The sequence below is a fragment of the Mesoplodon mirus genome (genome assembly GCF_964341445.2).
Source record: "Mesoplodon mirus genome assembly, chromosome: 13".
NCBI lineage: Eukaryota > Metazoa > Chordata > Mammalia > Artiodactyla > Ziphiidae > Mesoplodon > Mesoplodon mirus.
This window is the reverse complement of record NC_138989.1, coordinates 18,839,071-18,953,427: the sequence shown is the minus strand read 5'-3', so window position 1 is coordinate 18,953,427 and position 114,357 is coordinate 18,839,071. Positions and strand designations below refer to the sequence as shown.

At 54.1% G+C, this 114,357-nt stretch overlaps 2 protein-coding genes across 2 annotated transcripts; one reads left to right on the top strand and one right to left on the bottom strand.

The window, feature by feature from the left end:
• The first annotated feature begins 23,115 nt into the window (after positions 1-23,115).
• Positions 23,116-46,323, top strand: TRPV4 (transient receptor potential cation channel subfamily V member 4). Its single transcript, XM_082641022.1, has 15 exons — positions 23,116-23,529; positions 26,621-26,793; positions 31,412-31,564; positions 32,280-32,420; positions 33,038-33,336; positions 35,157-35,336; positions 36,858-37,016; positions 37,388-37,480; positions 37,623-37,696; positions 38,396-38,561; positions 38,801-38,867; positions 41,638-41,954; positions 43,345-43,472; positions 45,072-45,193; positions 45,666-46,323. Exons 1-15 carry the CDS (start codon positions 23,144-23,146, stop codon positions 45,821-45,823), a joined length of 2,616 nt encoding a protein of 871 aa, XP_082497148.1. The 5' UTR covers positions 23,116-23,143; the 3' UTR covers positions 45,824-46,323.
• A 10,359-nt stretch (positions 46,324-56,682) lies between these two features.
• On the bottom strand, positions 56,683-112,209 carry FAM222A (family with sequence similarity 222 member A). Its single transcript, XM_082641411.1, has 3 exons — positions 112,125-112,209; positions 83,365-83,496; positions 56,683-58,345 (listed from the first exon to the last, which is right to left on the bottom strand). The coding sequence occupies exons 2-3, from the start codon at positions 83,444-83,446 to the stop codon at positions 57,060-57,062; spliced, it is 1,368 nt and encodes a 455-aa protein (XP_082497537.1). The 5' UTR covers positions 83,447-83,496; positions 112,125-112,209; the 3' UTR covers positions 56,683-57,059.
• Positions 112,210-114,357: the final 2,148 nt, after the last annotated feature.

Here is a 114,357-nt window from a genome sequence, read left to right as displayed (position 1 = left end):
CTGCCAGGACTGGGGGCACTGGGAGTTCACATCTGACTCCATATCTCCCCCCAGCCATGCCCACTCCGGTGCCAGCGGACAGAGTGGGCCCACCTTCCAGCACACGTCCTGCCAGGACACGCCCACTGTGGGAAGCCCCGGATGTGACCCAGGTTAACATGATGTGCACAGAAACCTGAGCGAGCCCAAAAGTTTGACAACGGCTGACTCTTTACTCAGTTGTTGCTGCATTCAGTTAAACCTCATAAGCAATAGTTCAAATCCGTCTTAATACATCTCTATTACAGACAAGGAACTGAAGCTCACTTCTCCATAAAAAGGCCTCCGTTTCCTTTTCTGTACCATGGGGGTCTTGCTAACACCCATCTCACAGGTTGTGAGGCTTATATTAAATGTTACTATTTGTAGGGAATTTCCTGGTGGTCCAGTGTTTAGGACTCTAAGCTCTCACTGCTGAGGAACCAGGTTCAATCCTGGTCCGGGAACTAAGATGCTACAAGCTGTGTGGCATGGCCAAAAAAAAAAAAAAAGAAAGAAAGAAAAAAAAAAAGGAAAAAAGTTACTATTTGTAAAGCAATTAGAAGTGTCTGCAACGTAGTAAGCTGTCTTCGTAAGTGTTAAATAAAACTGCATGGATATTTTTGGTATGTGATGAAGGGCGTATGGCAATGTGTCGAGTGTTGGAGTCCTGGCTCTGTTATTTATCAGCTGAGTGACCTCGGACAAATTGCTTCACCTCTCTGAGTCTCAGTTTCCTCATCCGTACAATGGGGATACTAACAGTTCCTAGCTCACTGAGAGTCAATGAAACTGCCCAGGCAGGCGCTTGGCTGCTAATCGTTCATTGCTGACCCAATGATCATCATTTACAGAAGCTTACTAGGAGAACGGAGGAGGATTTCATTCCCTGGGTTTAGTTGTCTGGTTGATGGGTTCCTTTGGTTCCTGCTGTTGCATCTTCTGGCTGCGCGCCCCACCGCCCTTGCGCTTGCGCGCTGACCTCCTGCAGGTCCCACGGGTTCCGGTAGGTGGCGCTGTTAGCACCGAGCCGCTGCGACAGAGCTGGGAGTCCCCGCCTGTCCGCACCTCCCGGAGCTGCAGCCCTAGTCCGGGGTGTGTGCCTTGCCTCGCTAACGTGTTAGGGATGGTTTCCAAGGGCTACGTGAGGAGCCCTATGTGAACACTGTTGGAAAGGTTTGAAGCCTCTTAAGTGGGTGCTTTGGGATTCTGACTTCATGTCAGCCGCTGGGTCGAAGCGATGTCCTATTACTTCTGCTACTACTAAGTACTATTGCTGCTGCTGCTCCTACCACTAGCGCCCTCACCATCATCACCTCACAAGTTTGGGTTCAAGTCCAGGTTCTATAACTTTGTAGCTGTGTGATCCAGGGAAGTCCATTCACCCCTCTGAGCCTCAGTTTCTGCATCTCTAAAATGGGAGAGGAACACCTCTACCTTGCAGGATTACATAAGATAATGTGTGTAAAATGCCTGCCACAGAAAATGTTCAATGATGGGCATTTATTAATATTTTTATTATGATGTTATGGCCTGCCAGGGTCTCCTGAGGGGCAACCCGACCCCTAACGCAGTTAAACCGTAGCATGTTCACTTCTTGTTTTGAACGATACGGCAGGGTGCACGGCAACACATCCACAGGAACACCCCAGAAAGCATCGTGCAGTATGGCTGGGATCCCTCGCTCTGCCCTAATCTGCTGTGTGACTCTGAGCAAGTGCCTTCTCCCCTCTGGGCCTCAGTTTCCCCATCTATAAAGTCAGGAGATTGGACAGTTCAAAGCTCCTTTCTAGCTCTGTCAATCTACAGGGGACGGTCACTGCATCCAGTCCCTGGTTTGTATTCCTAATTCCAGGGAAATCAACACTCCCTCCACAAGTGGGCACTTCAGTTTCTCCTTGTGACATCTAATGGGACCACATGTGCAAAGCGCTTAGCACAGGGCCTGGCACCTAGGGGGTGCTTGATAAAGGGCAGCTATGACGATGATGATGACAATCAGCTCTCCCCCTAGCCCAGAGAGGAGTGTCTGGAAGGCAAGTCATTCAGCTCTTGTTTGCTGAACACCTACTATATGGGAGCCCCGAGTCAGATAAGGCTGCACCCACCAAGGGGCTCACGGTCCACGGGAAGAGATTTAGATGGGGGAGGGCAGGGAGAGCCCCTCTGAGGAGGTGACATTTGAGCTGAGATCTGAAGAGGGAGAAAGAGCAGACCAAGAAAAGAAGCCGGCTGCAGCTGATGCAAAGGCCTTGAGGCAGGAGAGAAAGCGCCATGTTCTAAGGACAGAGAGGGGCCAAAGTGTCTGGAGCCTGGTGATCAAGCGGGGAAGACAGTGAGGGAGGAAACCTAGCGATGCTGAGGCTAGTGGGAGTTTGGTTTTTATTTTAGAGCAAGGGAAGTCATAAGCCTCTGTGAGTAGAGGGTGACAAAGACAATTCTCAGTTTAAGCCAAAAAAAAAACCCCAAAACAAACAAACAAAAAGCTGTTAGCTAGTATCTGAACCGTCCCGGCTGCTCCCTCCCCTGCCCCAACCTCTGCCGCTTCCTGGCTGGGAGAATTGAGCCTTCATCACCTATGTGCTGGGGGGCAGGGGTGGAGGAGTGGCGGGGGAGGGGCTCCCAGGCCTCTGTGAGAGTCATGGACCTCTCAGGAACGTGTTCATTCACCCCCCTCACAATTCCGGTCACCATCCCAAGGGCCTCCATGCATCCCCAGTAGCCCACCCAGGGGCCCCAGCTGGGAAGCCTGGAATTACTCAAACCCCACTGGCGCCAACGCTCCCCGCCCTCTCTAGGCCATAGCTCCAGATGAAGGCTAATTCCAAAATGCCCGTGGCCAGCTGTGGCTCGGCCGCACCCACAGGCCACCAGGCCTGCTGCCCAGCAGCGGACTGGAATCACAGCCAGTGGCTGAGGGCTGAGGGTGGCTGTTCCCATGGCAATGGATGTCTGAGGGGAAGGGCTTCCTCCCCACCTGGCCTCAGGTTTCTGCCCCAGGGAGAATTCCAGAAGAGCCTCATGGTCTCTGGGACAAAGGCAGCTCTTTGTAGGACCGAGGTGGACAAACCAGCTGAGTGTCCCCAGCCTCTTGGTCTCCTGTCTCTGCGGCTTCTAGGTAAATGTGGGGAGATGTGATCTCATGGGGGGCCTGCTGTCCACTGGGGCAGCCCCCCAGAGGAAGACCATCAGACCCCACACCCTCCTGGTTCTGTGACCTTGGGCAGGTTCGTTCACCTCTCCTGTAGCTGGGAGGGATTGGTGAGGATCAAGCCCTATGCAGTGCCTGGCACACAGCAGGTGCTGCATAAATGCACATAGGCCAGCCCTGGTACTCCCCCACCCTTGTCCCCAGTTGTTTCTTCTCCACATCACGACTTGAGCCCTTCCCTGGCGCTCAGAGGAAAAGCCAAAAGGCTAACCAGAATTCTCACCCCTACAGCCCCATGTTCCCCGATCTCACCCAGGTGGATGTGAGCAGGGCTTCCTTTGTCAGAGGTGAGGGGACTAAGGCACAGGGGGCAGTGCCAAGTGGCCGCTAGAGGGGCTGGAGCGTGTTGTTTGAATTCAGATGGTCCTAGGTTCAGATCCTGACTGCATCACCAGCAGGTACCTCAGGCAAAGGGCTTCTACTGTATGGAGGCTCAGTTTGTCCATCTGTGAAAAGGGCTGAAGAAACCCACCCCTCTGAGGTGTATTCGGAGGAGGGGATGAGATGGCCAGGGTCTGCAGGAATCCAGTCCCACGTGGTGGTTTTGGCTGCATCCCTAACTCTGAGGAGAACTTCAGGCCCCCAGGAACCTAGACACCAACTCTTGGCCTAAACCAAGCTCTGGAGCTGTGAGGACACCAGCAGGGCTAAGGGGGTGCCCAGGGGAGAGAAGGAGGGGAGAGGGCAGAGGCAGAACAGCGTGGGGTGTGGGAACAGAGAGGAAGGAAGTTCCTGGCTGGGAGTGTAGGGGAGAGCCATGCCAGGGATGCCTGCTGCCTGCTGGACTCAGTAGTTCTCATCTGTAAAATGGAGACACTAATGCCACCCTCACAAGATGCGGGAAGGAAGATGTGTAAGGGAGAGTGTAGGGCAAACATAAGAGCGCTCAGAAGGGGATGTTGGTCTTGGTGGGGGAAGCACGGTGCCCTCACAGGACTAGTTACTGAGCGTTACTATGTCTGGCATTGCCGGCCCTCACGAACATGATCGTGTTTAATCTTCCCAGGTAGGGGAAGGGGTAGGGGCAGTTGCTATTCCCATGTTATAGACAAAGAAGTAAAGCTCAGAGAAGCAAGGTCACCTGCCTGAGGTCACACAGCTTAGAAATATGGTACAGCCACTCCCAGATACTTTGGACTCCAGAGACCACATTCTTCTTCTTTTTTTTTTAATCTTTTGTAACAGCTCTATTGAAATACAATTCACATACCATGCAATGCACTCACTTGAACTATTCAATGGTTTTTAGTATATTCACAGATAGATGCAATTCTTACCACAGTCAATTTTAGAACATTTTCATCACCCTATAAAGAAGCCCCATACCCTTTAGCCATCACCGCTCCAAGCCCCTCCAGCCCCTTTCAAATACTAGTCTACGTTCTTTCTTTTTTCTGTTTGTTTGGGATGCGTTGGGTCTTCATTGAGGTGTGTGGGCTCTAGGTGTGTGGGCTTCAGTAGTTGCAGTACTTGGGCTCTAGAGCGCAGGCTCAGTAGTTGCGGCACGTTGGCTTAGTTGCTCCGCGGAATGTGGGATCTTCCCAGACCAGGGCTCGAACCCGTGTCCCCTACATTGGCAGGCGGATTCTCAACCACTGTGCCACCAGGGAAGTCCCTAGTCTACTTACACTCTGTCTCTATGGATTTGCCTCTCCTGGACATTTCATATAAATGGAATCATACAGTATATGGTCTTTGATGTCTGGCTTTTTTCACTCAGTATCATGTCTTCAAGGTCCATCCACTTTGTATCAGGCATGAACACTTCATTCTTTTTTTTTTTTTTTTTTTTTTGCGGCACCATGTGGCTTGTGGGATCTTAGTTCCCCGACCAGGGATCGAACCTGGGCCCTCGGCAGTGGAAGTGCAGAGTCCTAACCACTGCACCGCCAGGGAATTACTTCATTCTTTTTATTGTCAAATAATATTCTACAGTATAGATATACCACATTTCATTTATCCGTTCATCATTTGAGTTGTTTCTGTTTTGGCTAGTATGAATAGCGCTGCTGTGAACACTTGTATACAAGTTTTTTTGGTATTCATATGTTTTCATTTCTCTTGGCTGTTTCCCTAGGAGTGGAATTGCTGGGTCATATGGTAACTCTGTATTTAACTTTTTGAGGAACTGCCAAACTTTTCCACAGTGGCTGCACCATTTTACATTCCTACCAGCAGTGTATGAGGGTCCCAGCTTCTCCACATCTTTGCTAACACGTATGATGATCTGTCTTTTTTTTTTTTTTAAATCAAGTCCTTGAGGTTGCTACCAAGGACTCAACTTTTTTTTTTTTTTTTTTTTGCGGTACGCGGGCCTCTCACTGTTGTGGCCTCTCCCGTTGCGGAGCACAAGGCTCCGGGTGCGCAGGCTCAGCGGCCATGGTTCACGGGCCCAGCCGCTCCGCGGCATGTGGGATCCTCCCGGACCGGGGCACGAACCTGCGTCCCCTGCATCGGCAGGTGGACTCTCAACCACTGCCACCAGGAAAGCCCTATGATATGTCTTTTTGAGACCATATTCTCATTGACTTTGCTATACCAGAGTCTGCCCAGCTTGGGTTCAAATGCTACCAGCTGTAGGATCTCAGGCACGTGGGCTCTCTGTGTCCTTTTATAGAAAATGGCATAGGAATCTCTCCCTTCCTGGCTGTCAGGAGGTGAACTGGCAGCATCAGGGCTATGCTAACTGTAAAGTGAGGTGCATATATCTTGTTTTTATAACCAGGGGTTGGGGCAGATGTACCAGGTATAAAGTCCCTGAGATGTGGACCCATCTGGCTCCCGATCTCTCCCCAGTGCCTGGCACTGATTCTGGCATACAGTAGGCGCTTGCTAAGTGTAGACCCTCGATGCTGCCCAGGAACCTCCCTTAGTGGAAGTGGCCGTGCCCCTGCTAGGGACTCTGGGACCCATGTGGGACAAGGTGCTGGGCCTGCCTATAGCCTCTACAGGACTCTCTGCCCGTTTTAAGGGCTTTGAAATTTTTTCCTTCCCTAAGAGGAAAAGTTCCTTCTGTTGAGAGTCTCTCGTTCTTCCAAGGCAGAGGCTGGAGAGTTTCACCAGAGACAAAAAACAGTGAAACAATGGCAGTCACATCCTAGCAGTGGCCCTTGTTCATATTTAGTCAAACCACCGAGTGTTTGCTGGGTGCCCCAAGCACCTCACTTTCTCTTCCCACTCCCCGCTTTCCTGCAAGGCAGGCCTGCATGCTTTCAATCAGCCAGTATTTTTTCCCTAATTTTTCTTTTATTCTGGTAAAATACACATAACAAAATTTGCCATCTTAAGCCATTTGTAAGTGTACAGTTCAGTGGCTCAAAGAACACTCACGTTGTGCAACCATCACCATGATCCATCTCCAGAACTCTTGTCATCTTGCAAAACTGAAAGTTTGTACCCATTAAACTGTAACTCTATTCCCCCCTTCCTCCAGCTCAATCAACCAGTATTTTTTTAATAATTTTTTTTTTATAATTTATTTGGCTGTGCCAGGTCTTAGTTGTGGCACGCAGGATCTTCGTTGCGGCGTGACAGATATTTAATTGCAGCATGCAGGATCTTTTAGTTGCAGCATGTGGTATCTTTAGTTGTGGCATGCATGTGGGATCTAGTTCCCTGACCAGAGATCGAACCCGGGCCCCCTGCATTGGGAGCACGGAGTCTTAACCACTGGACCACCAGGGAAGTCTCAATCAAACAGTATTTTAAAAGCACCTACTAAGTGCCAAGGGGCTGGTCCTGCAGCTGCAAATGAGACAGACGTGATCCTTGCCTTATAGGAACTGATACCCATTTTTCAGATGAGAAGACTGAGGCACTGAGAGGGAGACGCTCTTGCTCACGGCTCCCACCTCATCAGTGGCAAAACAGAGTTTGAACCCACGGCTGGCATAGGGGCCAAGATCCAGCTTCTTGGCCCAAGATGAGTCACTTTTTTGCATGGGGCCTCAGTTGCCCCGTCCATGAAATTGGGTTCAGGAGGGAGCTGGGTTAACCATAAGGATGCTGAGGGCTCATACCTCTTCCCCCTAACTTTGGAGAAGAGCAGACACCCTCCCCGACCCTATCTTCTCTCGTCCCCTCCATCACCTTCCTACTAACCTGAATTATCCCTGTCATTTTCTTTTCATTTGAGAAGGGTCTTTCTGCAGAAATGGGCTCCAGACTAGTTATGCCCGTGACTCCTCTGCTTCCCCACCTGGCCCAGCCCCAGCCCCAGCCCAGAAGGCCCCCAACAGATGGGCTTTCCATCAGGGAAGTATGAGGGGCCCCCTGTTTACATTCCTCACTGCCAGATAGCTGCCTGTCTGCTCTGTTTAAGATCCTGGAAACCCAGAGTAAAAAGTTTCTCTTCCCCATCCCCTCATGGAGGGAGCTTTGGAGAGGCCACACTACCTTCCAAGCCTCAGTTTCCCATCTGTAAAATGGGCACAGCAATCCCTACCTCATAGCCTGGTGGGAGGAAGGTTTACATGACACCCCCCCCACCCCACCCCTTGCTCAGCGAGTTCATTATTAAGGTTTCTTTTTGGTAAATGTTTCACACTGGTGGTTTGAATTTTATTTTAATTTTTTGTCTGTTCGTTTTGGCCATAAGGCATGCAGGATTTTAGTTCCTCGACCAGGGACCGAACCCATGCCCCCTGCAGTGGAAGCATTGGGTCTTAACCGCTGGACCACCAGGGAAGTCCTCAAACTGGTGGTTTGAACACATCACTTCCATTAAGGTTCTCTGTCTCCAGCGATTCACAAATTCCACTTTCTAGCTGCCGAACCGACACCCCATGGGAACTATGTCTACTTGCAAGCTCAGGAGGAAGGACGTACCCCACTGTCTTCCCAGTGGGAGAGTTAGCTCAGTTTAGTAAAAACAATAACGATAAAAAGGGCTAAGAATGCTCCTTGGGCTCTGCACAGACCTGGTGCTCCCAGCATCTTCACTGTGATGTGAGGTGGGGACATATCTACACCGCGTTCTACAGAGGGGACACTGGAGCACAGAGAAGGGACCAGCTCTTCAGTTAGTGAGTCACAGAGCTAGGGCTTGGGCTCAGGGAATCTGGCTCGAGGCTTCCAACCAGTCCCGGCAGAAGTGAGCTGCCCGTCCCATGGAGGTGTTCAAGTGTCTGGGGTAGAAGGTGTGTCTGGGTGGTGGGGCTTACCTTCGCCATCTGATAAAAAAAAAAAGCACTCGTTGATCTCCTACTCAGTGCCAGGCTCCGTGCTAGGCGCTGGGTAGAGGTGAAGTTAAGAGGAGCTCACATTGATTCAGTCCTGGACCTGCACTGTCTGTAACACAGGTGTCTCCCCTCCTGGACGTGGAGCTCCCTGAGGCCCGGGACCTACCGCAGACCTGGCTCTGAATTGTCTGCTGAATGAATGAACGAGCGAAAGCGGGAAGGAATCCGCGAGATGCCCATTAACAGATGAGGAAGGAGTCCCAGGCTGGCGAGGTCAGGAGCCCATGATCTCAGGATTCCAGCCAGAGCCCCCTCCACGGAGCGCCTGCCCCTCTACCAGGGATCATGACGCCCACTTTCCAGGTGAGAAAACTGAGGGCCCGCCTCTGCCCCCCGCAGGGGAGCCGATCCCGGGTGCGGGGTAGGCTCGGTGCCACAGCTGCAGGGCGGGCAGGGTGGGCGGGGTGCAGTCCGCGGGCGGCGCGCGAGGTGGAACCTGAGCCCGGGGAGGAGGGACGCGGCGGCGGCGGCGGCGGCGGGCGGGCGGGAGCGGGGCCGGCTGCCGAGATTCAGGAAGCGCCGCGCTCCCGGCCGCCGGCGCCGAGCCCTCCCGGAGGTGAGTGGGGCCTGGAACTTCGGGGCGGGGACCCCGGGAGGGACGGCCCAGCCGAGGACCTCGCGCGCCCGCGGGCACATCTTGGAAGCTGCGGAGTGGTGGCCTGGAGCGCGGGAGGCGCGGGACCCGCGGGGGGCCCTTGGGCCGGGCACCACCTCTCTGGGCTTCGGGTTTGTTACCTGCGAAGAAGGCGCCAACGTGGGCTCCGTGGATGCAGGCCCAGGTCCCCCAATATCCAAGCCCAGGAAGCAAACACAGAAGGCCCTACAGCCCATCCCGGAGTCACCTCCTTTTTGGAGGGCTTGGAAGAGGGAGTTGGGGTCCTGAGGTTTGTCCCCCACCTCTGGTAGGGAAGTGGGAGCCTGGAACTTCCAAAGGCCACTTCTTAGTTACTGAGTCCCAGAGAGATGGCTCTTTCCCTGTAAGAGCCAGGAAAATCTTTAACCTCCCCTCCAGCTCTGCCCTGGAGACTCCTGGGAGGTCTCTGAAGACAGGGAGAGACCTCCCACCCTCCCCGCATGGCTGGCCTTTCCAGCCACAGGCACCCCTGTCTGGCTCAGCCCCAGCGGGTTTCTCCATCTGTCTTCCCCATTTTGCAGATGAGGAAACTGAGGCTCTCAGGTCGGGGATGTAGCCAAGTGGAATTTAAACCCAGGGCTGTCTGGCTCCAATGTCCTCCCTGCCTGGTGCCCAGGGGGTGTCTTGGAAGTTGCCCAGGAAGGGGTGGGCTTATGGCTGCTGAGTGTCTGCAACAAGGGCTTCTGCTGGGAGCGGGGGTGGGGGCCTGATGTCGTGTGTGAGCTTTGGTCTGGGACGCTAAGACCCACTGGAGGGTTTAAGCTTTGCCACTTTATCTCTGGGCGGGGACAGCGGGGTGAAGAGGTGGCCTTCAGCGGGGTGAAGAGAGGTCAGGTACGAGGGTCGGCCCAGGTCATCTGTGAGGTTAAAAGTGGGGCTTGCGTGGGCCCGAACCCTCTCTCTGCCACCCCACTACTGTGTGACCCTGGGCTGCTCCCTCAGCTGCCTGAGGAACAGAGAGCTCATCTGGAAAATGGGGGTCGGCTGAGGGTGACCCCCGGGGCTGGGGTGGGGACAGCGGACCTGTGGGGGGTCCCACGCCGTGCCTGGAGCCCCAGCTGCTCGCGCTGTTGTTGCCCCAACGTCTTCTGAATGGAAGGGGGTGAGAAAGGTGATTGGCCATTTCCGCATTTCTCAGCATCATTCTGTTTGAGTAACAGAGGGAACCAGAAAGGCTGGGGGCCCCTTTCCCCACCTTCATTGATCAATCGGAGCAGGGAGGGGCTCCCAAGACAAATGGCAAATGGCGGTCATGGGCCAGTCAGGCTCACGTTTGTGAAGGCAGAGTGGGGTCCTTCTGAAGTGGAGTTCTCCGAGGTCTAGGGAATGGGCACCTGAGGAAAAAGCGTGCAAGAGAGCGCCAGTGGAGATGCCTGGGATTCCCCAAGCTAAATCCAGACCAGATGCCTTACATCCGGGCCGCGGCTGTGGACACCCCTCCCACCTCCTCAGGTGTGAGCTGGGCCTCAGCCATTTCCTTTGTCCACCGAACCCTCCGGGAAAGCCATCCTGTGCCAGCCCTGGCCTGGGCACTGAGGCACCTCAGACCCAGCCTAGCCCCAGCCCGAGGGGCGTGAACTGAGCCGTCCAGGAGAGCCGGTGAGATGGGAGGAAGGGCTGCCCCTGTCCCACGGCTGCCTCCCTGACCCTGGGGTTGCCTCTCATGCCAGCTGTGGCTTCCAGCAGGAGCACCCACACCAGACCTGAGGGCGCCCAGCAAGGGAGCACTGTGCTGGATGCCGGGAAGGGTGTGCTGCCCATGAATGGGGGCCAGGAGAGCGCTCTGGGGGTGGCACTGTGACAATCCAGTACCCGGGACGGCTTGATCAAGGTGGCACTTGAGGCTCACCTGGAGGAATACATGCAGATGTTGGACAAAGGGTTTTTAGGTAAAGACCTGACTTCTACCTGTCACCAGGTGGTAAAACTAGGTTTTGGAGAGCTGAGACATCGTCCTGTTTGTCTGGAGTGTGTGACATGAACAGGAAGGACAGGGGATCAGGCAGGCAGGGACTGGGTCAGACCCAGCAACCCTACAAGTCCAGGCTGGGAAGGACATGCCAGATGTGTGGTCTTGAAAGGTCCGCAGAGTGGGGGCCAGGCAGGGAGGCCGGTCCCCAGGCAGGGGAAGTCATCCAGGCCAGAGGTGTGAGGCCCCAGGTAGGGAGGGACTGTCAGGGGCGGCTGGAAGGTGTAGGAGGAAGAGAGCCACGCAAGCCTTGGCCTCACTGCACCCGGCACGTGGTGCTCAGTAAATCACTGTTGCACGGTTGAGTGACTGAAAACATCGTTCTGAGAGGGCCAGAGTCCTCTGAGGTCCTTCGTGTGTTCCCAGGAGGGAGGGGGCCACATGGAGCAGGCGGCTCTACCCCTCCCAGGCCCGCGGCCTGCTGTCTGCCTCAGTTTCTCCCATTTGACTCCGGGAAAGACACTCCAGGCCCCTCCCCAATTCATGGGGACCCAGGCACTAGCTCCTCTTCTTGTCACACACACGATCTGGGGAGCCAAGGGAACATTTCATGCTAGCAAGCCCTCTGGAATGCTCTGTGTCACCAAGTTGGGGCAGAATTCACCTGTTAAAGATTAATTCAGATCTCTTGAGATGCTTATGGTCCTGGGCCCCGCAGCTGCCGCTCTGAACTCTGGGTGCAAGGTTCTTTCTGGCTTTAGCCAAGCGTGGGCTGCATTAGTGGTCATTACGATGGTTGCGAACATTTATTGAGCACTTACTGCGTGCCAGGCACTGAGCCCAACACTCAGTACATTTGGATGCAAAGCTAGGATTATACCCATTTTTGAGAGGGAGGAACTGAGGTCAAGGTGGTGAAGTCGCTTGCCCAGCTGGGAAGGGCCGGAGCTGGGATCTGAACTCCATTTATCTGATTCTAAAAATCCATGCCCTTAACTTCCTAAAGTGGCCTGTCCCCATTTGTCTGGATCTGGGGCCATGGGAAGATAGTCTGCAGTTTAGAGATAAGAACCTGAATTGTTCAGACACGCCTGGGTTTAAATCCAAGGCCTGCTGCCTTCTCACCAGGGCAGCTCGGGCAAGTCACCTCATCTTTCTGAGCCTTAGTTTCCTCATCTGTCAAATGAGGCTGTCAACCCCCTCTTTGCAAGGACAGTCCAAGGCACACAGATGGGGCTCTGAGCATTATCTTCTTCCTCATCCTGTCCCCCGGCCTGTGCCAGGGTGCATTTTCCTCCAGCTCATCTCTCTGAGAACCCCTCTGTGCCAGGAAAGCAGGTGGAAGGTAGCAGGGGCAGAGCTAGACTTGCATTTGGGCAAGGGGTGCTGCCTTTTCAGCTACAAACTATTTACGGGCATTGACTGAGCGCCAGGACCGTCAGAGTTTCCTGCTTTCCCAATGTAACGCTTAAAAACAGGGCCAGAGCCTGGCTACCTGGTTCAGATCCCAGCTCTCAGTAAGTTCCCTTACTTCTTGGGCCTCAGTTTCCTCATCTGTAAAATGGGATAATGTTAGTGCCTGCTTCGTGGGGTGGTTGTGGACAGTCTCCAGAGCAACACGGACTGTTCAATGTGTAACCAGTGTCTATTGCCTGACAGTCACCTTGATGGTGTCACGGCATCACCCCCACTGGCGGTGGGCAAGGCAGGAATACTGAGTCCCATTTTACAGCAGAGGAAAGAAGTAATTTGCTCAGAGAGGCTCAGAGAGAGAAGTAATTTGCCTAGGGATGCCCCGCTGGCTTATGGAAGAGCTGGACCTGAAAGCCAGATCCCAGTGACTCTGGACGCCTTGGGTCCCTGAAAACCCAGTGAGTGGCTCAGCTTCCTTCCTGGAAGGCCACTGGACTCTCCCCTCTTGGAGTCTGACCCACCTCTGTTCACATCCCAGCTTGGCCACTTGCTGCGGTGTTCCTGGGGCTGCCACCTGGGATTTGCTGGAGGTCAGAGCTCTGCCAGTTGGGGAGATTTGGGTTATTCTGGCTGCCACTGCTGCCCCGGCCTGGACTCCCCCTGCCTTGGGTGCCCTTGGGTCTCCCTGAGCTGTCACACTGGCCGAGCAGGAATGAGGAAGGGAGGCCAGGCCCTCACTTTCACTGTGACTCTGACTTCCTTCCCACCTCTGAGCCCCTTCCTGGTCATCGGCTTCCCCTTTCTGCTCCGAGCCCTGCCCACTGCAGGCTGTGTGACCTCAAGCAAGTCACCCCACGTCTCTGAGCATGTTTCCTCAATTGTGAGGGATGGTCACAGGCAGCACGCCAGGGGCATAGGAGGCCCTCACAGGTCTGCTCCAGGTGAGGTCAGAGGGTGGGAAAGGCTACGGAAGGAGGTGGTGGTGTGGCGGGGCAGACAGGAGGGCCATTGACCAAACGGGAACACGCTTATTTTTCTTCGGGTGGTGAGTAACGGCCGCCCCTCCTGCCCCCGCCCTTGCCTGCCGCCGCACAAAGGGTCCTCAGTCTCACTGGACGTCTGTTTTTCCCTGAGGGTGGAGTGGCCTGGCTTCCACCCGGATGACCTGGAGGGCTGACCACCTTCCGGGACAGCTCGTCAAGGGTATATATGGGGGGGGCTACTTCCAACGTGTGTCCCCAATGGGCTCCACAGGCTCAGGGGGGACCCCGGTGGGCAAGGGGCCAACTGACCTCAGACAGGGACTGGTTTGCCTGATTCACTCCTGTCCCTGTGTCCCTTGGCAGACAGGAGGGGCTGAGGAATACCTGTGGACAGAGTAAATGGTAAAGGAAGGAAGGAATGAGTGATTGAACAGATGAATCAGCAAGGCGGGGGCATCAGGAGAACCTGCCTGCTCAGATTCAGACTTGGGTTTGGGCAAGTGTCCTGGCCTCTCTGAGCCTCAGTTTCCTCATCTGCAAAATGGACTCATAGCTGCCGCCCTCATGGGGGGACATTGAACATCATAGGTCAGAGAGCCCAGCATGCAGTAGGTGCTCAATAAATTATGTTAAAGGATGGGAGGGAGGAAGTTAGCTAGCTGGGTAGAGGTTCAGCTGTGGAGATCTGTCTTCCCTGAGGAGAATGACTTAACTGTTTGTGATTCCTTTCACTTATATACATGCGTTCATTCATTCGTTTGTTCATTCATTCAGCAAGTATATCGTGGATAGATACTATGTGCCAGGCCCTGTCCTAGGCACTGGGGACTCAGTGGTGACTGGAACAGAAGAGGTGCCTGCCCTCCTGGAGCTTGTGTCCGCGTTCCCATCATTGGGGGCTGCACTTTATGAGGCTCTGACACCCACAATGACCATGCAACCCAGCAGTGGGTGCTGTGATTAGTTCGCTTTTAGAAATGAGGAAACTGAGGCTCAGAGAGCTGACATAATCTGCCTGGGGTCACACATCTACTAAGTGGCAAAGCCACGATCGAAACTCCAAGTCTTTTTGTGCCCAGCCGGCTTTCCCGGTGACTTCCAAGGGGCGTGGCATTTAGAAGGATGACCCCAGGGAGAGGGCTTCACAGACCCTGAAGGGATGAACTCAAATGGGCTTAAAAGCAGGTGGTTGGAATCCTAGCCACATTCCCTTCCTGTTGAGTTGTGACCTCGGCTGGGTCTCTTGGTCTCGCCGAGCCTCAGTTTGCTCATCTGTGAAATGGGGATGAGAAGTAAACGCGAGAGTGCTCAGCACATGATGGGTGTTGGATAAATGTCAGCCCCTCCCCTCCATTCTCCCCAGACGTGGTTTATTCATCTGACAATGGAGACGATGATATCTAACTTCTAGAGTTATTTTTTGGATTAAAAGAGATAGAAGATGCTGTGTGACATGTACCAATGGGAGGGTAGGCACTGCTAATGTGAGATTTCAGGCCTTACTCTCAGCCGTAATTCCAAGCAGTTAGCCAGAGACTCAGCCTACTGTTGGCATAGGCTGGTGGTGAGGCCAGCTGGGGCAGAGAGAGGATCTCAGACTGGTTTTCTTCTCCCTGGGGCTCCCTTCCCAGCTCCTGCCCGACCCATTCATTCCACGGGTGTCTGCTCTCTTCTCTGACTTGGTCACCTCGGGACTTTTGCACGTGGCTATGAGGTGGAGGGGTGTGTGTAGGTATGGGTGGGTGGGTATCCTGTCTCCTCTGGGCCTCAGTCTCCCAGCTAGGAAATGGGGCCGTGATGGAAGAGAGATGGAAACGAGGAGGGGAGAAAACTCTTTCAGAAGACCAGGTCTTCGCGTAGAGTCACAAGTCCTCGGTCACGTCTTCCCAGCTGTAAATTGAGGGAATATTAACAATGAAAAGGCAGCTGCCTTTTGTTAACATTTACTGTGCACCAGGCGCTGTCTTAAACTCTTGAATTATCAACTCAATCAATTATCTTCCATTATCATTCAATCCTCACAACAGCCTTTTGGTGTAAGAGCTATCATTTTATTTTTTAATTCAAAGCGTGAATGTGGAGTCCAACTGATAACTGTAAAGCAAATATGGGTTCACCCCTCCCAGGTGGCAGTAATTGTTTCCCCCATTGTACAGATGAGGAAACTGAGGCCCAGAGAGAGATGACTTGCTCCCGGTCGCCCTACCAGGAAGTGGCAGGTGGGGAAGAGGACATAAGTTGGGTAGTTTCTGAGGCCACAGAATCCTCTCTGGGGGGGGGCTCTCTGTGGCTGTGACTGTCCTCCAGGAGAGGGGCTGGGCTAGGGAGAAGGGGCCTCTGTCTTCCTAGCTGGATCTGGGTAGCATCACGCTCTGAGCAGGGCTGAGTTAGAGGGTGGAATCCAGAGCTGTGCTCTGATGGGAGGGGGCGAGGCAAGGGAAGAAGGAGCCGGAGCCTCCTGGGACAGGGACTTCATGTCCTTGAGCCCCTGCTGTGTGCCAGCCCCTGTGCTGGACCCTTTATGAGCGTCCAACCTCACGACGTTCCCTTGTTGCACCGAGGAAACTGAAGCTCCGGGAGGGGAAGTGACTTGTCTGAGGTCACCAAGCTGAGAAGTGTTATTGAGATGTAATTCACATGCATCTCACCCTTTCAACGTGTACAATTTAGTGGCTTTGTAGAGTGTTCAGAGTTATACAGACATCACCACTGTCTAGTTTCAGTGCCTTTTCATCACCCCCAAAATGAACCCTGTACCCATTAGCAGTCACTGTCCCCCCCACTCCCCCCAGCCCCTGGCAACCACTAATCTGCTTTCTGTTTCTATGGATGTGCCTATTCTGGACATTTCATGTAAATGGGATCCTATCACATGTGGCCTTCTGTGTTGTTCAGCGTGTGCTCTTAAACCATTCAGCCACACTGCCTCCTGGTGGCTCCCACCCTGGGGCCGGGGACCTTGGAAGCAAATGTGTGCCCGTGAGAGCTCAGAGGGGTATTTGTGCGCACTGTTGGAATCCCTCTGGCCAAGGACTTGCCGAATGACCAAGTAACTGCTGTGGTCACATTGGCCTTGCCCTCTCTGGGGCCCAGTGAGTCACCCCAGCCCTGCCCCGCCTGGGCACCCTCCTGGGTGGGGGGACCCAACAGGACACTGGGGCTCTGTCAGCCCTGGTCAGGCAGCCACTGTGCGGCAAACAGGAAGCGGGCTGGGCCGAGACCTGCTAGGTAAATACAGGCTGTCTGGGGAAGGTGCCCGGCATGGCGTGATGCCCCCTGTTGCTGCCGCCCGCCAGGGCCCAGGGAGCCTCGGGCAGCTTGGCAGGCAGTGGGTTTTGCCTGGCCCAGGGGCTGAGCTCCCAGTGGCAGCTGCTCTGAGGTGGCTGCCAGAGTCCCAGGCTCTGGGCCCAGCCACTCCACCGTCCCTAGCTATCATACCTTCCTTGGTCCTCGGTCTGTCTGTTCATCCATCTTCTAATAATGATGATGTAATGATACTGATGATGCTGACAACAGCCATCGTTTACTGGGTGTGTGCTCTCTGCTGGGTGCTATCTTATTTAACCCTCTCAACAATCTGGAGATAGGTGCTATGATCATCACCATTTACAGGTGAGAAAACAGGCACAGAAAGGCCAGTGACTTGCCCAGGGTCACACAACTGGTGAGTGGGCAGTTTGCCTCTGGGGCCCCTGGTCCCCACCACTCACCCTGAACGAGTCTTCTTCCACCCCCATCTTCTTCCACCCCCACCTTGCACCCTTTTCTTCTCGAGTCTCCTGGTCCTTGTAAAGTATCCACTGAAGGCATAGGTCCTGGGGCCACGTGGATCCTAGACCTGCTTCTGCCTCTAAGGAGCTGGGCAACCCTGTAAGAGTGACTCCACCTCTCTGAGCCTCAGTTTCCTCACCTGGAAGGTGGGGGGTTGGACGGAGCGGGTGTTTTCTCTCTCAGCACCAGCAAACCTTGGGATCCATCCTCCTCCTCCTCCCCACCTCCCCATCCGCCCACCCACTCACCCATCTTTTCTTCCTTCCTACCTACCTTCTCTGATGCCTCAGGCTGCACCGTTCCTCAGTGCCCCCTGCTCTTTCCCAGCTCCGTACCCTTGACCTTGCTGTCTCCTCTGCTCTTGTATCCCATTCCATTTGTCAAGCCCTCCTCCTTGCAGCCTCTCCCTGTGCCCGTCAGGTTTAGTGCTGCTTCCTCCCGCCTTCCTCCTTCCAGAACTTCAGAGGACCTTGCCTTGCAGCGTAAGAATTTACTGATGCCTCGGCACAATGCTGAATGCTGGGGAGAGAGCAGACACAAAATAGTCCCTCCTTCATGGAACTCAAAACTCTAGAGGAGAAGAGAGAAGATGAATAAAAGAATGATATAAGTAAATGTCGGTCTAATCATGAGAACCGCTATAAAGAGAGGCACAATTTGCTCTAAGGGTGAACACAAGGGAGCCGGTTTAGACTGGGGGGGCCAGGAGGGCTTTTCAGAGGAAGTGCTGGTTGAGATGACCCTCAAAGAAAGGGTTAGTGGAGGAAGCGCATCCCAGGCAGAGGGGACAGCCCAGGCAAAGGCCTGGAGGGGGAAAGCCATCTGCCTTCCCTCCTAGACTGTGAATTCCCTGAGCTTCCACTCCTGTTTGCCCTGCAAGCAGGTGGCACTCAGCAGATGGAGTGCACTGATCCCAGCTCCCTGGAATTCCTCCCCCTGGGGTGGAGCAGCCCCTGCATGCCTAAACTTGCCCCCAGATTTAAGCAGCTCTCCTTGGTCACGTAATCAGGAGGATGGGATTTGACATTACGTGCCAGGGTTTCCATGAGATCAGGCAAAGCCACGGGGTAACAGTGAGGATGGGTCCCTTCTTCTACCCTCTGCGTGGGGACAGGGGGATGGAGCAAGAGCCTTCCACCCGACCCCTGCTGAGTCCGGGATTCTCAGAAGGCACCTGCCATTCACGTAGTCTTGCGGTTTGCTGTTTACTGAGGGCTTAGCCTGTGCCAGGTGCTTGACTCAATTCATATAATTCTCACGATGACCCAGTTAAGTTCCTCAAGGAAAGGTGAGGCAAGCGAGCCTCGGAGAGGCTAAGTAACTCTCTCAAGCTCATCCAGCTGATGAGCGGTGGGTCTGGGAGCCAACCCCCTGATCTGTCTGACATCTTTCCATGCCCCTTTAGCTCCTACCAGGTGCCCCCTCCTTAGAGGGGAGGGATTGTGGGTTTGGCTGCTCTGACTGAGTCCACAGGGCCATCAGAGCAGAAGGCATGACCTTCAGCCATGTTTCTGGAGAGCCTGGAGTCTGACCCAGGCAGAGAGGAAGGCTTGGGGACCCTGGCTCAGCACTGTATCTCCTCACCCCGCCCAGGACCCCTGCACCCCTGAACTGGGCCACTCCTGAGCCCTTCTGGTCTAACCGGCGCTTGCCACCAGACAGGCCTCAGCTTCTTGCTTTGTCTAGCTGTTTCTTCTGTTTTCCCACCAGGTCAGCCCCAGCAGGGCAGGAGTTCTTTGTCTTGCTCACGTCTGTGTCCCCAAGACCTGGCACACAATAGGTGCTCAGTAAACATTTGTTGAGTAAATACATAGGTGAATGGTTTCCAGTCCTGCTCTTTTTTTTTTTTTTTTTTTTTTTGCGGTACGCGGGCCTCTCACTGCTGTGGCCTCTCCCATTGCGGAGCACAGGCTCCGGACGCGTAGGCTCAGCGGCCATGGCTCACGGGTCCAGCCGCTCCGCGGCATGTGGGATCTTCCCGGACCGGGGCATGAACCCGTGTCCCCTGCATCGGCAGGCGGACTCTCAACCACTGAGCCACCAGGGAAGCCCTCCAGTCCTGCTCTTTGATGCTTAAAACAAAAACATTTGAAATCTGCTGCGTTAAATGAACGCAGCGGTCACACAGTGTGTGGGGATGTCCACGCTCTGCATAAATGTCCTTCGCTGAGCCCCAGACATGCTCCTGCTGCCATCTGGGTGCTACCTGCTGCAAAGGCACTCCCAGGGGCTCACAGCAGGCACGTGGCATGTGCCTGATCACATGGGGAGAGACAGGAAGAAACACACACGATATTTACACACGGAGGAGATGAAGGAGGACTCTCAGCCTCTCTCCTGCCCTGTACCCCTCCTTCCCTCTAAATCTGGCCTGGGTTTGGAATGTGTAATAACAGCCTACAGGGCAAATTAGAACAGGGAGTGCACTCTATCCCCAACCACAGAGAACAGGGCAGTGTTTGGGGAGGGGATGGCCACAGAGCAGGCTGTGTGTGTATGTGTGTGTGTGCACGCACGCACATGTGTACACGCATATATGTGTGTGGATGTGCATAGTGGTGTCTGTACACACTTGAGTTGTGTGATGTGGAAGGAGTCCAAGTTTCGGAGTCCAGAGGCCTTCTTCAAGGCCATTCACTCTCTGTGTGGCATCTGAGAGTCAGTTTCCTCAGCTGTAAAATGGGAGCAGTAGCCCAGCTCTGCTCACCAGGCTCTGGCCGATTAACCAAGGGAGCGGCTGGGAGGGCTTGGTGAATGTTAACCTGGGCCGTGACTGCCAGGCTGTAGTACTACCACATGTGTGTGCCCGGCAGGTGGGGTGGCGAGGAGGAAACTGGGACCGTATCATAATGGCGACGATGATTAAAGTATTTGTTAAGTGCTTATTAGGTGCCCAAGAGACACCTGACTTGCCCATTACAGCAGCCCTATGGGATAGAAGCTGTTTTGCAACGCTCATTTTATGGTAGGGAAACCAAGGCTCAGAGAGATTAGCATGAGCTGACAGTAATAACCCTTAACTCCCGGGGCTGTTGTGCACCTTGAACAAGATATTCTAAGGGTCTGGTGTGGCGCCTGGCTCCCAGGCCATGCCTTCAACTGAGGGGTTAGGGTGGCCCAGGCTCCACAGCCAACTGCCAGGGTTTGAATCCTGGTTCTGTCGCTAACCTGCTGGGTGGCCTCAGGCAAGTCGCTTAACCTCTCTGAGCCTCAGTTTCCTTATCTGTGAAAGGGGAATTATAGCAGTACCTACCTCCAGGGCAGGATTTCTCAACCTCAGCACTATTGACTTTTTGGGCTGGGTCGTTCCTGTGGTGGGGACTGTCCTGTGCATTGTAGGACGTCTGACACTATTCCTGGCCTTGACCCACTAGATGCCAGTAGCCCTCTCTCCTCTGCACAGTGTGACAACCAAACATGTCTTCAGATATCGCCGAGGGTTCCTGGGGAGCAGAAGGACCCCCGGCTGAGAACTGCTGGTCTAAGGTTGCAGTGAGGACCCGATGAGAGTGTGTGTATGAAGCACTTGGGCCCATCAGAGCCACATAATCACGATGATGATGGGGGTTTAGTTCAAAATTACTACTTCACCATAATTCATATTGATCTCTGTGTGTCTTGTCAAGGCTACGAGCAGTGTGTGAGTGACTGAGGGGGGATTTGAACCTGGGGCTGGCTGACTCCAGACCCCCTGTTGTGGAGTCCCCAGAAACCCTGGATGCATCTGAGTTGAGATTTCTTAGGGCAGAGGGTGCAGGCATGGAGGGGGTTTGAGCGGCTGCCTCCTCTGGCCCCCCCCCCCAAGGCAGGGGCAGTCCTGCCCCCGTGGGGCCCTGGGACCGGTACAGTAATAAAGAGGGTGTTGACAGCAGAAGCACATGCCCAATGCCTCCTCTTCCCCTGACCCTGGGTCCCCATTGAGGTGAACAGGACTGGGCCGGGGGAAGTCTAATCTTCCCCCTCAATGCCTGCACCCCAGTGGACACCCTCTCTGCCTCCACATACCTCTATTCCTGCATCACTAAGCCCAGACTCATGTGGCAGCCACTAGGGGTCTCCCTTTCCCACCTGGCAGGTGGATAGGAACTAATGTCTCCTGAAGTCCTACTAAGTGCTGGCATCAAGTGGGTGCTTCAAATTCCTGAGGGCACTGACATTTCCCAAGAGCTTTAGGAGGAGGTGTGGTTACCCTGGTTTTACAGGTGGGGAAGCTGAGGCCCAGAGAGAGGAAGTGATTTGCCCAGGATCACACAGCTGCTGATTAACCAGGGCCAAGATGGGAACCGGGTATATCTGATTTCAGCAACTGTGCTCCTAACCCTTACTTACTCCTTTGATTATAATCATTGACAGCCCCCAGTTTAATCCCAGGGTTGACACTGGACATGCCTGATCTCATTTACTTCTTCCTGCAAACGTATGAAAAAGCTACTACTATTGTACCCATTTTACAAATGAGGAAACTGAGGCTCAGGTAGCTAAAGTCACTTTCTCAAGGTCATTCTGCACATAAATAGCAGAGCTGGGGTTAGAACCCAGGCCTGGAAGACTCTAAAATCTAGGCTCTCCCTACCCTCTGGTGCCTAGAAGGGGGTCTGTCCCCGGCAGGAGCTCTGACCCTCTGTGTGCCCTGCTGTGCCTGCCAAGAGAGGCCTCTTGCAGTGCCCTAGCCTTCCCTCCTGGCAGCCACAAAACAAACAAGGTGAGAATCAATCTTTATTTGTTTTTCTGATAATGTGTGGGGAGGGAGAGATATAGAAAAGAGGGCTTTCCAGACATTTTCCTGCAGCCCAGGTGGGATGGTAGGAGTTCCAGGAAACTCACCCTTGGTGTCCAGCCCTCCCAGTGGCGTGCTGCAGAGGACAGGGGGCTGACAGCCAGCAGGCCCTTGCCCCTCCCTTGCCCTTCTCCTGGCTAAAAGTGGGGCCTGGGAGCCAGAGAGAACTGGGTTCAAGTCCAACTCTTCTCCTTACAAGCTGTGTGACTTCCCCTCTTAAAGCTCCATTTTCCTCATCTGACAAATGGGAACAAATAATACCTTTGTCATCAGGTTGTGTGTCCATGTGGCACCCTTCTAGGTGTCAGGGTCACAGGAGTGAACGAGACAGATGCATTCCCTATCTTCTCATGCTCACAGCTCAGGAATTAACTAATCTCACAAACAAATGGTCAGGGAGGGCTTCCCAGAAGAATGGACATGAGCTGGGATTGCAGGTGGGCAGGAGTTAACCAGGCAAAGAGGAGAGGGAAGGGGTCAGTGCTTGGCACTGGGGAACAGAGTTTGTGCACTGTGGGAAGTTAACTAAATTCTCGGAACCTTGGTTTCCTGTTCTGTGAAATGGGGTCATAATGATGGTGCTGGGAAATTGAGGGCTACTGACTCCCACAGTGGGTTCATGAGTATTTCTGAGCACCTAGTGTCCCTTAAGCATAGATTTGATGGTTATGTTGTAGTAGGTGCTTACGGTGTGGCAGGCACAGCACTGGCCACTGGAACACGTGCTCTCTGCTTCAGCATCCCCATTTCACAGGTGAGGAAACTGAGGCTGTGAACCATCCACTTTCGCATCACATGGTTGCTAAATGTGGAGCTTGGAACTTGAACCCTGCTCTGGCGGCCCCAAAGCTGGCTTGGTTGGCCAGGAGTAAGCCCCAGGCTCCAGATCTGGGGACCCAGTGTGACTCTGACGCCCTTTCTCCTCCAGCTAACGTCCAGGGTAGCTGGACCCGAGGCAGACTCATGTTTCCAGGTCCCTGAAAGAGGCTCTGTTGCAGCTCCTGCTGGGGGCTGGCGGCCAACCACATCTGGGAGTGGCCACCCTGAACCCCTGTCATTACAACGGTGGCTTTGAAGAAGCTGGCAGCAGTGCTGTTTGCCCATGTGGGAGGGGGCTTCCTGAAGCCGGCCTGACTCCCCTCCTGTTCCCTTGCAGGCCGAGCAGTGCAGACAAGTCCAGGGGCAGCATGGCAGATCCCAGCGAAGGCCCCCGCGCGGGGCCTGGGGAGGTAGCCGAGCCCCCCGGGGATGAGAGTGGCATCCCCGGCGGGGAGGCCTTCCCCCTCTCTTCGCTGGCCAACCTGTTCGAGGGGGAGGACGGCTCACCGTCGCCCTGTCCGGCTGATAGTGGTCGCCCCGCTGGCCCAGGCGATGGGCGACCAAACCTGCGCATGAAGTTCCAGGGCGCCTTCCGCAAGGGCGTGCCCAACCCCATCGACCTGCTGGAGTCCACCTTGTATGAGTCCTCAGTGGTGCCTGGGCCCAAGAAGGCGCCCATGGACTCGCTCTTTGACTATGGCACCTATCGTCAGCACCCCAGTGACAACAAGAGGTGGAGGAGGAAGGTCATAGAGTGAGTATTGCTGGCTGCCTGGCCGAGGGTCTCCTCCTCTGTATTGAATCCATCCATCCATCCATCCATCCATCCATCCATCCATCCATCCATCCATCCATTCACCCATCCATCCATCCTTCTATCCATTCATTCATTTGTCTACCTATTCACTCATCCGTCCATCCACCTATCTGTCCACCTTTCTGTATACTTGTCTATCCATTCATCTGTCCACTTATCCATCCATCTGTATATCCATCCATCTGTGTATCCATCCATTATTTACTCATTCACTCATCCAGCTACCTATCTTTCCACCTAGCCATCCACTTGTCCAGTCCGTCCATCCATCCATCATCTACTCATTCAAATATCTATCTACCCATCTATCCATCTGCCATCTATCTGGCCAGTCATCCACTCATACAACAAACCTTCCATTTATCCACCATATACTTACCCCAAATCCATCCATTCTCCCATCGACTCACTGTTTCTGTTCATCCAGCCAGTCAGCTATCACACTATTCATCATTCATTCATTCATTTCATTTCCATGTCTTTCTTTTGTTCTCTCTTTCTCTTTCCCTCTCTTTCTCTGTAGTCAGCTACCCACCTTTCCATCTGCCCATCCACTTGTCCGGTCCATCTGTCCATCATCACTCATTCAAATATCTGTTGACCCATCTATTCATCTGCTATCTCTCTGCCCAGCCATCCGCCCATGAAAACCTCTCTCAGGCCTCTGTGTGTGTCTGGAGGAGAGTCTTGAAGTCTGCAGGTGTCCTGTTGTCCCCTGGTCCTCCTCTGTTCCCCCTTGCTGATCACAGACTCATTTATGCGCTTGGATGAAGCACACTCACCTCCTCAGCCCTTGCTTTGTTTCCTTTATTTATTCACTGAGCCACCGATTTGTTCGGTGACTGTTTCTGGAGCACCCACCACATGCCAGGTAGGGCGGTTGGCCCTGGGGCTCCAGGGGTGAGTCAGACCAGATGTTACCCCTACTCAGCTCAGACACTGAGTAGCTGTCACTGGTACCTTCATTTTGGAGGGCAAGACAGGTAATAAGCAAGTGATTAGACAGTTCACTTTGGGGGAGGTGCTGAGGTGGGAGAGGGGAGCTGATACAGAAAAGGTAGTCCAGGAGGGCTTCCTGGAGCAGCCGACATTTAAGCCCAACGCTAAGGAGTGAAAAAGGGCAGCCACACAGTGCGGGTGGTGGGAGGAAGGTATTCCAGGTGGAGGGAAGTGCATGTACAGGGGCCCAAGGCTAGAGAGGCTCAATGTATCCAAGAAATGGGGCCTCGCAGTCCACATGCTGTACTGGACAAATTGCATAACCTCCACGCGGAGGTGGAAACAGGCCCAGGGCAGCAAAGTGCCCTGGTGTCCCATCCCTCGAAGGTCCCATTGGAAGCTGGTGGGCTCCCTGTCTCCTTTTCCCCTCCCTCAGATCCCCTCCTTCAAGCCCTCATCCCCACCATTACCCTAGACAACCAGGGCTAACGGCTTTGGGGGGGCCGCAGAGGAATTGGGAGGTGGCTAAGCGGCTGAGGTCTTCAGAGACCCCGAAGGCTGCCTCGGTGAGGACTGGGGGCGAGGGTGTTACTTCATCTCATTTTTTGGCTCAAAGGTCACAGTTCAGGAGCAGATAAAATGGGGGCTGCCCTAGCCTGTGTGCCCCCATCGTCAGGAAGCACCTCTTCCCCCTTCCCTGGCCCCCCATCACTGGAGGCCCTGCCCTGGGGTGTAAAATCTGGGTCCCGGGCAGAGGAAGGAGGGAGAGCGGCTGTCCACTCCCCCTGGTGAGCCGCTGGCTTTCTCTGCCCTGAAGCCCCTGCCTCAGTGTCCCTTCCCCCTCTGGCCCCGCCACCTCTGTCGTGGTTCACTCTCTGCTCCCCTACACCGCCTCTTCTCCCTCCCCATCTCCACCTCTTTCTCTTCTCCATCCTGTCTTCCTTTCAGAGATTGTTCTTCGCCCTTGTATGTTCCGGGCACTGGGTGCGTGAGGACATGACACAGGGCATCCCTGCCCTCATGGTGCCCCTGGGCTAGTGCTGCTCCAGCTCTTTGGCTCTCAAAACCTAGCACACAGTAGGTGCCCAATGAATGTTTATTGAATGACTGAATGAATGTGTGTTTTTTCCCGTTTTTCTTTCTCCACTGCTTCCTCTCCCACAGCCCTCTCCACCTTGTTCTGTCTCCACCTGCCTCTGTAGCTCGGCATTTCTCCCACACATACAGACTCTGGACACACAGTAGGTGCTAAATAATAACAGGAATATCAGCTAACATTTATTGGGTATTTACTTTGGTGGGGCCTGGACTAAGCACCTATGTGCATGGCCCCATTTGTCTCAAATGTTTGTTGAATGAATAAATCAAGGAGTGAATGATTAAATAAAAGATAGAGTTGCTTTATCTTTTAGTCTGGTGTTCCTCCTTTATTTTCTTACTATCTTTGTCTCTTCCAGTCTATATATTCTTAAGTACTTAATAAATGACAAATGGATGGATGGAGGGTGGGTGGATGGGTGGGTATGTGGATGGGTGGATGGATGGATGGAAGAATGGATGGGTGGGTGGGTGCATGGATGGATGGATAGGTAGATGGATGGATGGGTGGATGGATGGGTGAATGGATGGGTGGGTGGACGGATGGATGGATGGATGGATGGAAGAATGGATGGGTGGATGGGTGGGTGTGTGCGTGGATGGATGGATAGGTAGATGGATGGATGGATGGATGGATGGATGGATGGATGGATGGATAGGTAGGTAGATGGATGGATGGGTGGATTGATGGGTGGGTGGATGGGTGGATGGATGGATGGATGAATGGATGTGTGGGTGGATGGGTGGGTGGGTGGATGGATGGGCTGTGTGTTTCTTTCTGTCTGTCTCCAACCAACACACAGTAGGTACCAGGTACAGTCTATTGGGATAAAACATTCCTTTGTGTCTCCAGATGTCTTTCTCCTCTCAGTCTGGTCCCTCCCTAGGGCTCCAGCTGCCCCCACCCCCCAATCGCTGGGCCCCTAAGGCTAGAGACTGTGGGGTGGGGAGAGGATGAGCCCTCCTATCACCCAGCTTCCTCCCCCTTCAGGAAGCAGCCACCGAGCCCCAAAGCTCCCACGCCCCAGCCACCTCCCATACTCAAAGTCTTCAACCGGCCTATCCTCTTTGACGTCGTGTCTCGGGGCTCCACCGCTGACCTGGACGGGCTGCTCCCCTTCCTGCTGACCCACAAGAAGCGGCTGACTGACGAGGAGTTCCGGGGTAAGCCACCCAGGAATAGCAGGTGGGCCAGCTGGGGGTTGGGGGAGGCCTGGCATTGGGGGCCCCCTTTCCCCTCAGCATTTTTCCTTGGGTTAGGGGGCTGCACTAGCCAGGAAGAGCACTGGACAGGGAGTCTGGTCCTGTGTGTCCTTTACCATATTACTTAACCTCTCTGGGGCTTTGCTGCCTTTCTTTGTTCATTCATTCAGCCTTCATTTATGAAAAGATTAGTGTCATAGGTGAGCAGAGTCTACCCACCTGGATTCAAATCGCACCATTACCACTTAAGGGATGTGTGGCCTCTCTGGGTCTCAATTTCCTCATCTGTACCCTGGGGAATAATCATAGCATAGTCCTGGCCTCTGAGGACAGAGAATTCCATAGTGCCAAGCACAAGGCAGCTGGGGTCCCAGGAGCTCCTGCCCCCTCTGAGGGGAGCTCTGGAGTGGGGAGCAGGGCATTCCTGCTTCTGCTTCTGAGGCTCTGCCCCCCTCCCCGCCCAGCTTTCTGGCTCCCCGCTATAGGCTGGAGCCCAGTCACCATTGCCCTGGGGCTTACTCAGCCCAGACAGCTCACTCTCCAGCCTCGTCCAGGCTCAGAACACCCACCTCGGGGCACTAGCTCCCTCCGCTACCCCAGGGCTTCCCTGCAAATCGGGGAAGGTGGACTGTGAGCCTCTCCACCCAAGTCAGCCACCTGCTATGTGCCGGTGCCAGGTGAGCTGTAATTAACTGGCCGAGTGACTCCACAAATCCATATAAAATGTTAAGAATTGTGGCACCTGCTAGGAAGGAGGGCCTGTCTCGGGTGGGCCGGCCATGGTAACAGCTCGGGGCTGACGAAGCTTCAGGGAGATCAGGGGCCATTTTTGGAGACTTTAGGTACTTCAGGTAAATTAAGTGCGAAAGTAGGCTGACCGGGTCTGCAGTATATTTTTCACATATACCTTTATCAGCCAGATTCTTTGAACACCAAAACGATACGATGCTGTATCATTGTGTCCATCAGAAGAGAATTACCGGTCTTACAAAAAATATTCATTCATGGTGCCCAGCCAGGTGCTGTGGCCTCGTTTGGGGCACAAACTTAGAGTTGCGGAGAGGGTCTCCGTGATGGTGAATCTCATTTGGCGATAACCCACATTTAAGCCCCGGCCAAATGGCCCCACCTGGCCCCCTAAGTTCACCAGGAAAAAGTGGGGAGCTTTGGGGTGGAGTGAACCCCTGTGAGATGGGGGTCATGGTGCCTGTGCTTCGGCGGACAGAACAGCGCCAGGCTGGGCTTGCCAAGGCTTCTGGCTTCTCCTGAGTTCAGGACTGAGCTGAAAGGGGGCTCTAAGCCTAGGCTGGGAACCCCCAGGCCAGTGTGTCTGCATGAGGGTGGGTGGGGGACCCTAAGATAGGCTGGGAGAGGGCCCTGAAATTGTACAGAATAATGCATCTGTAGAGGGGGATTTACCGTGAGGCCCATTAATTAGGCTTCAGGCCCCTTGCTTGCTCTGGCCCCTTGTAGCCCTGGACCTAATCTGGAACTCGTAATTGTGTGTTCGCTTCCATTAACAGGATCCCCAAATTGTGTAAGTCTCAGACTCCACAAAACCTGGATTTGCCCCTGCGTGTTTTTCTAGCCAGAGGCTCGTGAGCTCATTGATTCTTAGGGGAGTCAGTGACCGGCCTTCCCCTCCGCCCACACACAACCTCCAACTTGGCAGTTAATTTAGGGCCCTTGGCTCCAGCCTCCACTCATCCCCTCGTGGGCAGAGCCACTTCGCCACCTGCTGGTGAAGTCCATAACTGCAGCCCCTCCCCATTTCTGGGTAGCCGCCGTTCTTCGTTTCTTATACCAGGACCCAGGCTGGCAGCCCCGGACCCTGCTACAGCCTGGGCCTGGGGGTGTGGAAGTCCAAATCCAGGGTCTAGTTCCACATCCCACACAAACCACTTGAGCTCCTGTGGTTTGGAATTCCCTGCAGTGCCCAGCTTGCCCCTTTGCTGAATGTGTATTAATTCAACAGGTGGTTATTGGGCACCTACCAAGTGTCAGGCTCTGTGCTGGTGTGGGGCGAAAGTGGTGAGTGAAGCAGATATGACGCTGTCCTCAAGTTGCTCTCAGTCTCGAGGGTGAGACCAACTTGATCAAGCAATCACAGAAATAAATACACAATTACAAACTGTAATGTGTGTCCACAAGAGGCTGTATTGGACAATTTGACCTAATCAGGAAAATCTGGGAGAACTTCCAGGAGGAGGTGACACTTGAGCTGAGTCTGAATGAATTGCAGTTAGCCAGATGAAAAGAGGTGGAGGAAGGATTAGAGAGGAGGTGAAAGAACAGCATGTGCAAAGGCCCTGTGGCTAACCATGACCAGAGTTGGACTTAGTCGCTATGTGGAAAGTGGATTAAGGGACGTCCAGAGAGGCTGGTGGAAACCAGGTGTGTGAGAGAAATGGTGGCTGGGCCAGGTTGGCGGCAGTGGAGATGGAGCGTGGTGGAGGGGTTGGAGAAATAGGTAAAATTTGTGGGACTTGCTGGATGTGGGGAGAAGGGAGGAAAAAGATAAGAGTGACACAAAAGTTTTGGCTGACTGGGGACACCATCATCTACAGAGGGGACTCATGCAGACCGGGTTGGGCTTTGGGGAGGGAAAGATAATGAGGTCAGCGTGGAGAATCATGAGTTGCCTGACAATTAGAAAACGGACTGATTGAGGTTCCCCTGAGTGCGGGTGTGTCTGGACAGAATCCCCAGGGGCCTCGGCCAGTGTTTGGGGTCCCCTCCCCCTTATGCAGATGGGGAACTGGAGTCCATTATCATTCGGTACATAGTTACCTGGTGTCGACTCTGGGCTGGGTGCCAGGGGTGTAGCGAAAAGTAACCAGAACGAGGCTTGTCCAAGCAACCTCGCTCCTAGGAGCGGTGGGACAGAAATTCAGGTCTCTGCGTTTTCCCCACTTCGCAGCACCTAAGGAGAGGCTCTAAAGCATTTCTCGTAGAGTAATAAATGCAGCAGTATTACTTATTGAAGACTCCCATCTGCCTGGCTCTGGGCTCATCAACAAATACCTATTAGCTCACGATTTCCCTTTTATATATATATAAACTTATTTATTATGGCTGTGTTGGGTCTTTGTTGCTGCACGTGGGCTTTCCCTAATTGCGGCGAGCAGGGGCTATTCTTTGTTGCGGTGCGCGGGCTTCTCATTGCGGTGGCTTCTCTTGTTGAGGAGCATGGGCTCTAGGCGCGTGGACTTCAGTAGTTGTGGCTCACGGGCTCAACAGTTGTGGCTCGCCTGCTCTATATTGCAGGCTCAGTAGTTGTGGCACATGGGCTTAGTTGCTTCGTGACATGTGGGATCTTCCTGGACCAGGGATCGAACCCATGTCCCCAGCATTGGCAAGCAGATTCTTAACCTCTGCGCCACCAGGGAAGTCCCACAGTTTCCCTTTGTAGCCTCAGTTTAGCTAGACAAGAAACTGAAGCAGAAAAGGTCACACAGAAATCAGGAGCAAAGCCCAATTCGAGCCCCCAAAGACCTGGCCCCAGAGTGGGCCCCTCAGCCCACACCTGCCTTTCCCATTCCTCATCCCTTTCCTGATCCCCTTCCTGTATCTGGCCGCTTTGCCCCCTGCCTGATTCACAGGTAAGTACTCTTTTCATTGACTCGCTCTTTTAAAGATATAAATCAACTCATGTGACCATAAAAATTAATACAAGGGAAAGAAAATTGCAAAGGGACAGTAAGCGTTAGTGAGGTTAAGGACCCATTAGGACAAAACGAAGACTGACTTCACAGGAGGGATTTGACAAGCGGATGGAACCTTGCACGCTCGGGTTTTTACTGTTATTATCGCTGCATCTGCAGAAGCCCCCAAATCCTCGAAGGTAATTTCATGTTCACTATGGCTCACAGCCTCCACTTTGGGGAATGCTGCACTCCCTCTGCTCCCCTCTAGGGGCACTAGTGTAATCGCTTCATGGGAAAAGGATCTATGTGCAAATAGGCAGGCAAAGACTGCCTCCTGGGTCTGCTTTTAGAGGTTCACGGTCCTCATTACCAGATTAAAGGTTCTGAGAAGTCCTGTAGTGAAGAAATACGGTTGGCTTTGTTTAACCCAGCATTCCCCCTTTTTATTTGATTTTTTTAAATTCTCTCCAAATATGCTTTGGTAAACACCAACCTCTCTACAGGCTGCAGCTTCCCACGTTTTAAAAAACTTCTGCTCCTGGGCTTCCCTGGTGGTGCAGTGGTTGAGAGTCCACCTGCCGATGCAGGGGACGCGGGTTCGTGCCCTGGTCCGGGAGGATCCCACATGCCACGGAGCGGCTGGGCCCGTGAGCCATGGCCGCTGAGCCTGCGCGTCCGGAGCCTGTGCTCCGCAACGGGAGAGGCCACAACAGTGAGAGCCCCATGTACCGCAAAAAAAAAAAACAACAAAAAACCCCAAAAAAACCCTTCTGCTCCTCTGAGTTTATTTGACCTTCTCAGTACCATGGGGAGCAGATAGGGAACAGGCTCGGAGAGGAGGACCAACTCCCTGCCCAGTGCCCTGTCCACAGCTGCCCAGCAGTTTGGGCCACAGGCCGAGCGCCCCTTCTCCTGCACGTCTCTCCTCACAGAGCCATCCACGGGGAAGACCTGCCTGCCCAAAGCCCTGCTGAATCTGAGCAACGGCCGCAACGACACGATCCCTGTGCTTCTGGACATCGCTGAGCGCACGGGCAACATGCGCGAATTCATCAACTCACCCTTCCGGGACATCTACTACCGAGGTGAGGCCCTGGGCCGGGCGGGAGGGGGGCACCGTCTTCACTTGTCCAACCATCCCCCCAGCTGAGAGCTTCAGTCTGGGCCCCAAGTGCCAGCACGTCCCCAGGAACCAGTTGTTGAATGAATGAATGAACGGACGAAAGGACAATAACTACCCCTTCCAACTTTGATGTTCTGAGCTTCAGAATCAAAGGTTCCAAGGTTCTCAGAAGCAGTGAGCCAAAGGGGCCATGAACCTGGAAATCTGGACCCGAGATGCTCAGGTTCTGGATACTCTGAGGCTGTGTTGTAATAGTTCTGTGAGCCAACAGCTCAAAAAGGCACAGGTGTCACCAGTGCCAGCTCCCTGGGTCTAAATTCTGAGATCTATGAATCCAACTTGACCTTCCAGATTCCTGGATATGCAGATTCAAAGGCTGTGAATTTTATCTCCCAAATTCTGTGAGACCACGATGCCGCTGTTTCCTCTAGGATGAAAGCCTCTTTTGAGTCTGAAAAGTTCCCACATTTGGGACCCTCCAAGTTGGATATCGCTTGAGCCTAAGATCCTGCTTGCATGATGCAGCAGATCTGGGACCTCGGGCATCAGACTCCACATCCGGGAATGTTTGAAGGTCTATTTGCTGCCCGCGGGTGGATTTCTCCCTTTTGCACCCCAGCGCCTCCCACGACTGGTCGAGTCTCTGCCCCCGGTGACTGTCCCCCACCCCATCCCAGGCCAGACCGCCCTGCACATCGCCATCGAGCGCCGCTGCAAACACTACGTGGAGCTCCTGGTGGCCCAAGGTGCCGATGTTCACGCCCAGGCCCGGGGACGCTTCTTCCAGCCCAAGGATGAGGGAGGCTACTTCTACTTTGGTGAGGAGGGGCCCGGTGGGGCCTGGGGCCCACGGGGGAGAGGCTGGGGGCTGGGGGCCTATGGTGGTGCTGGCAGCCCTGACCCCTCCCCAAACAGCCAGGGCTGCGCTGGCTATGGGCCCAGACAGCACCCGGTACGCAGGCCGCCTGACTGGTCTTGGTCACTGAGGTCTGGTCTTTGAGGAGTAGAGCGTCACCACACTGCCCTGAGCCTCGGTTTCCCCATCTCTACAGTGGGATCGTGATGGGATCAGAGGGTTGTGATGGGGTGTCCCCGCCCCTTAGCACTCGCGTCCTCCAGTCTGACTTAAGCTGGGACTGGTGGTCGGATTGCAGGGCCCAAATACCATCACCGCCACGTCCCAGTTGGACCCATGAAAGATTTTAAATTTCACCCCTGCTTAAAGGCACATGTTATTTGGGGTTCAGGCACAAAGTCCCTTAAAGAATCCCTGACAGCCTCCAAGTCAAATGACCCCCATCCCGTCTACCCGGGGGCATCGCCTCCAGACACGTGGCAGTCAGCCGGGGCTCGTCCACGTTGACCGTGGGCACTGCATCCATTGTCATGGTGTCTGCCCCCGGGGCCCTGTCACTGACCACCCCCTCACCCACAGGTGAGCTGCCCCTGTCGCTGGCGGCCTGCACCAACCAGCCCCACATCGTCAACTACCTGACAGAGAACCCGCACAAGAAGGCGGACATGCGGCGCCAGGACTCCCGTGGCAACACAGTGCTGCACGCGCTGGTGGCCATCGCTGACAACACTCGCGAGAACACCAAGTTCGTCACCAAGATGTACGACCTGCTGCTGCTCAAGTGTGCCCGCCTCTTCCCCGACAGCAACCTGGAGGCCGTGCTCAACAACGACGGCCTCTCGCCCCTCATGATGGCCGCCAAGACGGGCAAGATTGGGGTGAGTGCAGGGCCGGGGGCACACACCCATTCTTGCCCCTCCACACACACACACACACACACACACACAGACACACACACAGGGGAGGGACTGCTGCTGGCATGTGTTATTATTATTATTTTTTTTTTTTTTGCGGTACGCGGGCCTCTCACTGTTGTGGCCTCTCCCATTGCGGAGCACAGGCTCCGGATGCACAGGCTCAGCGGCCATGGCTCACGGGCCCAGCCGCTCCGCGGCATATGGGATCCTCCCAGACTGGGGCATGAACCCGTATCCCCTGCATCGGCTGGCGGACTCTCAACTACTGCGCCACCAGGGAGGCCCAAGCATGCGTTATTATTAATGTGCACACCCACCTCCCATCCTGCCAACCCCAGTGTGCAGATGTCCCAGCTCAAGAACCTGCTATGGCTCCCTATTGTCCAGCCAAGCTATTCAACCTCATCCCAGAGCCTCTCTGCTCATCCCACCCCATTGGATGCTCACTGCCCCATTCCCACCAGCCAGGGCAAGCCACTGACAGAGAACTGAGTTCCAGAGCTGCAGCCCTGAAGTACTCCCCTCTACTCCATGGCAGGGGTCCTGACTCAGCCTCTAACCTGCTGAGTGGCTGTGTGCCAGTTGCTTCCCTCTCTGGCCTCACAGCACAGGGCCTAGAGCAGGATTTCTCAGCTTGGGCACTAGTAACATTTGGGTCTGGATGTTCTGGGGCGTGGGGCTGCTCTGTGTCATTGTGGGATGTTTAGCTGCATCCCTGGCCTTGACCCACTAGATGCCAGGAGTACCCCCCACTGATTGTGACAACCCCAAATGTCTCCAGACATTGCCAAATTGTCCCCTGGTGGGGGGCACCCATCGCCCTGATTGAGAACCAGATCTGGGGTTCTCTAGAGTCAGGAGCACCTGGGTCCAAGGCCAGGCTCTGCCACTTCCCAGCATGTCACCTCAGGCATCTCACCGCTCTGTGCCTCAGTTTCCTCATCTGTAAAATGGGGATAACAATAGTGCCCTGTGGTATATAGTGTTCTGACAACTCAATGAGGTGATCCACTTAAAGCTGTTAATAAAGATCCTGGAAGGGATGTGGGAACAGATGTATATGTATGACTGATTCACTTTGTTATAAAGCAGAAACTAATAAAAAAAAAAATAAGAAAAAAAAAAAAAGATCCTGGGATGGGTAATAAGTGTTCAATAATCGGTAAGGGTTATTATTCCTCTATTAAAAATATAGCAAAAAATTACTGAAATCACAATTATACCAGAGTCCTGAGGCGGTAGAAAAGGCCTGGGTTTAAAATCTGGCTTTGCCTATTGAACTCTGTGGCCTGGGGGGACTCCCACCTGGATCTGTTCCCCAGTTCCCCTGTGTGTAAGCCAGAGATAGTGGGAGTAGCAATAAGAAGGACCGAATAGGATAATTATTACTAGATTTAACGGATCAGTAAGATGGATTAATTGCTGTTTTAATTATGTAAAGAAGATACTCATGACAACTCAGATTCTTAAGGCTGACCTGGGTTCAGTCTGGCTTCAGTGGGCTGTGTGGCCTCAGGGAACATCCTTCTTTTCTCTGAGCCTCTGTTTGCTCATCTGTCAACCAGGATGGTAAGGGAAGGAATTAGACAAGATGATGTGAGGAAAGGGTCCGGCATACAGCAGGTGCTCAGTAAATATTTTACCCTTCCCTCCATCCTGCTCTCTGGGGAGGTGCTATTTGATGGGCTGACCAAGCTCCCAGGGTCCCTCCAATGTGTGTGGCCCAGCAGCAGTGCTCCCTGCCCCCCAGAGGACCCCCTGACCCTCGTCCTCCCATGCAGATCTTTCAGCACATCATCCGTCGGGAGGTGACAGACGAGGACACCAGGCATCTGTCCCGCAAGTTCAAGGACTGGGCCTATGGGCCAGTGTATTCCTCACTCTATGACCTCTCCTCCCTGGACACGTGTGGGGAAGAGGCCTCTGTGCTGGAGATCCTGGTGTACAACAGCAAGATCGAGGTAGGCATCAGGGCAGGAGATGGGGCCCAGTGAAGGAGGGGCCCAAAGTGGTGGGTCTGTGAACTGGATGCAGAAGAAGAGGCCAACTAAGTGCCCAGAACAGCATCTGGCACTGGGGGGAAATGGGAGGTTGTAAGGGTCGGGCTTCAGGGGCAAGCAGGACTGGTTCAGAATTCTGGCTCTGTAACTTACGTGCTGTATGACTCCGGACAAACTACCCAACCTCTCTGAGTTGCAGCTTCCTCTTTTGTACCATGTGGATAAAGATAGAGCATTTCCCATTGGGTTGCTGGGAGGACCAAATGAACAGCCTGGTGCAGGGTAAACATTATGTGTCAGCTATTATCATTAGCATTTGTTATATGAAGTTTTTAAAAGCTCTTTTTTTTTAACTTAGGAGTATTTTATGAACATCGTTCTGCACCATTAAATATTCTTCTGCAATATCATTGCTGCGTGGAAATGTACCACATTCTAATTAACCATTCCTCTATTCTTGGTCATTTGGGTTTGTTTCTGCACTTAACTATCAGGAATAACACTGCAGTGGCATCTTTGTGACTACATAATTGCACAAATCCTTGATGATAAAGAAACTCAAGTCGTTAAAGGGACAGGATGCTGTACAAATGGGGCAGAAAGTGCTGGGTCCTGGGTGCAGAAGGTCTCCCTTCTAGTGCCGGCTCTGTGAGCTTGGACAGATGCCTTTCCCCTACCAGAGCTCACTTCCCTCATCTTTGAAATTAGTGACCAACTTGATTTAGATTGGGGATGGTGGGAAGTTTAGCATCTCTGCTGCAAACTCTGATTGATTGGTAGTGTCTGCCCAGGGAACTGTATAGCGAACTATTGTGTGGGACTCAATTATTGATGTCTGTCCTGGGTTCAGAGTTGGAAAATTGTGGTGAGTCAAGTATTTATTATCCTTGGTCTAAATTTCCAAGTCCCACTTCCTGAATCAGAATTTCTGAGGTTGGAACCCAGGAATTTTTTTTTTTTTTTTTTTTGCGGTACACGGGCCTCTCACTGTCTTGGCCTCTCCCGTTGTGGAGCACGGGCTCCGGACACGCAGGCTCAGCGGCCATGGCTCACGGCCCCAGCCGCTCTGGGGCACGTGGGATCTTCCCGGACCGGGGCACGAACCCGTGTCCCCTGCATCGGCAGCATCGGCCGGCAGACTCCCAACCACCGCGCCACCAGGGAAGCCCAGGGATTTATATTTTTAACAAGCTCCACAGGTGATTTTGCTGCCAGCGGCTTGGCACCATCCACAGATTGGAGTTTGGGGACCACAAGAATAGATATTCTTTAGGGATCTTTCTAGCTCTGGGTTCTATGAGTCTAGAACAGGCTGGAAAGGTAAGCTGGGGGAGAATTGGGCAGAGCCTCGAATGCCGAGTGCAGAAGTTTGGGTGTCGTTGAAGAATGAATTAGGAGGAAAAAGTGCTCCCACGGCAGAGGGTGGGGGAAGGCGTACTGGAGTCAGCCTGTCTAGCCCCCTGACCACCCCGCCTTCCACAGAATCGCCACGAGATGCTGGCCGTGGAACCCATCAATGAACTACTTCGGGACAAGTGGCGAAAGTTTGGTGCCGTTTCCTTCTACATCAACGTGGCCTCCTATCTGTGCGCCATGGTCATCTTTACCCTCACCGCCTACTACCAGCCGCTGGAGGGCACTGTGAGTGACCGTGAGCCAGGCAGAAGCTGGGGCACAGCGGGGTCCCCCGTGGGAGGGACTGGAGAAGGCTTAGGGATGGATAGGGGGAATTCCCTGGCCGTCCAGTGGTTAAGACTCCGTGCTCTCACTGCTGAGGGCCTGGGTTCAGTAAATCCCTGGTCGGGGGAACTAAGATCCCATAAGCTGTGTGGTGCAGCCAAAAAAAAAAAAGAAACGGATGGGGAGGTGCCTACCCCACACCCAGGGGGAAGAGGGTGAGGGAGGGAGGAGGCTCCACAGGACGTAGATGTTTGGGGCATTGGGGAACATATGGATCTGGGACCAGCTGTTGGTGGGGCTGGGGGAGGACTTGCATGCTCCCTGCCCCCCAGCCGCCATACCCTTACCTCACCACGGTGGACTACCTGAGGCTGGCCGGCGAGATCATCACGCTCTTCACCGGGGTCCTGTTCTTTTTCACCAACGTGAGTGCTTGGCCTCCCCCCTCCTCCCCCCGCCCACCCTGCCCGTCCCCCTCCTCTCCCTCCACCTCTTTTAGCTCCGTTCTCCTCCCCTCCGCACTTCTGTTGGCTCCACCTGTCTCACACGCCCCCTCCCTTCCTCCAGATCAAAGACTTGTTCATGAAGAAATGCCCTGGAGTGAATTCTCTCTTCATCGATGGCTCCTTCCAACTACTCTAGTGAGTAGAGGTCCCTGGGGTGGCAGCTTCTGGGTGAGGAAGGTGGGGTTGGAAGGGACATCATCCAGGTTTGGTAGTGGGATAGGGGCTGACTCTGTTAGGAGTGAATTCACCCAGCCTGATCAGGACAAGGCCAGTGTCAAGCAAAAGGGTCTTCTGGTTAAAGCAAGATTCTGGTTGCTAAAGAGTTATCACCGTATACACCATGGATAGAAATAATTTAACCTCTTATGCTTGTGATTAATTGCTAATGTCTGCCAGGAGTGCCCATGTTAAGAATCTTGAGGCTATGTCTGTGTTTAGTGGGAAAGAGTGCTGGGGTTGATTAATGATGTCTGCCTAGGGCACAGGATGTGTTGTTATGTGTGTGTTACTTCTTTTCCCTTTTCCTTAGAGTTAGAGAACAATGAAAATTCACTTAGCCACAAAATCGCCACTGAATCTTTCTCTACCAATTCCAAAGGACATCACTTTGGGTTCTGGTAGGGCCTCAGGGCCATTACACACATATCAGTTGCCAATTAATTGAGCGTTCAGGTTAACAGGATGCTGGGGAACCCAATGAATCCACATGGTTTCTCTTCTGGGTGTCATTGGACTGTGCTACTACCTAGAGGGCTTGAGGGCCTGCCTCCCCCTCCAGGGCGTCATTCTCCTCTCTCCCCTCTGGCCCCTCTTGTGATCTCTGCTGCCCTGTAGCTTCATCTACTCTGTGTTGGTGATTGTCTCGGCGGCCCTCTACCTGGCGGGGATTGAGGCCTACCTGGCTGTCATGGTCTTCGCCTTGGTCCTGGGCTGGATGAACGCCCTTTACTTCACCCGTGGGCTGAAGCTGACAGGGACCTATAGCATCATGATCCAGAAGGTATGGGGTGGGGGGGTTTCCTCTGGACTTGTGTGTCCTTGGAGGAAGCCACACACATCACATATGTACAGACAGTGCTGGCGGCCTTGAGGCTGTGGGGTGCTGTGGGGGCGGTGGGCAGGGCCTGGACATCAGAGAGGGACAGGGTGGAGCTGGAGAGAAGATTTGGGATGAGGTGTTGGGAAAGTGAGAAACCATGTGTCTCATCTTTGCCTCCATATTCCCGCCGGGGTCTTTAGATCCTCTTCAAAGATCTTTTCCGCTTCCTGCTGGTCTACTTGCTCTTCATGATTGGCTACGCTTCAGGTGAGCTCCGGGTGCCCAGGTGGGCCTGGCGGGGGTGGTACTGGGACAGGAGCGGCCACCACAATGTGTGGAGGAAAATAACCAGCGTTTGTAGAGTTCTCATTGTGTGCCTGGCACTGGGCTAAGTCCTTGCCCATTCCTGCCTCATTTAATCCTCCCAACAAGTCTGTAAGGGAAGTGCCTTTCTTATCACCTTTTACAGATAAGGAAACTGAGGCTTAGAAAGGTTAAATAAAAAGCTAGGGAATGGTAAAACTGGTGTCTTAGCTATTGTTGCAAAAGAAGCCACCCAAAACTTAGTGGCTTAAAACCACCACCACTGACGATTACATTCAAGTCTGTGGCCCAGCTGGGTGGTTGTGCCGACCTGGGCCAGGTTTGGCTAATCTTGATGGGCTCCTGTGTCTGTGCTCAGCTGGCGGGTTGGCTGCTGGCTGACTGATGTAGCTAGGGGGTGGCCTCAGTTGGGGGTGACTTCGCTGTCTTCCCTGGGGTCACTCATCTCCAGCCAGCTAGTTTGGACTTGGTCACACGGTGGTCTGAGGGTTCCCAGAATGTGAGCGGAAGTGTTCAAGGTCACTGCCTGGCACAGCATCACTTCCGCTTCACCCTATTGACCAAAGCAAGTCTTAAAGCCAGCCTTGATTCAAGGAGTGGGAAATAGACTCTACCCTCCTGGTGGCAGGAGCTACAAAGCCACATTGAAGGGGTGTGGTTACAGGGGAGGGTGCATTTTAATCATTCATCTACCAGCCCAGGTCTTTCTTTTTTTTTTTTTTTAATAAATTTATTTATTTTTTTTATTTTATTTTTGGCCGCGTCGGGTCTTTGTTGCTGCGCGCGGGCTTTCTCTAGTTGCGGTGAGTGGGGGCCACTCTTCGCTGTGGTGCGCAGGCTTCTCATTGCAGTGGCCTCTCTTGTTGCGGAGCATGGACTCTAGGTGCCGCAGGCTTCAGTAGTTGTGGCTCGCGGGCTCTAGAGTGCAGGCTCAGTAGTTGTGGCGCATGGGCTTAGTTGCTCCGCGGCATGTGGGATCTTCCCAGACCAGGGCTCAAACCCGTGTCCCCTGCATTGGCAGGCAGATTCTTAACCACTGCACCACCAGGGAAGCCCCAGCCCAGGTCTTTCTTAAGGCTCAGCACTGGCTCCCTCTAATAGGCTTTCTCCTTGATGACCTGATGCTGTGGGACCTCAGTGGCACAGACCATGGGGGAAGGACCAGGGACGGGGAAAATAATCAAGCTTTTGGGCTGGTTCCCAAGGGGTGGGTGATCTGCCATCCAATGCCCAGTATCCAAAAGGGAGTGGCCAACTCAGGCTTCACCAGGCCACATTCACATCTGAGGAGGTTGGTCTAGGAACCAGCCCTGGCAGCAGGAATCTGATGATGGTGATATTTTAACCCAGATGGTGCTAAGGCTCTGTGTGGATTATTTTGGAGAAGGAGAACTGTGGCCTTAGCTTAGATGGGGAGAGAGGGACAGGGTCCAACTGCCCCTACCAGGAGTAGGACTGGAAAGAACCAGACAGATTGTCAAGGGTTCTCCAGTGGTTTGAAAGTCATATCAAGAGTCCAGACGTACCACAGTCCTAAATATAGAAACTGAGCCAGAAACCTAGGGGTCAAAGTAGCAACTTAGTGATCAGCTTGGTCCCAGGGCTTCTCCTGCTAGGGAACACTAGATCCGCATTCTGAGGCTGACATATCCCAAACATGGTACATGTGCTGCTGTTTCCCACTATTGTGCCCATGACAGACATTGCTAATGGATCACAGAATCCTTCTCAACACATATTTCAGCCGTCGCTACAGATTTGAATAGCATTAGTATATGAGTTGGAACCTGCTTACTGTAATCCCAGGTTGAAGGCATGGTGACAGTCTATGCCCCACTGACTGAAGGGGCTCAGCCCCCTCATGCTCCCTGCTGTGAATGGTGTAGGAGCAGATGCACATGTTGGTGCTAAACTGTGTTGAGAAGGACTCTGAAGCTTCTTCTGGGTTTAGTGGGAAGGGATGAGCACCACGATCAGTTTGAGATGTCTAGAGGGGGTGAGGGCCTTAGTGAGAACGGCTTCTTCCACCCTTCCTCTCTGGGCTGCTGTGAGCTGGGAAACAGGAGCACACGAGAGAGTCTGCCCCCAGAATGCTGGCATTCCAGGCTCCCAAGACCTCTAAGAACAATAGGCACGGTGAGATTTTTCTTAGCCTTGGCACTGCTGACATTTGGGATCAGATAATTCTCTGTGGTGGGAACTGTCCAGTGCATGGTGGGATGTTGAGCAGCATTGCTGGTCTTTCTTTTTTTTTTAAATTTTTTTGGCCATGCCGCATGGCATGCGGGATCTTAGTTCCCTGACCAGGGATCGAACCCACGCCCCCTGCAGTGGACGTGCGGAGTCTTAACCTCTGGACCGCCAGGGAAGTCCCAGCATCCCTCATCTTTACCCACTAGGTGCCAGTAATGCTCCCCCCTCCAGCTGTGACAACCAAAAATGTCTCTAGACCTACCAAAGGTGCCCTGGGGGAAAGTTACTCCCGGTTGAGAACCACTGGACTAGGTCCTGGGAACCTCTTCCTTGTTAACAAGAGTCTGTGGACAGAGCAAAGGCTTTGCATGCAGGAGGGCCCAGATGTGACTGCTGGCATGGCTTCCTCGCTTAGTAACCTTGGGCCAGCGCTCTCCCCTCACCAGGCCTCAGCGTTCCCCTCCGTCAAATGGGAAGGGTCCTCACCCTTGGTGAACCATCACCGCCGTCCCTCCCACAGCCCTGGTCTCCCTCCTGAACCCGTGTGCCAACATGAAGATCTGCAGCGAGGACCACACCAACTGCACCGTGCCCACGTACCCCTCGTGCCGCGACAGCGAGACCTTCAGCACCTTCCTCCTGGACCTCTTCAAGCTGACCATCGGCATGGGCGACCTGGAGATGCTGAGCAGCACCAAGTACCCTGCAGTCTTCATCATCCTGCTCGTCACGTACATCATCCTCACATTCGTGCTGCTCCTCAACATGCTCATCGCCCTCATGGGGGAGACGGTGGGCCAGGTGTCCAAGGAGAGCAAGCACATCTGGAAGCTGCAGGTGAGGCCCCAGGACTCCCATCCCCCCCGCCAGCCACTCTTCTCCTTCTAAGATGGGCCCACCTGACCCGCCTCACCTCCTCGGCCTTGCGTTCTGGGCGAGCCGCACCATCTCATTCTGCCTCCACTGCCTTGTCTGTAAAATGGGCACCGAAGACCGCCATCTGTTTCCCAGAGCCGTCTAACACACTTCCAGGTGGCTTCTTGCCTGACCACTAGCAGTGGACTCAGATTCCCTTGTGGTCCAATTTGTGGTATACAGTCAGCTTCACCCGGCTCCACTGAGCGAGCTCTGTCGGCACAGGAAATGCTCAAAGAGCATCACATTTCACATGTCAGTGAGGGTTCTGCAGTGAGCATTGGGGGGCAGCTTCCGTGCCCCACCCTGGCCCAAGAGACAAGGCTGGCATGCGTACAGGCCACCCCAGAGCCGGGAAGCGTCAGCATTCTCATCAGAGGGGCTTTTACCAGCCCAGGGGTAGCTTCCAGGTTCCCCACCTGCCCCCCGCCAAGCAGATGTGGTTGGATGTAGATGCGGGCCTCGTGGGCACTGGGGAGCTGCTGCCTTTGCTTCCCACAGGTTGTTGTGCAGTCCTAGACAGCAGAGGCCCTGGGGGTGGGCGTCACAGCCCGCCTGGGTGCATGCAGTTCAAGAACTGGGGTTCCCAATAAATTCACTGTCGCTGCAAGGCCCGGGAACGCAGCATCCACGTTTACCATCACTTGGTACATTTCCAGGAAAAGGCGCAGTGAGAAAAAACTCCAGGGTCCTCCTCCCAGGTCTGGGTCTCAGGGAACCTTCTGGACCTGCTCTTAACCTTTATCCATACTGCTTACTTCCCCGGGCCTCAGTTTCCCCACTGGGTATAACTCATAAGATGCCACTGGCAGCCTATGGACTGGATTTAACCAGCCCAGATTTATTTTTTTCCTGCATCACCATATTTTTTTTAATTAATGCAAAACTTTTAAATTGAGAGATTTCATAGAAAAATCCATATTTCTGGCCTTTCTTGAAAGGTTGGAAGGCTGGCAAGGTGAGCTCACATTCCTGCCTGGCAGCGCTCAGATAGATGAGAGGTGGCTGCCCCCTTTACACAGGGTGGGGGACGTGCACCCCCTGGCCTGCACCAGTCCCCACCCCTCCCTGGGGATGCCCAGCACCGAGGGGACACATGGTGTCCTGGGGCACAGGCTACTGGTCCTTCTTCATTCATTTTCTTCCGCCAGGCCCCTGTGGGTATTTGAGTTTTTAATCCAGAGGCAGTGGGAGCTGGGAAGCCTAGTTCTTTGCCCAGACTGGCCCACTGAATCATTCCTGCCTTGAGAGCAGTTAGGCGAGGCTGGGGGCGGCTCACCCATGCCTGCCCGCCCTCCGTCCCTCCCCGCAGTGGGCCACCACCATCCTGGACATCGAGCGCTCCTTCCCTGTGTTCCTGAGGAAGGCCTTCCGCTCCGGCGAGATGGTGACCGTGGGCAAGAGCTCAGACGGCACTCCAGACCGCAGGTGGTGCTTCAGGTGAGGCCGGGTGAGTGGGCAGGACAGGACCATCGGGCGTCCTTACATTTTCTACCCATTGCCACTTCCCGAGCCACTGAGGCCCCCATGGGCCCAACCAGAACTCAGTTCCACCAGCTGATCTTGGGCCAGTTGGTTTAGTTCTCAGCCTTGGTTTCTTCATCTGTGAAATGGGGACAATGATAGCATCACTCCCTCGGCCATCTGTGTGGATTAGACGGGTTGGCACGTGAGATGTGCACGGCCAGCACCTGACGCATGTTGGGACAGACACCCCCCGATTCAACAGGTGTTACTGCTCTGTCCTTTGGTGGAGGAAGCAGACTCAGAGGCGGGTTCTCATCACAGGGCACCGCCCTCTGTCGGCGAACCAATGGGGTGGGTTTCAGGTCTCCGGCCGGAAGGGGGAATCTGAGCTATCAGCAGCTTCCAGGGCTTGGGACCTTACCCAGATGCACAGGGAATGCCAGCTTCTTAGGGGAACCCCTGGGTGAATCTTTTCTTTTAAGGGGACTCAGTCTTTGTAATGTGGTTGCCAGCACAGAGCCTAAGCATCATGTTTGGAGTCAGGCAAAGTCAGTTTCTGCTATGATAGCCCCCACCTCACAGGCCAGCTAGTCAGTCCTGTTCAATTTGAATTTGAAGTTCAAGCCCCGACTGTGATTTATCAGCTTTGTAACCTTGGATGAATAGTTCAAGCCTCGGTTTGCTCATCTGTAAAATGGGAACAGAGAATGTATCTTCCTTCCTGGGTCCTGACCCATAGGAAAAAATGCTTAAAAAATGGAAACTGAATGAAAATAACTTAAAAATAATTTTAGAAAGGAAAAATTATCTTGAGCCCATTTGGGCCCCAAAAGGTATAACCTGACTTTAGGAGGGTGTCTCAATAATAAGAGTAAGAATATCAAGAAGGAGGGTGTCCATCTACAGATGAGTGGATATATAGCCGTACAAATAAGGTCTTTCCACACAATGGAATATTATTCAGCCATAAAAAGGAATGCAGTACTGATCCAGGCTACATTGTGGATAAAACTTGAAAACATGATGCTAAGGGAAAGCAGCCAGACACAAAGGCCACATGCTGAATGATTCTACTTACATGAAATGTCCAGAATAGTTAAATTCATAGAGAAAGAAAGTAGAACAGAGGTTACCAGGGGCTGGTGGGAAGGGGAATGGGGAGTTATTGCTTAATGGGTACAGAATTTCTGTTTGGGGTGATGAAAGTGTTTTGGAAATAGGTAGGGGTGATGGTTGCACAATCTTAGGAATGTATTTAATGCCATTGAATTGTACACTCAAAAGTGGTTGAGGGGGACTTCCCCGGCGGTCCAGTGGTTAAGACTCCGTGCTTTTACTGCCAGGACAGACACCTGGCAGGGAAACTAAAATTCTGCAAGCTGCGTGGCGCAGCCAAAAAAAAAAAAAAAGTGGTTGAAATGGCAAATTTTATGTTATATATATTTTATCAGAATAAAAAAAAAGTAGGAGGGTATGCTGGGAGGCTGGAACAGGGATGCTGCCTGGGGGTGGGGAAGGGGTGCTATCTCTGGGGGGCTCCCCTTGACCCTCCCTCCGCTGTGGCCCCACCAGGGTGGACGAGGTAAACTGGTCTCACTGGAACCAGAATTTGGGCATCATTAACGAGGACCCCGGCAAGAATGAGAACTACCAGTATTACGGCTTCTCGCACACCATGGGCCGCCTCCGCAGGGGTGAGTAGAGGGCGGAGTGGAGGGGTGGGGGACATTCAGGGGTGCAGAGGGGGAGCCCTGGTCCTCCTCATCTCTGATTTGTTTTGAGCAGTCCTGTCCCTTTTCTGGGACTCAGTGTTCTCATCTGTAGAATGGAAGGGTCTGATGGGCTGGCCACTGAGCTTCCTCCGCTGCTTGTGAAGGCCTGGGGCCCCTCCGTTCCACTCAGCTGAGTGCATGAGATGCAGTGGAGAGGTCACGGGCACTCAGGCGTCCTGACCCAGGCTTGAATTCTTATTCTTTCATTTACTCCTGTGTGTTCCTGGGCGGACTCTGTGACCTCTCTGAGCCCCACTTTCTACCTCTATAAAACAGGGATAATATACCTCCTCCTTTAGAGCCCTGTGGAGTGCCCGGTACACAGAAGGTGCTCAATATTTGCACGTGCACTCTCCAGCAACCCTCACCCTTCCCTCCGCCGCGCTCACTACAGATCGCTGGTCCTCGGTGGTGCCCCGCGTGGTGGAACTGAACAAGAACTCGAACCCGGACGAGGTGGTGGTGCCTCTGGACAACGTGGGGAACCCCAGCTGTGACGGCCACCAGCAGAGTTATCCCCCCAGGTGGAGGACTGACGACGCCCCCCTCTAGGGGCTGCAGGCAGGAGTAGGGTCCCCTCCACCGCCCCTTTCTAGTCCACCCGCATTTCAGCGGCGCCTCCTGGGGTGTCCCCCGCACCCTCCTTCGACCCCCAGAGGTGAGGGCCAGGTGGAGATGCCAGGGGGGCCCCAGGACCCTCTGGTCCCCAGGCTCCTGCCTCCAGCCCCACCTCCCCCACTGGGCGCGGGGCTCCTGGCCGCCTGTCTCACTCCCATGGAGTCACATAAGCAACACCAGTCTCTCCGCCCACCGGGGCTCAGACCCTGGCCTCTCCATTTATTTATTTGCTCTGTTCTCAGGAAAGTGGCACAACCTCCACCCCCAACTGGAGCCTGGCAGAGGCCTCAGGCCCCTGTCCCAGGTGCACTGCCGCCGGCTAAGCCCCCGGCCCCGCCCCACGCACGCCGTGGCCGCACAGGCCACCCTGGGCTGAAGTGGGGTGGCTTTGCTGAAGGGCCGGGCCCTCGGGGCGGGGCTGCGCCTTCTGTGTGTTCTGTAGGGGACTGTTGGTGCTCAATAAATGTTCACTGATGGTGGAGACGGTGGGGAAGACAGTAACAGGCACGGGGAAGACGGCACAGAGATGGACGAGCTAAGAGATGCCTGTGTCGGGGGGACGGGGCAGTGGGGATGAGAACAGAACGGGGGTTAGTAGTAACGACCAAGGTGACGTTTAGGGTGATGGTTGGTGGGGGGGGGTGGCCTGAGAGATGGAGGTGAGAGTGGAGTGTGATGGGAAGGTAGAGGCAAAGGGAGTGAGGAGAGGAGGAGTGCCGGCGGAGGGATAGTGATGCTGGGGGGAGATTGTAAAGCTCATCATGGGATAGTGATGCTGGTGGGAGATTGTAAAGCTCATCATGGGATAGTGATGCTGGGGGGTAGGAAAGCTGCTGGGAGAGGGCAGGGCAGAGGCGGAGTGGACAGGCACAGAGATGGGTGGGCCATCCAGTGTCAGCAGTGGGGTGATGCTGAGGATGAGAGCGGCCTTGGTAAGGACAGCGGTGGTGACTGGAGCCGTGAGAGTGCTTGTGGATGGGACCGCGTGCCATCGGGGCTGTGAATGTGAGCTGGAGTTGAAGGCCGACCTGCTTCCCTTCTGAGGGCAGCCATTCTTCCCAGGGTCACACCCCACCGCTGATCAAGCCCCCAGGGCAGCTCCAAGCCTCTGGGCATGAGGAGGGGCCCCCAAAATACCCCATCCTGCTGCTCCACCCTGAAGTGGAGGAATCTGCAGCCAGCTGAAGTTACCCTCTGACCTCCCAGGTTCCTGGTCCCGGCTTGGACTAGGCCTTGCTTCCTCTCTGAAGCTTCAGTTGAGAAGAGCTTGGGTCTCTGAGGACCTGGCCAAGGGCAGCTGCAGTGGGAGACGCACAGGGCGTAGGGTCTGTAGACCCGAGTTCACACCCTCTGCCCAAACTGTGGCAATGGGTCCCTTTACTTTGGGCCTCCACGTCCCCGTCTGTCAGAAGGATGTCATATAGTCTGTTCAGCTGTATGAGAATGAAGGGGAGACTCACTGTATTACCGCTGAGGGTGGCTGAGGGGCGCCAACCTTCCCACAGACGCATTCTTTCCATCTCCCTCTACATTGCTGATGGGCAGGGGCTGATGGGCTTCCAGGGGCCGATGGGCTCTCCTCGTGATCCAGGGATGACCCAGCTTCTCCCAGGGCTACTTGCTTCCTCATTCCACTATTCTCAGTGGAGGTCCCAAGAGCCATTCTGATTGGATGGACTCGGGTCACATGTCATGCCTGAGCCAATCCTGTGCTGGGGGATGGGATGCCCTCCCTGGCTGAGCCAAGCCTTCTGGGTAACCATGGGTAGGACCTAAACTCTGATCCTCAGTGTCCTCATCTGTAAAATGGGGCACAGCTTTTGTGAGGGTCAGGTGATTCCCTGGGCTTTTCAAAGAAGAGAGGATGGTGGTTGCGATGTTCAAACAGTTATGTGTTTGGGGCAGCAAGTCAGAAAACTTACACTGGCTTGAAGAAAAGAATATTTATTGTCTTGGTAGGAAGTCCCAAGTTAGGGAGGGCAGTAAGGCTGGTTAATTCAGTCTCTGTGATTCATTAAGGGTTCTGCCAGCTCATTTATCCCTTCAAACATTTATCAGGCACGGTGCTAGGCATTACCCACCAGACGTGCTGGCTTTTTCCTCACACAGGCCTCCAGCAAAGAAACAAGATGGCGCCACTGTTTCAGGAATCACATCCAGATTCGGCAGCATCCAGAGGAAGAAGGAGAAATAGTTCTTCCTGTGTCTCTTTTTATGAGGGAGGAAACCTTTCCCTGAAGTCCCCCAGCCAACCTCCCCTCTTGTATTATTGGCCAGAATTGTGTCATGTGCCCCATGCTTCAGCCAATCAGCAGGCTGGAAGCAGCTGTTGTCCTAAAGCAGCAGAAGGCAATATGGAGAAAGGTAGTTTCCCCAGCCAGGTCTCGGTTCTGTGGGAAAGGAGGATGGGGAAACCAATATTGCCTGGGCAGCCAGTAACATCTGCCACAAGCCTTCTCCCAGATGCCCATCCTCTACCCCATCTGGGCAACATTGTCATGGAAAACGGCTATGACTTATTCAGGGGCTATAAAGAGGTTATGTCTCTAGGGGGTTTTGTGATGGGCTGGCCCACAAAATCAAAACACCCTCTCAACTCAAAGAGACTCCATAAATTATTGAGGTGAATGTTTAATTCATTCCTTTTAAAAAAAATAATGAAATAATTGTAGGCTATGAATTTTCCTCTGAGAACATTTTTCAGCTAAATACATAGTAACTTTTTCAACTGTGATTTTCTAAATATTTGATGGCTTGGGTGTGGATATTCTATAACTCAAAAGCTGTTTAGGGGGAACTTAAAATATTTTCAGGCCATTGAGATTTTGTTTGTTCCTGTAAGATCTGAAAGATGACCTTTCCCAATGTCCTTCAAAATATAGGGCACGTACTGGTGGTATGTCAAAATATTTTCAGGGGACACATTGGACATAGAATCACTTAGAGGAAAACGCCCCTCCTGATTAGGACATGGTCTCAGTTTGATGTTTCTGGGCTTTTGATACCTTCCTAACACTCACTAATCTCTCTTTAATGGAGAAACACCTGAGGCTCAGAATCTCTGAAAGGTAGAGCTAGAACCAGGGATGATGTTAACTTCTCCCGGACTACAGGGACTGAGGATGGGGAGGGGAAGTTCCTGAGGAAAGTTGGATACCTGTGCTAGACTGCTTCAGTGGCCCTGACTTTTCCCTGTAGCCATTCATTCCTTTGCAGTACAACTTTGTCTTTCGACTGTGGGCAAAGCATAAGTTTGCATCCCTGGGCTTAACCATGTGACTTGTTTTAACCAGTGGCATGTTAGCAGACGTGCCGGCGCCAGCACCCGGGAGGAGGATGAGAGAACGTGGAATAGAGCTATGTCATCCCAGGCAAGCCTCACAGAGATCAGAGGGACCCCACAGATGCGGGACCAAAAACATTTTTTTTGTATGTCATTGAGTTTTGTGATTTTTTTCAAGTGCAGCCATCAATTTTGTGGCAAGAGCTAATGAATACAGACAATAGAAGAAAGAGTAACTAGAATCTGGTGAGGCCAAAAAGAAACAAAAACCAAAAACCAAAAAACTGAATGTCCACAGCACTCCATGTTATAAATGGGGAAACGGAGGCTCAGAGAGGGGAAGACACTTGCCCAGGGCAGCTGGCTGGTAAGTGGAGGAGGTGGGATTTGAACCCAGGCATTCTGCCCTCAGACCCCATCCAGGGGAGAAAACACTCTGACCCCTGAGGGGTAAGAGGTGGTGAGGCCAGATCGCTTCTGCAGTGGGGTAAGACCCTGGCTGTTGCCTGCCGCTTCTGCTGAGCCCTGGAGACTGTCAGTTTGAACATACCCCTAACTTTATTCCAACAAGGATTTCTTATTACGTGCGTGTATGTGTACTTAATAATGTTAAAGCACTTGTATGTCATATGTGACAGCAAGGTTTTTTTCATCCCAACTTTAAAGCACTACTGGGAAATAATTAGTGCTACCAGAGTCAAAAACAATGGGACCCCATCAGAAAAGACAGTCTCGGAAACTCTTGGATCTTAATTGAACAATTACCTCTTATGCCTGTGATAGTTCATTATTATATGCACTGTTATTATTGGCTGTTATTATTGTTTTAGATGAATGCTGGGGATTTTTTTTTTTTACTCAAAAGTCATTTTCAACCATACTGTTCATCTCCTCCCGGCGTTCACATGCTTCTGACATTTCCGAATGTAATAATGTCGTAGTTGGCAGTCAGTCTCCACACCTTGCCCGGATAACGGTGTATTCTGATCACTCTGGTTGTTTGGACGGGGTGGTTAAATACTCCAGGCCTCTGTTTATACTGTTATTCATTTTTGACTCCCTGGCAAAAGCATTTGCATGAGAATCGAGCACTTCCCGTCTTTTATTTTTTAGGAATCTGAAGTCATGGGGGACAATGGGGAGATCCTTGTTCATCCCAAGCTTTTGAGACAGAAACAAAAGGAGGTGGTGGTGATGGAACCAGAGGACAGGGTAGAAGGGGCATTGGGCAGTGGAGACCCCAGCCCCAGGGATGGAGGGCGGGAGGCTGGGTCAGGAGAGGCCAGGCTGGGAGTCTTGTGTTTTTGGAGGGGAGCACACAAAGGAGAGAACAAATGAACACACATAAGGCACCTGCCATGTGTTAGGCGCTGTGCTCAGTGTTTGGCATTCATATTTCAGGAACCATGTGTGGGACCTCGTGGGCTGGTGTGGATACCTCTCCAAGAGTCATGACTCTCTTCCTTATTCACAGCACCTCATTTTGTTCAGAGTTCTCCACTCTGCTCTACAGTCATGGGCTTTCGCCGGGCCAACCACTGTGACTCTATCTCCCTTACTAGGTATTGGTATAGGAATAGCCATGTGAACCAGTTCTGGACCATGAGACAGAAGGGAAAGTCTGCCAAAGGGGGAAGAATTCTGGGGAAAAAAAGAGAAATATAAAAAACACTGTCTTCTCTTTTGCTGGGCACTGTCAGTTCTGGATGTGATGCCCAGAACTGCAGCAGCCATTTTGTGACCATGACAGGGCTTGGTGGAACAGAAAGATGAAAAGGACATGGGTCCTTGAGGACACCATTGTGCTATTAACAAACCCTGGAGCTACCCTACCATAGGGTTTCTTATGATTGTTTGAGATAATCAATTTTTTTCCTCATTTATACCAATGAGTCAGGGTTTCCTATTACCCTGCCAAAATCATGAAGATACAAGAACAAATTTTTCTGCCTATTTTGCAGATGAAGAAAGTGAGACCCAATGAAGTAAAGGCATTTGCTTAAGTACACACAGCCTGGATGTGGTGGACTCAGGATTTGAATCCTCTGGCTTAGAAGGAGACCCCTGCTGGGAGGTGGCAGGATTTTCTTTCTTTCTTTTTTTTTTTTTTTTTTTTTTTTAGCGATCTGGCCTTTCCACAGCACGGGGACATTCTGTTTTTCTATAGCAACAGGCTGTGATGGCTTCTAACAGGTGAAGATGGGACAGGTTGGGTGGAGATGGGACTCAAACCCAGGTCCCCATATCCCAGCTCAGAGTCTTCTCAGCATCTCAAGGTGCCCAGTGGCATCAGAGACTCCCCCCTCTATCTCAGCCCCCCTCAGTTTGGGATATACCCACTGGATCCCACAGATCTGCCTTTGGCCACTACAGGGTGGGGTGGCTGGTCGTGGAGATTGGCCACCAGAGGCTGCTGTAGTCACACCCGGGAGTCTCCTCGGAGGAGGCCTTAGGGAAACTTGGAATCTGGGGACGTGGTCGGGAGGAGCCCCTAGAGTGAGCTCCCCATTAAGTGAGACTGACGCTACAAGACTGAGGAAACCTTGCCACTGCCACTCCCACAAGGAGAAAAAGGAGTCTATATCTGCCTCTGGAAAGTCTAGGACCTAGTTGCTGTGTGCTCTCAGGCAAGTTGCCTCCCTTCTCTGAACCTAACTTTTTTCATTTTCAAAATGGAGGATCATCCCCAGTTCTCAAATAAGGGCTTCCTTTCTCTCCCTGGTGGTCTTTCCCTTCTTTTGGGCCTAGCTCTACACAGTGGACAAAGACCAATTAGGACGTGAGGCCCAACGGCTCAGGTCAGGGTTGGATTCCAGTTCTGGCTCTGCAGCAAACTCATTAGGAGTCTTTGTGTTGCAACTGGGGAAACTGAAGCCCAGTGAGGAGAAAGGACTTAGTTTCCCCAATTGCAACACAAGACTTAGGACTCAGTATTTCCTTAAGTCCCATTTGTTCCTTGGGATGCTAACAGATAGAAACAAAAACTTAGGTGATCAGAAAAAGTTAGGGAAATGCTGGGTTAAAGCTGGAAGGGTATCTTGCCTGCAGGACTTTCCAGAGCCTTTAATATGCTAATGTGATTTGTGCATCTCCAAGGTGGTGGGGGGAGGGGGACATAGGCATCTATTTCTCAAACTCTTTTAACCTAGAAACCCCCTTTCCAAGGTGAAAATCAGCCAGACTAGGTGAAGACAGAAATAATACATCTATGGAACAGGATCTGTGCTGCCTAGTGGATTTGACTACCCGTCTCCTCTGTTCAACACCACATGGTACGTGCATTGTAATATTAGTTTCACTTTACATTTGAGACATAGGTGGCTCAAAGAGGGGCAATCACTTGCCAAAGGCCACATGCTGGTGGGCGGCAGCCTCAGGACTGGAACCTTTGGGCCCCACTGCTCTGGGGGTGGGTCCCACTGACAGGACTAATTTGCCCTGTTATCCTGATCACACATCACCTGATGCCATCCCAGTCCTTCAAATGCCTCCACTCCCTTTGACAGAGGCTCAGAGAACTGGAACCAAGGCTCAGAGAGGCCATACAAGTCACCCAGGGTCACACATGGAGTCTATGAGGACACTGAGGCCAGTTTTTCCTGACTCCTCCCCTCCTCCTGCCACTCTCTAGTGAGCTGGTGATGGTGATGATTTAAACAAAAAACCTTTTGTCCACCGGGTTTGCCCGCCCCCCTGGCTGGGCCCCCTTCCAATGGCCAGCGAAGGGGGCCGTGTGGCGGCCGTGCGGGCCCTTTAAGAGCACCCGGGACGCGCAGGCGCAATACAGCGCAGGGGGAAACCCAGGCGCACGTGGAGTCTCAGATGCAGCTCAGAGCTGAGCGGTGCGGGTTCGAGTTCGCTGCTTGGAGGCAAGGCAGGGCTCGAAACGGGAGCGGGCTCTAAAGGCTGCGATGAGTCAGGAAAACACGGAGCCACCCTGAAAATGTGAGTGCCCCCCACGTGGCTTCCCTCCACTCAAATGTTTGTCGAAGCCCTCCCTCCAGTCTGATGCCTCTGGAAGATGGGGTGATGTTCTAATTGTTGTTATGACCTGAGTGGTAGTAATAGACGCGGTTCTGGGCCAGCCACACGTGGTTACCGTATTGGACAGCTCAGCTCTAACTGGGGGTGAACCCAGGACAGCTACACTGAGAAGAAGAGGCTCCTAGCGTCCTTATGAAGAGAAAGGCTTGCACCTCGGGTGGGGGGAGGGGGCTGGATCGGCTGGCAGCGGCTGCCCTCGCCCCCCTCTCCCTCGCTCACCCAACATGAAGTCGAAGCAGCGCGGGGTGTGGCAACTGAGGCCGGACCTGCGTTCTGGAGCCAAGCAGGCCATATTTGGGGGTCGGTGGTGGTTTTCGTCACTGCATAGCACAGCAGTTAAGAGCTTAGACCCTGAATCAGAGGGCTGGTGTTCTACCCGAGCTGCTTCTCTGATCTCCATCCTCAGCTGTGTGACTTGAGGCAAAGTGATTGCTCTTCTCTGGGCCTCATCTGTGACGTGGCAATGTGCACCCATATCACGCGCACCTGAACGGTTGTGAGGACTAAATACCATTTAGTGCTGAGCCTGGTAGCCAATCTGCCTGCAGTAACTGGGCTGTGTGTGATTGTAGTAATGATAACATCGTTACCACCTGCGCTGCTCCTCCAATGTGGTATAAAGGGCAGGAGTGCCTCATGCCAGAATGACGAGGCTGGAGGGGCCTTTGAGATCAGCTAGCTCAGATCCCAGGGAGAAGAAACCTGGCCAAGGCGCCCAGAGAGCCAGTGCTAGGACAGGGCTAGAACCCCAGCTGGGTCCTGGGGCCATGCCCCGACTGGCTGTGCTCCGTGCCTGCACCCGCCCTGCTTGCAGACCCACCCTGCAGAGGGTAAGATTTTTCCCAGGATAGGGGGCGGGTCCTCACCTCACCCCCCGTGTGAGGGACCTGACCTGGAGGGTGGCTCCCATCTCTGTCCTCTCTCCTGATGCCCCAGTGTGGGCGGGCCTGGTGGTGGGCCCAGGACGTGGGGACCTGGGCTGCCTAGAATTGGGGCCGGTAGCCCCTTAGAACAGCCGAGCCACAGGCTGCCGCCCAGCCGTACACCTGGCTGCACACCCTGCTGCTCCGCCTCTCCCCCAAGTACCCGCACTGCACTGTGGTCTCCTTGAATCCCATCTCTGGTTCTGCGCTGCGCCCTTTGGGGTTGGACCTGTTCCGGGTCACTCAAAGTACCACTGGTAGGATTTGCACCCAGGGCTAGCTCACTCCAGGGGCTGGGTAGCCCTGGGCGCTGCGATGCGCCCAGGCATACTTCAGTGATGGATGAGGGTGGAGCCTCGAGGCAGCCTGGCCCAGGGTGTGGGGCTTGATGCCGGAACCTGGCGCCCTCTTACCATCCTTGTGGCCGTTTCTCAGATTCTCTGCGTCCTCATCTGTAAAGTGGGGATGCTTTTATTACATACCCGAGAAGGCTGTCATGAGACTCAATTATGTGTGGTCAGAAAAGCACTGTGTCAGCTGCCGTTTACATCCTATTTGTGATAACTCCCAGTGGCCTTTCATGCAGCGCTGACTTCCCTAGCTTGTCACCCAGCAGGACCCCTGCTCCTGCTCTCCAGGGCCTGGGTGGTGTGTTTGGTTCATTGACCCAGCTCAGAAGGGCCCGGGTCCCGCCCTGGACACAGCCTCTTCCTCTCGGAGCCTCCATGTGCTGCCAGGCTCGTGGGTCTGGCCTTAGGGAGGTGGATGTCTGCACTGCAAGGTCACATCCAGGGTGTCCCCTCTGTCCCTCTTCTGCCCTGAACCTACCATGCCAGGCACCCAGACAGGGTTCCATGCATGAGAGGGGAGGCCTGAATCAGACTGGGGACTCCCCCTGTTCAGACATTGGGCCAACAAGCCAGGGGAGAAGGTGGGGACAGGACGTGAGGAAGAGTCTGTGCTTTGCTGCTTGAACTACAACTTTCCACAGACTTGCTGTGTGACCTCAGGCAGGTCGCTTCACATCTCTGAGCCGCTTCTTCCTCTAGAACACCCCCCTACCTTGCAAGCAGTGGTGAAGCTCCAAAGAGCTGCCGTGTATAGGAAAATGGCCAGCACACAGTAAGTGCCTGATAAATGCTGAGCATCCTGGAGCAGAGATGGTCTCCTGGACATCCCCAGGCACCAGGGCACGGGGTGGGTGTGTGCTGGGGCTGGCCAGGGAGATGGCCACTGCTCAGCCACTTTGGCCTGTCCCCAGCCACTCTGCCTCCAGGGAAGCATGGATGGTGCCAGGCACAGAGGAAGAGCTGGAAAGGAATTTAGTGATGCAGGGGAACACCAGCCCCAGACCACCTCTGTACCCCTCAAGGAATGAGCCAGAGCGGCCCGGGCTCAGTTCTGTCTCGGCTGCTTTAGGACCAATCACTGACCCAACTGAGTGGCTGACACGTAAACAGGGTAAATGACAGTGTCCACTTCGAAAGAGCTGGAGAAGTAAATGAAATATTGCATACAAAGTGGCCCAGCAGAGGAGGGGCCAGGAGGCTCCTGGCCTGCTTCCGAGGGCTCCAAGCCCAGTCGGCAGGGGAGGAGACAGCCCGTTTTAATCCTAAGGGGAGGAAGGAAGAACGAACAGAAACGAGCTGCAAAACACCCCACAGCTGAGACACCATCTGTGTTTTCCTTTTTTTTTTCTTTCTCTTCGTTTTTAAAACAATATAGTGCAGACCGCACTTCTCACAGTAGAATATAATGGTCAATTTTAGTATAAAAAAAAAACATTCTCAGAGATTTGTAAATGCACTTAGTGCTTGAACAGGCCTTGGAGAGAGATACAGTACCGCTTCCGGAGTGCCAGAGGGGCCAGGACTTGGGGAAATCGGGCCTTGGAGACTTAATGGGGGGGACGCCCTGCCTGCCTTATCCCCCGGAATGGTGTGGGGCAGGCCTTGGAGGGTGGCTTGCAGGAAAAGAGTTGGACTGGATCTCCCAATTAAAACCAGCAGGTTGCCCCCGGAACTGGCTCCTAGGAGAACCCCTGAAGGAGGCGGGGTCTGGTCCCTCTGACATTGTTAGCCCCTATGGCGCCTTTGTGCACATAGGTAAACGGTGCCCCTTCCTCAAGATTCAGAAAACTGCTGTAATAAATATACAAGTCTAGGATGCAAATGGTGTCTCCTCAGATGAGTTGCCTTGTGCAGCACACAACCTGCACAACTGTGCCCAGAAGCCCTGTAAGATGTACTGAAGGGAAGGGAGAAGGTGGTAGTCCAGGGTTTGGAGAATGGAGATGGGATTCTGTGTTGGGAAGGAATGGTGGGGAGGGGAAGAGTCTAGAAGAGGAGGAGCAGGGGGACCTGTAGTCCCCGGAGCCTGTATTCGAGTGGTCTTCGCCTGGAGAGAGCAGTGAGGGCGCTGTGGGCTCGATGACTTCCTCTGGGCCCCCTCTGCTCTTTTTCCAGGAGACTGGGGAGCTCGTGGAGGGAGGAGCTGTCTAAGCCCGGGGGGCCGCTCTGATCCCACCCCGACTCTAGACCCTAACATTTCCTTCTGCATCCCGCTGTGGTCTGACCCCCTCTCCCGGAGAGCCGGAAAGAACCGCTCCTGTTTTAAGTGGTTTCTCTCTCCCTGCCTCTGCCAGCTTGGATGGAGGAAGGCGTGGATGTCGGCAGCTGCCCCCGGCCCTCCGCGTGTCCTGGGGCAGCTGACGGTGGGGAGGGGCCTTGGCGAGTGAGGTCACCTTGCCACTCCCTGTCAGCAGCAGCCAGCAGCAGCCAGCCTGGCTTCCCTGTGGGCATCAATGGGCACTCGGACACAGGGCGGGGCTGGCGCCCCCACCCCGCGTGCTGCCCACCCTGTTCTGTGGCCTGCCTCCCCACTAGGCGCCCTGTCCGTCTGTGCATCTGCCAGGCAGGCTTTATCTGTAGACGGGCAAGCGGATGTGGGCGTGCTGGTGGTCGAGCAGCCGGGGCACAGCCACCGTCTCGTAGCCCTTGCCCAGCATCTGCTCCTTGATGCACGGGGGCCGGATGTCGTTGATGAGATACTCCAGTGACTGGAGGCTGCTGCTCAGCACGGCCGTGTTGCACACGCTCTTGCTGGGCAGGCCTGAGAGGGTCTCCGCCGGGGGCCCCGCCAGCTCCCGGGCCGTCCCTGGCCCCAGCTCGGTCACGGCCACTGCCGCGGCTGCCGGATTGTAGCAGTCGCTGGTGGGGGTCACCAGCACGCTGTTCCAGGGGGCGGCGAAGTACTGGCCCACGGTGAAGCTGGTGGGCAGCCCCACGCCGCAGTTGACGGGCGACCCGCCGGCCCGCTCGTATACCCGCCCCCCACAGGCCTCGGGGGACTTGCTGGCCACCGTTCCGCCGCTGTAGGCCCGCAGTGGCTGGGGCGGCGGCGGCGGGGGCGGCTTCTGCGGCCACAGCAGGTAATCCAGGCCCCCGTCTGCGTACCCTGTGGGCTTGGTGGCCCCAGCCAACGTCAAGGCCGGCGTGCTTCCCTGGCCCAGCTCGGCGCCCTTCCGGCAGTCGGGTGGGCCAGCAGTGGCCGGGTAGGCCAGGCTGGGAAAGCTGGGCACCGGGCCGTGCTTGGCTGGGCTGGGGTGGGGAACGGCCACGGCCTGGCAGGCGGCGGGCACAGCGCCTGGGGCCTGGCACTGCTGGTTGAGCTGGTAGAGGATGCTGTGGATGGAGGGCAGGTTGGAAGGCGGCAGGGGCAGGCCGCGGCCGGGCAGGGGGATGACGGAGGCAGCGGTGGCCGCGGCCGCGGGCAGGCCGGGTGGTGGGGCGGGCGCCTCGGGCGGCTTGGGGTAGGCCAGGGGCCCCAGAGTGCTGGGCGCCGGGTAGGGCGCGATGCCCACCTGGACGGCGGCCGGCGACAGCTTGGTCCGCTTGCCCTCGGCGCTCTTGAGCACGCTTTTGGTGAGCCCGGGGGGCGCAGCCACGCCGGAGGAGGAGACGGCGGCCTTGACAACGGCGAGCAGGCCCTGGTAGCCGGCCGTATGCGGCGGGTAGGGGCTGTAGCGCTGGCCACTGGTGTCGTAGCCGTTGACGGTGCGGCTGAGGTGCTTGTGCTGGGGCACGCGGATATTGGTGGGGAAGATCTTGATGGAGAGCGGGCTGTTGGCCACCTTCTCGGCGTAGGCGTCCAGCTCGGCCGGGCTCGGGTAGCGGGAGGAATGCATGGAGCTGGCCACCGTCTCGCCTGTGGGGACACGGGAGGGGAGGAAGCACAGGTGAGAACCGACCCTGCGACCTGGGGAGGGCCGGAGGCCGCAGCCCGCCACTGTCCCGGGAAGGACTCGCCAGCCACCCCTCCCTCGCTTTTTCCATCCAGTCACTTGCTCCTTCATTCATTCTTTCTAAATCGTTAAGCTTCGGATCAAAGTGTAAAGTACGTTAAAGGAAACCATACATCACAAGCTTGCTGCACTTTCACAAACAGAACACACTCGTGTGACACCTAGGTCAGGGGAGAGGCCTGTGCCAGTCCCCAGAGGGGCCCCTGCGCCCCCTCCTAGCCAGTACCCACACCAAGGGAACGGCTCTCCTGGCTCCTAACGGCGCGGACTCGTGGTGCCTGGGCCTGGCACAGGTGAGCTGGGCTCCTGCAGTGCATGCTCGTTTGCACTGTCGGGCCTCCGCCACTTAAGGTTATGTTTCGAGGTTCATCCGGGTGGCCATGGACGTGGCGGTCCGTTCATTCTCACGGCCGTGTGATGTCTGAGTGTCACTACATCACAGTTTACTCATCCTTCCCACTGCTGATGGCATGTGGGTCATTTCTGGTTTGGGGCTGATACAAATAGCGTGACAGCCCCCGGGGCACGTATTCAATGAGTCCTGCTGGGAATAGGCCCAGGAGCAGAACTGCTGGGACAAAGGAGAGACGGGAACGTTCAGCTTCGGGAGAGAATGCCCAACAACTTGCCGAAGAGACTGTGCCAGCTATGCTCCCCGCACCCCCCCGCCCCCAGCACGGGAGTTACGGGGGCTCTAAACCCTCCACTCCACCTGCCTGGTACCGTCGTCCATTGTACTGGGTTGGCCAAAAAGTTCGTTCAGGTTTTCCCGTGCCATCTTACGGAAAAACCAGAACGACCTCTTTGGCCAACCCCAACACCACCGCTCTGGTGGGTGTTCATTCCTTCCGCCCCTTTACGTGTCCTCTCGGCGCCTCATCTGTAGAATGGGGTGATAATGGCCCGTGGATGGTTCAGTGAGTTGCTACACGGCCTGGCGCTGGGCAAGATGCCGCAGGTGGCTTTCATCCTGGTGCTCACCGTCCCTCGTTCAACCAACAGGCAGCCGGGACGGAGGGGTTTTGCCCCCGCTGGCTGCCCCTCCCCTCCCCAGGTCTGCCTGTCACCTGCAAGACCTGTGTGGTGGCCACTGCCTTTTTGTGAGCTGTCAGCACGTCAGCTGAAGGGTGTACTTTACTTTATTTATTTATTTTTTGGCCACGCCGCACAGCTTGTGACGTCTCAGTTCCCTGACCAGGGATTGAACCCGGGCCCTCGGCGGTGAAAGCGCGGAGTCCTAACCACTGGACCGCCAGGGAACCCCCTGAAGGGTGTACTCTGTGTGACAGGCTGAGTGTCCCCACTGTCAGTGGGCACAACTAGGCCCTGCTGTGGGGGAGGCGGGTTGCCGGTGGGTAGACCCCCTTTCCCCATCCAAAGCCCCTCCCTGGTCCTAAGACATTCCTCAGTGCCGCCCAGGACCCCCTCTGGGGTGGGGAGTGGAGCAGGAGGCCTGCGTGAGGCAGATGGAGAGACCCTGGGCTTTGGAGCTGGCTGCCTAGGTGGAGTCCTGCCTGGTTGCAGGGCTGTGTGGCCCTGGGCAAGTTGTTGGCCTGGCCGAGCCTCAGTTTCCCCACTTGTAGAATGGGGATAAGGACTGTGGCAGATCTGCAGGGTGGCCTCAAGGAATGTCTGTGCCAAGGGGCTGAGCAGGGGGTGAGACAAACAGTAGGTGATGGGAGATCGTGACCTGGCTGGGCCCTTGGGTGAGGAGGACCCTAAGGTCTCATGGTGCACTGCCTTCCTCTCGGCCCTGTGGGCACCCCTGGGACCCAACAGTGACTCCTGCGGTGGTGTGTCGGGGGGTGTTCACCGCTCTGAGCCTCAGTTTCCTCATCTAAAATGGGGTTATACTGCTGCTAACACTGCCTCCCAGGATGGCTGTGAGATTTTCATGAGTCGTGCGGTGGAGCGTTAGCAGAAGTGGGTCTCTGTAAGTGTGTTAAGACCCTTCCCATCTGCCTGGCACAAGGGTCTTCCTGGGAGAGGGAGGGGTAGGGCTTGTGCATGGGTGGGCCTGGCATTGTGGCCGGGACACAGTGCAGACCCCACCGCCTTCCTTAGGCCTTCCCACCACATCCCCTCCTTCCCGAGCCTCACCCCTGACTCCCTTGTGGACTTAGAGCCAATCTGAGCGAAATGCATGCCGTGATGGGGGAGCCTCACCCCCAGGGCTTCAGAGGCAGCTTTCTGGAAGAAAGAGCATCCCTGCTAAAGGCAATGGTGAAAGGAGCGAGGAGGGAGGAGAGAAACGTATTTCAGCAGAAGAAACTGCACAGGCAAAGGTCCAGAGGTGAGGAAGCCTGTCCCAGTGGGAACTATAAACCAGAATAAAAGCAGAAGCCCAGAGCAGGCATGCAGGGGAGGAAAGACCACGACAGGCAGCTCAGGAGGGTGTCGGGCCAGAGCAGGGCCTCTTCGCTGTGGGGCAGTGGTTCTCAGTGGTTCTGTCCCCAGGGCACACTGTTGACATCCACAGACGAGTTCGGTTGTCATAGCTTGCAGAGAGGGTTCTACGGCAGTTAGTGGGTACGGGTCAGGGATGCTGCTAAACATCCTGCGATGCACAGGACAAAGACCCCACCACAAAGACCTGTCAGGCCCCTAGTGTCTGCACTGCTGTGTTGGGAGCCCTCGCCCAAGGCATTGGCAGCTGTGGAAGGTTCTAAGCAGGTGAGGGGCAGGGCAGGCCTGCGTTAGGAAGACCATTCTTCTCTGCCCTGAGGCGCAGGGATGTGGTCTGACCTGGGCAGGACAGTGGGGAGGGAAGAGGCTGGAGGCACAGAGTACCCCAAGGAGGCTGGGGCAGTGCCCCTCCATCCATCCTGGCCTAACCTGGGCCAGGTGGGTGGAGCTGACCCCAGGCCCCCCATCCTGACCCTGCCTGGGGCAGCCCCCCTCCTAAGTGGCCTAAAATAAACTCGGTGTGGAGAATGGAAATGTCACTTTGGCCAACGGGGGAATCTTTCTCCGAGATTGGATTTAAACTACATTATACAAGCAATTTCATGGGCACTTAGCGCCGCTTGGAGAATCCCGCAAAAAAGGGACCAGCTCTTCATTTACCAGCCATAAATCAGCAGTTGCTATAATGAGCACAAAAATGTCACTTTTATGCAATTTTACAGATGAACAAAACTGGTGAAATTAACTGTGGTAACCTACTATAGTCAGCAAAAGCGGCTGCCGGGGGAAAAAAATTATATCTGTATGTATTTTTGTTCCTCTTAAACTCTCTTCCCAAGCAAGTTTCTGCCATTGCGGTGTGAAAACTCATTTGTCCTCACCATTATACTTTCATTCGGAGTTTATCTCGAGTATCCAATGAGCCAACTGTGAAAATGATTAAATCTACAAAATCTATCTAATGGATGGAATAAATTAGATGTTTAAAACCTTAAGAAGAAAAAAAACAAGAGCAATGCCTGTTACTAGTTTCCATTCATTGAAAGAAGGGGCCCATCTGGCCCCTCTGCTGGTCAACAGGGCTCAGCCAGGGTGGGTTGGTCCGCCAGTTTGTTGGAGCCGACAGTGGTGCTGTGACACAGAGGCTGTCCTGTGGTGAGCGCTTAGTATATGTGAGGCCCCGTGCCTACAGCTTTTCTCCACGCCTCTTGTCTGGAGCACCTGACAGCTCCGAGAGGTGGGAGGTGGTCCCATTTTACAGATAAGGAAGCAGACAAGTTGTGGCATTTGGCAGGCAGCCTCCAAGATCTGTCCCCGACCCCAGTGCTTCTCACCTCCTGGTGTTCACGCCCTTCCACTCCACACGGGGCTGACCTGTGTGACCTGTAAGATACCGTGGAAGTGAAGGAGTGTGACTTCCAGGGCAGGGTCGCGAAAGGCTCTGTGGCCTCCTCCCCTCTTGGATCACTTGCTCTGGGGAAGCAGCCGCCTGTGAGGATGCCGGAGCAGCCGAGGGGGAGGCCCCCATAGAGGGCCACATGCACCTTCTCGGAGGCAGGTCTTCCAGCCCTGGTCCAGCCTCCAGAGGACTGCAGCCCCTGCCAACATCCGCCTACAGCCTCACGAGAGACACGGAGCGGAGCTACTGGCTAGGTGGCTCCTGAGCTCCTGATCCACGGAAACCATGAGAGATGGTACGTGATTACTGATGCTTTAAGCCACTAAGTTTTGGAGCAACTTGCTACACAGCAGTAGATAACTAATCCAGGCCCCCATTTTACAGAGGAGGAAATGGAAGCTTCCCGAGAACACACAGCCGGGGAGGGGCTGAGCTGGGAGTTGCCTTCCATGTCATCATCACCTCACCTGCACCCCAAGGCAGGCCCCGGCTGAAGCCAGGAGGCTCAGGAGGCTCCCCCTCTTCCTCCTTAGAATTAGGAGGCAGACAGTCCTGAGGAGGGACTATAGAGTCAGCCCGGAGGCTCAGAGAGGCAGGAAGTGACCCATCAGAGGACACGTGGCCGGGCAGCTCTCATGGCTGCCCTCGGCTCCCGGAGACTGCCGGCTGGTGGCCCTCAGCAGGCCTCCCCTGGACACGTGCTTGTCTCTGGGTGGGCGTGTACCAGGGTCACCCTGTTCCAAACCTGGCTTGATCGCTGCACCCCTGTGAGCCTTTGCATCTGCGGCCTCTACCGTCTCCCTTGTTCCTGAAGGGCTTTCTGCTGAGCCACCCCGGGGGCCTCAACCCCAGCCTTGTCCACCAGCGTACAGTGGCCCTGGCTTGGGGGGGTGTCTCTGGCCACTCGGGCCAGGCTGGGCCCCCGAGTCCCGCTGGGCAAAGGCTCCTGACCCTCCCCTGGAGGTGGGCACCACCACCAGTGTTCAGTGCAGTTGCACAGCCCCATTTTGGCAAATGTCATGACCAAAAAGGCCTCACATGAAGGAACCAGCCAAGCCAGCTGTTTGCGGCAGGCTTCTACGCAGTGGCAAGGATGGGGGGCAGCGCTCACGGGGTTAATGGGCAGAGGAGGGGACCCGTGGCCCTGTGGGCCCCCTGGGGAGCCACAGGGCCCACCTTGTCTGGTTCCCCGAGTTGGCCAGGGCACCCCAGCGAACGTTCCATCGGCGCCTGGTGCATCGCTGCAGGCACCACGGCAAGAATCCGACTGCCCTGGGCTTGTCCTGCTGTCCCAGTAGCCCGGGCTCCCTGAGCTGGCTTGTTCAGTGCTGTCCCCACTGCCCACAGGACACGGAGTAGGAACTCAGGAATGTAGCATTGAAGGAATGACGAGGCTGTGGCTAGAAGGACCCGTCCAGCCTGGGAGCCCCTGTTCACCGCCAGTCACGACACTTGGGAGAGTTGGTCCTGGGAGGAACGAAGCCAGAGACAGCCCCGTGGAGAGACGCCTCCCCGCAAGCCCGCATCCCCCGGGTGTCTCCTGAGCCCGCCTATGTGCAGGCACCGTCCTGGGCTTGGAGACGAGCAGCGGTCAAAGCGCACCAAAGTCCCCACCCTCTCGAAGCTGCCATCTAGTCGGGGGAGACAGACAATAACGTGTAATGCGTCCGGCAGCGACAGGCCCCGCAAACAAGGAGAGAGCAGGTGTCGTAGTTTATGTCCACAATTCTTTGGCGTTCCTTCCACAAATAGCGGAGGCTAATTTTCCTTTACTTAAACATGAACTAACTAAGCGGCTCGATTCTACTGATTAGAACGCGGCAGAAGTGGTGCTGGTGACTATCATGGCTCAGTCCTGAGGGCGTATGGCTGCCGCCTGGAGCTCCAGGTGGATCTGTCTCTCAGGAGGTCCATCCCTGGAGTCATGTCCATCCCCGCCATCATGTTCTGGGAAGCCCAGGCCACGTGGAGAGGCCATGTGTGGGTGTTTTAGCCAACGGCCCGCACCCACCACCCGATGCGTGAGGGAGCAGGCCTTCGGAAGATTCCAGTCCCGGCCCGGGTCTTCCCGCAAGGCCCCCTCCCCCAACCCCATTCCCAATGACATCACGGAGCAGAGACACCGCCCCACGGTGCCCTGTCTATAGTCCTGAGCATACGACAGAGCTGTGTGAGGCCGCTGAGCTTTGGGGTGATTTGTTACGCAGCCGTAGTCATCGGGACAGCAGGGCGTGGAGGACGGAGAGGGACGGGATGGAAGCGCACCCCGTTCGGACACGGCAGTCAGCGCAGAGGCTTCTCTGATAAAGCAGCTCTTCAGGACCGCGGAAGGAGGTGCGGGAGTGAGCTGCGTGGACGTCTGATGGGAGAGCGGTCCCGGCAGCAGAGGCTGCGGGAAGTGGATGGGCGCGCCTGGCGCAGCGGGGCCGGCGGGGGAAGGTCGTAGGAGATGGACCGGAGAGGCAGGGGGCGCACAGAGCAAACGGGCTGGGCCTTGGGGCCATTGAGAGGACCTGGGCTTTGCTCCACGGGGGAGGGTTGGGAGCAGAGGAGGGACGTGACCTGATGTGGGTTTTAATGGGACCCCTAAGGCTACTGGGTGGGAAACAGGAAGAAGTCATCCCGGGAGCAGCCTGACTGTCCCTATGAGACACAGCACCCAGGAGGCCCCAGGCAGAAACACACCTCGCCGGGCACTAACGCTTAGGGTGTTGGAAGGCTCTGATGATGCCGGGAAGCGGGTACAGTACAGGGGTGCGGAAAGAGGTCACAAAGGGGGCTGTCTTCCTCCTTCCCTCTCGAACCAACACTTGAAGGAAAAAAGCCCTGGATGCCAACAGGGGATGGCCTGGGAAGGAGGCATTTTATTTCTTCTCTGTGCTTTTCTGTAATTGCTGGTGGCCAGCTACACCTGAGTATTGCTTTAGGGTGGGGGACAGGCACAGGCTCCCAGGGTGCTGCCTTTGATGTCTGCTTCAAAGCATCCTCCACTGCCCCTGGCCTTGAGCAGCCTGAGGCTCCCCGGCTCCCCATGTCATCGGGCAGCGTCTGCTCCTGGGCAGAGCACAGAGGATGGTCGGCAGCCTTTTGAGAAGGAATCACTGTCAGATCCCAGCTGTGCCACACACGGGCTGTGTGGCCCTAGGCAGGCCGCTGCCCTCTCTGAGCCTCGGTTTTGTCTTGTGTAAAATGGGGATGATACTGCTGTTGCTGAGACTTCGAGAGTTTTTGTGAGCACTGGAAGGGGTGCCTGCCTTCAATGAGCACCAAGGTTGTTGGTGATGAATTCACTAAAGCCCCTTCACCGCCTCCAGGCCCCCAGCTGCCCTGCCTTTCTCTGTAAAACCCTCCCGTGAGCCCCCCATTTGCGTGACGTCTTAGCTGCTCAGGGTGGCATTCAGGCCACCTGGCCTTGACCTCCCTCTGCAGTGCCCCCCTCCCCACAGGCCCCTGGACGCCTGCACAGTGTCCCCGGGCCTCCTGTACACGCTGACAGCCCCCCTCTGTTGAGTGCCACCTCTGGGTCCGGCATCGCCCCAAAACCCGGGTCTCACCCCTCTGCCAGCCCCGTGGAGGCCCCGGGAGGTGGGCCCTGGGTTCCAGAAGAGGAGGATAGGCATTCAAGGGACAGGACATCGGTGAGGGTTGCAGACGCAGATCCCTGCGTGGTTTGCTGACTGCTGGCGGACAGACGGGCTGCCAAAGAGCCAGAGCCCAGGTGGGGCAAGGACGGAGGTGGGCGGGGAAGGCGTGCCCTGCCCTGAGGTGTTCTCTTTTGGTTCTTTGTTTTATATTTTTTGGCCACGAGGCATGTGGGATCTTACTTCCCTGACCAGGGACTGAACCCGCGCCCCCTCTGCATTAGAAGCGCAGTCTTAACCACTGGACCCCCCCAGGGAAGTCCCCAGAGGTGTTCTCTTTTGAAACAGTGTTCAGACACCAGCAGGAGACACCACACACCTGGTGGGCAGGTTGTGGCTCGTGGGCTGCCAGTTTGAGACCTCTGGTGGCAGAGAAACAATTTGTGAGCCAGGATTGGAGCCCCGGGCATCGGTGCCCTGGGCCCCTGCTCTCAATCACTGGGCACCGTGGACACCATGGCTGGACCGGTTCTCTCAGGTTGATGCTGATGGCCTGGACACCCTGCTCGTCTAGTCTGTGTCCGTCTGTCTCCCCCGCCCCACACCCCGAGGAGAAGTGCCCCATCTCTGGGTCCCCTCCAGTACCTGATCTGGAAGGGTGAACCTGGGGTGGGGTGGAATTGTCCATGCAGTGCCCAGCACGTGGTAGGTGCCGAGAGGATGAAGAAGAGGTGTTGCTTACACCCCCTGGTCTGCTGCTCTGACCCTCCTGGTCGGAGACACACCCCCCGGCCCCCATCCAGGCAGCCTTCCCTGCCTGCCCCCCAGCACTCCCCCGCTGTAGCTGTTGGCTTGTCTCCTGGGCTGGATTTGGAGTTGTTTGAGGGCGGGCCTTGCTCCTTCTCAGCACCCTGATGCCTAAAAGAATGTGTGGAACCATGGCAGGTGCCCGGGGAGCATTGCATGACGGTGCGGGGTCTAGCGAATCTCCCCGCATGAACTGGGCTGCCCCTGCCCCCCCTCCATGGCCCCTGTGAAAGCCTTGTCGGGAAATGTGAAAGGCTGGCTGGCTGGCTGGCGGTGCAGGTGAGCTGTCGCTGTCGTTAAGTTAATGTTATGGGCCTTTTACAGGTGTGTTAAATAGACGCAGTTATTAACGAGTACATTAAGCCAATTAAAAGCAGCCCTTTGAGTGGGATTTAATGTTGCTACAGGGAGACAGGAGAGCGGGCCTCAGTGGCACCCTACCTTCCAGAAGCTGGAGGGGGAGCGTGGGTGGAGGGGTGAGACCGGGGAGAGGTGAGCAGCTCGGATTCCGACTGGAGGCAGGCCATGGCCTTTTGACGCCCAGCTCAGCCACTTGCTGGGGGTGACCTGGGGCAGCCGCTGGACGTGAGCCTCAGTTTCTCGTCTGTAAGGGGCCGAAGGGGCGGGTGCATCAGGGGTTGCCGAAGTCAGCGTGATACTCTGTACGGGCAGGCACGTGGTACCTGCCCGTCAGGGGGCAGGTGGAGGTGGGAGGGGTGGCCAGGGCAGGACACCAGCCCAGGATTCCTGCTCCCACGCTCCGGGCTTCTCTGTGCTGCCCCAGTGGCAGCCCCAGGTGCCCCCAGGCACCTACCAGCCAGACGCCAGTCCCTGTGCGGCTGAGTGCAGCTTCCTGCTGAGTCACTGGACATCCCCACCAACCCCGCCCTGGCGAAGTCGTTTCCTTGGTGGACCTCAGACTTTCTGACTTTAAAATGGAGCTGTTGATAACTGTAGCTTTCCTAGAGGAGGGGTGGGAGAATGAAAGGTGTGCCGGGCACCGGAGCACAGCAGGTGTTTGATGAGTATGCCATTTCCTTCTCATGTCACAGATTTTGCCTATCACCTCCTCCCTAAGGCTCAGGAAGTGGACATGATCTGTGTTGAAACGGGGCTGGGGTGGGGTGTCCAGGACAGGAGGGGTTCCTGGGCCTGGGGCCTGGCCCCAGCCCCCCGGGAGAAGCAGCCCGTATCTGCATTCCCCTTTGCTGCTGACACTCTGCCCTTGGAGGTGGCAGCCTTCTGAATGCTCAATTAACGTGACACTAATTAGCTGGTGGCACCAGCAGAATCCCTAATGAGGCTGCCCCGGAGCGGGGCAGGGGAGGCGCTGGGCCGGGGCAGACGCAGCTGTTCTCTGGCCTCTGCTGGGAGGGAGGCAGGGAGGGGCAGGGCGGCGGCCAGCCACCCCGACCTGCCCCCAGCCCACTGCCCCCGTGGCAGCCCCAGGGCCTTGGAGGTCAGGCCCGGGTGTCACTCCAGGTGCCCCAGCTACCAGCTGAGGGTAGGGGAGTGACCCCAGCTCCCTGGCCATTTCTCCTAAGGGGACGGAGTGAGGATTAAATGAGAGGATGCATGTCAGAAGGCCTGGTACATAGTGGTGCTCAGAGAAGGCTGGCTGCCTGCCTTCTAGCTCTTTCTGTGCCAGAGCAGGCAGTACAAGGTAGTGGTGGTCATTGGGCGCCGCACAAAGGGTCCTCTCATTCTCTAAGCATGTGTGTGTACACATGTCCAAGCTCACACACATGCTCAGATGCCTAGGGTCACACATGTGAGCCACGTGTGCCCAGATACTCAGGGACGTCCTGCACATGCAGAGACGGGCAGGTGTTCGCAGGCACACGTACCCGTGTCTACATCCTCCTTCCCCACTTCTGGAGCTCCAGCTGGAGCCCTGCGGTGGCCAAGGTGTCCCTCCCTGTAGGCAGGTCTGGGAGTACTTCAGTCCTTCCCCAGTCTGACTTTCCTGCACCTCGGTTTCCCTGACCTGCTCCCTGACTGGGCTCGGTCTCTGGGAGCCCACCCCTCACTCTCTCCCAGGACCCAGCAATGTCCATCCCCCGCCCTGGGCTTTGCCTGGGTTCCCGTCTCACCCTGCTGCATTGGCCATGATGCACGTGGGATCTTAGTTCCCCGACCAGGGATTGAACCTGCGCCCCCTGCAGTGGAAGCTCGGAGTCTTAACCACCAGACCACCAGGGAAGTCCCTGTCCCTCTGTCTTCATGGCGGCTGTCTTTGCCCTTTGGATCTGCTGCTTCATCTCTCCCTCCTTTTGGCCATTTTCCTACTCCTGTCTGTCTCCGTCCACATCCATGCTGGTCTGACCCCCCATCCCTTCCCTCCCCCCTCCAGTCTCTGTCTCCAATCCTTAGTCTCACCCCCTCCCACCCACTACTGGCTCCCTGCCCCTCCCCGTTGCTGTCTTTCTGCCACCACATCGTGGCTTTCTATTCTGGATACTGGTCCGTTTTAAGTGCTGAAGACATCCTCTCTCAATTTGGGGGCTCATCTTGACTTTTTTTTTCGGTGTATTTTGCTGAGTTTTAAATTTTGTCGTGGTCCAACCTGTCTTTTCACTTGTGCTTTTTTTCCCTCTCAGTTTGCAAATCCTTCCTATCCTGAGGATGATGTTCTCTGTCATTTTCTTCAAAGAATGCTATCTGTTTTCCATGGTTTTTTGGTCTGCCTAGAATTCCTGTTGCTGTATGGTGTTGGGTGAGGCTCCAATGTCATTTACTCCATCCCCTGGTCCCCTCTTTCCCTTTGTTAGTCCCATGGTTTCAGCCTTAAGCCATGGCAGTACTGGCCCTTATACTTTTTTTTTTTTTAATTATTATTTATTTGTCTGAGTTGGGTCTTAGTTGCGGCACACAGGATCTTCCGTTGCAGCGCGTGGGCTCAGTGGTTATGGTGTGTGGGCTTAGCTGTCCGGCGGCATGTGGGATCTTAGTTGCCCGACCAGGGATTGTCCCCTGCATTGGAAGGTGGATTCTTAGCCACTGGACCACCAGAGAAGTCCCTGGTCCTTATACCTCTTTGTCAAAAGCACCTTGGCCATTCTTGGCCCTTTGTTCTTTCCTTATCAACTTCCACACCAGGTTTTCAAGTTATACACAGGATGGCCAGGATGTAGGGATTGGACTGAATTTTTTCCATATTGAATCTCTGTCCATGCACAGGACACATGTCTAAGTTTGTTCTGGTCTTTAAAAACTGTCATTATATAAACTTAAATTTTTCTCCATAGAGGTCATTTACCTCTTTTATCAATTTATTTTAGGTCCCTTAATAAATTGTAATAGTATCATAAGTTAGATAAAATGGACAGTTCCTACATAGACACAAACTACCAAAACTGACTTAAGAAGAAATAGAAAATCTGAATAGACCTATAACAAATAAAGAGATTAAATTAGTGATCAAAACATTTACCCACAAAGAAAAGCCCAGGCCTAGAAGGCTTCACTGTTGAATTCTATAGAACATTTAAAGAAGAATTAATGCCAATTATTCCACAAACTCTTCTAAAAATGAGACTAGGAGGGAACACTTGCAAACTAATTCTGTGAGGCCAGTATTACCCTAATGTCAAAACCAGACAAAGACACCACAAAATAACTATAGACTAGTATCACTTATGAATATGTACTCGATCCTCCGTATCCACAGGTTCTGTATCCACGGATTCAACCGAGGACCAAAAATTCCAAAAAGCAAAACTTGAATTTGCTGTGCACCAGCAACTATTTTCATAGCATTTACATCATATTTACAACCATCTACATATCATTTACATTATTTTTACAACTATTTACATAGTATTTACATTGTACTAGGTATAAGTAATCTAGAGATGATCTGAAGTATATGCAGGGGAATTCCCTGGTGGTACAGTGGTTAGGACCCCACGCTTTCACTGCCGAGGGCCGGGGTTCAGTCCCTGGTCGGGGAACTAAGATCCCACAGGCCACGTGGTGCGGCCAAAAAAAGAAAAAAGATAGATTATATGCAAATACTATGCCATTTTATGTATCAGTATAAGAGATTTGAACATCTGTGGAGTTTTGTATCCATCACCGGGGGGCAGGGGGGAGTCTTGGAGCCAATCTCCCATGGATACCATGACTGTACATGCAAAAATCAACAGAATACTAGCAAACTTAATCCAGTAATATATAAAAAGCATTATACACCATGACCAAGTGGGACTTATCCCAGGAATACAAAGTTGGCTTAACATCCAAAACTCAATTAATGTAATACACCATATAGATAGAATAAAGGACAACTACCACATGATCATCTCAGTGGATGCAAAAAAGCATCTGATGTAATCTAAGGTACCTTCATGATAAAATATTCAACAAACTAGGATAGAAGGGAACTTCCTCAACTTGAGAAAGAGTATTTAAGAAAAATCCACAGATTATGTCACATTTAATGGTAAAAGATCGAATGCTTTCCCTCAAAAATTAGGAGTAAGATTGCCACTTCTATTCAACATTGTACTAAAGATTCTAGCCAGGGCGATTAGACAAGAAAAAGATAAAAGTCATTCACATAAAAATCAAGAAGTAAAACTACCTCTTCATAGATGACATAATCTTGCACATAGAAAATCATATGAGGGCTTCCCTGATGGCTCAGTGGTTAAGAATCCGCCTGCCAATGCAGGGGAAACGGGTTCAAGCCCTGGTCCAGGAAGATCCCACATGCCACAGAGCAACTAAGCCTGTGCGCCACAATTACTAAGCCTGTGCTCTAGAGCCTGCAAGCCACAACTACTGAGCCCATGTGCCACAACTACTGAAGCCCGCATGCCTACAGTCCATGCTCCACAGCAAGAGAAGTCACTGCAACGAGAAGCCCACGCACTGCAACGAAGACCCAATGCAGCCAAAAATAAATAAATAGATAAATAAGTTTATAAAAAAAAGAAAATCCTATGAAATTCACTAAAAACACTATTAGAATAAACAAGTTCAGCAAGTTTGCAGGATCAATATACAGAAATCAACTGTATTTCCATACATGCACAATGAACGGTCCAAAACAAAATTAAGAAAATGATTGCATATACAAGAGCATCAAAAAATAAAACTTAGAAGTAAATTTAACAAAAGAGCAAAAGTTATAATCTGAAAAAAAATTTTTCAAAGAAATTAAAGATTTAAATAAACGGAAAGACATCAGACATTCATGGATTAGAAGACTTAATATCAAGATGATAATATTCCCTAAACTGGTGTACAGATCCAACACAGTACCGATCAAAATCCCAGAGGGCTTCTTTGCAGAAATTCACAAGCTGATCCTAAAATTCATGGGACCCAGAAGACCCAGTACAATCTTGAAACACAACGAAGTTGGAGGATTCACAGTTTCTGATTTCATGACTTACTACAAAGCTACAGTAATCGTGACAGTGTGGTACTGGGATAAGGAAAAACATGTAGATCCAAAGAACTGAGAATCCAGAAATAAGCCCTCACATTTATGGTAAACTGATTTTTGCCGAGGGAGCCGAACAATTCAATAGGGAAAGATTGGTTTCTTCAACAAATGGTGCTGGAACAAGATATCCACATGCAAAAGAATTAAGTTGGACCTTTCTTCACACCATACACAAAAGTTAACTCAAAATGGATCACAGACCTAAAAGTAAGAGCTAAAATTAGAAAACTCTTAGGCAAAAACATAGGTGTAAATTTTCCTCCTTAACGTAGGGTGAAGCAAAGCCTTTTTAGACACAACACCAAAAGCACAAGTGAAAAAATAAATTTTTACTTCATCAGAGTTAAAACCTTTTGTACTTCAAAGGACACCATGAAGAAAGTGAAAAAGGCAACCCTAGAATGGGAGAAAATATTTGTGAATCATGAATCTGATAAGGAACTTGTATCTAGAATATATAAAGAACGTTTACAACTTAATTAAAAGACAGCCCAATTTAAAAATGGGCAAAAGAGCAGAATAGACATTTCTTCAAAGAAGATATACAAAGGCCTGTATGTACATAAAAAGATGCTCAACATCCTTAGCCATTAGGGAAATGCAAATCAAAACTAGTCATACCACTTCATATGCACTAGGATGGCTGGAATCAAAGAGATGACAAGTTTTGGTAAGATGTGGAGACACTGGAACCCTCATGCACTGCTGGTGGGAATGTCAAATGGCGCAGCTGCTCTGGAAACCAATTTGGCAGGTCCTCAAAAAAGTAAGCAAACAATTACCACGTGACCCAGCAATTCCACTCCTAGGTGCATATGCAGGAGAAATGAAAACATACGCCCACACTGAAAATTATATACAAATGTTCATAGCATTATTCATAATTGCCAAAAATGGGGAGATGACCCAAATGTCCATCAGTTGATACGTAGATAAACAAAACATGGCATATTCACACAATGGAATATTATTCAGCCCTAATAAGGATGAAGTACTGGTGAATGCTACAACGTGAACCTTGAAAACATTAAGTTAAAAAAGCCATACATAAAAGGCTACATATTACATGATTTCATTTATATGAAATATCCAAAGTCGGTAAATCTAGAGAGACAGAAAGTAGTTTAGTGGTTGCCTAGGGCTGTGAGGGGGCTGAGAGGTAGCTGGGCAGTGACTGCTGGTGGGTATGGGGTTTCTTTTGGGGGTGAGGAGAAAATGGTCTGGAAGTTAATAATTGGTGACGGTTGGACAACTGTGAATTTATGCTAAAAAGAATTCACTAGTATACTTTTAATGGGTGAGTTGTATAGTCCCTGTTACCATACATGTAAAACTGTCCCCACCCCCGACTGAAAATAGTATCTTTTTGTAATACATATTTTCCAACTCTTTGTTATAGATGCAGAGCTGGCAAACTACCACCTGCAGGCCAAATGTGGTGTGCAACCTGCTTTTGTAAATAAAATTTTATTGGAACCCAGCCATGCACACTCATTTCTGTGTGTCTGTGGCAGTTTTCGCACCACAATGCCGCGGAGCTGAGTAGTTACAATAGACACTGTATGGCCTGCAAGGCCGAATATCGGCTCTTTACAAAAGTTTGCCCACTTCTGCCATAGAGGAATGAAATTGCATTTGTATGTTGATATTTTTTTTAAATTTTTTTCTATTATTCCACTTTTATTTTTTAAAAACTTTGTTGAAATGTAGTTGATTTACAATGTTGTGTTAGTTTCAGGTGTACAGCAAAGTGATTCAGTTATGCGTGTGTGTATATATATACATATATATTCTCTTTTAGATTCTTTTCTGTTATAGGTTATTATAAGATATTGAGTATAGTTCCCTGTGCTGTACAGTAGCTCCTTGTTGGTTATCTATTTTATGTATTGTATGTTGATGTTCTGTCTGCAAATCTTGCTGAATTCTTGTTCTCTTGAGGTTTCTATGCAGACAGTCTGACTTCTTTCTAATCCTTAAAACTTGTTATTTATTATCCCCTGTCTTACTGAGATGGCCAGGACCTCTGTACCGTGTGGGAAGGCAGTGATTTGGGTCTCTGTCCCCCTCTGATTTTATCAACCCTTGGGTTGGTTTGTGGTGGATTGTGGCTGTATCCTCTGTAATAGAAGAAGGAAGTTGCCTGCCGTCCTAGTTTGCTAAGAGCTTATTTTTATTCATTCAGTCGTAAAAGGAGTCTAACTCCACCCGGGCCTGTCCTGGCCGTCACCTCTGAGCGCCTCTCCTCTCCTGGGCTCGGTTCCGTGGCAGGGGTGGCCCTGGACCATCCCTCCATCCCCGGGGCTGTGCTCAGCAACAGCTCTGTAATTGAATCTGCTGTGCGGCCAGCGGCGGGCTTTAAATTTTATTGGAATTTTTAATTGCTTTGTTTCTTCGTATTTTATTAGTGTTAGTGGAAGCAGCTGCACCTGCAGGAATGCTTGTGGGGCTATGGCCCACAGTGGCAATGGCGCCAGCCTTTGGGGTTGGGGGCATTGGGCAGGAGTCAGGTGAGGAGGGGTGGGCGTTGGGGAGAAGCTTCATCTGTGAAGATGCGAGGGATGGGCTGGGGAACCTCTTATCCCTTTGTGGGTGTGGGTGTGGGGAAAGGGGTCCTGCCCTCTGGGGGAGATGGGGGCAGGCAAAGGGTTTGAGTCTGCTGCCAGGCCCTGGGGATTCTCTCCTTTTCTTCTTATTCCCACGTCACAGCGGAGGAAACTAAGGCCTAGAGAGGGCCAGTCCCTCGTTTGCCCAAGACCACATATACATCCCATTCAGGGCACAGCCAGGATTGGACCCCCAGGCCATCTGGTCTCAAAGCCTGTGCCCTGGGGGCTCCTGGGGAGGAGGGCAGGGCAGTCACTCAATCCTCATCTTCAGAGGACCAGCCTGAGGCACAGAGAGGCTGCGTCCCTCACCCAGGGTCCGGCAGGGCGAGGCTGGACGCTCACACCAGTCTCCTGGGGTAGCTGCCACGGCCCCTCCCTCCCTGGATGACAGGTCCCTGAGTCTACCCCTGCACCAGCCAAGCCCCCATGGTGCCTCTCTGCCTGGCCCGTACTTTTAGCGGCATGTGACTCAAAGTTTGTGTATCAAAACCACGATGAGAAAGTCAAATATTTATTAGGCGCACAGTCCTGAGCAGCTGAGAAGAACAGGCTTCTGTCCCAGGGGTGGGTGGGTCCTGTGTGGGACCCAGGGACTCTACCCAGCTGGGAGTAGCCCAAGATCTTAGGCCTGAGGTAGGGAAGGGGGGTGGACTTTCCCTCCCGCCACATCTTTTTCCCTTTCTTTTTCTCCAGGTCACTTTCTCCGGTTAGCTGGAACAGGCTACAACAGCCAAGCCGCCTGGGCTCCTGGACACGTGGCTGCCTGCGCCCCCGGCTCGGACACCTGCCTGACCTCAGGTCCTAGAGAGGTAAGCTGCAGCCACTTCTGGTTCACTGGCTACGTTCTGGGCGCTTGTGGAGGTCAGTCCTCATGTAGCCCAGTGTAGTCAGGCCGCTCTGATCCCATTTCACAGGAAGAAGAGGGAGGGGGGCTCAGACCAGGCCACGTCTTCTCCCCACCGGGTTTTTGACATTATCATCACAGATGGTCAGAGCTGGATGGCTTCTTAAGTCCATCTGATCTGACCCCTTGCTTTACAGAAGGGAGAATGCAGGCCCCAGGAGGCCAACTGACTCATCCAAGGTCACGCTACATGTGGCCCAGTCAAGACCTTTCACCCTTAGTGAGAAACAGCACAGCCCGAGGTCTGGTCACAAAGCTCAGGGCCAGCCCCTCCTGTCTCGGTTCTGCCTGGGGGCCACAGGGGCAAGAGGGTCAGCCTAGGCCTGAATGCCCGGGAGTCTTTCCAGGCCTTGACCAGGCAGCAGGGCACCCAATTCACTTTGCTCATCTCCCTTCCTGCCGCCCTCTCTCCTGTGCTCTTCAGTTACAGGCAGAGTCAGTGTCTTTTCCAATAAGTGCAAAGATGTCAAAGGGTCTGAGTGGGCGGGGGAAGCAGGACATCCTTGGTGGCCCTCCACATTCTCTAGTTCCGGCCTTGGAGCAGGAAGGAAGGACTGGCCCAGGTCATTGTGCCCAGCCCTTATCTCCAGCCAGTTGGCAGCGGAGGGCAAGGCAGGAAACACTGGCACCTGGACAGTGGCAATCAGAGGTTAAAATGCACAGATCCTTTAAGCCAGCAAGCCTATCCTGGAAGAATTTTTTGCACAGATTACGTACGTGTACGAAGCTGATGTTCATTACAGCACTGTTCAGAATAGCAAGAGACTAGAAACAACCTAAACGTCCATCAACAGGGAGATGGTTAAAATGTTATATTCATCTGTACAATGGAATACGAGGGTACTCTTTCTGTCAGGTGAGGCATAATCTCCAAGACACATCGGTAAGAAAAAAGGCAAGGAGCTGAGAAGTAGGTCGGGATGCAAATGTTTACATAAAAGGTATTTACTGCCCCTCCTACGTGCATGCATTTTTCAGGAGGGTACTTAAGAAACTGCTAATGCTGGTTTCCTCTGGGAAGGAGAGTTATTTTTCACTGCAAATTCTTATGCCTTCTGAATTATGTGCCATGGACAATCTATTCAGTGAAGTATCTAATTTTATAGAAGAGAACATGTTCTCCCTGGAGGCCATGTAAAGGAGGGAAGGGGGCTGTGCATGAAAAACATTTTTTCTTGAAACCGAAGGCCCCTCCAGATTATCTGCCATTGTTCTATTTTTGATGAGGCAGACATGTATTCTGTAAACCCCTATCTATCTCTGAAAGAACACCATCAGAGGACCTTCAGTTCTGAGGATGTTGATATAACATCTTAGGTCCCCCTTGTCTTTCTGGAAATACCCTTCAGAGGCAGCACAGGACCTAATCAAAATATATAAGAAAAGGGAAGGAAAGGCAAATTATAAGTAATGGTTGGCAAAAAAACACTTCCCATCAGAAAAATGTGGCCACAGAAGAGATGAAGATTATGGCCAAATATTTCATTGTGAAGGAAACAATGTAGTAAGCAACTGTTTCCATAAAGCAGAAATGCAAAGAGTAGGAGGAAAAAGCTTATCATAAAAGGAGAAATGGGGCCTCCCTGGTGGCGCAGTGGTTGAGAGTCCGCCTGCCGATGCAGGGGATACGGGTTCGTGCCCCGGTCTGGGAGGATCCCATATGCCGCGGAGCGGCTGGGCCCGTGAGCCATGGCCGCTGGGCCTGCGCATCCGGAGCCTGTGCTCCGCAACGGGAGAGGCCACAACAGTGAGAGGCCCGCGTACCGCAAAAAGGAGAAATGGAATGAGCACAGGGAGAAAAAAAAGTCATAGAAAACAGGATGAAAAGTGATCAAAATGAAAGGGAAATAGGGAGTCAGAAAGGCATAATTAGAAGAGAGTACATAGATAGGGAAGATGGGCAAAAGACAGCCAATCTGTGCTTAACTAGAGTCCCCAAAAGAAGGAAAGTGAAATAATACAAGCCTTGGATCTGCCTGTCGAAAGGCACAGACTGTTCCAGGAGAAACAGACTCTGAAGGGTCAACCCCAAGACACAGGCTAGTAAAGTAATGGCATGAAAGATGTGGAAAGATCAAAATGAAATATAAAGGAGGAGGGCTCAGGCTTCAACTTCTCCATGGCAACATTCAACATTAGAAAAGAACAGAACAAGGTCTACAAAAATCCTCAAGGAAACAAAGTGACCCAGGAATTATTTTTTTGCTCATTCAAGTAGAAAGTCGACAGACCATTCTGAATGTGTGGGAATTCCAGGAGTGTTGTTCACAGAAGGCCTTAAGCTGTAGACTAGAGGGCAACTTCAGATGGTGGAAAAATAAGGCAAAAGAACTGGTGATGAGCACGAACCCTGTTTATCTAGGAGACTGAGATGGATAGAACTGTGGGAGTGTGGTGATGTAACCAGATGTTAACATCACAAGCCCTAGGAGTAAAGTAATGGAATCACTAAGAAGAGAGGGGATGGGGAAAGAGGGGAACAGTAGTATAAGTACACTGGTGTCCTCATTTTTTGATAGCTGGGATCAAAAGTTATTTAAAGCTGATGTCAGTTAATAGAGGTTTAAAAGGATGAAGTGAACACTGAGAAACTGCTGTAGGGAGAAAAAGGAAATACACTAATTTCATCATTTTGTTCATTTTAGGGTAGATGGAATAGATGCTGTTACAAAGAGATAAAAAATTAGGGGATTATTTAATGCTACACCACTAGAACAAGAACACCAGCCTTCCCCATGATTAGTAGGTACACAAAGCAGAGAACTTAGATCACACAGGGAAAGACTTTTCAAAGCAATTAAAACAAAGCACAGCATGACTGAACTAATACCAGACATCTGTTATATCAATAAATGTAAATGGCCTAAACTCTATTAAAAAATTTTTAAAAGGCATTCAGATTGGATCACAAAGCTTAATTCAACTCTATATTATATGAGTCACCTCTAAACAAAGTAATTCAGAAAGGTTGAAATAAAAGGACTAGCGCAGGTTTTAAGAAAAATGTGAATTAAAAAAGCATCTTAATAGGCACTTACCATCTTAATAGAAAAGATTGATTCGAGGCCAAAAAGTATTAAATACAGCCAAGAAGGATGAAATTCACTATGGAGATTTAAGGTACTAATACCTGTGCATTAAATTCCATTGCATCTTGGATACACAAGACCTAACTAATGTAATTAATAGGGTAGATATAACTGGTTAACACCAAACTCTGAATCCTGAAAACAAAGCCACATCTTTTCAAATTCCCATAAAAAGTCACAAAACTCACAATCACCAGATTATATCACAAAGAAAACTTCACTAAAGTCCAAAAAAGTAGAAATCATTGATAGTATTCTCTGATTATAATGCAACAGAACTGGAAATAACAAAACACAAAGGCACCTACTACCTGGGTGGATAGATGGAACTCAAATGAGCCTGAAGCCAAAGAAGAAGAAATCAAAGCCAAAGTTATAAAGTTATCTAAAAATACTGATAATAAAAATACATGCTAGAACCTACAGGATACAGCTAAAGCAGTGCTGAGAGAATTCACAGCCTTAATTTTCCTTTTTTTCTTGTTTAGCAGTGTAAAGATTTAAGCCTCTCAAGACATTTTTTAAAAAGGAAAGCAGGAGGAAGATTTTAATAAAGATAAATGCATAAATTAATGAATTAGGAACCAGAAAAGGGTAATTACTAATAAATGGATCCTAAAGATGGTTCTTTGGGAAAGGGGGGTAGATAACCTCATTAGCTAACTAACCTAATCAAGAAAATGCGGAGGGGAGCACACACAAAATATACAATATAAGAAACAAGGGTGAAGTAATCATTTAAAATAATTTATTTTGGGGACTTCCCTGGTGGTCCAGTGGTTGAGACTTCGCCTTCCAATGCAGGGGGTGCAGGTTCGACTCCTGGTCGGGGAGCTAAGATCCCACATGCCTCACAGCCAAAAAACCAAAACATAGAACAGAAACAATATTCTAACAAATTCAATAAAGACTTAAAAAAAAAAAGTCCACATCAAAATAAAATAATTTATTTTGTGCAACCTCATGCAAATAAATTCAGAAACCTGGATAAAATGGGTACTTTTCTAGAGAAACATAATTTACCAAACTCATTCAAGAACAATTAGATCAATCATTACAGAAGAAATAGAGAACATTATCTCAGAGTTACCCAGCCCTCCATCTCCCAAATAAATACGCTAGCCCAGACTGCTTCATGAAGGATCTAACAATCTTTAAAGAACCGATAATCCATTTCTACTTAAGCTGTTATAAAGTACAGAGGAAGAAGGAAAGCCTCCACTGTCGTTCGGAAGCAAATGTAACATTGATAGCAAAACCCAACAAAAACTGATCCAAAGCAGGGAGGCTGACCACTATCTCACCGATGAAATGGAGGCGAAACTCCGAAACAAAATATAAAATCCAACTCTATGGTGTGTTATAATGTGGTATTTATCGTGACCAAGTGGGAACCAACCAGGAATGCAAGGAGGGTTCAATATAAAGAAATCTGTATCATTATTCATATTAACAGAACAAAGAAAAAGCCCATATGATCAGTTTCACAGACGTTGAAAAGTCATTTGGTAAAGTTCAGATCCCATTCTTGATTTTTCAAGTTCTCCATAAAATAGGAATAGATGGACACTTATTTAACCTGATAAAATATCTGCCCCTAAGCCAGGATTCTGTGTACTGAGGAAATCCTAGAAACTTCTCAAGGGCGAAGACAAAGCAAGAACGTCAACTGTTACTGCTGTGATTTTTCACTGTGCCAGGGATAGCAGACAACACTATTAAGTAAGACAAAGAAATCAAGGTATACAACTCGCAAGGGGCTTCCCTGGTGGTGCAGTGGTTAAGAATCCGCCTGCCAATGCAGGGGACACGGGTTTGAGCCCTGATCCAGGAAGATCCCACGTGCCGTGGAGCAACTAAGCCCGTGCGCCACAACTGCTGAGCCCGTGTGCCACAACTACTGAAGCCCGTGCGCCTAGAGCCCATGCTCCGCAACGGGAGAAGCCATCGCAATGGGAAGCCCGTGTACCGCAACGAAGAGTAGCCCCCGCTCGCCACAACTAGAGAGAGCCCACGTGCAGCAACGAAGACCCAAGGCAGCCAAAAATAAAAATAAATAAATTTACCAACAACAAAAAAATTAACTTTCCAGAGGAAGGAAAGTTTAAAAATGTGCAAGATCTAAATGAAGAAAATACTAAAACATTCCTGAGGGACACAAAAGAAAGTGTGAACAAACAGAAAGGTATAGATCATGTTATTGGAGGGAAAGACATCATCATAAAAATGTCATTTCTTCCTAATTTATAAATTGCATGCAATCCCAGTAAAAACCCAAACAGGATTTTGTTCTTACCTAGATAAGTTGATTCTACAGTCCAGACAGAAAACTAATGGAACAGCCAAGGAATTTCTGCATAAGAGGATGGTGAATAACAAGCAAGAAGCACCAGCAAATATTAAAATGTTTTATATACATGCTTACAGCATGGATGAACCTTGAAAACACTATGCAGAGGGAAAGAAGCCAGTCACAAAAGGCCACATACTGTATGAGTCCCTTCCTAGGAAAGTCCAAAACAGGGGAATCTATAGAGAAGGGAGGAGCCAGGCGGATGAGGGAGTGGGTAAGGGATTTCTTCTGAGGTGATAAAAATGCTCTAAAATGAACTGTGGTGATGGATACAAAGTTCTGTAAATACACTAAAACCACTGAATGGTATACTTCAAATGGGTGGATTGTATGGTACGTGAATAATATCTCAATAAAGCCATTAAAAATGTTTAAATGTGTTATAATGCTACAATAATGAAAACAGTATTGCACTGATATTTGAATACACTTGCACCCATACCCCATACTTTGCACCAGATAAATTATCAAATAATCAAAGATGGTATATTTTAAAAATTAAACCAGAGAAGCACTAGAAGAATCCCTGGGGACACCTTTTTTTTTTTTTTTTTTAAATAACCTCAGCGTGAGAAAGGACATTCTAAGTATGACAAAAAATCCAAAGGCCATACTTCAAAAAACTCCTCCATGGCAGAATCAAAGACAAATGACAATTTGGGGGAAACATCTGCAATTCATATGACAGACAGAAGTCTAATTCCATCATATACAAAGAGCTCCTATAAATTAATAAGGACAAAACCCAATGAGAAAAATAGATCAAGAAGATGAATAGATAAGTCAGTCAAACCACATCCATCAAAATTACAAATGCACATACCTTCGACCCAGTATTTCTTCTTGTAGAAATTTATGCTGTAGTTTTATTCACACCTTTGTGACACATACACAGTGACAGAGTTTGTTGCTGCACTGCTTGTAATGGCAACAGGTTGGGTATGGTTCTTCTTAGGGGACTGGTCAAATAAATTATGGATCATCCGTGCTATGAAAAACTATATGGCAAAAGAATGAGGAAGCTCTTTAGAGGCTGACATACAGGATATACTGCTAAGTGAAAAAGTGAGGGGTAGGACAGTGGATAAAATATGTATATACACACATATTTGCTGGGATGTGCATAAAACGTCTTGTGAGAGGACACGCAACAGCGGGGAGAGGACGAGTTTTATCTCTATACCCCTTTATTCCTTTTGAATACTGGACCACGTGAGTGTATTACCAGGTCTGAAGATAAAATACATATTAAAAAAGCAAAAAGCAACAACGTAAACACTATGGTAAATGGCAACCACTCCTGCACTATAGGACAGAGGCAATAGGAAAGGGTGGGGACTGTGGTGAACTGGAGATGGGTGTCCCCTTTAAAGAGGCAATAGTTACATTCTAACCAATAGCTACAGGACAGGAACACAGGCTTATGTTACCAGATCCTCTGATTTGTGTTCAAGACACACTACATCCAGATTTTTATACAAATCTCCCCGTTTTTAAATGTGTCTAAATACTTGGGAAAAAAAAAAAAAAACCCAAACAACCTGTGGTGGTTAAAAACAATCAGATCAGAGGGTTTGGGAGCCCTGTCCTGGATGGCAAAGGAGGACAGACCCTTGGAGGTTACCAAGTGCAGCTCCCTAATGGCCCAGAGAGGGAAAATACAGGCCCAAGATCGCCCAGCAATTCAGGCCGCAAGCTGGGATCCCATTCAGGACTACAGTGAACTTTTGAACAACGTGGTGGTGAATTCAGGTGTGACTTACAGTCGGCCCCGCGTATCCTCGGCTCCTCCATATCTGAGGATTCAACCAACCACGGACCCTGTAGTACGGTACTATTCACTACGGAAAGAGATCCACCTATAAGTGGACCTGCACAGTTCAAACCTACATTGTTCAAGGGCTGGCTGTGTTTGCTCCCCCGTTATCCTCTCTGCTGACGCAGAGGGAGACAGACAGGACACACGGTCAGGTCACAGAAGAAGTGCTGGGGTCGGGGCCATGGTGCTGGTCGTGGTCAGAGAAGGCTGCTGGGGAGGAGGTCACGCCCAGTGGGAGTCAGCCAGACCAAGGGAGTGGGGAGGGACCCCAGGGAGGCAGCACAGCCTGGGCAAAGGCCTGGGAGAACACGGACGGTCCAAAGCAGGGTGGTGGTGGGCAGATGTGCCGGAGTGTGGACGGCTTTCCCCGCCTGGGAGCTGCCCTGTGAGGGCCCAAGGTGGGGAAAGCTTGGTGTGTCCAGGAGAGAGGCAGCCCCATGGACTCGGGGTGGGCAGAGGAAGGGGCGGGGCTAGGGCCACAAGGAGGGCGTGTCACTCACACTTGCGCAGCTCCAGGCTCTTGGTCGGGCAGACCAGGTGTTGGCCGGGGGCGTTCTGGGTCCTCTGCAGGCAGGCCAGCATGGCTGAGCTGGGGGCCCGCGGCGGGGGGGATGCGCTCTGCGGCAGGGGCCCTGTGAGGAGGGAGAGGAGGCACTGGTCACCGGGGCTGCTCTGGACCCACCTCCCCCCTCCCCGCCCAGCCCTGCTCACTGTGTGGGCCGCCTCCTCCAGGGGGCTTCCCGACGCCCCCAGGCCTGCTCAGACCCTCTCCCCCTCCGTGTTCCCCCAGCAGGCCGTCCTTCCAGGGGTGGTGGCCTCCAGCTCTCTTGTAACCGCCTGCCAGCAAATCCGTACCAACCTCCCCGCCCCACACCTTCAGCCTTGAGCTCATCAAGGGCAAAGACCCCATCTGGTCATCTTGGGAACCAACATGGAAGGGTGCCCGGGAACGGCCACTGGGCGAATGGGTGTCCCCACTTACTCAGGTGATGGTCTGCCCTCACCCCCCGCCTGGAGACTTCTCACAGCGCCCCTGGAGGGGAGATGCCCGGGATGGTGTCCCCGGGAGAACCAGAGGTGACCTGTGCTGAGCCCTGAGCCCAGGCCCTGAGGGCCACCAGGGCCCCCTGACCAAGTCCCCTATCCCGAACGGAAAGGGCAGGGCCACCCAGGGCAGCTCTGCCAGGCTGGGGCGAGGTCCCCCATGGGCAGCAGCTCAGATGTGGCTCCAGACAGGTCCACGTGTGCTCACTCGCCCAGATTCACACAGAAACGAGCATCTTTATCTTCACAGAACCCACTTTTCTGAGAACCCAGAGCCCCCGAGGGGCAGGGTGACACAGCCTGCCCTGGATGGATGGGGAGAGGGTGGGAGGTCTCCTGCCAGGGTCAGGGTAAGGAGAAGACGGGCTCAACCCTGGACACTACTGATGTCCACCCAGCCTGGGCGCCCCATGCCCACCCTGTCCTGCTCCCACGCCACCGCCACTGCCAAGGCCTGAGCCACCAAGCTGGGCTGGGTTGAAAAAAGAAGAAAGTGGAGGGGAGGGTGTGTTGAAGGGGAAGGAAGAGAAGTTATTTAACACTAAACAGGTGTCTGGAGCCCTAAATTCTGCCGCTTTCTTCTAATAATGAAGTATTCATGAGGAAAAGCCTTTTTTCACTACTTTCTTAAGATACTAATTTCACAACAAGCTCCTTGTTACGGCGCAATTATTCCAATCTTGTATTTCCCCGAGATGGGTGCAGCCTCCTGTCTGTCCTGGACTCCCAGTAAATGAAAGACAATCACGTACCCACCTTTCATTATGCTCTATTTTACTTTCAGCAAAGGTAGCCTGAAAGAAATGATTTACTCTGAAAGGGACTTTTATTCAGTTTCAAAACCAATTTTCTCCTATTACTGTCTCAGAAAAAAAAAAGAGAGAGAGAGAGAAAGTGGGGGGTGGATGGGGGAGGGTCGGTGGTTCTCATGCGCCACGCGCCCAGTCGCCATCCTTAATGCAGCGAAGCAGTGAAAGATCTGGTATCCACTTCCTGACTTTGATTTCTGGTAATTTTAAAATATGCCATTACAATCAGGCAGAAATTATACAGTTTAAAAAGGGAATGAAGTAGGGCTATTGCAGGGATGAAAGCCCTTGACTGCGGGAACGAGGCGCCGCTCCCTGGGGATGCGGACAGCGGGAGCAGGCCATGCTGGGGCCCTTTGGGACACACCCGCACACATGGGGGCAGCCGGCCCCCCTGGACACCCGGGGACACGTGGGCGTGCCGCCCGCCATGCTGGGCGTCCACATGCATCCCGGACGTGCTCGCTGCATACGTTTTCCTGCAGGTGGGCACACCCCGTCATACCCTTGCCCACCCCGACTGACACGCTCCTCTGGCACCTCTCAGTATACGCTGGAAGTGCATGGACACGCACAATCACGTGCCCACCTGGAAGGTAAGAGGCCTGTGGTGACCCGGGCAGCCCGGCCCCTCGCCCCTACTCCAGCCCAGAGCAGCAGCCACTTCTTGCTGCTCTGATGCAGGAGTTAGGGGACAAAGGGGATAGCTGGAAAAGGCCAGCCAGCTGCAGGACCCAAGCAAGCCCTCTCCCTCCACAGATGGGGAAACCCAGGCCAGAGGGAAGCAGCACCCTCCCCGGGGCCACCCAGCAGACAGTGACTGGGTGAACCTGCCCCCTCTCCACTGGGCTACACCGCTCCCCACAGGCTGGGGCAGCGCTGGGCCAGGAAGGAGGGAGGCCAGCCACCTGGCACACCGAGGAAACCTGGGCTGGAAGCCTGGAACCTCCCCTGCCCCAGTGCCTGCTGTGTGACCCCAGGGGAGCTACTGCCCCTCTCTGGCCTTGGAAAAGCACTTCCATGATCCTTCCCAGGTCATTTTTCTCCAGGGTCCTGGCCAAGCCCAGCCCCACTCTGGGAGGTCCTCCCCACCTCTGGCCTTTCACCAGGCGCTGGGGGCCCAGAAGCCCAGCCCCTCTCCAGCACCCCCCCTCCCCAGGGGCCACACACCCCAGCATGCTTTTCAGCTGAAAAGGACAGGCTGGGCCTGCAGTGCTAATCGTGTGAGGGGTAGGCTGCCTGTTCTGGGGCCTCTCTAGACCCCGTGAGCTGCCCTCCCAGCAGGGCTCTGGTTTCCGAGTGCTCGGATGGTGGACGACCGGGCAGCTCTGGGAGCCGAGCGGCCACGTGGCCCAGCCCAGGGGGGCCACAGAGGATTCCCCAGAGGAGACGGTATCCACGTGAAGGCCTCAGCTCAGCTTTTCTGGTGCAGCCACCTGGATCATTTCATCCCTCGCCTCTGAAGGACCAGCAGCCTAAGAGGCTGTCTTCACTTGGAGAGGAGCGATTTCTCTCTCTACACCCCCAATCCCCCCAACCCATTCTCCCTGCCCATTCTCCCAGGAGCCCTGTGCCTGCTGCTGGGGCAGGTGGGCGGCTCCAGCGTGGGACATGGGCAGGGGCCAGTTCGGTATCATCCACATCATCTACAAACAAGACAAACTGTCTTTGGCCATAAAAATTCTCTCTGGTCCCAAAGTAGAGCCTAACCTCCTTTACCTGGCCCTCAAGGCCACTTTGACCTGTCCTCCCCGCCTCCCACCCCCATCTCTTGTAGCTCCCTCCTAGCGCTCCCTCCAGCCTGGCAGCCTCCCACCTCCAAACCTTTGCCTGTGCTGGTCCCTCTGCCTACAGCACCGCCACCTGATCCATTTTAACTCAGACTCTGGCTCCCCTCCTCTGGGCATCCCCCCTCACAGCCCTAATCACACAGAGTTGTAATTGCCAATTTTCATGTCTGTCTTTCTCCACTGGACTGTGAGTTTCTCAGGGGCAAGGACCATGTCTTATTTGTCTCGTTCTCCCCAATGCCTGGCAAAGAGTAATCACTTAATAAATAGGTGTTGAATGAATGGCTAAGTTAATGAATCAGTTATTGTCAAATGAAGTGATGGAGGCCCAGAGAAGCCAAGCGTCCTGCACAAGGTCACACAGCAAGCTTGGAGACAGGACTGGAGCAGATGCCTAAAACACTCATGATCTTCCCATGACCCACCCCCCGCCCCCCACTTGGCATCATCCCATCTGCAGACAGCCAGCCCCTCAGAGCCCCCGCCCCAACTCATTACTGCCCCAGCCAGGGACCATCCTGGGAGCGCTGCTCATTCTGAAACCCTATCAGCAAATCGGGCTGTTTATAAGCCCAAGGTCTTTTGTGACTTTAATAATAAAAAAGGGGGGGAGGGGGGAAACGTCGCAAGCCTCAATGATTAGAATGCTTCGGCACCGTCCCTGACATGGGGGCTGATAAGACGCCTTATCTCGGAAGCACCCCTAGGAAAAGGTCCCCTCCACCAGATAACGCCCCCAGCTGTCGATATGCCCTTTCATAGCTGAGCTTTAGATAAAGAAAATGTGACGGGAGGGGAAAGAAAGGAACTTTCCAAGTCCGAGGAGGAACTGAATCTGTGCTGCTCGCCTTGGCAGAATAATGCATAGCAGAAGGACATCTAAAGGCTGTCTTTATTTTTATTAAAAGAACAGGGAATTGGGGCCTTTGGCCCTGCCCGCCTTTTGTCATCTCTCCCAGCCTGTCCTGCTGCAGAGGGTGTTGGGGAGCCACCCCCCACGCTGCCAGTGGGAACAGGGAGCTTGAAAATTACAATACGCGTGTCAGTGCTAATAGTGGCAGGTGCACATTGACTGAATGCTCCCTCTGGGCCACGCCCCACGTGCACCCTGTCTGTTGCGTCTCACAGCATCCTCCTAGCAGCTGCTGTGGTGGGTTCTGTTTTTAGCCCCATTTCACAGATTAGGAAATGGTCACAGAGAGCAGAAGTAATCCGCCCAAGGTCACACAGCTTTTGGGTGGCAGAGCCCGAGGGTGTCCACACGGCTCCACACTGTACGGCCTCCAGCCCTGGCTCCAGAAGCAAAGTCCTGCTTCTCCCCGGTGCCCACGTCTTTGGTTCTACTCTGGGAGGGGCTGGGGTCACAGAGAGGGAGACGAGAGGAGGGAGAGGGACTCTCAGGAATCCACCTACTCATCCCATAAACATTCGTGGAGGACAACGCGAGAGGCCTGCGTGAGCAGAACAGTACAGAGGTGGCTAAAGCAAGGCCCTGCCTCCAGGAGGGAACCGTTTCGAGGCAGCTGTCATTTACCCAGCCATTCATTCACTCATTCATTCATTCAGACAGCAAACACTCCCTGAGCATCTTTTGGGGGCCAGCCCCGTGCCATATGCTGGGAGTATGGAAATCGGTGAGAACATCCTGCCAAAACAGAATATCCAGCCGGAAGTGACTGCCTACTCCCAAGGCCAGCCTGTTCAAAGTGGACTTCCCTGGCCTCTCCCTCCGGCCTCCAATATTTCTCTGAAGTGGCAGGTGGGCAGGACTTTCCCCCATGTATCCTGTAGGTCAGCGGTCTGCCCCTCACCAGACTGGGCTGGCCCTGGAGCACGTGGAATGCAGGGACGTCCTTGGGCTCCACAGCAGGAGGCGGCTGTGACCCTGTGAAGGCCATGAGCGGTGCCGCTGCCAGCCTCTGTCCCTCCCTCTTCCCTGCAGCTCCCTACTCTGGCCTCTGTGGCTCCACTCAAGGCCAAAGACCCGCTGTGGCTTGGAGGAGAAGGTCATGTGAGGCCTTCCCGGCATCCAACGGGACTAGAAGTTCACAGTAGAGGGCCAGCCCCAGAGGCCTTAGGGTTGCACCTGCCAGGCAGGGGGCAAGCACCAGGGTTCTGATTGGCTGAAGGACCTTAAGGAAGCGAGAGCCCTTCTCTGAGTCTCAGTTTCCCTTGCTGAACCCTGACGGGCAGTGGCCCAGCCCATCGTAGGAGGGCCTTTGAGCCTCTGAGGGGATGTTAGCATGTGGTTTTCAAACACAATCCAGTGCACTACCTGTGTGCAAGACACGGGGCTGAGTCCACATAGGGCGGGTTCTAGATGTAGTCTGTTCTTGAGGGATTTGGAATGTTGAGTCAGGAAGCTGGTAGAACCCAGCATGTTAAGTGCTGAGTGGTCAGTCAGGACTCTGAGTTCCCTAAAAACAGGCGAAGGAGAAGCCTGCTATTCCCAGGCCCTCACAACCTTCACGGGGAGGGGGCAGGAGTGCCCCCCCCGCCCCCCCCAGTTCTCACCTCCATCCCCAGGGCTGCACTTGAAGCCTTGCTCTCCTTCACCCTGTCCTGGCCCCAGAGCCTGCCCCCAAATGCAGGGAAGAATTTGAAGTAGAGGCAGACGGCGGAGGGCCTGGGGAGGGGAATGAGCATTGTTTTGAGAGCCTGGAAGAGCTGGGTCGGATCCTGGCTGTGCGGCCCTGAGTACCGGCTCCCTTCTCTGGATGGGTCCCCACCACCATGAGCCAGGCCAGCAGCACAAAGCCTCAGAAAGCTCAGTGCCCCCTAAGCCACAAAGGGCAGGGTTTGCCTGCCCTTGGCCAGGAGAGAAGGGTGGAGGGGCCCTTGCCCGAGAGTGCCATAGGGAGCCTGGGTGCGCAACCCTTCCCCCACGATGGCTGGATCCACTGTCTGTCTGTCTGTCTTTCACTCCTGCCTCTACGGCTGTCGCTCGCTCCACCTGCCGTCCTATCCTGGCGCTTCCCTCCCTCCTCCCTGCTCTCTCCTTTCTCACTCCCTTCCTGACCCCACTCTCCCCGACCCCTTCCCCCTCCACCCGCCCCAACTCTCTCCGCGAGGCAGCCAGAGTAGAAGCCCTCCCCCACCCCCTCCTGCCGCTCCCTCCCCCATTCCTGTTCCAAGCCCAAGCCCGAGGCCTTCCAGGGGACCCTGTTAATAATTAAATGTTAATCTAAAAAGCAATTTGAGCTGCGGCTAGGCAGATCTGGTTAGAGATTGCATTAGCGTGGAGGAGGCAGGCAGGGTAGTTTTCTTTAACCCCTCTCCTGATCTCTCAAGCCCGGGAATCTTCAAGTCACACTGGCACTGCTGATTAAACTGGCGCAGGGCTTGGCTGTGGATAAAGGGGCCTGTGAAAAGTGATTATTTCCCACTGCCATTTGGGCTGCGGCACCAGAAAGGGAAGTTTCACTTTCTTTTTTTTTTAAGGTTGGGGGAGGGGGAGGGCACTGGCCCCTTCCAGAGGAGGCCTCACTACTGCCACGTATTACCGCTGCATCGATCCCCACCCCCAGAGGCCGGAGGTCTCTCTAAAATGCAAATCTGGCCACTGAGCATAACCTGGCTCCCTCTGTTCCTAGGACAGAGACGCCGGCCTCCTGCCTGGGGGACAGCACCCCTCCATTAATCCTCACTCACAGTTCCTAGCACCTTGTCTGGGCCCTACCCTGGGCAGACCACTGGAGCCACAGATGCTGGGGGCTCTGGGCTGCAGGGGAGGCCAAAGAGTGAACCACCAGCCACGAGTTCTGGATGGCGGGCAGCAGAGTCCAGAGGCGGGCATCCCTCAAAGACATGTCTCTCCCCTGCACACTTGCAGGCCTTTGCCCAGGCAGTCCCTTCTGCTTGAAGCACTTGAAATTCTACTCAGCATTCACCTGAAGCCCAGGTTCCTCAAAGCCTTCTTGGAGACACACGAGAGGCCCCATAAATGTTTGATGAATAACTGGAGTGCCCCAAGCAGCTCTCCCCGATCCCTTCTCCATGGGTTCACGGTGCCATGACCAGTGCTTGTGAACAGTAGGCCCTCAGGAAACCCTCTCATGAAGGAAGGATGGGGGAAAGGCTGGCCCAGGGAGCTAGGCCAAGGCGGGGCTCAGGAAGTATCCGACTGGGACACAGGGCTGCGGGCTGGGGTGGGCGGCGGTCCCCAGGACGTTCAGCACCATGGCCAGCTCCCAGCTCAGGCACCCTGGAAAATGGGGCGGGGCGGAGCCTGGGAGCCTAGCTGTCAGTCGCCATGGGAACTACCTTGATGTGATCTGCCCTGGGCAGCACTCCAACCTACAGAGATGACCACGTGACAAATTAAGCACCTACTATGTGCCAGGTCCTGTGCTAGACGCTGAGGCAGATGCCAGGAGAGGAGTGTGTGCATCAGAGGGGCAATTACAAGGCAGGGTGACAAGTGTACCCTTGATGGAGCCACCCTACCTAGCTCGGGGGCTGTCAAGACAAAGGGACAGCCCCACTGCCTCATAAGGGGGGTGACAGTATTGTGTCCCAGGCTTCAGAGCCAGATGCCTGAGCTTTGTCTCTTAACTAAATCCCAGCTTTATCCATTACGTCTGGTCTTGGACAAATGCCTCCATCTCTCTGAGCCTCAGTTTCCTCGTCTGAAAAAGGAGTTAATTCCTTACCACAGCTTAGTACACATAAAGTGCTAGGGTCACAGTAGTAACTCCCCAAGTGGTAGCCGTTACTAGTATCATTTATGATTATTATCAACAGGTAAGTAAGAAACAGCCAAGTGAACAAGGTAAGGGGGATGGGGTCCCAAGCAGAGAACTACACAGACAAGCTTATGAAGACCTGAAAGACATCAGTGGGTGTGGAGAACCTGAAGCAGCTCTGGGTTGCTGGAGAAGACCGAGAGCATCCCGTCCTGGCCTGGCAGGGTCACCAGGACAGAGGGGACAGCGGCAGGGTCCCCCAAACCTCAAGGTGGGGAGAGCCGCTTTCTGTGGACACGAGCTGGGTCAGGGCAAGGAGAGGCTAACAGCAGGTGCTGGGTGCATGGGTAGGTGGGGGGCTCACAAAGGCTCAAAAGCCACCCTGTCAGTGATGGGGTGAGATAGGCAGTCACTGCCACCAGCAGCAGACCTGGCTGGCTCTATCCCAGAGGCCCCCACCACAGTACCTAGGGGATGAATGCGGGGCTCATTCGCGTGAAAACGAACCTTCGGGAAGCCCTGGCTGGAGAGCAAAGCCCCCAAGTCTCAGAACCCCCCGGCCAGTTTCCCTGAGAGCCTTCTTCTCTGAGAGCCAGCTCCCAAGGGGGGAAGTCTGGGGCGGGGTCCCATCCTACAAGTCATTGGTTCCTCTCCTAGTTCTTAATGACAGAGTGGCAGTCACCTTCCAGCAAAGGGGCGGGGCGTGAGGTGAAGCCGTAATCCACACCAAATGTCGTCAGTGCTGTGGTGCTACTACAGTGGGGCCAGGGGAACCCAGCAGAAAGGCCCGACCCAGTATTTTTGGAGGAGGCCACGGACCCTTCCAAGAGGAGCAACATGTTACCAGGTGACTCTAGGGATAAGGGGTCTGGAAGAAGAAACACTGTGTGCAAAGGGCATAGGTAAGGTCCACTGTAGAGCCAGGAAGGGCTGGATGCGCCCAGCCATCCTCCCGCCTACTGCAGGTCCCTACATCCACAGTTCAGGGTTAACCCAGCAACGGAGAAGGAGAAAATCTAACACTCGGAGCAATAATAGGAACTCGTTTTTATTTTTAGTGTTCCCCATGGGCTCAGCACTTTACAGACATCACCTCATTTAACCCACCCCAGGCCTGGGAGAAGGAGAGAGATGATTACCATGGTGTGTGTACCCGTGAGGAAACAGAGGCCTGAGGAGGCGGAGGGGCTGGAAGAGGTGGGCCTGGGCCAGACGGGCAGGAGGTTTAGACCCTGGGTGGAGGGGAAGACCGGTGGAAGATTGGGCCCTGGCAGGAAGAGCCAGGAGTGCTTAGGAGAGAAGAGCCTAGGTGGGGGTGGCCGGTGAGGGCTAGTCTTTAAATCAAGGATCAACAAATACTTCTGGGGGTCAGGCTGGGGCAGAAATCAGTAGAGCCTTCCAGGCAGGGGTGGGGGAACAAGACAGGGCACTTGGGACCACTAAGAGCACAAACATAAAAGTATTAACCCCTGAGAGGCAAACCCCACTTCTGTGTGGGCCAGGTCTCCCAATTCTGCCCTTGCTGTGAGCGAGGCTGCGGATGCAGTGTCCCTAAGCCCTTCTCTGGTAGGGGAGCTCCCTCTGTGTCATCTGGCCGCAGGGCGCCATGATTTTAGTGCTGGGGTGCAGGGGCCAGACCACCTGGGTTCAAACCCCAGCTGGGCCAGAGCCTCCCCTACCGCTGGGGAGTTTGATTTTTCCTCTTTGTGCTTCTCTGCATTTATAATTTTTCTATGGTAAATATGCCATCATTTCTGTTTTCTTAAAAATAACTTTTCGGAAGGGATTTCAACCACTGACCACCTGGACACAAAGCTGGGGTGCTGTAAATTCACTGACTTGACAGGGAGACAGCGGTGGGCGGGGAGAGAGACAGGAGGAGGGGAAGGCATCGAAATCCAGGAGTGGAGAGACAGACAGATGGGAGCATATCGGGTCTAGCCCAGCTTCCAGCAGGTCCTCTGGACCACGCTTCTACAACAGGCCCCTGGTCCCACCAGGCGCCCCACCACCTACAGGCCTCCACTCGGGCCCCTTCACTGCACACTCCACCCTGCAGGGGCCAGGCTGAGCTTTCCTATATGGAACTCACTGCCTTCCCCACTCAAAACTCCCCCGCTGGCCTCCAAGGCATTTCTAACAATATCCTCTGCAGCCGGCCCTGCGCACACCCCTTCCTCACTCCTTGCCCACTCTGTCACTCTCCCCTGGTGCACCTGGTCCTCTCACAGGCCGACCCTGGTCTCACCCCAGGGCTTCTGCAATTACAGTTGTGTCTCTACCTAAATACTCTAGATCCAGTGCTCTCCTATAGAAATATAATGTCATTATAAATTTTCTAGTACCCACAGGGGGAATTATGTTTAATAATATATTTTAGGGCCTCCCTGGTGGCGCAGTGGTTGAGAGTCCGCCTGCCGAGGCAGGGGACACGGGTTCGTGCCCCGGTCTGGGAGGATCCCGCGTGCCGCGGAGCGGCTGGGCCCGTGAGCCATGGCCGCTGGGCCTGCGCGTCCGGAGCCTGTGCTCCGCAACGGGAGAGGCCACGACAGTGAGAGGCCCGCGTACCGCAAAAAAATAAATAAATAAATAAATAATATATTTTATTTAATCCAATATATCCAAAATAGTATTACTTCAACATGGAATCAGTATTCAAAAATTACTAATGCGCTATTTTATGACCTTTTTTCCATAGTAAGTTTTTGAAATCTGGGGTGGATTTCACACGTAGAAGACATCTCAGTTCAGGTGGGGTGGCACTCTCTGCGCCAGCTCCGTCCCCTCATTCACACCTCAACTCAAACATCACCTCCGCCAAGAGGCCCTCCTTGATCACTCTGTCTAAGCTGGCAACCCTCTGCCCCCGGCCACTATCCTGTCACCACTGTAGTTCCTTCACTGTCATTACCACTTTGAAATTATCTTATTGAGGAATGGTTTAGCATCTACCTCCTGTACTGGAGCACAGACTCTGCTGTGTTTGCACACTGGGGCACACAGTAGGTACTCAGGGTGAGCAGGTGGTAGGGGGTGGAGGTGGCAGCCTGGGGCCCTCGTCTGCCTGCCTCATTCCAAATTCTACTCTCAGTGACGAGAGGCAGAGGCCTGTGTGTGTGTGCGCACATGTGGGGGGGACGTGCACACCCACACGCACACATAAAGACCGCCCCCACCCCCCGCTTCTGAAAAGCGGGCCCAGAAGATGGGCCTCCTTTCAAAATCAGCCGGCGCAGAAAAACGCCTGTGACAGCACAAAGCCGAGATTGAATCAGCGACGGGGCCGATCGCCTGGTGACGGTTACAAATGATCTGATGTGGAAAGGACGGGATCAGATGTGTGCAGAACAACGGCTGCTCCGGCCCCTACACGCCAGACAATGGGCTGCTGGGCGGGCAGGCAAGCGGGCAGGTGGCTCCAGAAGCCCAGGCCGGAACGTGCCGATCGGTGCGGGGCCCAGGAGAGACTTGGCCGTGTCCCTGCACCGACTCACGTGAGGTCTGACTGACCAGGACGGTCGTTCATGCCACGCAAGACCAGACCCTCCCCAAGCGCCCTACACCTGGGAAAGATGGCCCCAGTGTGAGACCAAGTCCCCAGCTCTGGGCAGCTGGATGATGGCCAAATTTTTCTTGATCAGACTTGTCATTTCCAAACACTAAAAGAGAAATATTACTTTTGTCATGGGGGAGGAAAAAGAACTTTCTCCCTACTTCTTGTACCCCACCGGCCCCCAGCTTCTGCTCTCATAGCCAGGGGCCATGCCCCCTCCATACACAGCCACCGAAGCGGCTCCCACCTACCCCCAAGGGGCGGGGCAGGGCAGGGGTTTGAACCTCTGAGGGCGGAACTCCCTGGCTCTCAACCACCTCGTACTGAATGTCGTCCCACCTTGACCCTCTCCACAGCCCCTTGGGAGGAGGCTGGGCCCAGAGAGACTGCTTGGCTTGCCCAGGGGTGCACAGCCGGGAGGCGGCTGAGCCTGGGGCCTCACAGACCCAGCTCTAGTCTTCCCACTCTGAGGCCAGGCACAAAGCAGATGCTCAATAAATCCGCACTGAACAGAGGATACACTGGGGCCTTTCTTTCCCGAACACTCCTTGCATGCCCGGGGCTCACAGCTCTCCTCTCTGGTCATCTGCCCTGGCCCCTGGGGTCTCTCCCCTCCTTGCTTCACTGCACAGTTTACCACTTCAATCCAACCAACCCCTCTGCACGTCTGGAACACCTGGGCCCCCAGAGAACCGAGTGGGTGTTCGTCGACGCAGGTGGGTGAGCGGCACATCGGATGGAAGCCCCATCCCAAGCTGTGTCCTGGAGGCGCGAGGGCTGGGAATCCTCTGGAAGAGGGGGAGGGCCGCTTCCTCACAGGTCTGAGCAAGGGGCTGCTTCAGCTGGCAGCGAGCACATGAGCCCATCCTGAGAGGTGCGGGCACAGCCATGCCTCCCACGCTCCCAGGAGACAGAGGACAAGGGTTTGTCTGAGGCCAGCTGGTGGGGTGGGGGCATGAAGCTGGGTCTGCTGGACTCTCAGGCCTTTGGCAGGGCCATGCCAAGGGAGGGCTGGGATTCCAAGTGGGCACCCAATGTCCCACCAGCCACCCCTGGGGTGGGCACTGGGTCACCACCCTCAGGGGGCCACCATGGCCCTGAGTGGTGGGCGTGACTGTAGGCCGAGGCTGATGCCAAATAACCTGAGGCCAATGAAGTTAACCCTCTACCACCACCACCAGGACGGCATCCTGCTAGTCCTCACTGTCCAGACCTGCTAGACACTGCCCCCTTCACCCCTGACCGGTGGCATCCAGGAAGGGCCAAACAGCACCGCGGCTAAAGTGCAAACCCAGAACTGCTGTGTTTGTACCCCAGCGCTGCCACTTACCAGTGGGACTCTCGAGTCTGAGTTCCTTGGGGCCTCAGTTTCTCCATCTGAAAAATGGGGCTAGAAACCTCCCCTCCCTCACCCAGTCGTGGTGAGGACTAAGCCAGGTGATCAAGTACTGTCACTCGATCGGGGGCAGGGGCTATTCTGTTGCCCTCTTAGCAACTTCGAATCCACTGCCCACTAGGTGCCCACCGTGCCGGCGATGTCCACCCTCAGCTTTCACCGTCATGGACCAGAGACGAACGCAAGGGGCTTGCAGAGGTGAAGGGATTTGTCTGTGGTCCGGCAGGGGGAGGGGGCTGGGGAGGCGTCCGCAGCCCTGGCCTGGGGACCCTTGAGCCCCAAGATCTTAAGCCCCAAGTCCTTCCAGCACAGTTTCTCCTTCAACTCCCAGGGACAAGCCCCAGAGATGCCCAGGTTGGGGTGGGAGCGAGGGGATGGCTCCATTCACAGAGCCTTGCCTGAGCACCGGCTGTGCGCCAGGCTGTAAGGACCTGAAGAAGAATCAGACACAGCAGGCAGGATCAGGCGCACGCCCAGCAACCCCAACCCTGGGTCAGACGGAGCTTCGAGGGAGCCCGGAGAAGAGGGCTCATTCCCAGGACGAGCAGCTTCCTGGCAGGGAGGACCCCTGAGCCCCTTGACTGCGTGCTTCCGGGGGCAAGGGCAGCGGCTGGCTCGGGGTCCAAAGGCCCCCAACAGGGGCTCTTCTGACGAGCCAGGCCTTGGAGGGCCAACTGAACGGTGTGGGGCTGGGAGGGACCCCACCCCACCCCGTGGGCAGGCGCCAGAGGTAGTACTTTGCAGTCATTCACCTACCAAACCTCCTAACCTCCCTGCGGAAGAGACCATTATTATCCCAGTCTTCCAAGAGGGGAAACTGAGGCACAGAGAGGGCCAAGTCACTTGCCCAAAGCCATCCAGTGAGGGACTGACGGATCAGGGATCTGAACTCATCTCCACGTGGCTCTGCGATCCTGACCACCACACCCACACAGCCCTTGGAACGAGACAGCGCGCTGGGCAGGGGTGGGCAAGGACTCCGGGGCTGATCACTCTAGGTTCAAACCCCGGCTCTTCCTCTCCAGCTGTGCAGCCTTGGGCAGGTCAACTAACCTCCGCGTGCTTCAGCTTCCCCATCTGAAGAAAGGGGTTCAGATCAGTGAGGCTGAATTTTGGCATACGATGAATTTCATGCGTTTATTAAATTGGAAAAGAAAAGAAAAAAGTGAAGAACGTGAAAGCCGGTGGACTTAAGACAGTGCCCAGCCAGGTGTGGGGACAGTCAGGTCGCTGGGCCTAGGGCACATTTTGGCCCTGGGCCGAGGGCTCAGCCTGGCCTGGCCCAGCCCTGCCAGGTGGGTGCCAGGCCTGGGGAGGGGTGGCAGCGGTGTCTCCCAGCCTCGCCGGGGCACGCGCCAGCACGTGCGTGTGCGCGGCTGTGTGTGTTGCTGAAGCAGTTTCTATGCAAACATGTTAATTTGTTTTCATTTTGTGGTTTTTTTTCTCTCACAGGATAATTGGGTGAGTTTGAAGTCTTGGCGAGGCTGCTGATTATAGCTATTTGGGTGGTGCCCTCGTGGGGCTTGGGCCCTGCCTCTGGCAGTGAAGGCGGTGGCTGGGGGTGCCTTCAGGGGTGCGTGGAGCTGCCGCTGGGTTGTGGGGACTCTTCTTGGCCGGGGACGGGGATGGGGAAGGCAAGACATCCTGGGAGCCCCATCAGTCCCGCCACCCAGACACCACCACATCAGTGAAGGGTACAAATCCTGCCCACAAACATCTTTTCTGTGCTCTGTTTGTTGAAGTAAAAAGAAATTGTGACATGGTTGCCAGTATTGAAAAGAAAAGAACTAAAATTCCATCTAAAATTCTCATTGTCTGGTTTCTCTTGAAAACAAACTAAAGCTGGCAGCTCTGGAGCCCACATTCCCACGAGGCCCAGTGGCAGCTGCTTTGTTCATTGTGTCACCTGGTTGGCCCCTGTGGGTACCTGAGTCTTCCACCCGGGAGCAGGGCACAGGCTTTGGGATCGGATGGTCCAAGGCTCCAACAGAGGCTCCGCCCGCAGAAGCTGTGTGACCTCAGCCGGCATCTGCCTTCCTGAGCCTCCTGTCTCATCCGTAAACCCCTGCCTCGCCCTGGGAGGATTAAACCGAGATGGCCGAGCTTTCAGGAGCATAGTAAGGGCTTGGAAGTGTTGGCTCCCTTGGGTGGAGGAGGGAGAGCTGGGGTGGGACCTGCCTGCTCCTCGGATGTCCTGCACTTGACCCCATCCCCAGACATGCAGCCTTGTCACTGATCTGTTTGTTTCTTCCACTAGGCTAGGCAGGGACCTGGTCCTGATGGCCAGGGCTGCATCTTTGTTTAGACTTCACTGAAGGCCTACTACACGCCACACTGTGGACGGAGAGTTTGGAGAAAGAGGCTTGGGGCTGTGGCATTGGTGAGCAGGGTACAGGCCCAGAGGAGGGACTTGGAGCCCTTTAGGGAAGAGGAGAGTTGGAGTCACCCCTGAAGAGAAGGCATGAGTGTGCCCGCATGAGTGTGGGGTGGGGAAGGCGCTCCCGGTGGGAGCCCCGGCCTGAGCAAAGGCACAGAGCAGGGAACGACCTGGTGGGTGCAAGCTGGTCCCAGGTTGCTGGACTATGCCATGGGAAGCCAACTGGCCTTTGGGGGCTTCCTGTGGGTGGTTCTGGGCCTCCCACAGGGCTGGGCTCACAGACGGGACTTGGTCAGTGGCTGCAGGCCAGGTGGGGGTCAGAAGAACACTAAGAGCTGGGCTTTCTGGGAAGCTACCTTCCCTGTGTTCCTGGGCTCCTTAGGGCCCTGGGACCCTTGACAAGCCACTTCAGCTATCTGAGCCTCAGTCTGCTTACCTGCAAAATGGGGCTACGGCAGGGACGCAGTGAGCCAATCCCTGCCATGTGCTTGTGCTCCTAAGAGTCACTCTCACATCCCTGCCACCCACCCACTGCCTTGTCCTCTCACCTCTCTCAGGAGGTGGTAGGGGTGCCGGGAAACCCCAGGCCACATTTGTGCAGCCTGAGTACGTGCAGGCACTGAGCTCGGCACATTACCTGCCCCCTGGCCCAGCATCCCTGATGCTCCCAGGGGTGGATTCTATTTCATCCTCATTTTTAAGCCAAGGGGATCGAAGCTCGGAGAAAGTTTAATGGGTAGGGCAGCCCTCAACAGGTCCCGGGCTTGGTCTCCACTAAAGCTGCAGCTGCTAGCCCAGAGCCTGGCCAGGATGGAGGGATGGAATGGACACCTGGTACCCTGTTGCCCAGGCAACAGAGACAGCCAGCAGCCTTCCTCAGGCCACCCCGGCAACTGAGGCGGCACCTCAAATTGCAGCTCTGGGTCCAGGCCCAAAAGGCAACTCCATGGGAAGAAAAGGCTTTGAAGTCGGCCAAATCCTGGCCCCAGGACCAGCTATTTGACTATGACAAGTGGCCTGTCCTGAGCCTCAGTGCCTTCACCTGTAAGTGGGACTATTGCCCTTGACCTGCAGGGATGGTGGAGTGTCTGGCCCAGTGCTGGCGCACAGTAGGCCCACGGCAAACCAGGTTAATGGCTGCCCTTGGCTCCTCTAGCAGCCGGGGCCCCCAGAAAACAAGAGGCAGGCAAATAATGGTGGAAGGCGGTGGCAGGGAGAAGATGACAGGCTCCCTGGCCAGTCCCTTGGGGATGGCGGCAGGCCTCTGTGGAGAATTCAGGCCTCCCTGGTCACACAGGGTGGCAGCTGGCAGCACCCCTCCCCCACTGAGCACCACACAAAGGGGCCTCTATTCCTGCTCTGAGCATTTGTCCCTGGCCCGCTGGGCTGCAGCGCCTCTCCCCACTCCACTGGCTGCCCCGCCTGGCCCAAGCCTGCCCAAGCCTACACAAAGGCCTGTGTGTCCCTGCCGAGCCAGCCTGGCCTCAGAAGACCCCATCCACAGAGAGCTAGAGAGCTCAAAAGGGTCCTGGGGAGGGTTCGTAGAGTTGGCCAGGCCTCACATCCAGGCCACTGATGGGGATGGGGCTGAAAAGGCATGAGAAGGGCTTTGGAGTGGCTAAACCTGAATCTGGCTCCAGCTTCCCCACCTCCTAGCTCTGCAGCCCTAGATCAGTTTGGACCTCAGTTTTCTCATCTGTACAATGGAGGCAATGATGACAACCTGCCCAACTTTCTGGGCAGTGGAGGGTTTGGTTAGGTATGCGGGCCTGGCATGCAGTTAGCACCCAGCACCTCCGAGGCAGATTAGAGGCAACTGGGGGAGGGGGCGGCGGGCGGCATCCCCCTATAGACCACTCCCCTCACTACCTCCATCCAGCAAGGTCTGCGTCTTTTGGTGACGTCCCTCAGGCCTGGGCCTGAGCCCCTTACTACCCCTGGCCCATCTGCAGGCAGTGGGATGACAGCAGCTACTGTTTATGAAAACACCTACTGTGTGCCGGGACCTTTAGCTCCATCATCTCCTTCTGACCCTACAGTTACCCTGGGAGGGCACAGCAGGGTGGGCTCTGGAGTCCAGCGATCCTGGCTCCACCACTTCTGGCTGTGAGACTCCGGGCCTCACACTCCCTGTTGCTAAGAACAGCAGCCCGCCCTCAAAGGGTCCATGTAACAACTAAATGAGAAAAAGCCTACTTCATGCCTGCAGCCCAGAGCTTGGCCCCAGTCAGCTTGAAATCCTGACCTACTGGGCTATGACCCCCAACTCACAGGTGGGGAAACTGAGGCCCGGCTGGCAAATGGCACAGGGCCTGGCATGCAGGGGGAGGGCAATAAACCTGATGGATCATTCTAAGAGATGGGATTCAAAGCCAAAGTCTGGTGAACACTGAGTCCCTCTTTTCTCCTTGAGGATTCTGCAGACGTATTTTAGGCGTTTTTTTTTTTTTCTTCTTCTTTTTTTCTTGTTTCACAGTCATCCTCAGCCTGTGAAGGGTACGGCTGGAGACCTGGGCCAGGCGCATGACCCATCTCCCTGGCTGACCCCTAGGAGCCCTCATCCTGCCAACACAAAGTCCCCCTTTCTCCCTTCCATGGGCGCGGGGCGGCCAAGTGAACAGCAGAATCCCAAGTAATTAAGCCGGCGTGCACCATCCGGGCGCCCGGGAACACTGTGGAGTTTCCCTTTTATGTTTATAGCAATTGTATGAAAATGTGCAACACGGAGCGGCACCAGCTGACAAATGAGATGAAACAGACAGGATTCCGGGCCGGCTTTTTTCCGGCCCTGATTGGCATTAATTGTGAGCGTTTACAAAGCACAACTCGGCGCCTGACATTTGCTTCAAGCGAACGTTTCCTTCTAATAGTTCTAATGATTACAACGGGAGCTGGTGATCACTGCCAGGTGGGGAATGGGCTGCCTGGTGTCTGCCCTGGGCTCCTGCCAGGGGCCTGGCTGGCCTGTGCTTGCCCAGGTCCCAGGGGTCCCCTTTCCCCCGCTACCTGTTGCAGGAGGGCTGCCCCAAGTACCGGGCCTCAGGCACCAGGACCCCAGCATGCGGCCTGTAGCTGCCAGTTTGTGAAGTTGATGGGGAAAGCCACTGGCACAGGGATCCTGGTGCAGACCTGGGGGAGCTAGAGGGCAGGGGAGGAGGGAGGAGCAGCACACTTGGCTGGCCTGGCTCTGCGGCTGCAGGGGCTGAGTTTCCTCAGTTTACAAGGGACTAGGAAGGACCCCACAAACGCTGCCTGCTGTTTCCTTGCCGTGTGACCTTGGCTGAATCCCTTCCCCACTCTGGGCCTAACCTTCCTCACCTACAATGTGAGGGCCAGGAACATGGTCAGATCAGAGTTCCGGTCCCAACTCGGGCCTCTTTCCAGCTGCATGACCTTGGGAGAGGCCCTGGCTCTCTCTGGGCCTCAGTTTTCCCCATCAGTAGAATGGAACTCATAATCCCCACAGTTTGCAGAGTGGTTTCTAGACTCCAATAGAAAGGGTGTAAAAACCCTGAGTTTCTGGCTGGCCTGGAGCCTGTGTCTCATTCCCTCCCCAGAGAGTCCTCCAAATACTTCACTCACTCATGCATGCATTCATTCACTCACTGACTTATTCATTCAATAAACATCGAGTGTCCTGATTAGGAACCTGGGAAGACATCAGTGAACAAAGACCTTCACTTGGGGAAGAGATATGACAGACAGATAACAGAGCTTTTCACATGCAGTATCGCATCCACTTCTTATCCCCATTTTACAGAGGAAAAAACTGAGGCATGGAGGGGAAAAAAACAACAGTCTGACATCCCCCAGCTGGGATGAGGTGGTACGGCAACAGAACCCTAGCAGGCTGCTCCAGAGGTGAGTGCTCTCAGATGACCAGCCCACTCAGCCCTTCCTGAGGTCCCAAGGAGCGCTGATCCCATGGACAGGGCTCATCTGCCCAGCCGGGCTGGGCACCATGCCAGGTGACCAGGACCAATAGGAAGAGCAGAGTCTGTGAGGCCTGGGCAGCCTGGGGGAAATGAATTCCTGGGGCTGCATTTCCTGGGCTAGAAACAGAAGAAGAGGCGCCTCGTTCCGGGAGCCCCACTCATGCCCACATTTGCATCGACACTGCGCAGTGCCCATTCCATGCCAAGAAAGAACAGCAGATACTGGGACAGCTCCATGGCATGTGCAAAGGCCCGGAGCCCAGAGAAAACCCAGTGGGTTCAGGAACTTCTGGCAGTTTGCTGAGGCCAAAAAAGCCTTGTCTCAGCAGTCAGGCCCCACGCGGCCTGCTCAACCCTGCCCCACCTAGCCCCCTGACTTTGCCAGGCCCACACTAAAGGAAGCCCCCAGGGTGGATCCCAGCTCCATGCTTGGCTCCAGCCAGAAAAACCCTGGCAAATGTTTCTTTTGGAGTCAGTTTGGGGGATGGGGCAGGGAGAAACGTTTTTTCTTTTTTATGGGAATTTTTTTTTCCCTTTTGCATATGGTGGCACAGATGGGCCCATGATCCATAAAAGCTGTTTGCAATTAAACTCCCACTTTGCACGGCTGGATTTGTCAGTTGTGTGAACCACAAGCACGGGGCTCCACACTGACGGGGAGATGGGACTTGGGGCAGGGCGGGGCCACGTTCTGCAGGACGGTTGGAGGCCCACGAACCTGCTCTGGGCTTGTGGCCCAAGATGACGGTGTGTTGAGACAGCCATGCCAGCTCCCTCTCTGGGCATCCCCCAGCCCTCGCCAGGAGTCGGAGTGTGGCCAGGCAGCTGGGGTGGGGCTTGGCAGGGCTCCCCTGCCCAGCGGAGACTTGGCCAGTGCTGGGTGCCCCGGCTGTGTGGGTAATGAGGGTGGAGGGGGGGAGGTAACCACCACTCCGCCCCTGCCAGAGACTGGGGCTGGGACCCAGGACAGGCAGGAGTGTGGTCGGGCAGCACGAGCCATAATGGGGGTCCAGCGGGCAGAGTGCAATGCCAGGTTCAAGGTTGAGGAGCCAGAACCTCTGGCCCAGTTGGCAGAAAGGATATCAGGTGGTGCCAGGAAGAGCTGCCGAGGGCCAGAGCTGGCTCCTTCCTCATCCCCAGGGGAACTGGCAAAGCCTCTTTGTACCTCTTGGAAGCAGGGAGGGAAATCGAGGCAGTCACTAAGAATATCTCAAGGGCCTGGGCTTCCCCTTGCCACACCAAGGGACCCTCTGCACTTGGAGCCATTTCCAAGGGCTTCCAAAGTGGAGGTGAGGGGCCTGAACCCCTTCCACTAGTCCTGGCCTCAAAATGCCACCCCAGCTGCCACACTGGCATGCCTGCTTAATTTGGGTTAATAAATGCATCATTTGGCTTTGGGAAATCCCACGTTCACTAATAATTGTTCCCCCATGAAAAGAAATAAGGCCCCGATACCCCCTTTCCCCTCAACCCCTCCAAGCTGGGAAAGAAAAGTCATAAAAATAGCTTGTTATCTCACCTATTGAGGCCCCGACTGGATGTTACTGCTAATTGGGTATAACATCCTTGTCTTGTTCTCTTAGAAGCTAAATCAAGAAAGCGCCACTGCTGTGAACTAATTATATCTCCGGCCTGCAGCCTGCAGCTTGTCTCTCCCTTTATTGAGTTAAAAAATGGTCACGAACCTTCATCTTTTATCCCCACCAAGCGCTGGGTCCAGGCTGCCTGCCACGCCTGGTGGTGAGGAGGGCGGACAGCCCTGGGGGAAGGTCTAGGAGGGCTTTGGGGACACGCAGCAGGGTTGGGGAGGGCGGGAAGTCTCTGCCCCAGGTACCTGCCTGGTTCCCTTCCCCAGCCCTCACCCCCAGGCCTGGTGTTCAACTTTTCCTGGAGAGAGAGACTCTGGCCTCTCTCCTCCTTGCAGCTGGGCCCACGGGAACACCAGGAGCGTTTCAGCCCGGTAAGCATTTTCATTCATTGATTCATTCAACAAACATTTCTTGGATGCCTACCTACTATGTGCCAGGCAAGGTTCTAGGCTAAAGCCTCCAGTAGATCAGAGGTAGCCCCAAGCACCAGCTGACCTCACCCTGGGTTCATGGAGGCGCTGAATAAATACACTTAGACAGGATTGGATCATTCCTCTGCTCTAAGATCTGCCATAGTCCCCTACCATGGGAGGGCAAAGTCTAAATACCAAGACCACCACAGTCTCCTCCACAGCCCCGTCCCCTCCCACATTCCAGCCACATCCAGCCATACACTAGACCCTCAACCTAAACACTCTTGCCTGTGGCCTCTGAGCTGCTTCTCATGCTGTTCCCTTCACCTAAAAGGACTCCCTTCCCTTTCCCAGAAGGCCCAGCTCTGCCTGTCAGAAGTCCACCAGCCTTTAAGGCCTTGGCCTTTAATGACACCTCCTCCAGGAAGGCTGCCCGGTCTGTCCCAGGCTGTGGACTTCAAGACCTGGATTTGAATGCCAGCTCAGCCACTGAGTAAGTATGTAACCCTGCTCTGCTTAATGACTCTTAGCCTCAGTTTCCACATCTCTAAAATGGGTTAAGACTTCTTCCTAGGAGTGCTGAGAGGCACACTGCAGGTGCTCTGGGGAATGATGAAAGAGAGGGTGCCCAGGAAGGACCTGGCTCTCAGGAAGAGCTCAATAAATGCTATTATTATTATCCAGACTGAAAGCATCTACAATCTGCTTACAGCACTCCATGCTGAGCATGTGATGGGCTGTGCAACTCTGGGAGTTGGAGGAAGGTAACAGACTCTCTCACACCTCAACAGTCTTCATGGCTGAAGAACAACCCATATCCTCAGAGGAGATTCCCCAGAAATCCCTCGCTCTGGTACCCTGGTCCTCTGAACCATACAAAGATGGGCTAAAGGGATCCCTGAGCTTATTGAGGCCAGGCAGGCAAGCAGGCTTCAGCATATAGGCCCCACTGATTGGCTGGTGCCACCTGCCCAGAGCCCTCCCTGGCAAGAACCCAAGGTCAGGGGAAGCACTCAGTGGGGGAAGAGGGCAGCAACTGACTGGCGATGTCTGCCAAGGGCACAGCAGTGTAAAGCAAGCCAGACCTGCCACGGATTTGCTATCCTTGACATCTTACAAAGGACACAGCTGAGGCCAGGCTAGAGTGGAGGTGAATTGCTCAAGGTTGTGAGCTCATGAAAGCAACAGCTGGCCCAGAACTGGTCCCCTTAGCTCCTGCCCAAGGATCCTCCTGTGACAGCCCCACCCAGACCAGCACCCTCACAGGCAGAGGACAGGCAAAAGCTTGTGTGGATAACGAAGGGGATTCTGTTGACCTGCCATGTGGCCCTGGGCTGAGCCTCAGTTTCACCATTTACACAACAGGGACAAAAGCTTGCTGAGTCTCAGTTTCTCCGTTTACAAACAGGGACAAAAACACCCTTCCCAAAACCACATGAGGATGTGGTTGCCAAAGCGGAAAGCTCTGTCTGGTACACAGCAGACACCAGCCGTGTCCTGTGATTCCCATAATAGGTGAAGGTGTTTAGACAGAAGCCCCCAAAGCTAGCAATAGAAAGTGCCTCCTCCTCCAGGGAGCCCTCCCTGAATACTACTGCTGGAAGTAGTCATTTCCACCTCTGATTTCCTAGCGTGCTTTTGAAAGACTGGGGGCCCCAGAGGGCAGGGGCCATATCTGGCTTGTTCACTGATGTCACCCCGCCTCTGGCACAGTGCCTGCACACTGTGAATTCCTACCCATTGTACTGTGATGGTGTGTCTAAAGCCTCACCACCTCTCAAGGCAACTGGGCTTGTTCATCTTTGCATCCCCAGCTCCTGGCAGGGAGCCTAGCACAGAGCGGTGAATCTCCCGGAATGAACGGATGAATAAAGAGCAAAAATAGCAGTTCCTGTTTACTGCCCGCTTGCTGTCAGTTCCTGCCAAGCCTCACAGCTGCCCTCCAAAGTGGACCTCTGGCCCATCTGACAGATGAGGAGACTGAGGTCACGCAGATGCTGAGGGGCAAAGCCGAGCCCCCAGTTCAGGCCTGGGGACTGCAGGCCAGGAGGCTCTGCCACCTCTGCCTCTACCAGTGCCAAGCTCAGGCCTGGACCCTGCGGGGCAGCTGCCCCTGCCTTGGCAGCGAACCCTGGAGCAGACAGCTGGTGGCTGGACCTCCCTCCTCCTCCCCCTCCTCGGCCCCCTGCCCCACAGACTCTAGGTCAGTAAGTTCTGAGTCGTTAAGTCCCCATCCTCAGGAGCCTGTTCACAGCCAGCCTCGGCCTTACCCTCTGACCTCCCAGGCCTTTGTCCCCTGTGCCCTCTGCACAATGGCAGGGGCTCCCAGGGCCCCAAACAGCTGCTGTGGCCGGGATGCTGGTTTGTTGTGAGGCCAGGATGACTGGCTGGTCCTGGGCCTGAGCCCACCTAGCTCTGAAAGACTCAGTCAAGCTCCCCCAAGCACTGCGCACACTCAAGCTCATCCCACCCACAAGCCTGTGAGAAAACTGCTATTACGCCCTTGAACAGATGAGGCAAGTGAGGCCCAGAGAGGCAAAGTGACTTGTCTGAGGACACACAGCCAGCGAGAATGGAGCTAAGGTTCGTCCCAGTCTGCAACGCCCAAGCCCCTACAGAGGCTGCCAGACTGACCTACGGGCACCCAGATCATATTGCACCCCTCCCTGCCAGACACCTTCACTGGCTTCTGGCTGCTCTTCCCCTGGACAAGTCAGGTACTTGGCGCAACACTCCCTCCTAGCTTAACTCCCTTTTACCTCTGCCCTCTTATAAGCTCCCCCTGCCCCTTTGGTCAAGCCCCTGGGTTCTCAAACTCTCTCCTAGGGACATCCCCATTCACTCCATACTGGGCAGATCCACCCAGTCTTCAGGGCCCAGAGCAAAAGCCTCCTCTGCAGGAAGCCCTCCGCGACCAGCTGTAGTCTTCCCCTCCTCGGTGTCTCTCCTCCAGCCCTGCTCCGGCTCTGTCTCTAATTCGAGTCCGTTGCAGACTCATCTTACTCCCCATGGAGGCTGCAGGCCATCTGATTCCTTAGAGCTTTGCCACCCAGACAGTGGCCAGCAGGGTGCCCTCACCCAGGCTGATGCCCCTTGTTTACCAAATGGAAACACAAAGGGGTGAGGGAGAGGGGAGCTGGAACCCATGCCTGCCCTTTCACCCTTCTCACTGCCCACGCTGCACCCCTATTTCTGGCCATCAACAGACCTCACACTCCTGCCCCTCCCTGGCTGTGTGACTTTGGGTAGTAATGTACTCTCTCTGTGCCCCTGTTTCCTCCCTGGTAAAATGGGGGTAGTAATAGCATCTGCATTTCTTAGGGCTATGACATAAACCCTGGGAGGTATCAGACAGGAATGATTACTATTATTATGTCTGTCTACACCCCACTCCAGTGGCCAGCGCATGAATTTAGGGTCAGAGAGACTTAGGTCCCGACCGACCACTTTAATTCTGGGCAGGTGGCTCATCCCCAGGACCTCTATTTTCCCCATCTCTAAAATGGTACTAACTCTGCCCCTAGGAATGCAACCCGCCACGCGCCGCCCCCCCCCAACCCCGGCCTTTTGTTCCAGGCACGCAGTAGGCATTCAGATATTTCTCAACTAACAAACCAACCAACGGCCCAGGTGGAAGGAATCCCTCCCCCTTCCAGCCTCCTCCCTCACCCCACTCCTCCAGCCTCCAGAATCCCCCTCCCCACCCCCAGCCCGTGCAGACTAAAATAGTCATTAGGCAGATTTCAAAAGATGTCAGTAGCTTATAATTATAGTCGACATCCTTCTGAGATAAAAGTGATTACCTTGGATGCAAATCACTTAGCAACCAATCAGGGCGGTGGGCGGCGCCCGCAGAGGTGACCGGCCAGCGCGCAGCCCTCCTCCCGCAGCCCGCCCCGCACAAGGCAGAGAAAGCGCACAATAGCTCTTGACTCGCAAATGGGTTAACACAATAAAGGCGGCTCCGGCCGCTGCTGGGGGAGAGCAGCAATCCCCGGCCCGCGGGAGGTAATAAGGCGGCCCTTTTGTGTGCGCCTCCCCGTTCTCACCCCCGCCCCCGAGCCCAGAGGAATCTCCGCCCGATTGAATTACGGTCCATGAATATGAGCTGCTCCGCTAGCTTCCTCCGGTTTGTGAGGGACTGGAAGGCGGAGGGGGCAGAAGGGAGATTGGGCAGGGGGGCCCCTGGCCAAGCCCCAGGCCTCCAATGGCTCACATGGGAGCCACGTGTGCTCACCACGTGGGGTGCTCTGGGAAGGTGGGTGGGAGACACGGCATAGGCAGCTGGAAGGGTTCGGGTCCCTGACCTGCCCTAGGGTCTTTGATCTTTGGCTCCAAGAGGGACTGGGAGAGCCATTCAAGGCCCTGTTCTGAGGATGAGGCTACCAGTGGCCATGAGAATGTGCATTTATGGAGGGCTTATGGTATGCCATCGCCTGTGCTCAGCCCTCACTGAATTCCTAACACGAGGCTGGGCAGTGGATGCTATTATCTGCTTCTTCTCACAGATGAGGAAACTGAGGCTCAGAGAGGCAAAGCTACTCACCCAAGGTCACACAGCCAACAAGGTGGACCCACTCCACAGCCTGGCTCTTAATCACGAGCCACTGGGCGTTAAGAAACCCAGCCCAGTGCAGCCCCGGTCCAGAGCAACTGTGAAGCTCAGAAGGGATAGGGCGTGGGTGAGCTTATATGGAATTAGACCTGTGATGAGGATTACTGCGGGTGGAAGGCAGGGAGCTCACCTTGAGAGAGGAGACTGCTCAGAGAGCTGAGAAGGTTTCCACCCCCCCACCCCCGCCCCGGACTGGAAGGGATGTCCAGGGTCTCCGTCACTGTCAAGGGAGCCCTCACTGGATCCTCCCTCTCCCTGCTTAAATCTCTCCCATCACCTCAGCCTCCAGGACACACCCACCCCAGGGCCACCTCTTCCCCTCAACAGCACACTCCAGCACTCAGGCTTGCTATATGGCCACTCCTAATGCCCAGAACACTTTTCCACTCCCCTGCCTGGCAGGTCTCTATTTGTCCTTTCTGAGACTCACATGGTACCCATGCTATAGGGCCCTTCCTGACCCTCAGGCTGGGTTGGGAGCCAAAGCTATCATTGCGCCACCAACATCCTTGACTTCCCCACCAGCTGAGGGCCAATCAAGAGGGTGCCCAGAATGGCTGAGGGCAGACTCACACCCCTCCCCGAGGTAAGCCCAGAAGGGCAGGTGACAAGGAGCCTAGGGCTCGCTCTCTTGACCCTTCCTGGCAGGGAGGTTTCATGCCATACCTTTCTTACCCCAGTATTGGAGAAAGGGGTGCTGGAGGTGAGGGGAACAGGCTGCTCACACGGCCAGGACAGAAGTTGCTACTCTGCTCAACACTGTCCTGTAGGTAATGGGGAAGCAGGATTCAAACCCGGGTTTCAGTGTGGGAAGGCATCGCAGTGCCTCCATAGCAGATGGCCCCTGAGTCTTACAGGGACCCTTGTCCAACAAGTGGGGGTGCCTCCCTCCACCCATGGAAGGGGGTGGGAAGACCTGGGGACTCAGGAGCCAAGGCAGTTCAGAGCTGAACCTCTGCAGCTGCCTGGCTGAGCACCTGTAGCCTGTTGCTTCCTCTGTTTGGGCCTCAGTTTCCTCATCTGTAAAATGGGCCACAGCACATAAGCTACTCCAAAGAGTAACTGAGATCCTGTAAAATGCCAGGCACGTAGGAGACGCCGGGTAAGCTGGCACTCCCTCCTGCTTGTCGCCTGGTGCTATTGCCAAGCCCAGGGAAGGGAACAGAAGGAATTGCCCAATTCTGACAGCCTCTCCCTCTGCCTTGGCTGTGGAAGTGTAAATACTCCACGGAGGACCTCCGACTGCCTGTGTTTGTGGATCTCTGGCACGCACTCCGAGTTTGTTTCTAAACTGGGAAGCTTCTAGAGGCAGCGCAAACAGCCCTTCTGCCCACCTCTCCCGCTTCTACCCCCATCTGCCGTTGCTCCGTCCTTGGAAGCCTGTGTGTTTAACGACACCATTTCAGCTGGAAATATCATCTCCCTGCCAAGCCCCCCAAAGCAGCTCCACTGATACTTATCGACCTGTTAAATCTAGCTAGATAGCCTGGCAGGAGAACAGGGGGAAAAAAAAGCTCACTACGTAGAGACTGGGGCCTGGCTTCTCATAATGACCGCCACACACTCCCCTCTGCTGGCACCCCACCCCGCACTGCTTAAGCAATGACACAGTTCTCTAACCTTTTCCTAGAAATGTGATCACAGCAGTTTCACCCACATCCGACACCAGCAGCAACTGCTGGAAGGAACTTAGAAGAGGAATCAAAGAGCCAGCAGCAGAATGCTGCTCTGAGCCTTCACAAGGAACAGGGCCAGGGCTGGGGTGTGGCAGGGAAGAGAGGGCTGCCGCCTGACCCCCATCAAAGCTGGCCCCTGGCAGGGGCACACTTTATTCAGACCTTGGCGCTGATGGGCCTGACTTACCCTCCATTCACTTAATGAGCACCACACTGTGCTTGTCAAATCATCTTAAACACCAAGAGGAGAGTGGGGCAGTCAAGAGTTCAGGCTTGGCCAAGGCCCTGCCATCTTGGGGTCGAGCAGCAGGGGGAACCCCTGGACTGGAGGGGCAGCAAGCAGCAGCTCCCCTGCACCTTCCCTGGCTGGGGGTGGGTCACCCCTGTTTCCCTGAGCAGAAGTAGCCTGCTTTAAGGCTGGGGGCCCACATCACTCTGGGGACCCTGGGAACTTCAGCCTGCTGGTTGGGGTTCAGGGAGCTCTCCTCTGTAGCATCCCCTTTTGAAAGCAGAAAGTTGCTCTGCTTGGGAGTCCTGTGCCCCCAGGCACTGCCAGGCTATATGGGCAAAGCTAAACACCTGTCTTTGGGGGGAGGAGCATCAGCAGGGACAGCTGGCACTGCCTCCCTCCCCCACCCCATCGGGGCGCTGGGGATTTAGGTCAGAGGACTGCAGTTGGAGGTGGGGGAAGTCTGCTTTCACCCCTCCACTAATCAAAGGCATCCAGCCTCGCCCCAGGTTACCACGACCCCGCCCCCTCCGGCCTCGGGTCAGGACAAGTCGCGTCGCCACGGCAACCGCAGCGACGTCAGAGGTCTGGCAGTGACGTCACGCCGTGACCCCACTGGGGAAACCATCGTCCCTGCGAGCTCTTTGTAGGAACGCGGCGGTAAGGTGAATCCTGCTACAGTCCAGCCTCAGAGGGCACAATCCTCAACGCAGCCACCTGCATGGTCGGGACACCACGTCCCCCTCTGAGCTAATGTCCCTTGAAGATTTCAGAGGCTACTCGGGAGAAGCCCAAGGTGTCCCATCCTGGGTGCTCCCCCAACCCCTCTAAGACGCAAGAACTCCCGGGGAATTTTCGGGTGATTGAGCTGCTACCTTTGTCTGTTGGCTTTAGGGGTGGGGTGACCTTTCCTCTCCGGCAGATGCCCCACCCAGGGCTCTGCCGGAGTCCTCACAACGAGCCCCCCGTGTCCACTCTGGCCGACAGGCCGGTCTAGACAAGTTGTGCGCGGGGAGAAAGGGGCAGACAAGGGCCACTGCTGCTTCAGGATCCCCCAACAGCCCAGGGCCTCTTTATTTCCAATCTGGCTGCCCCGACGCCAGAGGGTGCCCCCAGCTTCACCCCGGAACCCCGCCCCGCGGAACTCACCTAATCAGCCAGGCCGTCGAAGGGCACCAGGTTTCAGCGGCTACGACTCTCCGCTCGCCGGGTCGCAGCCATGCAGAGGCGGCAGAGGCTGCCTGAGGAAGCCCCCTTTGGGGGCCGATGCCTCTCTCCGGGTGGGAAGAGACGCTGTCGGTGTGGTCTATCCAGGCGCCGGCCCACGCCGTCCGAAGTCGGGGGTTGGGATTTTCTCGGCTCAGCGGGGGTCGTGTCCGCCCGGGGTCCGGGTCGCGTGGGCGCTCAGGCGGCGCATCCTCGCCGGGGGCCTGTGCTCACAGCGTCCGGCGGGCGGCGCTGCGCCTCCCCTCGGGGTCCCGCTCGGGGCTGCAGCTCCCCGGGGCGCCCTCTCTGCCCGCGCCAGGAGCCCGGCCACCACGGCTCCTCTCGCCGGCCCCAGCTGCAGCCTGTCTTTGTTGCTTCCTCTCGCTCGACCGCCCGCCCGTGGCTTGCAGCCCCCCGGTTCGCCCGAGGGTGGGGGGGGTCGCCTCCTCCGAGGCTGCACGCACCTGCAGCGGCCCGGCTCCTCGCTGGGCATGCACCGGCCCCCGCAGGTTGCAAAGAGAGGCGGCGAGAATGCACCGGCCCCTCCTCCTCCTGCTCGGAGCCCCGGGTGTGGGGGGAGGGGAAGCCGGAGAGCAGCGGCAGCCGCGGCGGCGGCAGCGGGCGGTGGAGGCTCGGGTGCAGCCCTGGGGGCCTCGGCACCGAGAAATAACCGGTCCGGGTGGCGCTGGGCGGATGTGAGGACGGCCCGGAGGATGGTGTACTGGGCGTTCGAGCTCTCGAGCTGCAGCAGGGGCGGCGCGCGCTGGGCTCTCACGCGCCCATGGCCCCGGGCGGCGCGTGGGGGCTCCCGGGGCCTCAGCCTCAAGCCGCCTGGCGCGCGCCGGCGCCTCGTCTCGCCTCGGGCCCGGGTGCCGCGCGCCGCGCCCCACAGGCGGCGTGCCCGGCTCTTCGCCTCCCCCGGGTGCCGCGCGCAGCCTCTCGACGGAACCGTCAGCCCTGCAGTCCTGCCCGCTGCTTCGCTCCGGTCCGACTGACAGGCGCTAGCGCCCGCAGCCGCAGCCGCGTCTCGCCCCCCGCCCGCCCCCTGCGGCCTGGCCCAATCAGCGGCGGCCGAGAGGCGGTTACCAGGGTGACGCGGCGCCGCGTCCTGCGGGGGGCGGAGCCGGGGGCCGCCACGCGCGCTTTTCGCGGCAAAATTCAAAGGCCGGCAGGGCGGCTCTCCAACCTCCTCCCCCAAGCTGGGGCGAGGCGGAGCCTGCCTCGCGAGGACTGCAACTCCCGGCATGCAGCGCGCCAGCGCTGGTCGTAGGGGCCCCAACTGGGAGCGCAGGGCATGCTGGTACTTGTAGTCCCTTTGTCGGGAAAGAGGAGTGGAAAAATCGGTATCATTTTATTGAGCAAGTATTTGGTAGCACAAGCTAGGTGCATTGTCTGCATTGTTTCACTTAATTTTGGAAACACCCCAATGAGGAGTTTGTTAAAAATAATAAAAGTAATAAAAGAAGCTAACAGGGCTTCCCTGGTGGCGCAGTGGTTGAGAGTCTGCCTGCTGGTGCAGGGGACACGGGTTCGAGTCCTGGTCTTGGAGGATCCCACATGCTGCGGAGCAACTAGGCCCGTGAGCCACAACTACTGAGCCTGCACGTCTGGAGCCTGTGCTCCGCAACAAGAGAGGCCGCGATGGTAAGAGGCCCCCGCTTGCCACAACTAGAGAAAGCCCTCACACAGAAGCGAAGACCCAACACAGCAAAAATAAATTAATTAATTAATAAACTCCTACCCCCAACATAAAAAAAAAAGAAGCTAACACATGTAAAGTATTGATACTTTACCTAAACCTCACACACAACCCTGTGAGATAGGTATTATCACCCTCATTTTACACAAGAGAAAACTGATATAGCAGGTACTATCATTATACTCCCAACTTATAGAGAAAATTGAGGCTAAGAGATGTGAAGTGACACTCCAGAGTGTTTTGCCTCAATTCATATTGTTGGCAGTGATTGATTTTGGCATCACAGCTGAGATCTGTGGAGCACTAACTACATAACCAGGCCCCATGCTCATTTTAAGTTTCACCTCACGGGATCCTCACCACACACATGGGAGGTAGGCACCGGTACCCACTGCCCCAACTTAACGGATGGAGAAAATGAAGCACAGTATCACCTGGGGTTTTTGTTTTTGTTGTTTTGTTTTGTTTTGTTTGATA

Coding starts and splice junctions, on each gene's coding strand:
- TRPV4 (XM_082641022.1), top strand. CDS start 23,144: ATGGCAGATCCCAGCGAAGGCCCCCGCGCGGGGCCTGGGGAGGTAGCC. Junction 23,530..26,620: donor TGGAGGAGGAAGGTCATAGA/GTGAGTATTGCT, acceptor CTCCCCCTTCAG/GAAGCAGCCACCGAGCCCCA. Junction 38,868..41,637: donor CATGATTGGCTACGCTTCAG/GTGAGCTCCGGG, acceptor TCCCTCCCACAG/CCCTGGTCTCCCTCCTGAAC.
- FAM222A (XM_082641411.1), bottom strand. CDS start 83,446: ATGCTGGCCTGCCTGCAGAGGACCCAGAACGCCCCCGGCCAACACCTG. Junction 58,346..83,364: donor GAGCCTGGAGCTGCGCAAGT/GTGAGTGACACG, acceptor GTGTCCCCACAG/GCGAGACGGTGGCCAGCTCC.